The sequence below is a fragment of the Brachionichthys hirsutus genome, chromosome 1 (assembly GCF_040956055.1).
Source record: "Brachionichthys hirsutus isolate HB-005 chromosome 1, CSIRO-AGI_Bhir_v1, whole genome shotgun sequence".
NCBI classification, from domain to species: domain Eukaryota; kingdom Metazoa; phylum Chordata; class Actinopteri; order Lophiiformes; family Brachionichthyidae; genus Brachionichthys; species Brachionichthys hirsutus.
In genome coordinates, this window is record NC_090897.1 from 8,805,052 (window position 1) to 8,945,895 (window position 140,844).

General features: G+C 43.8%; 10 protein-coding genes across 11 annotated transcripts in view; 7 read left to right on the forward strand and 3 right to left on the reverse strand.

The window, feature by feature from the left end:
- Positions 1 to 7,323: 7,323 nt before the first annotated feature.
- On the forward strand, positions 7,324 to 11,936 carry onecut1 (one cut homeobox 1). The gene is made up of 2 exons (XM_068739973.1): positions 7,324 to 8,368; positions 11,647 to 11,936. Exons 1-2 carry the CDS (start codon positions 7,324 to 7,326, stop codon positions 11,934 to 11,936), a joined length of 1,335 nt encoding a protein of 444 aa, XP_068596074.1.
- An 18,928-nt stretch (positions 11,937 to 30,864) lies between these two features.
- Positions 30,865 to 39,601, forward strand: atosa (atos homolog A). The gene is made up of 11 exons (XM_068738383.1): positions 30,865 to 30,924; positions 31,690 to 31,886; positions 32,273 to 32,398; positions 32,607 to 34,443; positions 34,846 to 34,971; positions 35,550 to 35,638; positions 37,128 to 37,224; positions 37,520 to 37,678; positions 37,806 to 37,874; positions 38,105 to 38,298; positions 38,390 to 39,601. Exons 1-11 carry the CDS (start codon positions 30,880 to 30,882, stop codon positions 38,541 to 38,543), a joined length of 3,093 nt encoding a protein of 1,030 aa, XP_068594484.1. The 5' UTR covers positions 30,865 to 30,879; the 3' UTR covers positions 38,544 to 39,601.
- An 883-nt stretch (positions 39,602 to 40,484) lies between these two features.
- arpp19a (cAMP-regulated phosphoprotein 19a) lies at positions 40,485 to 43,394 on the forward strand. The gene is made up of 3 exons (XM_068753126.1): positions 40,485 to 40,665; positions 41,336 to 41,449; positions 41,567 to 43,394. Exons 1-3 carry the CDS (start codon positions 40,609 to 40,611, stop codon positions 41,735 to 41,737), a joined length of 342 nt encoding a protein of 113 aa, XP_068609227.1. The 5' UTR covers positions 40,485 to 40,608; the 3' UTR covers positions 41,738 to 43,394.
- Positions 43,395 to 44,067: 673 nt separating this feature from the next.
- Positions 44,068 to 77,045, forward strand: myo5aa (myosin VAa). Its single transcript, XM_068741897.1, has 42 exons — positions 44,068 to 44,094; positions 52,196 to 52,306; positions 53,549 to 53,720; positions 54,102 to 54,246; positions 54,734 to 54,890; positions 55,945 to 56,088; positions 57,434 to 57,515; positions 58,634 to 58,741; positions 58,904 to 59,010; positions 59,927 to 60,192; positions 60,362 to 60,443; positions 60,558 to 60,698; positions 61,037 to 61,162; positions 61,485 to 61,568; positions 63,553 to 63,708; positions 63,852 to 63,949; positions 64,101 to 64,187; positions 64,421 to 64,529; positions 64,632 to 64,843; positions 64,936 to 65,092; positions 65,291 to 65,530; positions 65,617 to 65,865; positions 66,544 to 66,637; positions 66,865 to 67,019; positions 67,113 to 67,217; positions 67,365 to 67,499; positions 67,875 to 67,931; positions 68,119 to 68,346; positions 68,789 to 68,797; positions 70,064 to 70,164; positions 70,323 to 70,379; positions 71,502 to 71,582; positions 72,674 to 72,872; positions 74,313 to 74,406; positions 74,500 to 74,649; positions 74,837 to 74,991; positions 75,103 to 75,192; positions 75,518 to 75,668; positions 75,757 to 76,039; positions 76,116 to 76,290; positions 76,401 to 76,481; positions 76,893 to 77,045. The coding sequence occupies exons 1-42, from the start codon at positions 44,068 to 44,070 to the stop codon at positions 77,043 to 77,045; spliced, it is 5,613 nt and encodes a 1,870-aa protein (XP_068597998.1).
- A 4,012-nt stretch (positions 77,046 to 81,057) lies between these two features.
- Positions 81,058 to 88,840, forward strand: gnb5b (guanine nucleotide binding protein (G protein), beta 5b). Its single transcript, XM_068741314.1, has 12 exons — positions 81,058 to 81,183; positions 81,657 to 81,768; positions 82,336 to 82,472; positions 82,736 to 82,777; positions 83,595 to 83,671; positions 84,131 to 84,263; positions 86,979 to 87,122; positions 87,301 to 87,392; positions 87,858 to 87,906; positions 88,276 to 88,372; positions 88,511 to 88,687; positions 88,767 to 88,840. The coding sequence occupies exons 1-12, from the start codon at positions 81,058 to 81,060 to the stop codon at positions 88,838 to 88,840; spliced, it is 1,260 nt and encodes a 419-aa protein (XP_068597415.1).
- Positions 88,841 to 90,673: 1,833 nt separating this feature from the next.
- Positions 90,674 to 94,070, forward strand: bcl2l10 (BCL2 like 10). The gene is made up of 3 exons (XM_068740040.1): positions 90,674 to 90,725; positions 91,774 to 92,232; positions 93,132 to 94,070. Exons 2-3 carry the CDS (start codon positions 91,777 to 91,779, stop codon positions 93,255 to 93,257), a joined length of 582 nt encoding a protein of 193 aa, XP_068596141.1. The 5' UTR covers positions 90,674 to 90,725; positions 91,774 to 91,776; the 3' UTR covers positions 93,258 to 94,070.
- A 220-nt stretch (positions 94,071 to 94,290) lies between these two features.
- trpm7 (transient receptor potential cation channel, subfamily M, member 7) lies at positions 94,291 to 116,497 on the reverse strand. Its single transcript, XM_068739444.1, has 40 exons — positions 116,447 to 116,497; positions 115,557 to 115,636; positions 114,639 to 114,677; positions 113,995 to 114,202; positions 113,595 to 113,808; positions 112,687 to 112,811; positions 112,393 to 112,564; positions 111,534 to 111,708; positions 111,158 to 111,281; positions 110,871 to 110,943; positions 109,906 to 110,006; positions 109,366 to 109,500; positions 109,224 to 109,277; positions 109,005 to 109,145; positions 108,639 to 108,773; positions 108,240 to 108,517; positions 107,910 to 108,138; positions 107,325 to 107,480; positions 106,825 to 106,968; positions 104,335 to 104,463; positions 103,912 to 104,163; positions 103,498 to 103,708; positions 102,838 to 102,970; positions 102,551 to 102,729; positions 102,305 to 102,437; positions 100,988 to 101,763; positions 100,119 to 100,213; positions 99,838 to 99,934; positions 99,160 to 99,236; positions 99,047 to 99,084; positions 98,926 to 98,954; positions 98,663 to 98,716; positions 98,139 to 98,183; positions 97,980 to 98,045; positions 96,542 to 96,825; positions 96,120 to 96,202; positions 95,765 to 95,970; positions 95,597 to 95,648; positions 95,295 to 95,401; positions 94,291 to 95,185 (listed from the first exon to the last, which is right to left on the reverse strand). The coding sequence occupies exons 1-40, from the start codon at positions 116,495 to 116,497 to the stop codon at positions 95,073 to 95,075; spliced, it is 5,793 nt and encodes a 1,930-aa protein (XP_068595545.1). The 3' UTR covers positions 94,291 to 95,072.
- Positions 116,498 to 122,656: 6,159 nt separating this feature from the next.
- Positions 122,657 to 132,024, reverse strand: zgc:123258 (uncharacterized protein LOC641502 homolog). 2 transcript variants are annotated; one of them, XM_068738329.1, is made up of 17 exons: positions 131,877 to 132,024; positions 130,996 to 131,106; positions 130,502 to 130,684; positions 130,266 to 130,355; positions 129,802 to 129,935; positions 129,498 to 129,652; positions 129,302 to 129,398; positions 128,988 to 129,089; positions 128,621 to 128,702; positions 128,298 to 128,372; positions 127,558 to 127,614; positions 127,180 to 127,233; positions 126,739 to 126,838; positions 126,365 to 126,445; positions 125,886 to 126,046; positions 124,441 to 124,474; positions 122,657 to 123,762 (listed from the first exon to the last, which is right to left on the reverse strand). In XM_068738329.1, exons 1-17 carry the CDS (start codon positions 131,928 to 131,930, stop codon positions 123,722 to 123,724), a joined length of 1,611 nt encoding a protein of 536 aa, XP_068594430.1. In that variant the 5' UTR covers positions 131,931 to 132,024; the 3' UTR covers positions 122,657 to 123,721. The 2 variants fall into 2 exon arrangements, with proteins under 2 accessions (XP_068594430.1, XP_068594438.1); XM_068738337.1 differs by lacking the exon at positions 124,441 to 124,474.
- Positions 132,025 to 137,304: 5,280 nt separating this feature from the next.
- On the forward strand, positions 137,305 to 140,038 carry LOC137895808 (putative gonadotropin-releasing hormone II receptor). Its single transcript, XM_068741326.1, has 3 exons — positions 137,305 to 137,838; positions 138,738 to 138,942; positions 139,587 to 140,038. Exons 1-3 carry the CDS (start codon positions 137,305 to 137,307, stop codon positions 140,036 to 140,038), a joined length of 1,191 nt encoding a protein of 396 aa, XP_068597427.1.
- A 95-nt stretch (positions 140,039 to 140,133) lies between these two features.
- The window catches only part of wdr93 (WD repeat domain 93), a 4,587-nt gene continuing 3,876 nt past the window's right edge, over positions 140,134 to 140,844 (reverse strand). Inside the window, exons 14-15 of the mRNA XM_068741338.1 lie at positions 140,661 to 140,844; positions 140,134 to 140,489 (exon numbers count right to left, since the gene is read on the reverse strand). The exon at positions 140,661 to 140,844 is cut by the window's right edge and continues 9 nt beyond it. Coding sequence (XP_068597439.1) covers positions 140,378 to 140,489; positions 140,661 to 140,844 — 296 coding nt within the window. The 3' untranslated portion in view covers positions 140,134 to 140,377. The remainder of the gene's footprint in view (positions 140,490 to 140,660) is intronic.

Sequence of the window (140,844 nt, forward strand, 5' to 3'; positions counted from 1 at the left end):
CAGACACCTATTGCACATTGTGCCAGTCACACATACACATGTAGACAAAAGAGGCGCCAGTCTCTTGTTGACATAAAATATATAATCCTTCCTCTTTCTGAGATATAGATTTTCAGGCACAAGTAAAGGACAGCGATTCTTGACCGAACTGCTGGAGCGCCTCGTTAAATCTTCACACGCTGAGTGTTGTGCACACATCGCTTAAACAGTTGGACTGTTATTAAATATGGCCCCTCCTATAGTGTAAGTGGCTGAGAGGATCTTAACTGATCAAGAGGGACCTTCCAGTTATTAAAGTTTAAATGGGGATATCCATCCATTCTGAGCATTTGTGTTTAAGGAGACTCTACCTGACTGCTGCACATGTGCAATCACAGGAACCTCATTGAATTCTCTTAGAACTGGCTTTCATAAAATGTTTCTCTTCTCATGCAGGCAGCTTAGCAACAATAGTAGATTCTGATTCTCTTAAGGTCATTTCCATGAAAAATAAACAACTGGAAATAAATGCAAAACACATTTTAAGGTCTTTTCTGCAAGTGTGACAACTAGAAATATAAAAAGCCAGGAGAGTATTGAACCTGGTGGACAAACAGAAAGAGGTTAGTGGTTATTATGTTTGTGAGTAATCTGTCATTGTAATCTTATGAGGAAAGCTCTTGGATGACAAGTGAAATGTCTCCTATTTCATATAAACCGGCCAATACATTTCTAATTTATTTTTTTAGGACTGTCTATTAGGTGATACAATACATAAAAAAGATGGTAAATTACATGTCAATTTGATACTGTATATTAATTAATATACTGTACATATTCATTGCAGCAGAAGTCCCTGAATTGCTCAATATTGGAATGTAATCAGAGTTACATAACAGGGCAAACTCCATCTTTAACAAGGTCATGTGTAATATGTTATCAAAATCATTGAACACGCTGAGTAATGCCCACAATTTGAAATCAAAAAGCATTTAAATCACGTATCAATAGGGCTAAAAACAGATTAATACTTTCACCCGTTTCAGCTAACTAACTAATTTTGCTGGAGGATTAAATCTTTGGCCAATCTGTGCACAAACAAAAAGCACCCTCCTCTTTTATTTACCTTATAATCCTGTCCCCAGTGTGTACCTGCCAGCGAACTGACCACGGAGCCCTCAAGCCGGCGGGGCGATGACCTTTCACCCCTGACCCCCTTCAGCTGGTCAAACTCTAACCTTGGAACAGATGGATAACGGACTCGATGCTTTATCTCCTGCTGACCACACTTTCCTTCTCCCTGCCCCTGTTCCAACCATCCCTTTCACCTCTCGTTGCCCTTGCTCTCATTTCCTTCATCTTTTCCATCGTCTTCTTGATTGCTTTAACGCTCAGAGTCATATACAGGGAGTCGCTCTATTTTTGGGGGGTGTTTATTGTGTTTGTGCTGCCACTCCTTTCCCTCCTGCTCTCCTCCCTCTGTTTTCTGCTCTTACATATGTCAACCCATTGCTTACGTGTATCCCTCCTCACCCAAACAGTTTTATTCTGCCTCATGTTTGTCAGGACTGCTGCACTCCTGCAGCATAGATTTTGTCCTTCAGGCTTATAAGAACATGACAGAACATACGCAGAATCCAACGTGAAACAGCCTAAATTATTGACTTGATTCAAATCATTTGACTCCCCCTTCATTAATTGTGACAATGTCACATAACTTAACATTTAATTTTATTAATTTACAAAATAAGACGAGAAGTGACATTGGAAAAACAGAATTTGTGTAGTGTTTTAATGTAAACAAAACATTATTCAGCCTTTTGTTACTAATTCTATAAGTTGCCTTATTGTAAAAGGTTTGACGCTCTTTGTTTTTTTATAGAGATGTATTTAAATCCTGAGTCTGAGTCACATCATTTAAACACGCACACAGAGACACACTCTACGTGTAGCACACAAACACAAATCCCAACAAAGGGCAAATGTTAATATATCCTGCTAAAGCATACTTTAGCTACAACTTCATAATAGCCGAGTATTTTCTCATCTGCTAATATATGCGATCATTACAAACATTTATGCAGCAAAGGAGCCTCTCGTGCCAAAGGGGCTGACGCTCAGGCGGATCGAACCTTTCGATTGATACTGAAACAATTTGCATACTGATTCCGTTCCAGCGCGCCAGGATTCATAACAACACCGGCCAGCTATTCAAATGCACCTGCATGGAGTTTAGCGCGGAGAGAAGCGACGCAGCGGAGCCGGGAAAGAGGTTTTAACGGATAGTTTGCGTTTGGGATCAAAGACGACGCGGCGGCCGCTGAGGACGTTGACTTCGGTCAGGATTTAGGAGTCTGGCAGCCCTGAACAAGAAGTCGAACAACGACGGTGGAGGGCGGGATGGAACGATCATGGAACGCGCATACGGAGAAGATCGTTTTCTTTTTTTATATGATGGCGTTAAAGAATTTACAAGAATGCGCATTTAGGATTTGTCTATGCGCGGTTGAACGGGAGTAAGCTGTTAGAGAGGCATTACTGGATACTGCGGTAAAGGGCGCGCGCTTGTGGGCGCGCTGTGTGCGTGTGTGTATGTGTGCGTGCGTGCGCGTGGTTGCGTGTGTGTGTTAGAGGGAGAGGAGTTTTGCTCCCTTGCACCCAGTTGATAGGAAATGTGCACGTTTGTGCGGTTCAAGCCTGGCGCACGTTTTACGCACAAACTTACTGCCTTACTTACAGACACATTTCAAGTTATAACATCTGCAGGATTGCTTCAGGTCACGCAGGTCTCAGTATGCAGGCTACACAATAACGACGGATTTATTCTCTGCTCTGTTTGTTAAGGCTTCGTTTGATTAAAGTTGCGTCCAAAATAAGAGATAAATATGAACATTAATTACTACTGAAAATAGATTATAAAGCAAGTATATGGATAACCCGCACACAAAGACAGAATCGGAATCAGCATTAATGTTCTTAAGAAACAAAAATAAATGGGCATGTATCTGAAACAGTTGTTGAGCATATGCTGAATCTAAAGGCTGAAGGCCAGAGAAGATGTCACGTATTTTATTAGAAAGAAGCCCCTTCCCCTTGTTTTTATCAGATGGAAGTATGTTAGTATGTTTTTGACACAATGAAAAAAATGTATAAATAAACAAATATAGAAACCTTTGATCGTCGATCCAAGTTTCATGAAAACAAAAAGTAAAAATACTGAGAGGTAGGTTTAACAATTTACACAGGCTTGTAGTAAAGTACAGGTAATATCTCAGAGGACAATCTGATTTGTGTCAGTTGATGCCTGTAAATGCCCAAAATATTCGTTATTTTTCATGGCAACAATTAGCAATTAATTTCTCTCAAGACGCTTGTATTTTTTTGTTTGTCAAATCGAGCCAACAAAATAGCACCAAACTTTATTTTTTTGTCGCGAAATTTGGAAGACGCTGTTTTTTTTTTCTGCTTGTTGATTATTAGTATTGGTTGCTAATGTTCACAAATCTAGTCAGACGTCATTTGGATGTGAAGAGCGTTCAGACCTGCGCTGGGGCTGGCTGAGCTATCGTTGACACCGTTTTGTTGTCCTAATTGGAGTCTTACCAAAGTTACAGGGCGTAATTGGGCGGCATATGGATATCTTAATGTAAAGTGATGTCTTATTAATTTCACATGAGCGCACGAATCAGAGCAAGTGACGCGGAAAAACACAAGGATGGAGGCAGTTGATGTACCGCTGAGCAAGGCAGCAGGTCCGGCATCTGCTGCTCGGGCATGATGGCATTTTTATTAATTAAAGAGAAAACTCGGTATATTCCATAATCGATTTTGAAATTCAAGTTTATTCTTTATTAAATTATAGATTTAACGTTTGTATGTTCCTATTAGGGTGTGTCGTTCAGATATTTTGATTTACAACATCGAGATTCGTCTCATTTGTTCTAATACGGGATTTAAAGCTTTTCAGCGAGATGATCTCTTTAGTTCTTAATGTATTCTTGGCTTGACGTCCGCTAAAGGCTCGTCAATTAGGTAGAAATGGTAATTATTTATTTATGTTTATTTTTAATTCTTGCTTATTTTTACAGCCTCGGAATGAAGAGCAAATTAAACCAACACCACTTGTACATCTTTAATAATTTGATTTATGTGTTTATAGGTTATTTATTCTCTATACATAAAGCTGTAACGGTCTTCAGAATTTAAATAATCGCCACATTTAAATAAAACTATACCTGATAGACAAGGTATTTATAATATTGACCGAAAATAGCGCAAATAATATTTAATAATGCTTTTTAAAGTTTGTTATTAAAACATATTAAAGGCCTTAGCCTGAGATCCTCCAGGAATTATAATTTTATTCAGTATTGATTGGCGTGGTGTGGCGTGTTTTCGGGGGTTTGTCTTCCAATATGCTTGTAAGACCTCAATCATTGCGAGTTATATATTTTTTGAAAAGTCACGGAAAAATTCAATTTCTTCTCAGATTCTTTATGATTCAAATATTTGGCCCAGTTTTCCACGAATATTCTTGCTTTTCGTAGAAGGGGAATAAATCGTAGAATATATTTCCAGAGCAGCCATATTCATGCGGCAACCTGAAAGTTTAATCAATAAATTAGATCATGGACTCAAGATGATAAAATGAGAGCGATGTGATTCATTTTCAAAAGGCGAATATATTTTCTGTATTCAAACGCCCTTTATATCTTACAGGATTCACTATCGGCTGTATGACGAGCTCAAGTCGCCTCGTTTATACGATTTGGAGCGAATCATTGTCATTCTGAAACTCCACTGCGGAGCTGCGAGATATTGACCCGCATGGTCATCCCTGCGTGGCGTGGATCTGCTTCTGCTGCACACGATCGATGCCGTTGATAAATAATCGTTGGTGAGCCTATATACGTGATTGACATTGGTTCCAGTAATTGTTTATTTTTGCTTTTACGCACCGTGGGGTTTTCTATTGTGGAAACAAAAGGAATATATTTGAATCCACGGGGCGCACGCAGGGTCCTGTGGAGTAGTAGGCCTCCATTTCGTTGTGTTTCTGCCTGTTTCCTTTTGTATCGATTTGATTGAGTCCCGCGTGAAATGCATCCTCTTTCAAAGGTGCTGAGAAAACCACGTCCCAAGCAAATCTCACCGGCTCTTGGGGGCCAAGGCCGAGATCTCGGTACAATGGCCGCACAGGGCCAACACACGCAAACGCAGAGCTCGGTGTGTTGAGACTATCGATCCGCAAGAGAATGTGTAGATGAGGTTCGCTGCCGTGTAAGGCCAAACCTTGTCCTTTCATAGTCGCCGGTCTTTCTGTATTATGTTTGTCTCAGAGTCCACTCGGGCGTGTAGCGACATGAAACAGAAATAATTGTACACTGTACTGTAGTAAAAGTTGGTTCGACATCGAATTTTATTTATTTTATTTTATTTTTATCTATACGATTTTGTTTGCAGTCCAAAATAGTATAATCAAGATTTAATTCCAGCAACATTAAATTGGCTATTTTAGGAGCATAATAAATGTGTGCGCATGTCCCGTGTTTGTTCCCCTGATGTCAGCCCCATTTGTCTGACTTTAAAGTCTCTTGCGTTCCACACGGTTGGACAGCCACACTTCAAGGAATTAGTGTCCCTTTGTCTCGACACACGTCACACACACGCCGTTGACATTGACTTCCCATTAGAGACAGTTTAACTTCTTCTCTTTTCTTCTTTTCTTTTGTTCAACTCGTTCAACCGAGCGCCGGGTCTATTGTGGGGACCCTGACAGATGCGGGGCCCCTAGCAGGTCCAGGACATGGAAAAGTCTGAAAGGTTAATCTGTCCCCCCGCAGATGTTGGCTTTGGGAGTCTTGAAGCGTCACCTTTGACATGTCCCTCATTCAGCAGGGGGTCCAGCAGGACACTGACCGCTGCAATCTGTCACCTCGGAGGACTGAGGACGCCCTGCTCTCCCGCGTAGGCCAAACGCCCCCTGACATATAAGCAGGGATCTGCATTTATCCGGCTGCAGGCTGGATGCGTTTAACACCAATGCGTCATTACGCACCACCACAACACAGAAAACCAATGTTGTTATGTATCAGCATGTAATTTCTTTCATTGTCTTGGATTTCTTTGAGAGTGCTTTGTTTGCGTTTGAGATGGTAGGCTTTTTATTATTTAGAAATATCTGCAGACTAAAATAAACATTCCATTATATTTAAAAAACAACAACACGTGGTGTTTTATTTTTAAATATTTAAGTGGCTCCACTTATTTTATCTTAATGGTAAGCCACCTTAGTGATTGAATGCGCATGTGTCCAGCTTCAAATAGAACAAAGTGTGTGTGTGCGCGCGCACACATGCACGCACTTAGTGCTGGGCTTGGTTCGTTAAGCCTAATGGTTGAACAAAAGACACATCTGCTCATCTTTCTCTATCGAAAGAGAAGTCTTTCCTGGTTTGGTTAAACCGCCGCGTCATGTGGGGGTCGTGCGCCTTTCCTGCGCTCTGCTGTCTTTACGCAGCAGCCTCTGATGTTCTGAATGCCAGAACTCCCGAGTTAAACATCAACTCCAAATGAACCCGGAAGTTTACTTAATTTGCGCTTAATAATTTAAGGAGGACTGAAGATGTAGACTCATTGTAGTCCTAATGAATTAGCATTGTCTAAGCAGATATAAACAAAACAACATTGGGAGCTGTTAGCCAGCACATTTGCATATATATACGTGATAATTTCACGAGAAATGCATTTTAAGAATTGCAATCAAAAGCTAAAGGCTGCTAAACCAGCGCATCGGGAAGACGAGCAGTAAGCAGGTGGTTTGATTCGTCTCGTCCTTAATAAGGTAGCTGACGTCAGAGAAAGGGGCGGGGCGTGTTCGGCTTGTGTTTTTGAGAAAGAGACCCAGGGAGAGAGAGAGGGAGAGTATTGGACGAGATGGGTACTCCCAGTGCGCATGCGTAGACCGGGGGTCTGTGCTGCGGTGGAAGAGGGGCTGGACACACACAGCGAGAGAGATGGCGCGGCACCCGACCGGAGCGCAAGGACAGCTGGCTGGCGGTGGGGGGGCTTGAATCATAAAGAGAAGAAGAAGAAAACATTTAAAATCGACATAAAAAACAATTCTGAAAACAAAGGACTCGAAAAAAGGACTTTCCATTCTGCAACGCGCCAGAGGGAGGAGGAGGAGAATATTAGAATATTAGGACCAGATAGGAGGAGAGAGCAGAGGAGGCTGCTGCAAGAGAGACGGCAACAAAAGAAAGCTGAACTTGAACCTGGACTTCATGGACCTGAACCCGCGTCGGTCGCTCAGATAGATGGTTCCGCAGCGCGGCCCGGATCATGAACGCGCTGTCGATGGAGAATATTGGCGACCTGCACGGAGTGAGCCACGAGTCCATGAGCGCGCACGGTGAGCTGCTGAGTGGCCACAGTCCACATTCCCGGCCGAACCCGCGGGGCCTGGGCCATCGGGCCATGGGCATGGCGACCCTGCTGGACAACGGAGACTACCATCCGGGACACCTGCATCCGGCCATCGGTATGTGTGAAGCCCCCCCCGGCATGAGCGCAAGCAGCACTTACACCACGCTGACCCCCCTGCAGCCCTTACCTCCCATCTCCACCGTGTCCGACAAGTTCCCCACGCATCATCATCATCATCACCACCACCATCATCCCCACCATCCTCATCCTCACCCTCATCCCCAAAGAATCCCCGGGAGCGTCAGCGGCAGCTTCACGTTAATGCGAGAGGACCGGAGTCTGGCGCCGATGAACAGTCTGTATCCGGCTTATCATCACAAGGACCCCTGCATGGGACAGAGCCTCTCCCCGCTGTCCGGGTCCGGTCTGGCCAGCATACACACAAGCCAAGCCGGGATCCCCCCGTACGCGCACCCCGGCGCTGCCATCCCCGGAGAGAAGATGCTCACCCCGAGCGGATTTGAGGCTCACCACCCGGCGATGCTCGGCAGACACGCGGAGCAGCACATGAGCTCCTCGGCCGGCATGGTGCAAATGAACGGCCTCCACCATCACCCGCACGCTCACCTGGGCGCGCAGGGGCACGGCCAGGGGCTGGGGAGCAGTCGGGATCAGACCTCCGGGCCCGGGCAGCAGGGGGGCGGCGTTTCTGGAGGCCAGATGGAGGAGGTGAACACCAAAGAGGTGGCGCAGAGGATCACCACGGAGTTGAAGCGCTACAGCATCCCTCAGGCCATCTTTGCCCAGCGGGTTCTCTGCAGGTCCCAGGGGACCCTTTCGGACCTGCTGAGGAACCCCAAACCCTGGTCCAAGCTGAAGTCGGGAAGAGAGACCTTCCGCCGAATGTGGAAGTGGCTGCAGGAGCCTGAGTTCCAACGCATGAGCGCGCTCAGGCTCGCAGGTGAGCGAAGCCTCGGTAAATCCCTTTTTCTTGTCTTCTAAATGTTTTGTTGTGGAAGAAAAAAAACAAATGCAGAATTATTAGCCCTGAATGATACCATATTTAACAATTTACTTCAAGTTTCAAGTAAAGCATTTAAAACAAATGTTCTTTCTAGAATGTTTGTTGTTGGTCAATATAAATGATGACACGTCATAAACAAAAGTGCTGATGAGCCTGTTTCCCTTTTTTTAACCTGATGCTTCTACTGTAATTGATAGATTTATGCTTGAATAGCAGCGGAGTTGTTAAATTCCTCGTTAATATGATGCGCGTGCGTTAAACGTGCACGTGGCCTCCTTCAAGATCCGAACACAGGTTTTAGGGTGAAACAAGTGCTCATGTTATTTCACCTCAAATTATCGACCCCTGAGCTGCGTAAGCTGATCCCTCGCCCAGAAATCGTTAAGGATGTGTTTCTGGTGTAGAAGCAGCCGATGAGGCTTTTTGGTCTTGTCTTTGTGTGCAGCGAGAGAAAAGCGTGCGTGCGAGCAGGTGTTCTGATGTCCTGCGCTTAAATGGCAAAAAGTAGAAGCCATGCATTATTTGTTTCTGTCTCTCTAGCAAATCTACAGCTAAACTATTCATTTGAGAAGAATAGAACAGAAGAGAGCTTGGGTGCGTGTTTTCACATATAACACTGGATCCACTAATTAACTGATAGACCTCTAATTAGTCCCTGAGGTGCGCAAGAGTCCATTATAGGGAGTCCAATGAGGCCTAAATCGCGCACACGCGTGGACTGTCGCCGAGTGGATTTGTAACGTTTTCTGAACTGATTTTGAGCATTTTGACTTTTTTAAAAAAAGAAGAAGCTGCTGCTTCCCTGAAGTGGAAAGTGCGTTTGGAGTGAATGTTTGCGACATGAGAGTCATCTTAAAATAGTTTTTTATTTTTTTATTTTCCCAGTTTTTCAAAGGCCTTTCTCACTTATGTTCAGTTTTTTTTTTTTTATCTTGACAAATTGCATGTTTAAGAAGCATAATTATTTTACAAGTAAAATAACTGAGTAGTTGTCTTTGTTTTGTTTTTTAACACAATTTGAAGCGAAAATCTTTACATTTTAAAGCTACATTATTTTGGTGCGATCACCCTCAAGGCGCTTTTATTGATTGACTCATTCCCAGCTGAAGGAGGCAGGCTACGTGATCGTGTCCTGTGGTAGATGTGATATTCTTATTGATTTTAGCCTTCTCAAATTAATATTTGGATTTGGGCTTTTCTCCTTTTCGCACGTAATCAATTACCCATCTAAATGTATGAATAGAATAGAATAGAATTTGATGGCGCAGAAATAACGAGTTAAGAATCTAAAGGCCGTTTTATCTGGAGACAACCTTAAATGTTGGTGTTTTTTCTGTGTCTACGCACGCTCACCTCCAACATACGCTACTCGGATCCACGCTGTCGGTCGTCAGTGGGTCGCGTTTTTCAGCGGAATATTTGCAGACTGTTAACACAGAGGTCTGTTTGTTGTCCTCCTGTTCTCTCTGTGAGATCATGAGACGCGGGACTCTCGTTCCACCGCGTCAGAGCCCACTGTGTGCAATCTGTTCGAGAGTGTGGAGTTATCTGCGTGTTTGTAATGATTAGCCGGGGGCAGCAGCGTGTGTGCTTGTGCGTGTGCGTGTGCGTGTGCGTGTGCGTGTGATAATGAGGCTGTTGTTACGTCGCCCTGGTCCTGGGAACGCTGCTCTTCGCCATGCCGGGGCCGGACCGCTGCGTGGCGGCTCCTGCTGTCTGCGTGGCCTTCACTTCTGCTGATTTATAGCAGCCTTTCCACGAGGAGCTCCGACTCTCTGTTAATATTTACCAGCCGCTGGAGACAGCGGGCTGCGGGCTGCGCTCATGCGCACAGGTCGCTGCTCACTCTGCCTGACGGGACTGGGCGGTGACAAAATGGGATTGACTCTTTTTGACATTTTGATTTGATACTTCTGTTTATTGAATCTTCACCCAATTAAACTTGTTTTTCTGCATTAAATATGGATCATAAGACACCAATTTGAAACCAATACCACATTGACGAGTATAAGCCCAATTAGCCACTTTGAAGACTGTTGATTAAACACAAATTGATTGTATTGGGTTTTTTCTAAAAAATGAATGATGATTTCTTTTGCCAATTTTCTCCACATTTTGTTGCATATTATGAATCTCTTTAGTTCACTTAATTTATATTCTTACATTACTGTGTTCTTAATCGTTTTATTCACTCAGTGCATTTTGCAAAATTCCTATTTAGGAATTGCTCTGTGGTTAGAAAACGCTGTCCGTTCATTTCCCCAGTGGCTCCGTGCTGGGGCTTTTCCCCTTTAGCCCACGCCTGCCCCCTCCTGGTCAGCGATTTTGATAGCAGCGTCAGAGTTTAGAAAAAATAAATGAAACAAATATCAATAAGATCACGTGAGGAGATGTTTCACATGTCGCCAAATGGATGTTGAAGTTCGTCTCTTCAATATGCGATGATTTGTAGTTGTTTTTCCAGGGTTGTATACGGCCTGCGTGGGGCGCTGTTTTCAGCACCACGGACAGCGCTCATTGTCCCCCCACTGATTGGTTTCCAGTCTGTCTGTTCAAAACCAGTCCGGATGCAGTCCCTGCTCTGGTCCGCGGACCAGCAGAGGAGAGCACAAGAGTTCAACTTTCAGCAATATTCCCAGTTAAATACTACTGCGACCTAGTTTGGTTATTTTGTAATCTATTTAAATATAATAAGACTTAAAACTGAGGGGAGTTGACCTGGGCTTCAGGGCAGTTCATTCAAATGTGGTCGGACTTATGGAATACATAACAATAGTTTTTTTTTTTAATTCACTAGTTACAAAACAAAATGACTACTAGAAAGTACCTGTGGTGGTATAAAACATCGCGTTTAGTGGTAATATTCCAGGCCCATATCGAAATTTAATTTGGTATTATATTGTTAGATAATAATTAAAAAGTGAATTATGTAATTATGTTTTACAGATGATATTGATACAATTGTCATATTTATAACATTAATCGAATTGTGGTGCTTTCAAAAGTAAAAACCATCAGCTATAAAGATTAATTTCAGAGACATTTCTTGTAAAAATGAAGCAAACCTCTGGATGTTAAACTGATCCATGATTTCTTTCTGTTAGACAGAAGATTCTAAAACTAGTTGCCTGCCATCATTTCTGTTTTTACCCATTGCATGCCTGCTTTCACAACAACACTCTTTTTTTTTTTTGTCTCTCCTGAACTCTCCACAGCATGTAAGCGTAAGGAACAAGACCATGGCCGAAGCGAGCGGGGAAACATGTCCAAGAAGCCCAGGCTGGTGTTCACAGATGTGCAGCGGCGGACGCTTCATGCCATTTTCAAGGAGAACAAACGTCCATCCAAAGAGCTGCAGGTCACCATCGCCCAGCAGCTGGGCCTCGAGCTGACCACTGTCAGCAACTTCTTTATGAACGCACGCCGCCGTAGCCTCGATAAGTGGGTGGACGACGGCTCCGGTCACTCAGTTCACTCTGGCCCCAGCGCCTGCACCAAAGCCTGAGGACAGACTGATAGGACCAACTCATGGACTGACTCAACCTCGGTGGAAAAGCTTTAAAACTTAAGAGAAACAAAGAGACACTTAAAAAGACCTTTAAGCAACATTTTGCCCTTAAACCTGTACTATATTGATATTTATAGTATCCAAAGATGAAAAAACAACCAAAGACTTCTTGTTTGACCTGCTTTGAAATGTTTGTTTCAGCAAAACATTTTTATGTGTAACATACTGCAAAAAGACGACAAGTTTTAACTCTGTCTCTCTTTCTCTCTCTCACTCTCTCTCTCTCTCTCTCTCACACATACACACACACACATACACACACACGCTTACTGTCCCTGGTTTATAGCTTTACTGCACCCCCCCCACACCTCCCTGCCCAGTCCAACATTCACCATCCGTATCCTTAATCTGATTGGTTGGTTTTAATGATGGATCCCTATTCCCTAAATGGAGGTTTAATCAGACTATTGGCAGTCTAATCTTCAAATGTCCACACCCTTAAAAACAGCCAGAATGTGGAGCTCCAGTGGGATGAGCCAATCAAATCCATAGAGAGAAAATCCTGCAGGAGTCAACTGGATTGCTGAGCGACCTTGTTTGGATCAGTGGCAGCAGACTGTCTGTCTCTCCAGCTGTCTGTCTTTCTATCAAACATTCCAGGCAGACAGAGAAAGGCCCAGAACTAAAATCCTGACTGCTAAACCAAACCACAAACCCAACCCACGTGATAGTGCTTTCTTCCAACATGCTGAAACATTGACTTATTGAAAATCCTAAAGCCGTCTACACCCTGAAGCCTCTCATTAAAAAAACATACCATTTAAAAGAAACTGCTTTGAAGTCTACCAAAGAATATATTTAGTATTTGATCATCTCAAGTCTGTTCTCACCTCATTTCCTTCGTTATTTCCTAAGACTGTGGGCTCGGATCCACAAAGAAGGGAATGTTGCTGCTTATGGCCCACACAGGGCATATATGACACAACCCTGACAATTACGTTTGCTATGTTGATGCCTTCTCGAATCAAACTCAATAGTTCAGCTACATGGCAACAAATGGTTTCTGTGAATATTCCTGTGATGGAACACAGGAATATCCGTTGCTGTATGCATGCTTTGATTGTGTGTTCAAATACCAGCACCTAGCTAACAGCTGTCAGAGATGCTCTGGTGCTCTGTGTGCTGTTGACATTGTGAGGGAGACGGCTTCTGGTGTTTTAGATTTCTGAGGACAAACTGTCACCCCTCTGATAATAACAATCCAATCCTCATCATTAGAGACGTTGGGTCGAGGGAACAATGTCAATGATTGAATCACTTTGAGGCACTTACATAGCAATGTCAGCTCATCACCTGAAATTCAAGAGCGCCCATCCTGCCTTTTGCCAATCCCTCCCTCCCATCCTCGTAAGCTTTGCATTTCAGCACAAGGAGGAAAGCACTGCACAGGATGGTGTAACATTTACTATACTGAGCTGGCTCCCGCCATCCACCTTCCTCGTGGTTAGGGTTAGCAGCTTTACGTTTAATAGAACAAGTGCTGAAGGACAAGCGATAAAGAGCTTCTTCTTCATCTAGGAAAGAAACAACCAAAAAAAAAAGACAACAAGAAACAAAAATGTGCGGCGTCCTGCTGATGTTTTATAGTGTGAACCAAAGATGCTACCTCACTCAAGTTCCATATGTGATTTCTATCACTTTGATGATACCAAAGATAACCAAAGATTTTTCTCATTGCACGGCCTCTCTGAGTGGAGTTGAAGGCTGTCGTTTGTGTCCCCTTTCCCATTCCCTCTCTCTCTCTCTGTGTTCCCTTCTACCACCTTCTCCCCCTTCACCTGCACTCAACCCACGCTCCCCTGCTATGCGTGCTCTTGCTTCATCTGTTCTCTGATTACAGCTCCATAGCTCGTCATGCTGATATAGCTATAGGCAGATATGCTGATCTCGCTATAGATACACACAAGTGGCCATGCAGGTGCCTGAGGGGTGCAGGAAACTGGCCAGCAACATGATATTTGTGCTTGTGAACAATGATAGAGGGGAAATTTCAACATATATTGGCAGAGAAGTCTGATAGCATAAAGCAAAATGTCACATTGCTACAAATGGGATATTTTTCTAATTCACCTCAATATAATTGATGTGATTTCTGAAGTACCCTCTCCCCTGCCTCCTTGTGTGTGTCTATAAATGACATAGATCCAACAGGGCCGACATCTTGACATGACATAGACAAGCTGACATAGCCATGGGCAGAAGTGTTGACTCAACTATAGGCAGACATGTTCCTGAAAGTAGCAGAAAAGCAGAAAACAGACATGTTGCAATCTTTCTAAAACACCCAGGACGAGTGCCTTGCTTGAACCAAAGTGTTAAACCGCTGTTGACCTCTCACCTTTGACTCTGTGAATACCTCAGCCTGTAGAAGGGCCACTACTGGAGAAAAAAGGAAAAGGTTTTTCTTATTAATCACACCGTGGTGCTTTCGCCGGCGCAACCATGCAATGAAAACATACCAAAGGAATTTGTGTTGTCCCGTTCTACAGATTAAGCCAAAGGTCTTTTTTTTCCCTCCCTTGCCCCCTTTTTACCCCTCCATTCTTCCTTTCCCCAACTTTCCTTGTCTCTCTGCTGCGTGTAGGAAGGTCCAGTACTATGGCCGTGCATGTCTTTACCAATGTCTCTGAATACCTCATAGTACTATTTCCTTTGAGTTCTGCATTGAGACGTCTATCTGTGAGTAAGGCAGAACTCCACTTGTGTGGTTACTGTTTTTGTTACTTCAAAAACAGCTGTATGATTTTCTGTTTCGGACTTGTTGGTTGTTTTTTGCTCTGTTTCAGTCATGGAAGACAAGTTTCAGGGTTGATGTATGAAACTTAGGGGATGGAGGGAGAAACTTATTTTTTATCAGATATTGGGTTATGCCAAGATCTTGATGGCAAACTATTGCTTTTACAGGGTAAAACCAACTGCTGTGATGTTGTGTTCCTATTTTCCATTTTCTCTACTTCTGTGTTGTGATCTTAATTTAATTGCATTTTTGTAATGGTTACCCACATCTTTAATTTATGCATTTGTAGAAACTCTAGATTTGTATATAGTAGCTTTTGAAGAAAAACACACAAAAAAAAAACTAAAGACAGTCTTATGTTACAGCCTTTTTTCCACGCTTAGATATAACAAAGGAGTAGTCTGTATTCTTCTTCAGCTAAATCCTTGCCGGCATTTCAGTGTGTGTTTTAAACACTGCCAGGAACCCAGACAGCTGATTTGCCAACGCAGACAAAGTCATACAGGAGCTACTTTGTTAAGCAGCTGGCAGAAGCAGTGTGTACATGTGAGTGTTTTTTTCTATTCGCTTTTTTTAAAAAAAACAGTTATTTTATGGGTATTACTGCACATCCAAAGATTTTTAAAACAAACCAAAAATGGGGGAAAAAAATATGTATAATGTTGAAAAGCACTGGCATTTGTGAGGTAGACCTGTTGAGTTTTGATTTGCCATTCGCACGGGTATAGAATGTAGAAGGCGTAGGGCTATGTAGACAAGCTTACTCTACCATGTTGGGAATCTCCTGTTCAATGTACAATCTGAAGCATTTGAATTGAGGGCTGCAAGTCCCGCTCACTTTGCTGTCTCATATACAGAGTGAGATGGAGTGTAGGCTGGGCAGCCGGTCTGCCAGGGGCTGTGCCGCGGAGCTGGGTCTGTTTTTATTGCCGTAGCACCGCCGCCTCGCTCCATCTAGTATCTGTTCTTTTGGTACGTACTCGTGTAATGACCATGAGCAAAGTCTAATAAAACTGCAAAGAACCTTACCAAAGAATCAGTGAGTGTCTGTGGGAGCAATCACCTGGACTGCTCCTTTCTTTTCCTGTGCATGAGAATGTACGTTCGTGTGTGTGTGTTACTTCATCTTTACTTCATTATTACTTACCTTTACTCGATTTTCCTGCTTTTTGGAGGCTCTGCAGTTAGTATTGATTCCTCTCTGTCATGCAGATAGCGCAGTGCCTCCAAGGACTGAAAGTCACCGCCAAATTGTCCACAACAGATCGCATCAGCACATTATGCAGTCAGAATGTCACAGAATGAAGAGATTTTTATCCCAGGCTATAAAGGCCAGATTTGAAGAATGGACAGATGACACACCGTCAGATTCATTTTCTTCACATTGCTATTTTGTCCCTAAGGAGTTCCCATATGAGGAGTAGCTTGGCTACAAGTCTCAACAATAAAGCAGCGCCAAAGACAATCATCTAGAAGAATCTAGATCTCTTACACTGGGGAACGATTTTCACGCTCACAGCTATTCATATACAAATATGATTGAAGGGTTTTCATAAACAAACATATTTGTTCTCACACATATAGATCACAGTTGTAGTTCATCCAGCACTTGTATTTCAAAAATCTAAATCTCTTTGCTTTGTCCGCCCTGGTGTGTGTGTGTGTGTGTGTTTGTGCGTGTGCCATGAGGTAATGCTGTTGCGTTTATGCTCAGAGGTCTTATGACTTGATTTGTCAATGATTTGTCCAAGGCTTTTGCTACTGCTTTCTCAGTGCCGTGCAATATCGTCTGTTGTCATTGCTAAGCAAATGAAAAAAAGAAGAAGAAAATTGAGAAGCAAGTGATGAGGTCATCCAGCTTTTTTTTCAGTGTTGAAATGTTTCAGCATTTTTCTGTAGTCACAAAAGTGGAAAATAAAAGGTTGGTATTTCCACCTTCTGAATCCAGATTCTTCTAATCATTTTATTTTTGGTGTTTGTGTTATGTATTTTTTGGTCTCAAATACGTGAGTTGAATCAATAACGTTGATTCAACTCACAGAGTTGGAGTTGGAGTTCCTTAAATTATTTAGCAGAATTTGAATCCAAAATGTAAATATGGCATATGAAATAACCTATAAATATATATCAGAATTGATATATTGATATGCATTACCCTCCTGTTGTCCTCAACACATTTTATCCCTGGGGTCAGTCTGACCTCAGGGGTATTTGACTCGAGAAAATGATTTACAGAGTTTTTGTGTCAGGCATTTTGTTTATTTGTTGAATACATAAATAACCCCTTCATAATGAAACAATGACTTGTCTTCTAGCTCCACCGTCAGGCCAAACTTTAGAATTGGTGAATTATTAAAATTAATTTACCTTGAAAAAAAAAAAAAAAAGCATTACGTATGTCTTGCTTCAAAAGGAAATCATTCATCGTTGTGACTCAAATTGGGCCTCAGGCCATTTGGGACAAATATTAGAAGCATGTCTAAAATTACTGCTTTACTAATACCAGAAGAACAATGTCAGTTACTTTAGTTAAACTATGTTCACATTCAGCTTATGCAGGCACAGCAACTGTCTTTCAGGTCTTCTGAAATATGTTGTTTCTTTAGAACAAGATTAATAAACAGATTTAAAATTTTATATTTTTCATTTCTATCACCCTGCCACCAGATGGAGGTATGATATCGATTCTCTTTCAAAAAGACACGCACACACACACACGCACACACACACACATTTAATCTAATCTATTTTAAGATAGACTACAATAAACAAATAGTTCCTTCGCATTGCTTTGTGCGTTATGAATAGTTCTACATTTACTCTGAGCATGGCACAACCTAAGATCCGATAGTCTTACTTGAAACCAAAGTTTGCATTGAATTGGGAAATCTCGCATTACCTTCAAGGAGCTCTATAACAGCATGCTGGGAGTGGGAACCCACTACAGGCTGGCATTGTGCGCCATGGATGGCTTCTTGGTGAGTAAATTAATTCAAGTTAGTCCCCAAATACTTTAGTTAGTCCCCGTCTTTACAGCATCGCCACTGCAGTCAGTGGGCAAAGTTGGTTAACATACAGCTTCAGATCTTTCTAACGGGCCCCTGATTGTCTCTGTGTCCAAAGAACGCATGTTAATGACCCCGTGCGTAAAGTGTGAAGTGTCCCAGCCAGGCCTGTTTATACCGGAGCGGACAGGCGGTGCCAGAATGTACATCTTCGCGCGTCTCCAACGCTTTCTGTGAAGTTTCTCTTTTTCCGGGCTGAGTCATCCTTTGTTTTAATTTTCTAATCGCGCAGACGGGGGAACCTCCGGGTTCATTTAAATATGATTTGCGTATTTAAATGAGGTCGTAGACAGGGCGGGGTTTATACTCCGACACGTGCGCTCAGTTCGGCGTTGATCGGGATGCACAAAGGAAATGTCCTCGGATCCATGCAGCTGGATTTGTTTCAGTTGGAAATCCACGGAAGTCTTCGTACATCATGAGTCCCCAGGTGCCCACGTGAGCTTGTGCCGAACCCGCTGGCCAATCAGCGCACGGAGAGCCCCCCCCCCCTTTTGTTGTTGCTTTTCTTTCCAAAGCTGCCTTTGACGCTCTCAAATGTCACCGACATTAAAGGACTGTACGAGAACAAGTTCAGGTGGAGCAAACGGGCTTCCATATTCATGCAAGTCTGGGAGAGAAGCGAGGGAAGTGACGACCGGGGGGGGGGGCTGTTGTTGGGACACGTGACTGGAGCTGCGCTGATCTGTTTTGACAAGCAGGGGGGGGGCGGCAGACTGTCAGCATCACGGCCGGAGCGCTGACTGGAGTGACTGCGCCTTTGAGCAAACCTTCCTCTGAATAACGTTCGCAGCGACCTGCTCTTGGGGTTTAGGAGCGGACTTTGCTGTCGGCGGTGGAGACGCCGCTGTTATCGGCGGTGGAGCAATTTGTGTTAAAAAAAAAAAAACTGACTAAAAAAAGTTTGGATGAAGCGCGTAAAGGAAGCCCGTGCAGGTGGCGTCGCTGGCTTTACGCAGTACCGAGTGGACGCGTAGGAACTGGACCGTGTCCGGAGAGTGATTGATAAATGGATCCACCGGAGATCGTTCCCGTAGCTGCGCGTTAGCTACCTGTGCTACCGGGGGGGGGGGGGGAGATAAAGTTTAGTTGGTTGCTACCGACCGAGCTAACGCTGCGGAGTTAGCAGCTCCCTTTCCGGCAGTGTCCTTGTGAGGAGCCGACGTTACAGGACAGGGAGGGGGGGCATCGAACAGAACAGAACAGAACCGAACCGAACCGGACCGGACCGGACCGGAATGCATCGCGACGTAACTATGGTCCAGGGAGCGGAACGTGAGACCGGCTGTGACGCCCCGCCAGCTTGCGAGATAAATTAATTCCACTGGTGATCAGCCTGGTTGCTAAGCTAGCTAGCTAGCTAGCAGAGTTAACGCTGTTTGTGGTGGAGCTCGAGCTATCAGCCCGTCTGTCAGTCAAGCTGCTCGTCGATGGGAGCGTACAGTAGCATGCTAACAAAGCAGCGCTTTGTTGTTGGGTAGGGGGGGTGCGGGGGGGGGGGGCAGCTGGCACCGACGGACGGGCTTCACCGGATAATATCACCGCTTAGCTTGACACACAGAAGGGTTCGCGCTGCGGACCACAGCAGGCGAACCCGATGACACTGGACGACATGAAGACCGAGCGAGGTACGTGCACAAACACGCGGAAAGAAGTTCAGTCCGTGGGCATAGCCGGGACGCGTTCTAGCGCTCTGCGTGGCCCATTCTGCTCGCGGAATTATGCAGCAGCTGGTCGCTGCGGGTCAACGGAGCCCGGGTCGGGTCACCGAGGACACGCGCTGTGCGCTTGTTTTGGGTTTGGGTCCCTCTGAAGGGACGTCTCGTGTCAGAGGCTGCTGCTTTTCACTGTCTCTTAGTGAAAACCATCCGTCCCTGTCGTAGAGGAAAGCCGGCTCCTGCCTTCATGCTGTGCGACCTGTTTACATGTCACATGCAGCTGCAGCAGGAGGTAAACCTGGGAGGGGGACCCCCTTGTTAGTTTCATTGTGATTATGATAATTGTATTTATGTGCAAGTGGTCTTGCATTACCTTAATCCCTGTCCTGGAAGCAATAATTTTAGGGGTTGTGTGGAACCCCATGATTGTTTAACACAAATAATCCACGTTGTCATCGATTGCTCGGTGGTTGTTTGCCATCCAGGGTAACTGGTGGCAACAGTTGGAAAGCAGTGAAGGAAGGACCAGTGTTCCCAGTCACGATGAGATTAGCTGGTCAATAGGTGATAGTCGGTGTGCTTGCATCGGTTCTACCAGGGGTCGGCAACCTTTACGACTCAAAGAGCCATTTGGACCCATTTTCCACAGAAAAGAAAACACTGAGAGCCACAAAATCCTTTTGACATTTAAAATGAAGACAACACTGCATCTGTTCATCATCGTTTTTTACCTTTATATATGTATAAACAAACTATAGTGTGTTGCATTTATGAATCAATGAACTGTTACAGAGAAGCCGAATTACATTTCTGCACGCAACAAAAACACTTTGAACTCCGAAAAAGACGTATATTTTTGAGCAAAGTCTGTGTGTTTATTCTGGAAATGTCTTGCGACATTTGACTTTTTGTTGTTTGCTAACTTCTCATTACATATTAAGCATACCGGTAAACCCGTCTCATCAGCAGTGAAGGCGAACGAGTCTGCCCACGTATCATTAAACGTTCTGTTTTCTTCAGACACTTTTCTTTTCTTAGATTTATCCACAGTTGTCCTACCTGGGGGTCGAAAAATTCAAAAAATCGCGCGCAGTTTTGCAGTTGTGACCGGATATACGTCGATGGTTGTGACGCGAGTTGCTGTATATAAGCTGCTTCTCTGCAGCGGTTCCCTGTTTGAGTGGCAGACATTGTTGTTTGGAACATACTGTACCTTTTTCTGGAGAAGATACTAGTTTGCTTGTAACACAGGTGCCTTCCTTCTTTTGTTTCTCCCCGTTCTCAGAAAAGCTATTTATTATCCTGGACCACAGAGAGGTTGAGATGAGGACAGCTGGCAGCGTTTTCTCTTGTGTACAAATGGAGGCTACTATGGAAAGCCCAGTTATATAAGTTCGAAGAGGTGAATGGAACAAGTCCGAACATGTACCTCTCAACCAATGCTAAAACTGTCAAGCTCACAGGTCGTGACCTCCTGATCGCATGGGTGTTACAAGTTGAATTAAGGCTTTTATGTGATTGATGGGCTGAAAAATAAAAATAAATCCTATCCTATATTTAGTATCCCACAACCCTGTAGATAATTGCAGCTCAGTTATAAGAAATGCTTTTAAGAGGGGGGGGGGGGGGGTGTCGCCTGCCCCCCTTGTTTTTCTGTGCTGAGCTGTGACTCAGGATGATGTATGTTCATGGGAGTATGCAGGTGTGTTATGAGAGAGCAAGCGTGGCGGAGGGTATGCAACGGATTCCTATTGGCCTCTGGCGAGCGCTGTGTTGAAGCATGTGGCTCAACTGACGGTTCCACAAAGAGCGTCTATGAAAACCACATGACCTGTTCACACCAGTTGGTGAAAACATAGCTGGTCGTATTAGGTTTCAAACCCTTTCAGCTGAAATTTGGATTTTTGTTTTTGTCTTTAAAGACACTATTTTGTTTTTACATATAGAAAGGAAACATTTGACTCTAAAATCACGTATAATTAGTTTTCCCTGAGTCATCCTCCAAGTGTTTTTGTTTCTTGGCACCATCTTTTTGGATTCATTGTTTCTTGATGAAGGATATAATAATATCCACTCACTGTTCCACCCCTCTCTGACACACATACACACAAAAGCCTGCCTTCTTGCTTGCGCTCAACCAGATTACAGCTGCCCTGAAAAGTCCGGCCTCATGCCAGAGGATCAGAGTTGACACTGTCAGACGTGAGCCCGGATAATGCAGAGCACCATGCAGTACGCTGTTGTCCTGTATGACACCTGTCCAGTCTTGTGTTGTCTTTGTCTCCTTTGATTTACCCCGTAGCAGAAGCCTGCCAGAACAGGTGCTCTTTCTGTTTTCCTCCTCTCTCACAATTAGACACCATCTGTACATGTTTTTTTTCCTCCGTGTCTTTATTGGCTCATATATTCCCTTCCTGTTTTTTATTTAGTTTAAACAATGCCAGTGCTGGTTGGTGACGCTGTCCTTGATTTCAAACCGTGTCTTGTCATTTGTCATCAGTTGTTACATTTGAGCACAAGAGAAGCCAAAAAAAACACAGCTTTTTAATTTGGTTACATTTATGTGAAAAAGTTTATTTTCCTGTTCACACAGAGACACAAGCTTACTCAATGCACCATTTCATCAAGTAGTGAAGGTCAACATAAGGCTTTCGCCTGACTACATTTTCAGAACGCCACTGTTGATTGTTGACTCGGCTGCACCAAACATGGGTATTGGATCCCTATTGTAGTCCAAGGTTTAGAGCTTGCCTTCGCAGTAGATACCAATAGCGCGCTGGCATTCAGCTGTGAGTTCCTGTCCTTGCTTCTGGAGTTATCAGGCGCAATCAAAGCTGTTGTGACAGGTTTGACTGTCAGTAGCATCGACTTGCATCGTCGCTGCATGGGATTTGGCACCCAGTCCTCCCAGTTATGCTCTTACATGATACTGAAATACTTAAATAAACCATTGCACTAAAACATGCTATGCATGCATTACATATACAAGCAGAGGATAGTACCAGTACTTAATCTATATACAGAGACATGAAAGCAGCTATAAGGCGTAGTACTGACACACAAATCTAGACACTCCTTACTTAGTGCTGGACTAGCTGAAGGTGAAAGTAGCAGCAGGGCTTATATCTCTGCTGCCAGGGTGCCACTGAGCAAGTGATGTCATTGGGTTGTGTGCTTGTCACAGCTTCCTATCCGTCGGTTCCTTATAGCCAACCAGCAGCCAGCTCGGCAGGAACAGGAAGAGCCAGCCATCTGGACCTGTTGGTTATCTCATGGTAGGGGTTTTGTCATGATAGGAATAATGTCGTCCTCCCTGTGCATTTCAGCTTTTGTGTATTTTTTTTTTCCTGAATGATGTTATCATTTGCAGTTTTTCACACCGTCACTATCACATTCTCCCGGCTTCAGGTAGAGTCAAGTGGCTTTTACAGTGGAAAAAATACTCTCAACGCTCGCCATTCAAAAAAACCAACTTTTTTTAATTACTAATACAGCACTTTATACGCTGAGCTCGAGCAACAAAGATCGTTCTTTGTGTAATTTCTAGAAGAAATTTCAGAGTTATGTGTGGAAATAACAATAGCAATAGCATCTGCTTACCTATTACAAGGTGGTTGATCTTGTATCCTGCAGAAGGGTAACTAACTCCTGAACCTTGGGCTGTCTTGCCTTGTCAGATATTTTCCGTTGCTGTCGATCTCGTATGTTATGCCTTTTAAATTTCACAGGTGTGGGTATATACAGCACGGAATCAAGACATCGCTTAACTGCTCCCCCCTCCCTCCCTTTTTTTAACAAGCATCCACTCTTTTTAAATGTATTGTCGGCTCAGAGATGGAGCAACAGCAGCCCCAGCATCAGTTTCCTTTGTATACCAGATTGAAAGGTGGAATCATTTGGGAAACAGTTTTACAATAAACAGACTGTATAGATGGGGCTACTATTTAACCAAGAACATTCAGCCAGTAAAAATACATGCATCTTTCATTTGTACCATGTCTTTAAATGAATGTAATCATGGTTACACGTACACAAAAGCACTCGCTCTGTTTCTATTAGCGGAGCACCCGAAGGACTCATTTTGAAGGCATTTAACATATTGTTCATTAAGACCAGCATGTGGTTAACTTCATTTGGGACTTATCACAACAACCCCGTTTCTTTGTCTCTGTTGTGTCATTTTATCACTTCACAAACCGGCAGTTCCCCTATTATCTCAGAGCTGCATCACTTAATCCTCACAACAAACCAGCTGCTAGTCAGCCTATCCTGTTTAACGGGGTTCAGTTGTTAACGGAGAGGTTTTGTTTGAGGTGCTATTAAGGAATGGTGTGGCCACATATCGGAGGCCTTGGAACTAATTCTGGGTTCCTGAATTCTTGACAAAGGAATGTGCTGAATGATAAATGCAGGAAGTACAGTGCAATAATGAATGGTGAGAGAAGGTGGACAAGAGCTGATTGTTTGCCTTTTTTGTACAGTTAAGAATAAGTATTACCTTCTTTGTCCTGACTGGTTAATTCCAGTCACCAACCGCCTCCAACTGCCTGTGCAACAACTGACATCCTTTGTATGGCCTTACACTGCTTAGGTTGCTCAATTTCGACCCCCCCCCCCGTTCTAAAAAATTGGCATCAGCAGCAGAAGAGAGGCCGAAGGTCAGTGGATTGAGTGATGCCGGACAGGTTGACTCGGGTTACTGAGACTCTGGTTTGACCTCCTGCCCCAGTGTCCTGTAATCACCAGCAGTCAGCTCACTGAAACCTAAGGGGCCTGCTACAGTCTATGCAAGGTTATAAAAGGCAGCACAGGGTTCACAACGAACCGTAGGTCAATGGTTCTGAGCATAATTCTTCTGGCATTTTAGGAGGGATGAGTGGGAGGTTGGAAGAGAGGTGATGACACGGTCTGCACTTCAGTCCTCTTTAGCTACAGCGATAGCTACGGTGTTCTGGTGCTTTTGAGCTATATGTAACAGTATGAGTCTCTTTCATGTTAGGACCACTTACAGCTAACAGTGTTCTTTCGTAGCTTCACGCTAGTCCTTTCACTTTAGATGCAGAACAGATCAACTGTATGATAAGGGACCTTACTCAAGGACTTCAGTTGCTACGGTTGTTGAAGGTGACGAGAGCATGTAGCTGGAACATCGTATGCAGGTTTAGCGCCTGCATGCATGGATGCATAGAACGAGAACGCTGGCACGTCCCACCGGGGTTTGGGGGTTTTCATCTGATTAAAAGATGGTATCGTCTGATTGGTTATTGTGAAATACTTTAGACCTTTTGATGCTCTGTCACCCAGGATTCGGATTCGGTTTAATGGTCATTCGAGGACGGTGGAAGTCAATAGATGCATGTGAATGGTTAAATAGAAAATCACATCTCGAAGTCTGGTTGCCGTGGGAGAAAGCTGTTTGGTCATCTTGTGGCCCTTGGAGGGAATAATGCTTTACTTTCTCCTTGACTGCAGGAGGGAAGGAATGAGAGGGATCGTCCATCATGCTGAGTCCTCTGAGGATGTGACATTAGTTGCAAGCGATCCTTTTCGGTGTCTTACCTCCGCTTCGTTTGTAGCTAGTTACCCAACGGTGATAAGCTACCATTTTCTAGACTTTGTGTTACACCTTCGGGACTTGGTACTGTAAAGAAGCTGATGAAGATGGGTATTATTTTTGTTTCCAATAGCCATGTATAAATGAATTTATTTCACAATTTTACCAACTATGAGTAAGAAAACGTAGAAGGGAACATGTCAGCAACCAAAGGAAAGAAGGATCAACTGGCAGACATTGCTGCTCTCTGATTCAGGCCCTTGGTCATAGATTTAAATGGATTTTTTCCACATGAGCTGAGTTTATTTTTGTCTGTTACTTGCTTAAACCTATTTTTTCCAGAGGCTCAGAACTAGTTTACCATGTAACTTCACTAGTACGTGAGTTGTGCAGCATCCAAACAATAGCTCTGCTTGTGGCTGAAAGTAATGGGTGTGAGAGAAGGCAAGGTGCTGTTTGGGGGGGGGGGGGGGCGGGTTGCATTCTGTTTGTTGCCAGTGGGAGAATAATAGCAGCTGAGTTCACCAAACTTCGGAAGGTTTCTCAGCTGGAACTATTCTGTTGCCTCTCCGCTAATCAGAACTTGTCTGCTGTGAATCTAGCCCTTTGTACTGCAGAGTGGAACACGCACACACACACACACACACGCACACACGCACACATTCAAGCCATAAATCCAAAGTCCATGGATTTATGGGCATACAAGTTTGGAGAAAGTTAGAATCTTGAACTAAACCAAACTACTGTAAAATCTGACTGTCAAAATGTTTTACAGTTTGCTGACAAACATGGTTCAAAGTTTGTTGAGATTTCCTGATAGCCGACAACACAGTCTGCTGCCAACTGAGTTTAATCCCACAACCTCAGAACCAATGCGGTCCGGCTCCTGACCATTCTTCACAGCCTCAGGCAAAAACATACTGGCTTCTTGGCAAACTTCGTCACTGCTTCCAGTGTTTGAAGCTCGAGCACAAGGCAGACAAAAACAGGAAAGGTGAGCTGGAAATGACCCGCGATTCATGTCATAAGAACACTCTGGAAACGCAGCTGACCCGATGTTATTATTGAACCTCGGTGGCAGTCCTCTTCTGCGTTCCCACAGAGTGGGAGACAAAAATATAAAACGCTCTCAGACACTTGGAATGACATAACCACCTACACACACAAAATGAGCACGATTGTTGTAGTGGCAGTGTGCGTTAAAGGGACACGGCATGCAATGAGCACGCTAAACAATCATGCGTTGTATGTACCTGCTTTACGTCACTGAGAACAGCAAGATCAGGAACGGAGTCCAAACCCTTTTCCTCGCCAAGCGCCCCGTCACATGCAAAGGAGAACATATTGGTGCAGCTCGTTTCTACACGGGCACTCTTCAATCACCGTGACGGGCATGTTTAGCACAAGGTCTCTGTTGCCTTGGTAACACTTGTCCTTTTATTCCCCTCGCTTTCTTTGCTGGGTAATGGCTGCGATCGTCTATCGCTGCACGGCGGTCGTCCTGGGTCAGTCGGGTCTTTGCTCGACGACGACACTTTAGTTTTGGGACTGAAAGGAGAACATTTATAATGATGTGCATCTGCTGCTCGGTTAAATGTTACTGAAGTCCTGTGGCAATCTTTGCTTTCATTGGATATTTAGAAATATTTAAGCACCTTAATAATCCCTTAGCTGTATTTTCTCGTTCGTGTATTGCGAAACATTTTATGTATGTTTATGTACTTATTTCTATTCCTTCTGACAATAACTCCGGTGCTGTGATCAGTTATGATGGTGACCTCATAAACTGCATCAGCTGTATATAATTAGCATTAATTCACTTATGCACATGATTTGCCTTGAAACTTGAGTGCACATATAATTGCATTATGGCAACACAGTTTCCTGCTGACTGCACAAACAGGCTTGTCCTAAATCTTTAGTATGCTTTTTTTTGTGTGTGTGTTTTTGGGTACTTCATGACATGAAGTACACAAAAGAACTGGGATTACACTTTTGATTCTGTGTTTTCATCCTCTGCTTGTTCACATGTCAGCAGATGTGACCCACTTGCCATTGGTTGTGCATCTTGGTCGAAACTGCAAATTCCTGCTAACGCTAATGCATAATACGTAAAATCCTTTCCATGGATTTAAGAATTTAGATTGCTGTTCTACCGTTATGTGGCACATTGGATGAATGTGGTATAGCCTTGGAAAGAACACAAGCTTTTGATGTAAGGCAGCGCTGCAAGATGAGACATTTCTCAGCATTTTCCCCACAGAGTTCCACAAAACGTTTGCAGAGGGATGGGACATGAGTCAAATTAAATCTATGTCCTCCACAGAATGCCATCTCAGCTGCAGCCAGCTATTGACACTAATCTACTTCCATTCACTTCCTGTCTCAACATCTTAACCGGTACAAGCTCAAATATTAGACTTCAATTAAATCTAAATAAAAATCTGTTCATTCATCCTTGTCATTCTGTCTCTATCGTCTCTTACCTGTCTTTAGTTTGAAGCTCTAGTTTGGTTTGGAGATCAAGGACCCCCCCCCCCCCCACACACACACACACACACACACAGAAAAGTCACAATCTCTTCAGTTTGTACAACAACAACAACATCATTGAGCTTCTAAGTGTGTGTTGGAACCTGAGGTGAAAAATGACGTTGGCATATTTGTCACTATTTGACACTGTTAGCTATCAAGCTAGCTAACAGTAACTATTTCCGTCACACATGACTTGATCCTGAACTGTTGCATCGAGGACACAGATCTGAGAGACGTGCGCCTCGTCAGATGATCTGTGGGTGGGGCTCCGGTCACAGGTCTAATAATAAGATGCCTGAATCTAAATCCGACCCGTTACATAATTCGCATCACACATGAGATGGAGGTGAGGTCACACGCCATGGAAAAAGAGACAGATCCGCTGTATTGTGTGCTGCGTGTTTGGGTTTGGGTTCACAAAGCCGCTTGGGCCGAAGCCTGATGAGGTTTTCCCCGATTGAATCGTTATCTGTTTGCAGTTCTCAAGCAGTTCGGACAGCATCTGTTGACTTCATTGACGGGATGCAAGGGGGACAGTGGGATTTACTCAAGGGTTTGAAGAGAGACCTACTCAAGACATGCACACACAGTTAAAAACAGTAACAAGATAAATACGTCGTACAAAAGGTGTAAGAGAGAAGCCGGTCTTTATATTTGGCTCACTGCTGGAGGCCTGCAGATCAACAGCGCTGGATTTACATGTTCCACACTGAGCAATGGCCATTGATGACTTTTCATCACAGCATTTCTGATTCGTAATCATAACTCGTTCGCAAAGGTGAAGCGCAGAATAGTCGCACACCGATATAAGAAGTATCTCCACCATGAAGACACTGCTGTCATCTAGACTATTTCACCTTTCCTCATCTGCAAAAGGTTTGCAATGCTTTCCCATAATGCACCACATTAGTATGCTGATTGTTGTGCCATGAATACCGGTGCGCATCAGTCATGCTGGGCTTTGAGCTGATAATTCTTTCTATATTCTTATCTCAGTCTTCAGCAGATAAGCTTCCTGCAGGTTTTCGTAATGCGGTTGAATATCTGAAAACCGCAAACAATTTCATGCAAATCAGGCAGACCGGCCACGTAGAGCTCGTTGCAGGAACAATGAACGCGTGTGTTTCTGCACGGATGCTTCAGAATATCTTTGTGCTCCGCGCCTGTTCTCCGCGTCTGTTTCTTGGTATGTTGAACACATGAAATGCATGTCTGATTGTTAGGACAAAAGGCTTTGCAGCCCAGATTTGGCACGGGGGCTGGTAATTGGTGACCCATGTCTTTGGTCAAATGAACCCCAGGGACTGCTTTTTTTAATTTTCCAGGGCATGTGCTGGAATATTTTTGTTGTGCCGCTTGCCTAATCCAATAAAACGTGACATTTTTTCACGGTTTCCTGCATCGTCCTGCAAGTTGATCAGGTTCCATTTAGGCTGCTTCTTTGTGCCTGTGTGTGTGTGTGAGTGAGCCTCATAGGAATGTTCTTGCTATTCAGGCAAGACGCCCTAAAGAATGACAAATCTCATCTGTGCGTACACATGCTGGGCCTCCATCACTCCTTTGTCTTGCCTCCGTGTGTGTCGCTGCACGTGTCTGTTATTATTGGATTCCTGTGTTTCATGACGGCTGCTTGTGTGTCGCCGTGTCTGTGTCCATCGGTTTCTGTGTTTGTGGGTTTGTCTTCCTTAGAAAGCGGCCGTCTGACAGCCACTCTGTGTGTGTTCTTGCTCAAGTGGGGGGGTTGACAAGCCCTGCGTACTATAGTCCTTTGTGGAGCTGTTTTCACTGCTTCATTAATCAGGCCTCCTTTCATCCATGCTTTATTTCTTTTACACTCCTCACCTCCCTCATGGAGTGTCACCTTTAGCTGACATCACCCTAACAGAATAGTGAACTGGAACATTCCCCAGTGTGTACTGTGCCAATAGTGGGCTATACACCTGAACCACAGCCCCCCTGCTGCACATCCCGTACCTTCAAGCGCGCCGTCATCATAAAGATGATGGCCGCTGCGGCCTTGAATCTTGGCTCTAGTCGCATCTTTCTCCCTCTGATCCGTCTCTTGATCCCTTTGTTCGAGCCTTTCCAAATGCAGCCTGTAAAGAATAGGAGATTGCCTCTGAATCTAGCCTCCCTCTCCCTCTCCATCTCCTTCAACCTGCGCTTATTCAGCCTACAGCTGGCTGGCAGACCCCCTCCTCCCTCCTCCCTCCTCATGTTTTGTGTTGGACTGCGCCTCTTTCCACGTGCAGCAGCAGCTTAAAGGCATGTAGGAGGAGTTCCCTGAATGTGTCTGACTGGTTGGCTGACTGCAATACGTGTACACATAATACACACACATAACACACACACACACACACACAGACGCACACATAAAGCTGCAGCTCATAGCTCACACTTCTGCAGAGCCAGCTGAGACTGGGACTCTGTTTTCACCAGCCACACTCTGGTGGGAGGAGGACAGACTTTCTGTTTGTGCTTGCTCCACAAGGGCCTTATGTCCTCAGAATGATTAAACATGCAAAAGAAAACCGCATCGACATGTGAAATAATGTTTGCTCTACTCTGTTTAATTAAAGGCAGGGGGAGGGTTGAAGCTGTACGGGTTTGTTTTTGACTGTTTGCTGTTTGGTTTTCACCCAAGCTGTTACAGGTCAGCTGACCTCCTTCGTCTGGGAGGCGATAGGGAGCCAGGAGGAGTTCAACCTCCTCCTTAGAGCACTCTGAACGTGACCTCCAGCTCGGTTTTACGCCACAGTCGTCGTTCTGTTTCTACAGAATAGTTAGTCTGGGTTTCATCAGAGGCAAAAACATTAGCATAACATTTTCAAATGCTCTGTCAATGAGCAAGAATCACGTCGTCATTGGTGTTTATGACTAAACGGTGTCTGGCTCCACCCCACAGCTCAACTCACATGGAGAACTAAAGCGAGTCCACGATTCCAAGCAGTCAAACTGGAAAAGTGGTCCTTCTGTGTGCCCCAGCCCTTCCATGAATCATCGGTTCCTGATTTAAATAACATTGCATGCTTTGATAGAAAATGCAAATAAATCCTTCTATTCATGCGCTGACAATTCAGGTTTCGTTCTGTCTATGATTGTCGATTGCCCCCGAGCAATGTCTGTCTCGGATAGGCAAACTGGTCATTTACCTGTTTCTAAATGAAACGCTCCCTCTCTGCCTCGTCTAGATGCCACAGAGGAGTTTTTCGAGTATGACGCGGAGGAATTCCTGGTGTTCTTGACCTTGCTGATTACGGAAGGTCGGACGCCAGAATATTCTGTGAAAGGCAGAACCGAAGGGCTGCACTGTCCGCCGGCCCAGTCGGCGATGCCACCTCTTCACAAGCACGAATGCAGCGACAAGCTTCCCCAGGTATAAAACACGCACACACACACACACACACCAATAGATGTGTGTAGCCTCTTATGTAAATCCCCGTATCCCCAGATTCCGGGAGGACACACAGTTGCACAGTAGGGCTGCATGATAAATCTGATTTCTAGTCTCAATTAAAGTATGCTGTATATTACTTCCTTCACATTCTGTGATTTTTAACCTTCGTAGAGGTAATGGATGTATTTTCCTTGAAGTACAAGCAATCTTGTCTCATTTTATGAGAAGCAGTTGTTGCCACCTCATTTACATAATGCACATCATGAGCACTAGAGTTCTACTTAAAGATTGACATAATGTTTAGTGCATGTAATAAAAGTCATAATTGTATATGTCCTATAATTATACCGACTGCGTTCTGGACCCTCAGCGCTTACTACAGCAGCTATTGAGAGTATTCTATACAGCTGGTGTCCACGTAACTACAGAGTTACGTTCCTTACAGTTTGACGGAGTCCGTCGCTAAACGTTTTCATCGTTAAATGAACCCCCCCCCCCCCCCCCCCCCCCCCGCTGACCGGCAACTTGCCTGGCATTTTGTGTGGTCAAATTGTTTTTATATTTGCATAAGAAAAGGCCATTTATACTGTACACTCGCTCACAACTCCGCAGCCATTGCATTCTACTCGCTAAACACGTACTTTTAAGTTCCAGAAAGCCCGCCGTAAGCGTTTAATCTATGTTTGAGGGTCCAAGTGTTGACATTCACTAATGAGCACTAACGCTCTACCTTCGTGTGTCCAGTGCCAGCAGGCGAGGCGAACCCGATCAGAGGTGATCCTGCTTTGGAAGAACAGCATTCCCATCATGATTGAGGTCATGCTTCTGCCAGACTGTTGCTATGGTGATGAGTGCCCCCCAAGCGACCCCGTCAGTGACCCAGTCATCAAACGGGACGCGCTGCTGCTGGAGAGATGGACCCTGCAGCCAGTTCCGAGGCAGTAAGACACAATTAAACATGGCTTGTGCTACAAAAGTGCGCGTCCCTTTCGGGAGGTGATTTTCAGCTATATTCACACAAACGTAACACTATTTTACCAGGAAGTATATGTGGTTTTCCTTGTCCATAATAGAGCTGCACGAATTCCTTTTTCCACTCCGTTCACAGATATAAAGAAGGCACAAGATTAAAAGCTTTTAAAATACAATATGGAATAGAGTACACATAAACCAGATAATGGCCTCTGTCTCAGAGGGTTAATTGGCCTGACATATCGTCCTACTTTGGAAGTCGCATGTGCAGTAATGTTGAATACACACCCGAAATGCTCTCTCATTAACCTGACTCGCTGGCACGGTTCTACCCGTTTGTCTCTTTTTTTAATAGAGGTGGAGATCGCTTCATTGAGGAGAAGACTCTCCTGTTGGCCGTTCGTTCCTATGTCTTCTTCTCCCAGCTCAGCGCCTGGCTCAGTGCCTCTCACGGCATCGTCCCCAGAAACATCCTGTACAGGTACGACAAAACACACACACATAAAGCCGTGCTGCTAAATATATACATACAGTATATCGGTTCAGATCTTGTTTCCTGTGCTGTTTTGAACTTTGAATTAGAGGAAGTAAAACTGAAACTGAGTATACTCTTGACAATTCCTGGACATTGAATGGAAGATGGAAGCGTTAACAATGGCGTGCTCATGGAATGTTTCCCCGTCGAACAGGATCAGTGCTGCCGATGAGGAGCTGGTGTGGCAGTTTTCTCAACCGCCATCAGAGCACGTTTTCCCCATCCCTAATGTGTCCCAGAGTGACGCACTGCAGGTTCGTGTCCAGTCTCTCCCCCGCCAGCCCACCTATCCCACCCTAGCCTGCAGCATCCACACCGGCCTGCCTCCACTGTACAGCAAGACCCCGAGCTTCCACCCAAATCTCAACAGCCATGGCGGCTTGCCCACGCTGAAAAAGAGCCGGGACCCCAACAACCTCCTTCAAAGCTCCAGCATGTACGGCAAGAGCTCCAATTCCATGTCTGGGCTGATGCTCAACGGATTGCCCATTCCTAATCTCCCCATCAACAACATCCCCATCAATAGCTTTCCACACTCTGCTGTGCCGCCTCCCTATAGCAGGAAGAGCCGGGACCCCGGGGAAGACCATTCATATCAGAATGGAGAGCTTCCACGCGTCGGCATCCCCACGCATCAGGGCTCTCCACTGTTCCACAGGTCTTCTCACTCCCCCACACCCTCCTGCTCCAACTCCCCCTCCCCACTTCCCACAAGTAAAGCAGGAAAGTGGCTGTACTCGTCTCTCAATGGTTCGCCTGACCCCTCACAAGTGGAGGACTACAGTTCTGGCACCAAAAGGAGTGAGAAGTCAAAGGTGACCGTCCCTGAGCCACTGAGAGCTTTTAAGAATTTCTCTCTCTCAGAGCCGCCACGCTGTCCCTCCCCAAGACCTTCTGCCTCCGAAACGAACCCCCTGATTGGCTCCCTGCTGCAGGAAAGACAAGAAGTCATCGCGCGCATCGCACAGAGGCTCAACTTCTGTGACCCCACAGCGCCGCCGCTCCCTCCCGGACTGTTTGCTTCTGATAACCTTCCTAAAGCCGTGTGGGGTAGTAACCATGAAGACATAACTGCCAGTAAGACCAAAGAGCCCGAGGTTCCACCTTACGAGTCTGCGGGACGCGTGTGGCCCAGTCCCTTCAACACGCCTGTGACTGAAGCTTCTTTCAGCAGATGGGAGAGCTCCTCACCTAAACCCACGGCTTGCAGGAAGTTAAAACTGACTGAGACGAGAGACGGAGAGGAGGCGCGGAATAGAGAGGGGCAGAAAGAAAAAGAGGAGACAGATCAGGAGCGGTGCAGAGACGGCTCCCTGATCGCCCAGGCAGTACAGGACATTACTCGACTCATCCAGGAGAGATTGTCTGTCCCCTCTCTCTCCCCCAGGCAAAGCCGGAGCGGCAGCCCCCTGCGCCGCACACACTCAACCACCGTCACGCACACAGTCCGCACGTACTCTCACGCCTCGCACATCACGCAAGCTTCCTCACACACCGCCGCTAATGGCTACGCACACGGCCACGAGCCTCGCAGAGGCGGCGCACACACTGCCACCACGCATGCACCCATTTGCACAGACCAGGCCCACATGGATCCGGGGACCGAATGCCATTCTCCCCCGGCACAAAATGGTGCTCACCTTACACTTGAAGAAGAACCACTGTCCAAAGACCAGTTCCACACCCAGACTGGCCACTGTTTACGAAGTCCCCCAGGAGGACCGGTCCGAGTGAGGACAGCCAGCAGTCGTGGAGCCCCCTCCCCCTCCCCCGTCCAAGAGAACAGCCCACGCAATGCCCACATCTTTAATTGTTCTTGCAATGATGCCAGCCCAGCCATGAACTGTAACAGAAGCCACGGCCACAGCAAGCCTCAGCCTCGACACCAGTTCCAGATGGAGACCTGTGCATCCCAGCAGGACGAGAACCAGGCACCCTCAGAGTCTGGAGGCTCCAGCAGTGCAGACATGTCCCCTCCTGCTGCTGTCCTGGTAAGTCAGGGGGGGAGTCAGAATTACAAGTTGCATTGTAAAGGTGCATGTGGCTTCAAATATTATAAGTTCTTCAGGGATATTGGGAGTTCTGAGTAACAGTCAGTCATCCCACATTTTGCCCAGAAGTCCAAATTTTCTATTAAGATACTGATATTTAATTTCAAAAAAGGTCAATAAATAACAATTGGACGATTGAGATCCTTTTTTAAAACACAACAGCTCAGATGGGTAGGAATCCCCCCCCCCCCCCCTTTTGCAATGCCTGCTTAGTTTCAGTTCATGTTTGGATGATGGTGGTAACTGAGATGACAGTTATGGAAATTCAGATGATCTCACTTCAGGCCGCCGCTCTCTCTCTCTCTCTCTCTCTCCCTCCCTCCCTCCATCTCTGTGTTCCAGCGAGCACATAGCCCCCTCCCTCTGCGGCCCAGCAACAGCTGGAAGAAACAGAATCGTCACTCCTTAGACGCCACGGCGACTAAGGCCTTTCATCCCCGCACCGGCCTGCCTCTACTGTCGAGCCCTGTAAGAAACACACGCTTACGAACACGGTGAAAAATCCGTGTCCACTCATCTGTCAGTACTTGCTCACGCTGCCTCACAGTCGCTCCCAAACGCTCACCGACGCGTCAACGTTTGTGACTGTACAGTTTTCCATAACAACACACTCCATGCTGTGTGTTTCAAGTCATCCGCGGCGGTTCTCCCACCGTTCGTGTTTGCCAAACAAAGACTGAAATACCTGACAGATGCTTTTAATTATTGCTGGGCTACTTGGCGTTTATTTTATTGAATGTACAGCGCACACTAACACACACAGTATGTGGTAAGGCATGTGACTCACCAGCTGCAGTCAAGTGTTGTAAGGTTGCCGGGTTACCACACTGTTTGGTCATCGGCGCGAACGATCTTACTCATACACACTAACGAGTCACAGTTTCAAGCAGGATGTAAAAATGCTTGAATCTTTCACGCACCTTTGGTTTTTTTAAACAGATGAAATAAAAATACTCTTCTGTTAAATCTTTATGATTTTCCAAAAGTAAGCGCATATCTGAGCACAAACCAAAGACAGCAGTCATGTCTTATTTTGTCTGTCGCAGGTTCCTCAGAGGAAAAGTCACTCGGGCTACTTCGACCTGGACGCCTCCCTGGTGGACTGTAGAGGCTTGCCCTGGGCCAATGGGAAGAGGTACGCATTTTCTCACCTGGGATCTTTGTTATTACAGATAGCAGACTGCAACTCGGTTTGTCCACACAGTTTAAATGATCGTTTAAGCCCCAAGAATATTTTGTTCTGCAGTTGCCTCCCACATCAATGCCTTATTATAGTTCCACGTGGGTCAGGTTACTCGTCGGAGGACTTGGTTGCTTTTCTCACTTTCTTGACACATTTCAGCTGCTACGGCGTGTGACTGCCAGCAAAGCAAGTTTTCTTTTTGGTATCCTTTAAAGTTGTTCATTATATGTGTTTTTGCTTCAGCTTTCATATTTAGACCCTCACAAACTGATATTTCCTAGGCTCTGGAATGTTTTTCAGAAGTATTGTCTGTGTGTTTGTGTTGGGGTTTGTGAGATCCGACAATAAGGCGCTTGATTTCCTCTGTGAGCTCATGCCAACCCCGTTTTGCTGACTGTTCCTCTCACGCTGCCACCTGCTGAAGCTCTGCTGTACTGTCTCAAAACATTCTGCTCAAAATGACGGACGGGACAAGTTGACTTCAGTGATTCCCACAGTTTGACGGTGCAGTTTGTGGTAGAGAAGTTGGAATTTGGAACATATTATAATTTATTTAAAATGTTTGAAAGAAAGCTTTCATTTCACAAACAGCGCAATTTCTCATTAAGCCCCACCCTACATCACTGTTTCTCTCTGCCAGGCAACAACGACAACTTGTTTTGAGGTTTGTTTTCATCTGCAATTTACATGACAGCAAGAAGGCAGCGTGCGGAGGCAACTTATTGTTATTGGCGTTGCCTGTTGGGGATAAACGTAACCAAGGGGGTCCTGAGTGATTACAATTACAAGTTTATAATGAAGAAACAAGCAGGCAGCAATTAACGAGACGCGTCACCTTTTACACACGCACACGCGCGCGCGCGCACACACACACACACACACACACACAGTGCATTTACTGGACTAATGTGTTTCTTTACAGAACATGCATTATTGTCACTAGATGGATGGGGTAGTGGGAAGGGAACTTCTCCAGGTATTGATTGATGATGGATAGTCATGCTCTCTCAGACTGTTAAGATGAACAGATATAAAAATAATTAATGCTAAAATACATTTTGGCAGCCATTCCTATAATGTCCCCCCTGGGAAAAGCATGATATTTTTAAGTGAAAGAATGAGAGCGAGAAAATGGGCTACATGGTTCCAAAAATAGAGAATCAGTATGTGGCGTGTACTGTTGATTTATTTGCACTTTGCCACAAACAGGAGAATGCATGAGAAAGCTTGCACGGGGCTTTGTGTTCCTGTCTGCACCTCAGAATCAGATCCAGTGTTTCTTTTATCTCACCCTGCCATGTCTTGTTACAAATCAGAAATGCATGTCAAAATGCTCTTCCAGAACCCAATCATTGAAAACAAGTTGCTCGTGTGTGTGTGTGTGTGTGTGTGTGTGTGTGTGTGTGTGTGTGTGTGTGTGTGTTTTTTTTTTATTCTTCAGGGCGTGTCCAAAAGGAGAGGGGTACTCGGATGAGTCACAGCAGCTGTTCAGTGCCAGTGCTCCGCTAGCCAGTCTCAGTCTGCTAGGAAACTTTGAGGTACGACACACCGACACTCTGTCATTTTAGTGTACAATCAGTCCTGAAGCAATTCAGATGGAACGGAATGCCCACAAAGGGAATTGATTTGGCTTTCAGGCTCTAGAGCAAAAGCCGGATGATGAGCTTGTACTTTTTGATGCCTAACTTTTGTTTTTTTCCCCATAAGAGTGCTCACTGAATGAAAAATGTCATTTCTGTCCTGGATAGAAAAAGTTAAAGGTTAATGCCGAAACTGATCATGTCTTGTGTATGAGAAAAATAATGGAAAATCACTTGACTTGTGTTTCCCTAGGAGTGTGTGCTGAACTACCGTTTAGAGCCATCAGGGTCTGTGGAGGGTTTCACAGCAGAGGTCGGGGCTAGTGGCTCCTTCTGCCCCAGTCACCTGACCTTACCAGTGGATGTGTCATTCTACAGCGTCTCCGATGACAACGCTCCATCCCCATATATGGTGAGGTTACTTTTATCCGGAGTTGGCCAATTAATAATTTAGTTTTCTAGCCTGAATGACTGAGCCTTGAACCTAGACCCTTCTGTGTGGAGGCGCCTGTGTGAATCATCTCCTCTTGTTGTCACAGGGTGTGATAAACCTGGAGTCCCTGGGGAAAAGGGGCTACCGTGTACCCCCATCAGGAACCATTCAAGTGGTGAGGAAGGCGTTCCCTTTTTTCACAAAGTAGTGGAAAGGTTGCAAACTGTTTTCAGTTCTTTAACTGAGAACAAATTTAGGGAAGAGGTGCCTTCTAGTGGTCACAGAGCAAAAATAAAATCATGTTACATATTCAATGTATTTTTATTTGACTGGCATTTTCCTCTTTAGTCCGAGACCGACTGTGTGGTGTTCATTTTATGAGTCATGCATTGTTGTACCTCTCAGACCTTATTCAACCCCAACAAGACGGTGGTGAAGATGTTTGTTGTGATGTATGACCTACAAGCCATGCCAGCTGGACACCAGACCTTCCTACGCCAGAGGACCTTCTCCGTCCCCGTCCGCCGAGACACACACAGTCAAAACAGCAGGAAGGCCCTGAGCCATGGACGCACTTTGCGCTACCTCATTCACCTGAGGTATGCTGACATTGTTGTTTCTAGAGCAGGCTGAATGTGACATTTATCCTTCTCCCATATCCCATCTCTCTCTCTCCAAACCCTCAACCAGGTTCCAGAGTTCTAAGTCTGGGAAGATCTACCTCCATAGAGACATCCGTCTGCTGTTTTCCAGGAAGTCCATGGAGGTCGACAGCGGCGCTGCCTACGAGCTCCAGTCCTTCACAGAGTCCCCCATTGACCCGCCGTTCTCTACTCGCTGTTGAGTCTCTCCCACCTCCAATATGGAAGCTAAAGTCACACCTTGAAGCCAATTATAAAATCTAACTCGGCCCATAGCTTGTTCAGAAGGCTCCAGAAGAGAAGAGATTTAAAAATGACGATTAATAGCACTCATTGGATTAGTGCCCGAAATCTTGTGTTTCTTCCAGTGTGTAGTCAGAACAGACAAAGGGGGGGGGGGAAGCCCAGAACCTCAACATGAAACTTTGTTCTTTGTCAAGAACACAGCGTTTGATCATAGAAGTTGGGTCAAAGGCTACAGGTAAATGTTCCTAATGTTTCAGATCCCATTCTCCTAGTTGAGGAGGCCTTATCGGATATAGGTGATTCGTTTCCTGTCTGTGGTGCATATTCCCTGCAACAACTGGCAGGAAAGAAGAGACCAGCAGTTCTCTAAGACGTTAGACAGGTCGATTGTTTTAGCAGAAGTTAGGCTATATTTCTTTGTTCAAATCAAAATGTTAATTGGACTTCTTGACACAACGGTCTGTGCAATTCTGATTACATTTATTTTAAAGGCCTCTTAATGATTGATGATAACTAAAAAAAAAAACAAATCCGCTTTTAGACCCAGTGATTCCTGACTTCAGGGTGGAGGGAATACATATGGAGGAAGGAACAGAGCAATGCCAGCCCCTCCCATAAAGAGGAAAGAAAATCCTCTTTCCATGGTCCAGTATAAAAGTCAAGCAAGCGACATCCAACTGAAAGCACCGCAGCGGAACATCAGAAGTGCACTGTGGATTCGTCTTCTCAAAACTGGAACGAGACAGAAAATAGTAATATTCTAATATTTTTTGTACTGTTACAAGACCACTTTATTTGAAGTGTTGCAATAGGAGGTGTAACCTTAGTTTAGTGTTTACACATTCACTTTCAGTTTACTTAACCATCAGTTTATTTAATATTTAAATTAATATTTCAGTTACTACTTGTGATGTCAGTCATGCTAAGACTATGTAGTGCAAGCTGTCTATCATAGTATGTATTTTTGACATAAATATTCAGATCTGAAAAAATATATCTATATATCTTCTAAAGCAATCTCGAAAGGTGTTTTGTCTCTTTGTGTTGTTTTACCCATGTTTCTTGTTCTTTCACGTATTCAGCCAGTGACACCCGGAGGGAGGTACAAAAGATATTACAAAGTATCTGAGATAATACATCATACCAGTGATAAAAACGTACACATAAAAGAAAGCTCATTGACATTAGCTCATCATAATGCTTGTTTCATATTAAGCATCTTCTTCATATGGTTAACATGAAATGATCAAAGGTTCCAACATTATTGATCGGTTTTAAGTAATGAGGCGTTGAAATTCATGAACTACACAAAAACAATCGTGGTAAAGCTGTAGGTTTTTGGTGTATAGATATAAATATAGGGTACATGTAATGCCTGATAAATTATATTTCAGTTCAGACATTTGCTGCAGAATAAGATGGCATCATTGTGAACAGCAGGTAATTCTGTATGTCCTGTCAACTAGTGAGCAAAAATATATTGTAAAAGAAATCTGAAAATATTTGAAATGAGAAATTGGAGTTCCAGTAACACGTTTGCGTGTTAAACTATTTGAATGATGACAGATGCTGACGGCAGCTATTGATCCTTAACGTGCCAGTCTTTTTCTTGCTGTGTTTGTAATTCACATGTATTTGGTCTCAGTCAGACTGCACTGCGCACTGAAGGTAATGTAGTTTAACAAGAAGAGCAACTGCCGTAAAACATTAGGAAGTATTGGCGCGGCTGCAGAGACGTAACCGGATTTAATCCGTGCAGCCAAACCCGAGGCTTGTTTTACTCCGGTCTGGATCTGCGTCACGGCGCGGAGGACCAACATCTGATCGTGTTACGCGCAGGAAATCCGATCCGAGCCCTGCAGCCGTGCGCGCGCACGGTGTCCTGCATGTGACGTAGAACTTGTGAGGGGTTTTGCGGGCTCGGCGGGATTCGTGTGGATCCGGAAAAGCCAGAATAAACAGGGGATCTGCGATCATTGTCAAAGTATCTGGCAATTCCGTGTGTGACGTCACGATAGTGTAATGTCGCTGGACAACGAGGAGACGCAGACAGCCGAGGAGCCGTCAGTGGACGAGAAGGTACCCGCATGCTAATGTTTAGCTAATGCTACGTGTTATAGCCTAGCGTGGGAGCCCCCGCGCTGCCTGTCAACAAAAGGCAAAGCGTCTTATAAAGAGAATATTTAATATTCAAGCCCAGCAGTAAGAGCTCTGTTAACACTGATGTTGTGTAATACTTTGTTAAATAAAGCGATTGTTTGGGGTGAATGTCAGCGGCGCTGCTGCTAGCATTAGCCGCTTGTCATTTGTCAAGCTAGCTGTCGTGCTGCTCGAAGCTGTAACAAAGTGTTAGCAGTTAGCGACAAATTGTTTGAAGCACAATTCGATGTTGTATTATGCTAACTAATCCTAACCTCAACCTGTGGTGCGTGGAGGTTTGGGTTAGCTCCAACCGAGTTAAACCAGCTCAATTATGCAGAAGCTGAGGTTTTATTTTGTATCTGGTGTAATTTATTTTTATTTTATTATTTTGCATCAATGAGTAATTTAATATTAGTTTTACTGGTATTAAATGTCGATGATTTATGTACTAAGGACTTTCAACGGAAACAAGACCGCAAGGGCTTTTTTGAAATGCTTCTCTTAGACAGGATGTTTCACTGTACTTGTACTGTAATACATGCTACTGTTTGACTGTACTTGTACTCTAACATTGTATCTAATATATATATTCATCATCATCATCCAGGACAATGTGATCAGTCCTGAGAAGGCAGAGGAGGCCAAGCTGAAGGCCAAGTACCCCAAATTAGGAAACAAGCCCGGGGGCTCAGATCTGCTTCGCAAGAGGCTCCAGAAGGGAGTGAGTTACCTTCTGTGTGCCAAGCATTCAGGATTATGAATGCCTGCAAAATATGTGCATCTTTCATTGTAAATCTATATGGATCGTACATAAATTAGAATTTCGTGTTCTCCACAGCAAAAGTATTTTGACTCTGGCGACTACAACATGGCTAAAGCAAAGATCAAGAACAAGCAGTTGCCCACAGCTGCACCAGAGAAGACTGAGATCACAGGGGATCACATTCCCACCCCTCAGGACCTGCCCCAGAGGAAACCGTCGCTGGTAGCCAGTAAACTAGCAGGCTGACGGCCATGACAACCCCTGAAGCACCTCCCGGCCCCCCCCCCCCATTTGGAACCTAAACCCAACACCTGGCTAGCTGGTAGCTGCATATCCTTGTTCTTGTTCCTCTCCACCGGGCCCTGTCTCAACTACCTCCTCTCCTAATTGTGTCCCTCATTACTCCCCTAAATGTCTTTCATTGGCCTTGTGTATGTCTTTGTTCCTTTTTATTTTCTCTTTATACATACATATATGTATATGTAACGTACATTGAAAGGCGCGACATGCCGAGGTGAGCGAGCTGAGTCGATTGTGACACCTCTGCCTCACGAGCCGATCGATTACTGATGCCAACAAGTTTACAGCCTGTAAACGGGCGAGCAGCAGAGGCTGTGTTGTATGGCTGGATAGCCTTTATGTGGTCATCACACACCCGCAGATTGGAAGTGTGTGTGTGTGTGTATATATATATATATATATATATATAGTATATATACACACACACACTACTCATAAAAAGTTGAGGAAATCTGGCTTTCGGGTGAAATTAATAGAAAGCATAAAAGGTTCGCACTACAGTTTAGCATGCAGGCGCACAAAGGCAGGATTAATTACGTTATTCAGGTGGTAGGTTCTTGTCACTACCATTCACAAAGTGTAGGGCGGTGCTGTGTTGACTATCTACACCTGCCCACACTGTAACCACCACCACTACCAAAGGCTCATATCTGGTGACGACGGCGGCTGATGCACAGCGCTCTCCGTGACGACTCCAGCATCGTTGGCTGCCGTCATTCTGGTCCCTCGTCCAACGTAGATGCTCTCTGACCGAGCCAAGGCGAGGGGTGCCGGTGGCCCGGTGGTGCGTTCAGGTGCCCTCGCAGGTCATCTAGCGGGTGTAAATGGTGCTCGAACATTGAACAGTAGGAGATGTGCATTGAAAAGTTTAAAGACGATCACACTCAGTTCACCTGTGAAGGTTAGAGTGCATCTCATCTTCATCCTGAAATTTCACCCGAAAGCTGAATATCCCGGGTTTTTTTGTGAACGCTGTACACAGTATAGTTCTTTATGGCACTGGGGCGGACACCAGCCTTTCTCTTTATCGTATTTGTATCAGTCTTTGTTCAGAGTTATGCTGTAAATATGCTCTAATTGAATCAACAATTTGCTGATGAACCTTGAATGTCATCCCAAAGGCAGACTTCACCGAGCTGTGTTTCATCGATTTATCCACCATTGTCAGTGAAAGGATTCAAAACGAGGAATTATTCTGGGTGAAGCACGAAACATAAAATAACGACAGAATTGAGAATGTTCAAGAACTGAAATAAAGGGTTCAAAATTGAATGATGCACAATCCGAGCCATGCATTTTAGTCACCCTCCTCAGGCCAAAGCTTGTTTAAAGATCGTGTTACTTAATCATCATTGCTCAAAGGGAGTTACAGCGGTATATGAACCCTGACCTGTCAGTAGGGATTGCTCTCTGTGTTCTATGTGCTACATGAGAAGGTTTAAAAATAATACTGGGATCAAATAATGCTATGAATTATGTTCAGAGTTGAAAGGGGAGAATCAAGGCGACGGCTAAGTTCGCCTTTTATCTGTCTGAGCTGTGCATGTTTATGTGTGCCCTGCTGTCACTTGGTGCCATGTTGTTTTGTAAATAAAATAGTTTTGCACAAATGTTTAATTGTGGTTATGTGGCTATCAAGGAAATGTATATCTCAATACAATATGGGGCCATGTAAGCGATACACACTATACTTTACAATTTGTATTGTGTGATTCATGTTTAAGGCATGTCACTAAACTTTAGGTTTTTACGTTCTGTGGGCTGGGCCGGCTTCTTCTGACAGAAAAACAACACGTATGATTTAAGTGGCATTTAACGTTAGCTCTGTTCAACACTAATCATGATCAATAATATATGTTACCCTCCTGACGAGTAAAGGGTTTTAGAAAAAACAAAAACAAGTTTTAGCAATCCTCTGAGCTGGATTAGTTTCACTCTTCGCCACTGGAGGGCGCCTTTCCCCCCCACGAGGTGTTGCAGCTTCCTCCGTTCGGTTCGGTTCGTTCCATCCATCCTTCCCAGAATGCAAAGTGAGACGCCTAAACCAAACCTCAGCTGCAGCCCTTCAGCGTTTCAGCTCATCATGGCGACGCGGGGCGCATCTTTCCTCTGAGTGGCCGCAGAGTCGATGATTCCACCCTCCACGCAGCGACTCCTGATTCCACCCTCCACGCAGCGACTCCTGATTCCACCCTCCACGCAGCGACTCTCATGCCGCTAGCGAGCAGGACCTGCCGGAGCTTTTAACCGGAGCGCGGACGGAGCGAGCGGCGGGCATGGCAGCGTCGGAGCTGTACACAAAGGTAGAACAGCTGTGTGTGCATGTGTGTGTGTGTGTGTGTGTGTGCGCGTGCGTGCGTGTGCGCGTGTAGCGGAGAGGCTAAACATGTTGGCACGGGAACGAGCTGCGTTTAAAAATGAAATAAAATATAAAAGGGTCTAAATAATGCTGACGTTTGGTTTTGCGCCGCGGGACTTGTTTTGATGTCGAATGGATGAAAACGGTTGTAAAACAACCCGAAACGAGCTTCGAGCTGTCTGATGACGGATCGCGTTGTTGTTGTTGTTGTTGTTGTTGTTGTTATTATTATATTCTTTATATTATTATTATTCTGCCATCTGTCTCCTATTCCGGGATCTCCTCTCGTCTTCGCCACCTTGACGCTGAATGATGCAGAGGCGGTGCCAGCCATCATGGAGGCTTCTGGTTTCCACGTTTTAACATAGTTCATGTTGAGTCGAGCAGTTTGATCGAAATGACTCCATTTAAGTGATTTATGTTGACGTCGGCGTCCGGCTCAGGCTTTATACCCGCGGCTCCGTGGGATGCGAGCCGGATCCCGCAGGCTTGGGGATGCTGCAGCATCCTTTAGCAACCTTTAGCATCCTTTAGCATCCTTTAGCATCCAGGATGCTGCAGCATCCTTTAGCATCCTTTAGCATCCAGGATGCTGCAGCATCCTTTAGCATCCTTTAGCTTCCTTTAGCGTCGTTGCCAGCAGGAGGCCCTGCAGCATCAATCCGGCTCTCATCTCCCAAATGGGAATCTCGGAACGCTGACTGCAGCTGGGAGACGCAAAGCTCACAAGGTTGAAGCGATGCTGCATTTCTATTATTGCAAATCAGGAGTGGCTTGTGTGTTGTGAATATGTGTGAGGGAGGGAGGGAGAGAGATGAGTCACCCCCCCCCCCCCCCCCACTTTGAAAGCTGTGTTCATCCTGAACAAGGTTGTGGCGCAGGAGAAACATGGCAGTGATGATGATGAAGATTACTGGAGTTTGTGTTTGTTTATAGCCCCAATAGTTGTCAGCAGATTTATTTCTATTTAAAATTGTTCGTATCTCTTTGACTTAGGATGAGTTGATTGATTGATTTTTAAACTTTGAGGCGTATCCCTGCACTGATTCGAGTTCTGGATCAGTTTTTGCATCATTATCATGAGCAAGTCGTGATTCTGCAGCGCAACCACGCAAACGGACTTCATGAGAAGGATGACATTATGTTTCACTGAATTATAGATCAGCGTCTGCCAGCGTGAAAGAGACTTTTTTTTTTTTGCCTAAACCTCTGATGCTAACACGTGATTCCAAAGGCTGGGAGTCGGTTTCCTGAGTCAGGCGTTATTACTTCATTTGTCATGAGGCTGGTCCGAGTAAAGCAACATCGCCGTAGCTTCGGTTTATTTTTAGGTGCAGTCACACAATTGAGGATACGAAATATGCTCATGTGAGGATTGTTCCAGAACGTTAGTTTTTCTAGATAGTCTGGAAACGGATTTGCAGGTGTTGGCGTTTTAGTGACCGTGGTGGTGATCGTGTGTGTGTGTGTGTGTGTGCGTGTTTGTTTCAAAGCTGTGAATAAGTTAGGGAAACAGAACCGCGTTTGATGATTGATATTAAACAGCAACAGTGTAGTATGTTTATAAGTTAGCTCACTCCCGCTTTCATTTGCATCATTTTTTTTTTGTTTTAGTCAAAGACGGTCTTTAATCCAAGACAACACATCAATCCAATGCAGACGAGATTCCAGCCGCTGTTCTCTTAGAAGGAATCTGGTTTTTGTTAACGTGTTATAAAACCAAACAGTCAATAATAAAAGTTTACCCATAGATTGAATGAAGACGCTATTTATGGTTGTAGTTTTTTTCTTGCTAGCATTTCAGCTGCGTTATCCTTTAGTCACATTATTAACGTCCCGAAGAATGAATTTGCATTTTCCTAACATTCTCCCAATAAATATTTTTGCTGCAGCACAGCTATATCTTAATTGATTGTTTTAATTGCTTTGAAGCCTTGTAAAACACGCTTCTATGTTGATCTATAATGAAAACAGACAATTGGTTGCATAAAAAAATGAGAGCTTTTACCTCCTTTTGCTTTTTCAAAAAATGTGAATTATCTATTTTGCTTAAGAGAACCAGGCTGTGAAAAAAAAAAACGACCAGCCACCAAACAGAAGTCGCTTCAGGCTGAAGCTCCTGAATCTGTTCCCTCTGCCAGCAGGATCTGGCTCGTCGCGATCAATCAGTCTGATCTGAGTAGGTTGTAAAATCACTCCGCATGTGTGTGTCACAGCGGCAGGAATCACAAAGTTTAGTTTCCAGTTTGAATGATGGCCTGTTTTAAACGCCAACCTCTGATAGCAGATCCCTCCCTGTGATTTGCTTTTCCTGCGCATGGTTTGAAAACACTTTGCCCTTTGTGCATATACGAGTCACCCACATAGACGCGTATTGAGTGGGTCTGGGCTGCTTGGGAACATGCACACACACACACACACACAAACACACACACGGCAGGAGAATCTGCTGTGACCGCCAACCCTGAGAGAGGTGAGTCAATCCTGAAGGCAGGCTGTATCAGTCGTAGAAGAAGAAGAAGAAGAAGAAGAAGAAGGGCTTCATCCTCTCGTTCACCAAGTCAATCAAAGCAGGAGTGAAATGACCAGAATAGGGTGGGAGTGGATGAAATGGCAAAGGCTCAATAAGATGACTCCGAGGTGAAGAAGGTAGGATGAGGGAGTCGTTTCAGAGAGAACTAGAAAAGCACTCTGAGAGCGCAGACCTCCGCCGAGCAGCTCGTTCCCCTCCTACTTGGATTTACGCCGTCCACACGGTGATCTGGATCATCACCAAAAGGTTCTACATTGTTCTTGGTGTCTTTACTCGCCAACCATGAAAAGTAAAAGTGAATCAGAGTTGATTTTTGTAACAGAACTTTGAATCCATAAATGGAGTTTTCAAAGTTATAATATAATACTGTTTCATGACGTCATTCTGGATCCGATTTGAAAGTCGGTGGCGAGTTAGACGTCTCTCCTACACGACTGCGTCGACTTCCATGAGCATCGCTCAATAATCAGGAACAACATTTTGACGCTCCATTGACTGCAACGTTACCGACAATTTCAAAGTGATCCAGAATCTCTTCATCTCTGCTGCGGACTTCATTGTGAACCAAAACGTGAGTCTCGCTGGTCGGATGGCAGCGGTGCGGTCGGATGGTTTGCCCGTATGGCTGCTCAGCCCTCGGTGATGTGAGAGGAGCAGCTGGTGGTGACGACGCTCGACGGGAATACTTCAACATCTGTTATGTGTTGCACTGAAAGCTCCTTTGGATATTCATCGTTCCCCAGAGGATGATTACCTCTGCTTGTGGTGACCCCCTCCATGAAAGAGTCCCCCCCCCCCCCCCCCCCAATAACCTTCCCTTTTCAGCCACCATCAGCTTCAGCGTTGTGTTTTTTAGTGATGCAGCATCTCTTTACATGGAAGTCGGATGAAATGCAGTCAAGATATTCATCTTTCCCTTTGGATGAATCGTTATAAATTCGATTATTCTTTAGCACCATGATGGGATAATGAAATCAATCCCGATGCGATTCCCGTGAGCCTCAGTTGCAGTTTGTCCAGTGAACTGGTAGCTTTCAGCAGCCTATCATGCTAAACATTGTGAGTGCTAGTTTACAGCGATGTGCTGCGTGACATAGCGGCGATGCTTTACGTGCTTGTTTTCTCTCCAGCTGTGATTCCGAGCATGTGCATTAGATTACTGAGATAACCTACTTAAAGTAATTGCGCAGCCATGTTGCGTATGCTTCCGTCATCCTGTCATATAGAAGCAAACGCAGCGAGGGTGAATGTGCAACGGCCGCCCTGCGTCTGTGGATCGAGTCGAGAGTCGGACTGTTTCTGTTGTGAAACCTTTGAAATTTGTCCTTTTCACAATGCAGATACATTTAGAATCTGAAATTTGCTATTATCGTTGGGATGTCGTTGGACGTTTGCTTCTCCAAGGAGGGAAAGGATGATTTCCTTCCCTCCTCGCTCCTGTCAGAAAGCTGTTCTCGGGACCATTTCAGCGGTTTGTGGGAAAGTCATGTTTTCCTGATCTGAGCGACTCTCTGCCTCAAAACTCACGTGATTTAAGGAAGGAAGCCCGGATGCTTGACAGACAACAGCAGCGGCCAGTCATCAGTCACAGGGCACGGAGCCTTGGGAATTGTAGGTTAGCGCTGCTTCTGTCTGCGGGCACAATGGGAAGGGTTCATTCACCAGCCTCTTCTGGAGCTCGGAGCTCGGTCAGCGTCTGCTCTAGAGCTGCATCCAGGAAACCGTGAGCTGCATGGCTCGATAAAGAGACGAGATGAACCAGGAGTTTATCCAAGTAAGTTGTTGTTGTTGTTTTCTGCTGAATCCAGCCTGCCCCTCCCTCCATTCATTGATCAGGAGGACGAGCAGCCTGAGAAAAGTCTTGGTTGTTGTATTGATGGCGTTGCGTCACCGATGCCGATGCGTTCTCGGTCCCGGCACGCCCTGCCTCTGTAGCTGTGTGACCCAAATCAGCAAGTCAGAGATGGGTCTCTGTTGCTGTTGTTGTTTAATTAAAGGAAACACCTTGTTTCAGAAATCTCTCTGAATCACTTTGTCCCAGGCTATGTATAAGACACATATACGTCGATGTCACCGCATTGTTGGAAAGATGGATCCATGCTAGCATCCATGGCTTAACGGTTAGCTTTAGCAGGTTGTACCGTATGGAGCAGAAAGGGGAAGAGAATGTTTCTGTTATCTTGTTTTCCTTTAGTTTTGTTGCTAACGTATGCTTGTCTTGATTTGTAAATGTTCTCTGGCCCGTTGCGAGTCTTATCCTGACATAATGAAGAGACGTGAACTCCTCTACTCCGATCCGCTGAGGAGATCAGGCTCAGGCCGCCGGAGGAAACGACTCTGATCTGTAATTGATCAGCGGGCATCGGTTCTCTGGCTGTGGCAGCGTTTCTGTCGATGCCTCGGCGTCACGCTGAGCAGAAAAACAGCCCATTCTCATGTGATGTCATGTGATGAGGCCTCCTCAGCCTGGGACTCCAATGACGGCTGTGCTGGGAATAAGAAAGCCAAACCGTTTCTGCGCACCACTGCAGCCGTCTTGTTCTTTCCTTCTGCTGGATTGTGATGCAAAATGTTTTTCCATTTTTTTTAAGTTTTCATCTGCTGCGTTTCACTTTACTGCCCCCTTCTTGATTTTAATTCCTCCAAAAAAGTTGAAAGACTATGATAATAAGTTTGACCTCATTTTAGTTTCTTTCTTTTTTTTTACCTCTGCCCGGGAGGTTTTCGTCGGATGGTGGGTTTATCGACAGAATTATCGACAGAAAAACTACAAACGGGCTCTCCATGAAACGAGGATCTCCTAGTTTGTGCCTTTTGATGTGGATCCAAATAAAGTTGAGGATGCATCAGGCGTTTTTGGAGAGGGTATTGTCCTTCAGCGCTGTCAGTTCGATTCTGGATAAGACCTGACTGAATTAAAGGGGATTTGTTGGGCCTAAATCCGTCTGCAGTCAAGAGTCAGAATCCTGATCCCTTTTGGCCCATTGTCCAACAGGTTATACTGTGTGATATATTCTATTTTGTAGATTTTAAATCGGTGGATGGAAATTAGAACAAAGTTCTCTGATAAACTTTGAGTTAAATGTCGGCATTTAACTCAAAGGCGGAAACACTGGAGGAAACGGCGTCTCCAGCGAGAGCTCAGGGTGGAGTCTCTCTAATCTGTTGTTGGCTTGCATATTTGTAAACACGTTTAAAAGGATGCTCCGCCCCCACACCCCCAGCACACCTTTAGACAATACAGACACCTTCCCAGTGTCCTGATCTCCCCAGACTCCAAAGCTCAGTCTTCCTCTCATGTTGCGGCGGCATTGCATTTGGATCAGGACCTAATGGTTGGCCACAGCAGCTACACTGGACAGCTTTAAAGTTGTAGCTCCCTGTTTAAAGGTATGCAGAATGAACTTGCTATCAGTGGGAAACCTGATGCATGTAGCTGCTATATTTTTTTGGCGATGGATGAGTGGCAGAGCTGTAGCTCATCCACAGCGCTCGGCCTTCTCCCTGTGTTGTTGATGTAGAGTAGTGTGAAGAAGAATTGGACCCGTTCCTGAGTTCTTTAGTTTTTGGTGTATCTCACAAAACTTAACGTACTTTTAAGGGAACTTGAGTGAAAACAAATTATAGAGGATTATGTCCTTTAAACTCAAATGTGTGTGTGTTTGAATCCTCCTTCATCGCTCTCCTGTTTTCTGAACCCAGGGGAATTTGCTGGTCTATAAATATCAGCTTCTGCAGCAGTGATTTTTTGCAGTCTGTCATTTTTCCAGCGCTCAAATAAACACACACCTCTGTGAGGTAAAAGAAAGCATTACATCAGTCACATCATGTTAGACACACGCACTGATTTGTAATGTGAGAAACAGGTGTGTGTGTCTGTGTGTGTAGGTGTGTGTTTTTATAATGAGAATCAGGATGTGTGCCAAGTAGTGCAGCAAATTCTCTGAGGTGTGATGCTGCTCAAAACTTGATGTTGCTATTTTAATCCCCTGTACCCCCCCCCCCCCCCCCCCTCTCTCTCTCTCTCTCAAACGACAAGCAAAATGGTGGGTTGAATGGGATGAGCCATGAAGACAGGCAGGCAAAGCAGCCATGTCTGCGTAAAGTTATAAAACGACCCCCCCCCCCCCCCCCACACACACACACACACACACATTTAAACCTTTAAAACTACTTGTTCCATCAGGAACAGGCAGAATTCATTCTTGACATTCGTCAGCTAAATTTTAAGCTGACATTTTCATAGATTGAAACTCCTATAAACTAATTATTGAGTCTTTAGTTGAATGGCATGTACTTCAAACAGCTCGCTCGAAATGAATGGATTAGTAAACGTTGGTGCGCGTGCCTTTTCCTCTGAAGCTGTTTATACCACAGGAAAATATTGAATGCGATGGAAGCTGCAAACAGTTGCAGGCCACAAAGCCTAAAATGTGTTTCTTGACTTGAAAGCAATGAGCATTGTTCATTTATACCTTTAAATAATATTTCTTTAATTCAGTTTCCAGACATCAGAAACCGGCGTCTCTCCCACTGAGCCCTTATCCACTGGCCTCTTTTACTCTGGCAGGAGAAGTCATCCCCAACAGAAGCCATGAAATCATTGTCAGAGGGATTATCAGTGCGATGCGCTTCACCCGCCTGCGTCTTCATCAAGAACTCGTCTTTCAGACGCTGCATTAATGGCCGAGTATTTGCTTATATGCTTGAACGAGATCACGTAGAAATGAAAATCCTGATTTGTATCGGAATAAGTGCACGTGTGTTTCTGAAGCCTTGAAAAAAGCTTTCAGAAAAAAAAAGAAGAGTATTACGTCCAATCTTCTCATTTTCAAAGTAAAAATGTCCAAACTTTTTTTTACTGCAAAAACAAGCACTCATAAAATAAATATTAACTCATCTCAACTATGGCAACACGATCACGCTGCAAGCCCCGTCCGTCCTTCTAGAGTGACTGCCTGCCAGTGTTCACCACCGTTTTCACCACATGTTGGTGATCAGCCGATCGCTTCTGGTCACAAGTCTGTAACAGATCTATAGTGAAGGAGCTTTGGTTCATATGTGTGTGAATTTGCAGTTATGGCCACAGCTGCATTCCCCAGTCATCAGCCACAGTTCCTTTTTCAGCAGTTGGGTCGCACAACTTCGGCTGGCCATCATAAACCATGTGCTCATGAGTGTGGAAGAGAAAACACAAGAGCCCAGTGTTTGCTGAGGTCCCAAACGACAAGCAGAATTAGTAGAATTAGCGATTAGTAGAGATTCCTGAAACTTGTCTATTTCAGGTTTAAGACATTTGGTTAATCTTTTGTGGACATGAAATTTCAGAATTATAAAAGTCACAATATATAATTTTATAGTTATCCTAACAGTCGGTATATATACTGAGCCCAGGTTTAAGCATCATTTGAATCTTAAGTATGATGTTTTGACTGCTGATGTAAAATGTGTCCAACTCCTCGTTAGTCTGAATCCATACTTGTATTTTCCCACCCGTCCCTTTGTCCCTCAGTGTGCACGGGTGTGGATCCCTGATGCAGAGGATGTATGGAGGTCTGCTGAGCTGACCAAGGACTACAAAAATGGCGACTCCTCTTTGCAGCTCATGTTGGAGGATGGAAAGGTGAGAACAAAAAGGCGGTGATGTGGGAAGGAAGTAGTCACAGTTTGTCTCCCCTCGGCTGTTTTTATTGCCTGCACTCTTTCTCGATGACTCAGAGTCTTCAACGATCTGGGCCTGGTTCATCGCTATTGGTTGAGATGCATGGCAGTAACGTCTTAGAATGCAAACAGCCAGCAGCTCCTTGCAATCACTATTCCTTTAAATGAATGCATGCATCTGGCCAATCGTTTGCCATATTGCCTTGGGTGATTTCCTCTTTATGTGATCCTGTGTTAATGTAACCAGCATAATCATGCTAGTTCTTCTGATGTGTTTGGTTGACCACGAGCCGAGCAAACTGGCAGTCCAGGCTTGATGAAGATCAGTGACTTTTGATTACAGTATTTTTATTTGGTGATGAAGGATATTTTTGAACCTTCATGTGCTTTACAGGCCATTATTTTCAACATAATTCAAGCCCTGAAATAGAACAGGAAGAAATGATACCAAAGTAACAAGTGCATGCTGCCTGAAAATGAAATGTTATTATTATTATTATGCAGTCATGTTAAAATTAATTTTACATAAATCTAATAATAAGTAATAAAATCTAATAATGTCCTTCAGACTTGTTTACTCAAGGACTTCCTGTATCACAGTCACCGAGGAAACCTTGGCTGAGGCCTTAACTTTTGGAACGGTTTGTGGAGGAGGCTTATCTTTGATTACTGATGGATGTGTTTCGCATAGTTCTTAAATTCTGAGCCAAAATGATGAAAGCTGCCCTATTTCATATCGAAGAGTCTTTAAAACATTTCCAGATCCTGATCTGGATCATCGCCAAAATCATCACCCTTAGGATGAGAATGTCGTGAAATTCAAGTTATTGCACAATCCTGCTAACAAAACAGACCATTGTGAACCAATCACATGACTTGCTTGATGAAGTCGCAAAGAGAAGAGAGAGACATTTTATTTTTAAGGGTGTAAGAAATGACATGTAATAATGAAAGCTCAAAGACTTAAAACCATAAATACGTAGTTTTGCTCCAGAGCCAATGAAAATAGTATTTTGCCATGCTAAATTCATTTCCTGTCTCATGATGTTTCTGAGAAAACATTAAAAATCATTTTGTATTGTATTGTATCATTTTGTACAGAAGTTTACTGGCATTCTTAATAAAACCTACGAAGCCGCTGATCAAAACAAACAAACAAACATTGTGCCATTTCTCTGCTGCACCTCTCCTGCTTCATCTCCAGAGCATCCAGCACACACTGGACTCCGCCACGAATGACCTGCCTTACCTGCGAAACCCTGACATCCTGGTGGGTGAGAATGATCTCACAGCTCTCAGCTACCTCCACGAGCCGGCCGTGCTGCACAACCTCAAAGTCCGCTTTGCCGATTCCAAGCTCATCTACACTTACTGCGGTAGGTGGCGCTGTAACGACCCGACTGCGTGTTATCAGTGATTTAGTGTAGAATCCTCCGAACTGAGGATGAATGGTTCATGAAAAGAAGAAACTAGTGATGGAGCATCACTGGAAGAGATTTAGTAACATTCCTTTTCACCAAGAGAATATTTGATCTGTAAAATCTCTTAAATGAGCTGCTTCAGTTCAACGTATGACTTATTTGTATATATTTTGTTATTGTAAATGGTTCTGTTATATTCATGTTGACTTGCACGTCATTGTTATGCACCGGAATAACACTATATTCCTTGTAAGTGTAATATTTCTGCTGGTTCTCAGATGTTTAACACGGAACGTGAAACATCTGTGTTTTACCTGCTTCACCTCTGTGTCACAGGAATCGTCCTGGTGGCCATCAACCCGTATGAGACGCTGCCCATCTATGGCGCAGACATCATCAATGCCTACAGCGGCCAGAACATGGGAGATATGGACCCCCATATCTTCGCCGTGGCGGAGGAGGCTTACAAACAGATGGCCAGGTTTGTGTGGCTGTGTTACCTGAGTAGCCGTGGGTCCAGTCTCCGTGCCGCTCCGCCCGCCTCCTTCAGGGTTTGTAGGTCAAAGCTCAGCCAGAAATAGGCTCATGGTGGTCTCACTGTCACTCTCCTGCGTGCCTTTTTAATCACACACACACACACACACACACGCAAACCAATAGATGTCTGTAGCCTCTTCTGGAACATGTAACGTGTTTGTAAATCCGCAAACAGCTCAACAGGTTTTTGTTAAAACTCCGTTGTAGAGATAACAAAGCGGACGGCTAACAGGAATGGTGAGACATTTGAATTTACACTTTAAAGGCGTGTTCTCTTCCTGAATGTGTGATGAAAGCATCATATTCAACCTTCACCAGTCGCATCTTTATCACCATTGAGTGAAAACACTCTACTAGGAGAACAGATGCTTCTCCATCATGGTTCTGTTATCTGAATGAAATATTTTTCTGTTTGTTTTGGACCTGCTAAGGGATGAGAGAAACCAGTCCATCATTGTGAGCGGGGAGTCCGGCGCAGGAAAGACGGTGTCAGCCAAATACGCCATGCGATTCTTTGCTACAGTCAGCGGCACTGCCAGCGAGGCCAACATAGAGGAGAAAGTCTTGGCTTCTAACCCCATCATGGAGGTGAGGACTAAAGTCTTTGTTCTAATTAGCAGTTTCCTTCAGCGTTTGCCTTGTCAGAGTTACAAAGAACACTTCTTCAAAATATTCACTGGTAAATGTACTTGCGTGCTCATAAATTAGTAGACGTGCATTCTCATTCATTCATTCATGCCCTGATGCAACAGGTCGACAAGCGGTGTATTTGAAAGGTTGTGGGTATAAATGGAAAGGCTCTGTTCCAGAGTCCGGCCCAGTAAATCTACGGTATGTTTATTTGGGGTTTGGCTGAATTTCAGGCTTCACTCTCGCTTCACCGGTGAGTTTTGATTTTGCCCCGCCCTTCAGTTTCTCCACGTGGTCTTTCTGTTCTGAATCTGATCTCTGCTGCGATGACGCGGGCTTTATCGCTAAATCTGTGTGCATTCTGCATTACTTCCTTCACAGTCGCATGCACAGGGGGAGTTGGAGGACTCTCCTACGCCCATATGCCACCGCTTCCTCCCCTCCTCCACCTTCTTCCACTCTTGCCCTCCCAACCGCTGTTTTTACCTCAAGCCAATCCCAGAAGAGCTTGCAGAATGAATGGAAACCTTTCTTTCCTTTCAGTGGTGTCATTTCAGCCTGGATACAGAGTTGCATCAGCCTTTTCCGTATTACCAAACTAGTGTGTGAGAGAGTGATGCAGGCAGAGACTGGACTACCTGCTCTGCTGAACGCCTCCTTGTCTCCTTGCAATGAACAAACTGTGTGTTTGGTCTCGACTCACCGAGGACTCTGGCCGCCTGCACATGATTTAACTCTGTTCATGCCAGCTCGCGGTCTATCTGGGCTTGTGTGTGTTTGCTTGCAGCCACACACCCACCTGTAGGCAGTTCTTCAGGGTCATTGATCAGTTATGTGTGTTGAACTAAGGCTAAAGCTATTGGCCAATGAACGGTAGCTCATTGGCCAAATCTGAGTCGTGTCCGTGGAGCAGAACAGAGTACAGATAAGCGACAACAGCTTTGCTCCGTTTGGTCAAAGACCTTCATCTCCGTGTGTTGCTGCCTTTTCTTTTTCATCTCCCGTCTCCCAGGCCATTGGAAACGCGAAGACCACTCGTAATGACAATAGCAGCCGCTTTGGGAAATACATTGAGATCGGCTTCAACAACCGCTACCATATCATCGGTGCCAACATGAGAACATATCTGCTGGAGAAATCACGAGTGGTGTTTCAGGTGAAGGCACAAAATCACTTTCGTTTCATATGAACACACGCACACACAAGGTCTTGTAGTTATTTAATGTCCCTGATCATGGAGATGCTTTTCTCCATTCTTTGGCATCGCTAACATACGTTTTTATAATACCGGCTGTTTATTGGCAGCTTTCTATTATTAATATGATCTATTTTGAAGGGAAAACTACTCGTTATTTTTGAAAAGAGGACTATCTTTAGTGTTTTTTAAGACGTGACTCTTGTTATCACCATCAGTAGCTGATACAGGTAAGAAGAGTCGGCCACACAAGCACACTCTGTTCAGTAGGAGTCATAAAATACACCACCAGTACCAACGGTCTGTCCGGCCCTGGTGTCCGTTTGAGCAGAAGAAGAATGCAGCAGTAATTTCCTTGTGTGCAAAGACAAGGAAGAGGAAACAAAGACCCCTTACCCACAATCCATCTGTCACGCTGGCTTACACCAGGGCATTCCTTTCCTCCTCTCTTTCTCTCAGGCATCAAAGACATTCCTCCCTAAACAATCATCTTTTCTTTATCTTCCTTATCCGATTCCTTTCTCTTCACACCGACACCAAGTCTCAGAGAAGCCAAATCGGTGCACATTTCAGAACAGAAACTTGAACTTATTTTTGGAATAATAATATAAATCCATGTTTGCACACTCTGTTTAGGTGACATTTGCCTGCTTTTCTCTTGTATAACTGTATTGTATATCTAGCGGGTGTATTTGTTCACTGGTGGAACCAGTAGGGCAGTGTCTCGATAAAGAGAGGAATGTTTTACACAAGCGTGCACACACACACACACTCTGCAGTCACAGACAGAGCTGTAGAGGAATGAGGATATTTGTGTAGAAACGTGATCACTTCCCTGCTTGGCTCTAGCGCCACCTACTTATAAGCAGAAGTTTTGTTAAAATCCATCTTCAGGTGCAGGATCACAAATGTAGGACGTGGGTAAGAGTTTTGTTCCCAGCTTTGAGCCACATCTTTTTGGAATTTGAGTTCTTTGTTTTCACCAGATATTGATCAGTAACTCCAGATGTTTCTCAGTGCACGGACACCAATGTCTGGATGCAGTAAATGGACATTGTGCCAGTAAAAAAAAGCACGACTGCCTCAAAGATATCTGTTGACATGACTTTGAGAAAGGATTAAATGCCGTGCCAGTGGTGCTTCAAAGTGAGCTGCTGAACTGTATAAATACACAGCATTGGTGAGTCTTGTGACCTGACAAAAGGGGGCATTACAGGGTGAGGCTGGTCTGCACGTGCTCAGTTAGGTCAGCTGAGCGTGCCTCGGGTGAAAGTTTGCACAATATCATTTTTATGCTTTCTTCCAGGCTGATGATGAGAGGAATTATCATATCTTCTATCAGCTCTGTGCTTCATCCCATCTGCCTGAGTTCAAGAATCTGAAGCTGAGTAAGTGTTATCATGCGTGCGCACTCATAGTTTAAACCAGTTGACTGCCAATTTTAATGTCGTACGAATATAGACTTTGCGAATAATTCATGTGTAACAAATCAGCAGTGACCAGAGATTAGATTGCTCTGATAGATTAGATTAGATTAAGAACTGTCCTAACTATAACTGCTCCTCATCTGAGCCCACAAATAAATTCATATATTATGAATATTTCTCTCCTCCATATCTCAGATGGTTCCTAAAGAGCGCTGCCAGATATCAGATTAGATATGCTAAAATCATTGACTGTGGCTGAACAGGCTCTCATACAGAGCACTCCCACTGTGGAGCTGCACCTGCTCATCCTAGTCATCACGCACACACACACACACACACACTGCTGACACTGTCAGGCACTCAATTGGCTTCCAAACACACACGCTCAGCTGCTCTTTTCCTCTCATGCAGGCTTCCTGCCTCAGTAAATGGTGCGGTTGTCGCATCATCTCAGAGCCTTAAAACGGTTAAGACACTGATTCTGGGACGGTTGAGCATTATTCTTATCCAACAAACCTGAGCCACACGCAAAATAAAGAGATGGTATCTGTGTGTCGGTAGATCGGAGAGTTTAAGTAGGCTGTTGTGGAATTCCTATCATTCGAGTGGGTCAGGTTTTGTTAAAGATATCCACCCTCACTTATGTAATAAACAATTAATTAACTCAATGTGGGAAAATCGCTCTGCTGTTCTCTGGCCTTTATTCTCTTTATTACAACCACCCTAACCTCAACCACTGACATCTGCCTCTGACTGACAACCACCGTGGTGCACATGGGCTTTACTTGCTAGGTCAGCTTTATCATCACATACTGGCATTGTTGCTATGGTTACTCACAAGATTACCAGACTGCAGCTGTGTCTGTGATTTTTTTTTCAGTTCCTTTTGGTCAATCTGAATAAAGTTTTTTTCCTTTTGGCCCAACTAAATGTGAAGTAATGTTTTTTGTTGGGGGGCATCAGAAGCATGTTCTTCCACTGCGGCTCTGCAGATAGAAGACGTGACAGCAGCTGTACCCAAGTGACACAATTTAAAATGATCATTACGGTATTTAAAGTGTCTTTGTTTCTCCACTCAGGCAACGCGAACAACTTCCTGTACACTATGCAGGGCAGCAGCCCCGTTATTGATGGTATCGACGACAGCAAGGAGCTTTCCAACACCCGCAGTGCCTTCACACTGCTCGGTAACATGCACATCTTCACCTTTAAGTAAACGCACGTTTACTCATATTGTGGCTGGAAGAATATTATCATTATTTACGGGTACAACTAAATATTAATGATGCTGCTACGCTGGTAGTCACAACTTACCAATAAGTAGATTGTCTGTGTTTTCCCCTTGCCAGGTATTAATGAGTCCTATCAGATGGGGTTGTTCCGGGTTTTGGCTGCTATTCTTCATTTGGGAAATGTGGAGATAAAGGACAGAGATGCAGACAGCAGCGTCATTCCCGTAAGGAGAATATTTGTTCTGTAGGAGATAATATTCACAACGTTATATCTTTACAATTCCACTTTTTTCACCCAGTTGCGTTTTGGTTTGTGTGTGTACTCCTGGATGTAATTCCTCATCTTTTTTTCTTTTACTCTGTGCTGTTCTCTTGGGGGGAAATGGCTTAAACTGCTTTAACTACTGTGCTAATGCCTCTTCAATGTACAGTTTGAATAACAATTCAAAACTGAGCAGTTTAAATCTTTATATGGTCAAAAGTAATTGAGCTAAGCCCTTGGGCATGGGAAGCATTGGAGATGTGAACAGGACACGCTACCAGGATTCTGAGTGGACCAATATTTTTTCACCATATTTCAGATTTTTTTTTTTATTTGTTTATAATTTATAGTAGGGTGTAGAGACTAGGGGAAAGCATGCAGCAAGTGGGTACAGGTGAGAATCTACCTGCTGCCATAGGACTGCGTCCTCGATTTGTGGGCCGCAGGCTCAACCAGCCCAGCCAAACTTCAATGCATAGATATCATTTTATTTGTGCTATATATAAGCTGGTTCATGCTCCATCTGTCTATAACAGTACAAGAAGAAAGAATGGGGTATTTTAAGACCCTGCCAAAGGTTACCCCCTGTATGTCCATATGGGGAACCGTCTACCCACGTCTCCTCAAAAGTCACTGGACAGCATTCAATGACATTTCACACATGACATTATTTTTTCTAGCATCGGGGGCATCTGTAATTTGTAATGAAATCCTGATTGACTTGAGGATCTCTCTCTATTGATTCATTATGCAATTGCAGTTTCAGATAACAGAAGCCTTTTTAGTGTTGTGATTGATTAGCAATGCTGGAATCCATGTTTACTCAGCCGACACCTTGTTGGGTGACTTCAGGTCATGATCGAAATCTCTTTCTGCAGCCCAACAATCACCACCTGGCGGCATTCTGCGAGTTGGTAGGCGTGACCTACCAGGACATGAGACAGTGGCTGTGCCACAGGAAGCTGAAGACGGCTACAGAGACGTACATCAAGACCCTCCCCCGCCTGCAGGCCACCAACGCCCGTGACGCCCTGTCCAAACATATCTACGCCAAGCTCTTCAACTGGATTGTGGCGCATGTGAACAAAGCCTTGATCACAAATATAAAACAGCATTCCTTCATTGGGGTCCTTGATATCTACGGGTATGTCTGTGCAGTCGCCGGATTTATTGCTATACCATTATGAAATGCAGCGGTGATGTTGCATCTCACCAATATCCTGTCTCGCACACAGGTCCGTGTTGATCGAACTGAGCGTGCTAGCCTTGTCGTCCGTGTCATCCAGCTGTTCTCTTCTGTTCTTTCTCCCCAGGTTTGAGACATTTGACACCAACAGCTTCGAGCAGTTCTGCATCAACTATGCTAATGAGAAACTCCAGCAGCAGTTCAACATGGTGAGCAGCATGCGCGTTATCTAATGGAATGCCACACCGGTTACAGATGTGACTGACTGTATACAACTTAACACCCCCCCACCTGTGTGTCTTTGTGTGTGTGTGTGTGTGCAGCATGTATTCAAGCTGGAACAAGAGGAGTACATGAAGGAGCAGATCCCCTGGACTCTGATCGACTTCTATGACAATCAGCCCTGCATCAACCTCATAGAGGCGAAGATGGGAGTCCTGGACCTGTTGGACGAGGAGTGCAGGGTACCTTTTTTCTGCATCATTGAATACTTTGAAAATATTTTTTATAATCTATATTACCCATACCTGTGTTGTGTTGTAGTAAATTACTTGATGTAAGTCACTTCAGATGTAGTGAGCATTGTTTCCAACTTGTAAAAAAAAAAGGGGAGACTGAATGCGGAATGCTTTTGGCCTATTTGTCGAAGAGATGTTTGCAAACAGGTCTCCTCATATGCTGATCGGTGATGGGAATCAGTGCAACACAATAACGTAGTAATATCGTGAGAGAACTTTAGGTTTTGTTGCTTTTACAAGCAGATGGATACACGCGTGTCTCTATTCGTCTATTCCTCCACCAGATGCCAAAAGGCTCGGATGATTCGTGGGCTCAGAAACTCTACAACACTCACCTGAAGACCTGCTCTCTCTTTGAGAAGCCACGCATGTCCAACCGCGCCTTCATCATCCAGCATTTTGCTGACAAGGTGGGTATGGGCGACTTCATGTCTAATAATTTCTTTTTTTGTTATTGTACTTGGGTTTTTAAATAATATGTTAAAGGAAAAAAATGTATTCAATAGAAAACATTACCGGTATTTGGGATAGATTGGATTCTGTGGGAAATATGATTTTTTTTTTATTATCGCTGCCATGTGTTTGTGCATTTGCCCTTGTTGTTGACATTATCTTCATGCAAAAAAATAATAAAAGGACCAAAATAAGAAGTCTGACTCAAAGTGAAAATAAAAGAACTGGAAAATCAGAGTACCGGTATTATTTTGTGACACTGCTTTGCATTTATGGCAGGTGGAATATCGGTGTGAAGGTTTCCTGGAGAAGAACAAGGACACGGTGAATGAAGAGCAGATCAATGTGATGAAGGCCAGCAAGGTGAGGAATGCCAGAATGCAGTCAGTCAAAAGTGGAATTTAATTCATATGCAGCCCAAAAGACTTGAGCTATGCACCGGCCCATACATCTGTTATTCCATTTAAATGTACTGTTTGCTTACGGTACATGTTTTAATATAGATCATTAACTTAATATTGGAACCTCCTACTCTCACACACACTAATAAGCCTACATTAGTCAGTTTAGGGCAAATTAACATCACATAAGTGTGTTTGCTTGTGCAAACGTGTGTGTTCATTGTATTACTTAATGCTCTTTTGACAAACACAATACACCATAGGTGTTGATTGAAGATAAAGGATTGTCAAGAAGTCTTGGCACGCTATCAGCACCACCATATCCTAACATCTTGACAAATTCCCATCGTCATATTTCATGTCCAAGGCACGAATCAAAAACTCTATTTTTTCATCAAGTGGGCCATTTTCTGTTTAGGAACATTTATATATTTTAATTTCCATGGCTATAAGTTGAATTTAGGCCATTCATATACATTTCTTCTTCTGGGGATTGTCAGCAGACCAAAAACTATAAAACATAGTTTACACAGCAACCTTTTCCTTTAAGAGTATCGTGTTAAATATTCCAGCATTATGATGCACCTCCGTTCCTGCACTGGGACCTGCAGGAGACACTGAGGACTCTCACTTTCTTGCTGATCTGCTTGCAAATCAAATCAATATGGTGCACTCGAGAAACGGCTCATGTGGAAATTACCCATATTGCAACCTGGGATGTCATAAAATACAACGTACAAACACAAATGTCCTTTATACTTCATGCAGGCTTGGAACTCAGTGGAAATGCATCTCAAAGTGTTCAGAGAAAGACAAATCATCCCATTCTTTCCATGCTTTCAGCGTCGGCGTCTGCCTTTATTTTCTCCTTGTTTTGAATTGCAGATTGCAGTGTTTGATGTGGGTAAGAGGGATTCTGAACTGGATCAGAACCTGAACTGTCGGCCTTTCCTTTAAACTTTTCACGTCATTTTGTCTTGTTTTTGTCATGTTGTCTCCACATGTTGTCCATGTATGTTTGGTTTTGTCCTCATCATGACAACCCTTCGCTGCCAGCAGAAGGTAAACAGAGGCGTTCTTCCAACGCTGGTCTGCCTGTAGCTCTTTCTGTCCTTCCCTTTCTGTTTATTTTCTGTTACTGACTTCTTCTCACTCTAACAGCACTGCAGACACTGAAGATTCCTGTTTGTTTGCTGCATGCGAAGCACTAAATGCACTGTGGCAGATGAAAGTGGAGGGTTCACATGAATAGGGACAAAGAAAGGATGGTGATGCTGAGAGCAGCCAGTGAAGCCTTTGTGACGGTGGCTGTCCTGCATAATGCTGCTGCGAACAGGACCTGGAGCTGCACTCCTGCTTCCTCATATAACCTCTGTGTTATGTAGAACATGTGTTTTACTAAAGGCTATGCTTGTTCATGTTTATGCCATAACACTACAGCAAAACAGATCATATGCGACCTCTGTATATTGTTTTATATGAAAGAAACAAACCTTTTCTCAATTTTTACTCTGTTTTTTTTATGATGCTGCAACAGATCTAATCAACACTAATCAGTCCATTGATACTCGCTCATCTAACATGAAAATATTAGATTTTCAGCTGTCTTGTGTTTCTTAATTGCCGCTCTTGTAGCTACAATTTACTGATAAACGTGTGTTAACTTTAATGTGAGTGTAAAAAGGATGTAATCAAAATTTTAGGTTTTGTGGAAAGCATTTGAATGCAAGCTGTTCTCGTGTCTCCACTGAGGCAGTCGGCATGAGAGAAGTCCATATGGACGCCATGTATAGTAACGAGATCATTAGATCATTAGAGCATGTAACTGATAGATGTGCTCGGTGGTGTTTGATGTATTTCTCAGTACATCAGCACTGCCTGCTTTGTGTAATGCTGCCATCAGCTGTTCTGTTTCGTGACTGCTGTTTGTGGGCTGCTATTCCCAGTTTGCCCTGCTGGTGGAGCTGTTCCGAGATGAGCAGAAAGCCATCAGCCCTACGGGTCAGGTTCCCGGCACCGGGGGCCGAACCCGGCTCGGCATCAAACCTGAGAAGAGCCGAGAGAAGACCAGCAAGGAGCACAAGAAGACCGTCGGCTGCCAGGTTGATACGTTTCTCTGTTGTGTTTTCTCATGTGGTCAGAAGCCAATATTGATTCAATATTGGCCAAATAAGTGCATTCATTAATTCAGAAAGAAACGATGAAGATGAAGATTGTGAAAATAATGAAAGGTCCTCTCTCATAGTTTCGTAACTCTCTACAAATGCTGATGGAGACTTTGAATGCGACCACTCCGCACTACGTACGCTGCATCAAGCCTAACGACTTCAAGATGGCCTTCACGTGAGTCTCCTCTGTTTAAAACGGCCTCAGTTGTGTTTATGAGTGAATTCTCATTGCATAATTAATGCTTTATGGGTTCTGGAGGTATTAACTTCCTCTAACCGGCTATTTGCTCAACTCTAATTCGCAGTGACCATTTGTTTTTTGGCAGGTTTGATCCCAAGCGTGCGGTGCAGCAGCTCAGAGCCTGTGGCGTCCTGGAAACGATCCGGATCTCTGCTGCAGGTTTCCCATCCAGGTACTGATGCATACCTGATTCCCATGGTCTCTTTTGTGATTGATAACTTTTTGCACTGTGAATTTTAAACGTTGCTTAGCTGAGGGCAAACGCAAATTCAACACAATTAACTCTACATTTTTTTTTTACGTACAGTAAACTGTTGTTTGTTGTTTTATTTTATAATCACTAGGGAAATAGATAAATGTTTAGATCCTGGCCTTCTTCTGATGGTTTTCGTGTGTGTGGGTCAGATGGACGTACCAGGAGTTCTTCAGCCGCTACAGAGTGCTGATGAAGCAGAAAGATGTGCTACCCGACAAGAAGTTAACCTGCAAGAACGTTCTAGAGAAGCTAGTTGAGGTCAGTCATGATGTCCGTGTTTAACGCTGTCTTTATTTTACTTTTTTCCCTCCCACCTAAACGTTGTTCGTATCCCTGATCTTTGCTCCTTTCCATCTTCAGGACCAGGATAAATATCAATTTGGTAAGACCAAGATCTTCTTCAGGGCTGGCCAGGTCGCCTACCTGGAGAAGCTGAGGGCAGATAAGTTGCGCGCTGCCTGCATTCGCATCCAGAAAACTATCCGCTGCTGGCTGGCCCGCAAGAAGTATCTGCGTATGCGCAGCGCTGCTATCACCATCCAGAGGTTCATCCGAGGGTACCAGGCTCGCTGGTGAGTTGACTGGTTTAAGCATGTTTCATAATTGTCATCAAATAAATCAAAGGTCTTGAGTGTTTTGAAATGTGCATATTTCTTATCATCAGTCTCGCCAAGTTCCTGCGTCGCACTCGGGCAGCCACCGTCATCCAGAAGCACCAGAGGATGTATGTGGAGAGGAAACGCTACAGACAGAAGCAGGCAGCCGCCCTGGCCATGCAGACAATCCTCAGAGCTTACATGGCCCGGCAGAAGTACCAGGCGGTACGACACGCATCACAACACACCGCAAAATATTCTGTCCTTGTAGCCGTCTTCTTCAACACAAGACTTCGGGGGGGGCATTTACTGCCTTTTCCTCTCTGCTTGAGAAATCTTTCCTTGGGGGGGAAGTCCATCGGTCCCGACATGTGCTCTTACTTCCCGTTGTTTCTGCTTTTCTGTTTCGGTGTCCGTCTGCAGCTGCTACGGGAGCACAAGGTGGTGATCATTCAGAAGCGTGTCCGTGGATGGTTGGCCCGTTGCTGGTACAAGCGCTGCCTCGTCTCCATCGTCTACCTGCAGTGCTGCATCCGCAGGATGAGGGCCAGGCGTGAGCTGAAGAAGCTGAAGATCGAGGCTCGCTCAGTGGAGCACTTCAAGAAGCTCAACAAAGGCATGGAGAACAAGATCATGCAGCTCCAGAGGAGGATTGATGAGCAGGTTAACTACCCCTTTCCCACTGTTTGTTTTTACCTACTCATGCATATATTAGTTTATGACGTTCTCTGTTATCTTTTTCCCTTCAGAGCAAGGACAACCGGGCGGTTAACGAGAGGCTTATCAGTCTGGAGAATTCCTATACGACAGAAAGTGAGCGGATGCGCACTGAGCTTGGCCGGCTGCACGGGGTGGAGGAGGAGGCCAAGATCAAATCCAACCAGGTGTCCACGCTGCTGGAGGAGCTTGAGCGGCTGAAGAAGCAACTGAAAACCACACAGCAGGAGAAGAAGACCATTGAAGACTGGGCGCAATCCTACCAGACTGAAATGGAGAAGGTAAGTCGTGACCTGGACACCTGATCCTTTGCCTGCGGTTGTCCTGGTCCTCCCTTTGCTTGTGCACAGTGAAAATGCACCGTGCCGTTTCCTGTACTACAGACGCCGACGTCTTTGCCTCTCCTTCAGGACACTTGATTTAAGTTCCTGCAACATTTCCACACATGATGGTTGCACATTTGAACCTTTGTTTTGGACATTAACTTGGGGGTTTTGGTGGAGTGCAGTGATTTTGTACTTTTCACTGTGGTGTGATTTATTTCTTTATTTTTGAATAAGTGGCTTATCTAGTTAATTTAAAACCTCATCTGTCTTATCTACTATTTGTTTGTGTCACCATCAGAAGTTACTTTGATAGAAAACGACCCCCCTGAGTAGTCCCCTTTAGTTTTCTAGAACTATACATCATGAATGACCTTTTTCACCGTAACTATGCACATTGGCATCAGAGGAAAACAGTTTTGCCCTGATTTAGGAGACACAGAGAACCAATGGGAAGTGGGCACATGGTGGGCTCAGAGGGCAACGTTGCCCTGAGGCAGGTGAGCGCGGCAGCTACAGCAGTGTTTTAGAAAGGTAGCCACTTAGCTGTGTTTTTCTTTTTTTAGTTTTGTCTTTGAACTTACAGCATTTCATTTGAAGGCATGTGGGCTAAATAAATGGATTGTGTGCGTTTAGATGGTCTCGGACCTGAAGGATCAGAACGGCTCGCTGAAGAAAGAGAAGGACGACTTGAACAGGTTGATTCAGGAACAGAGTCAGCAGATGACAGGTATGCAAAATCACCATATTATTTATACTGATCCGTGATAACACGGATCAGTATAAATGGTAGAATTTTCTTTTTTACGCCAAAGTTGGGCATACAGCTTTACTCTGTGTCCAATCATGTCAGCTTGCGCACACATTCAGATATGTTAACATATGGTCCATCCACTCAGCCTTTTGGGGGATTGGTAACATCTCTAATTGCGTCCTCTGTGTTTTTTGTCCCGTCAGAGAAAATGGTCCGCGCGATCGCTCAGGAAACCCAGCAGCTGGAGACGGATCTGAACGAGGAACGATCCCGCTATCAAAATCTCCTGACGGAACACCTCCGCCTGGAGGAGAAGTACGACGACCTGAAGGAAGTGATGTCGTCTTTGGTGAGCGACGCAACAAACACTTACAGTGATGTTGAAAGAGTTTGGAAAGTGTAAAGGTGCAACTATGACATTGGAAATGTTTATTTTCTTTCTCCTCTGCAGAAGCCTGGCCACAGGAGAAGAGATTCCACCCACAGCAGCAACGAATCAGAGTACACCTACAACTCAGAGTACGCCGAATTGGAAGAAGGTTCCCGGGCCTCCGAAGTAAGAATGAGGACCGGGAGTGAATTTATATTCTTCGGTTTTATCAATATCAATTGTGTCTTTGATAGGCAATCAGGACTTTGCAGCCTTCATAAACAGTTTTCATGAAGCTTATGCTCCTTCCCAACGTGTCTTCCTGTCCTGCAGGATGTGACACGAGGAATAGACACAACACTGACCCTCAAGCAGCAGAAACGCATCACCCAGCTGGAGCAGGAAAATCAGTCGCTGCACAACGAGCTGGAAAACAAAGATGAGCAGTTACAGCGGGCGAGCGCGAGCGTAAGTCTAACACCCACTCAAGTATGAAACGGCGAACGCTACGGGGCTTCCTCTCGTGTGTTAAAGGTACATGATTGTAAAAGTACAAGCAGAATAGATAATGATGTAAGTACCGGTAGTTGTTTTTATTTTAACGGCGTATTTGATGCCTTTTTAACAATGTGCTGATGGCTTAACTAGTAAATTATTCAATATGTCATGATTGATTAGCGGAAAGCATGTATAATTATATCGATTGTAGATTAATTCATTCATTAGTGAAGGTTTCACAGATTCGATCAGGTGTTCCATTCCTTTGTCAGACCGCGCTGTGTTGCCTGCAGTTTTCTTCGTCCCAAGCTCCTTTTCATCTCCTCTTTTCACTCCTTTTTTCAGCGCGAAGCAGAGCTTCAAAAGGCCCGCGGTGCAGAGCTGGAGTACGAGTCCCTGAAGGTGAGCAGTCGGGGAAGAAGAGGTCAAAACGACTCGAGTATATTTTCTTTCACTGTTTCCAGAGAGTGACTTGATCCAAAGTCAGACAGTTATTCTGTATAGTAATTCGTGCCCCAGCTTCAGGAAGACCATCCCACTTGTTGTTTATTACCAGGATGCCTTAACAACGAACTCTTCTGCTTCCCAGCGTCAGGAGCTGGAGTCTGAGAACAAGAAGCTGAAACACGACCTGGCAGAGATGAGGCAGAGCCTGCTGAGAAACGCCGCTGCAAACGCCGGGGCACCGGGCTCTCCAGCTTACAAGGTTCTCCTGGAGCAGCTCGATGCCTCCTCTGAGGAGCTGGAGGTTCGGAAGGAGGAGGTGCTGATCCTGCGCTCCCAGCTTGTCAGCCAGAAGGAGGCCATGCACCACAGGGTAGAGGAGGACTTTATTTCCTGGTTGTGCATCATCATTCACTTACAGTTAAACAACGGTGATCTCACGGTGCCGCTGAATCACAATATATGGAGATGACATGCTTGTTCACGTCCGGCATCTTCCATTTGTGTCTGTTTCACTGTTTGTTTGTTCAATCCCACAAGTAAAGCAGGACAAAGACCAAAAGCTCTGTTAGCTAAAGGCCACTTTGGATTCATACATCCAACTTCATTTGTTTTTATACAAATAACTAATTAAACATTATTTTTAGTTTTCAAACAAAGCTGAAGCAGATCAATGAGTCAAACGCTAAAAGATGTGTCGATTATAGATTGGAGGTCAGAATCACTCTTTGTATGGAGTCAGCGTTTTCACTGTGCCCTCGTGTGTCTAACTCTTCTGTCTTCACCTTCTCTCCTCGATCCATGCTTCTCCACAGGAAGAGAAGGTATAGTTTGATAAATTCATCATGCATCAGTACTGAATCAACTTCTCCATGGTGTGTCTTGCATGTAAAGCTTGAAAGGAAGGAATTGGGTTTAATGTTGAGCATCACTCAGATGACAATTACAACACATTTGGTGGGGGGGGCTTTTAGCAGTGGAAGTTATTGGTGGCTACGTACTTGTACTTATAATGTATTAAATTACATGTACTCATGTATTTTTTAAGTATGAGGTCTTACTCTTACTTTCTCTACTAGCTTGCTTCCGTCTGCCAGCACCAACATTCTGGTTTTAGTCTCCAGATCCTGAATGATCAGGTTTATGTGGGGCTTTAATGCACTTAAAAGACTGATGTAGTAAAAGGGGAATATGAAATGTAAAGTTGAGAGCAGCAAATGTCAGAACAAACAGTGCAGTGGAAATCGCTATTAAGGACACGTAAAATAAACACGCACACAAAAGAAAAGTCAGCAGCATAAAAACAACAGCATTTGTCCATTAAGAGGCTTTACATCAAGACACTGTCCTCTCCAGCTGTAATCTGATTGTCCTATCTTTGTCTCTGTCTTGTCCTTTGTCTGAATTCATGCATTTGGAAACTATTTGTGTCACTACTACGGATTAATGGTGTCATTTTGAATCTGTCCAAGTGAACACTGTCTGGATTTCATTCACCTCGAAGCACAGATGTTGACAAAAGCTAAAAACTCTCTCTAGGTTCAAAATGAAATTGCTCAGATTTTTAACTTTCATTTATTCATCTTCTTGAAGACGATCATAAAACAAAAAAATACATTTGAACATAAAAACATAAAAACATAAAACTGGAACACAACACATCAGGGTATTTGATTCTAACTCCGTTGAGGCGGAGTTCTCACTGCTAAATGAATGAATAATCCATCATATTGCAGCTCCAGATATCCCTGTATACATGAAATTGTCACACACTGGGGCATATGAACCCTCCTCTCACACATGATCACAGCCAACCTCGCATCTTTAAGCGGCCGACCCTGCCGAGACGTCGCTTGATGGCTTGTCACCGTTTGTCCCTGAGGTTTTATCTGGCTGATGATCGTCAGAGTCGAATGGCAGCTGCAGCCAGCGGCTACAATGCTAATAGCAGGGAATCGGCAGGAGACGCTGACTGCCCCCCAGCAGGGCATCAAAACTGTGGAGATATGCACCTCCTTGAGCAGCTGCTCACACTTTGAATTGGGGTGTTACTCTTTCTCATCTGTCTCTCTCTCTCTGTCTTTTTCCAGGAGACCATGACCGAGCCTTCCATCTATGCTGCGGATGTGTCCAAGCTGAAGGATGCTGATGAACTCAAACAGGCTTGCATTTGCCTCAAAGACACCAACAGGTACTTTGTTACATCCGGTACTCGCCCCAGTCCTATGGGCTTCACGTTTGTCACAGCTAAAAGTCACTCCAGCTTTTGTTCTTTTTTTTTTATTTTTATGTTATCGTGATGTATTTGCACGAAATAAGTGTTTGTGAACACCGTCTTATCCTGTGCAGATCGCCTAGGTTCATGCATAAGCCGCTGGAAGTCAGTGATCTCCTGAGTAGGCTGAGGTAACCGATCTGGCGTGGCCTCATGCACCATGGACAGGACCATGCATGGCCATGCTGCCAACAAACACTGTTGGAAAAACGTCTACTTCCCTGATGGGACTGAAATCGAGGCAGATGATAGTTTAGTGCTGATGAAAGCTTGGGCGGCTGTGCCTTCTCTGACCTAACAGCATGCAGAATGACGTAGCAGCTCTTCAGCACCAGTGCAGGTCTTCATTACGCTCTAACAGACTACTGGTGTTTGGAATAAGGAATGTGTTCGGCTTTGGAGTCGACGTGAAGGACTTGTAGGTTTGCATGGGTGTTAATAGTTCAGCATGAACCAGAGCAGTGTTTAAAAATGTTTCTGGTTTCCCTTAAAATAAGATCCGGGGATGTTTTCTGTAACATCAACAGCCCCGCTCTGTTTTTGGAGATACTGCAAAACTCAGTGTATTAAAAATAAATAAATATGTACAGCATGAAAGCATGAGCTAAAGTGTAAATGTAAACGGGTGTTTTCAAACTTTGACACGGTCTGCTCGGCAGTGAGGTGTGTTGCTGCGACAGGAAGCCTCTGTTCTCAGTTTTGCATGAAAGTCCAGATGCATCCATCCAGAGATGCATTGAACACACATTTATTTATTAGTTTGTTTGTATATTTGTCAAGTTCAACGTTTCAGCTCATTAACTTTATTTATTTCCTTGCATGGACGGATTTTCTCATGTCGTTGACCTCAGAATGTTGCACACATATATTCACTACGATGGTAGAGAGCACACACATAATATACAGGACATCAGTTAACTTCCTGCAACAAGATCCTTATTGGTAAAGGAAGAGTTGCTTTGTTCACCAAAAAGTCAAACCTTTATCCTCGTTTCTCCCACGTTGCTTGTGACTCGCATTCATACAAGTGGACAGCAGAAAATATTTAATACACAAAACGCAGACTCCACCAGTGTTTTCAGCAGCGCTGCATTATGGAGAAAACAAAGTTTACTTATTGACCTCTGAAGTGTTTGGGTGAAGCTCAGGGTTTTAACATGCACATAAAGACAACTTTCCCCACACCCAGCCATCCTGCATTTCTTTTTTCCCTTTGTGTTGTTCATGTCCCTTTTGTGTTGTGTGTCGGTCAGATCTGCCGCTCCAGATTTCCATAAGCTGAATGAAGATGGAGAGCTGTGGCTGGTTAATCAGGGCTTAAAGGAAACCACCAGGTGGAACTGAAGTGTGAATTTTGAGCATGATGGATTGGCTTTTTTTTTGCAGGAAGGTTCGAGTGCTGCTCTCACCTTCTCTCGCACGCATTTTCTCTCACAACTGTACCTTTGGTTTTTGATTCAACTCTGGATAGTTTTATTCTTATCCAGAGAAGATCTGGCAAACTATACATTCTAGCGATGCTTTTCAATACATCTTGAGTTTTCTTTGGATCTTACATTTTTAGGTGACTGAAGGGCGGCCATCTTCTCCATATCATATAATAATAATGCATTGGTTTTATATATTGCCTTTCTTTATATATATATATATATGCTTGTATATATATATATATATATACACACACAAACACAATATACATATCTCAGCGACTGGAGCGATTTTGGGTGAAATGTCCTCTGGCCTCTGTTTGATTTTCCCGTTTTATTGCCATCATTGTGCGGCGGAATCTGTCTGAATCCTGTTACTAACAGTTCCTCTGCCTGATAAAAGTTAGACCTTAATTTAACTCAATTTTCTCTTCTTGCTTCAGAATTGGCAAAACCCAGTGAGATATAATACAACTAGGCATTATTCACAAACACCGTGCGACTTCCATCTTGTGGTCGAGACCTCCAAAGATAAAATGTTTAACATTTCGCCTTCGTTTCCATTCGGCCTCGTATCATCACTCATGCAGAGTCAAACCTGACATGCTTTCAGCGAACTGAAAGAACCGTTTAGTTTTCCTGCTGTAGTCTTGACAGGCGGGAGCTCCTCTGGATGTCGGTAAGGTAATTGCCTTATGAAAATGTTAGCCGGCCAACTGGTGTGAGCGTATTAGCTCTGTTTTGGAAACATCTCTGAAGCAAGAAACTGAAATCCAGCTGGCTGTACGGCTCTGATGTTGAGCCTCGTCTTTGTTCGACTCTTCCGGCAGTGAAGGTGTTCAGAGAGCCCGGGCTCTGGGCTGCTCAGCATGCTGCTGTCCTGCCATTAAAAACCTTCCGTCTCACTGTCGTTTCCTCACGTCTCTTCATCTCCCTTTCTATATTTCGTGTTTTGCGTGGCCCTCCTTTCTTTGTCTCATCTCTCTGCCCCTCCCCAGGTTACTGGAACACCAGCTGCAGACCCAGCGGAGGTCTTATGACAGCGAGGCGGAGGTGCTGCGCAGCGAGCTGCAGAACCTGAAGGAGGAAAACAACCGTCAGCAGCAGCTCCTGGCCCAAAATCTGCAGCTGCCTCCAGAGGCCCGGATCGAAGCCAGTCTGCAGCACGAGATCACCCGACTCACCAACGAGAACCTGGTACGCTGGAACACACAGATACTTAGATACCTCACAGAATCCCATTCACACAAGGAAGAAATGTAATGTTACGTCTAGATTGGGGTTAAGGAATGACGCTGTTCATTCAGTATAACTGTATTCAAGTAGGAATCAGTTGATTGTTAACACCCCAAATGAAACCAGGGGGCCTTATTTCTAAAACTGAGATATACATGTATATGTAGTTATTCATTAAATGTTATTTGAACATGGAAATGATTGTATCTCTAAGTTAAGTCTGTACTCAGTTTAAAAGGAAAGGACTCGTCACAGAGGTTGTCTGCATTTAATCATCCGCTATTGATCCCCTTAAAAGTCTGATTTTATCTTATTGTTCCAGAATGGGCCCTCGTCTGCACTGACATTATATTACTTAAAGCAAAGTTTTCAGAATGGAGTTTTACATTTTAAGATTTACAAGAAGATGGATGGATGGATCTTCACTACCATCCGATTGTTCTGTAGTTTGTGGTTTAGAGGAAAAGAATGGGGGGAAATCCCTTTTATTTGTGTTCTGGTGTAGATTTCAGTCAGCAAACGGCTCCCACCTTAGCTTAGACAACGTTGAGTCAAAATATCCTCAGATTCCACAAGAAACATGCCGCATTTGTGATAGAATAGAGAATCATGTTAGGCTTTAAACTACTATCAGATTCTGCTATGCAGCATTATTGCATATTTAGGTGCTTTTTAGCTGATTAAGACCAGTGAAAGCTTATTGTTTTTCACTATAACACCCAAATATTTATTGTGTTGAAAAAGACATTCTGTCATTCTGATCCTGAGATACAGAATAGACTATTTTTCCCACGCTTACGTGTTAGTGATGTGTCTCTGAAGCGTTTTGGGATGAAACGGCCGCTGCAGTGCACACACACACACACACACACACACACTCATTGGTGTGGATGGTGTCACCTGACAGGTACCTGATGACCCCACAGCATCCCGAGAGGCTCGAGTCATCATTTTACGACGGATGGTTGTATGTAGATACGGCGTGTGCGTGTGTGTGTGTGTGTGTGTGTCTGCACGTTCATCTGCATGTGTTGGAACTAACTGAGTTTGTTGGTTTGGATGGAATGTGCGTCGCTCTAATCCAGAGCAGCGTCCTATAACAAAGCAGCGCGGCATCCTCTTCTCTTTGTCTAAATGTTAGGACGCCCTGTGTCTTCTCTTCCCTTGACACAAATGAGGAGAGCAGCTTTTACAGTGATTTGAAACCTACTCCTCCGCTTTGTCCCCCAGACTCACATTTTCTGAGACAACGCTGAGCGATATTCACAAAAGTGTCTCTTTCTATGATTGGCGGGTGATTGTGCAAAGCAAAATAGTCTTTAAGAAGTCCTCACTGTTCTCTCTCTCTTTGTCTTTTTTCCTGTCTCTTGACGCGTCCCTCCAATGTTTGGCCTTTGTAAGGATCTAATGGAACAACTGGAGAAACAAGACCGAACCATTCGGAAACTGAAGAAGCAGCTGAAGGTTTACTCCAAGCGGATTGGAGAGCTGGGAGGTAAATGAGAAACCGTCAACAAGAGGCTTGAGAGTCCGTGTGTGTGTTCCGGTGCTACATTTAGATGTAATGCCATCATGTCCCTTCTCCCAGCCGGTCAAACTGAAGGCCAGACGTCTCCAGGACAGATGGTGGACGAGCCGATCCACCCCGTCAATATTCCACGCCGGGAGAAAGACTTCCAAGGGATGCTGGAGTACAAGAAGGAGGATGAGCTCAAACTGGTCAAGAACCTTATCCTGGGTAAGAAATGATTATGAAAAAATGTGAAATAAGAGGCAAAATATCCATAAAGAAGTTCCTGAAGGACTTTTTTTTGGTCCCTGTATGGTAGCGGTTTGAGGACAGACAGGCGGTCTTGGCGCAAGAGTTTTGTAAGACTTTAACTTTCGGCTCAGCGCATCGCTGAACAAGCTTCGTGTCTCTCCAGAGCTGAAGCCCCGTGGCGTAGCCGTCAACCTGATCCCGGGTCTGCCATCCTACATCCTGTTCATGTGTTTGAGACACGCAGACTATCTCAAAGATGACCAGAAGGTCCGCACTCTGCTGACGTCAACCATCAACAGTATTAAGAAGATCCTGAAGGTATGTGCACTGTGTGTGTTTCTGGACAACCTTTGGATGTTATTCATTCATTATATCTGAGGATCACTAACTGCTGCGCTGATCCCGGTTTGCTCTTTCTCTGTCCGTCAGAAACGAGGAGACGACTTTGAGACGGTCTCCTTCTGGCTTGCGAACACTTGCCGCTTTTTACACTGTCTCAAACAATACAGCGGAGACGAGGTGAGACACGGATATTCATGAAGAGGATCATCACTGTGTCTAACGATCAGTTGTTTCGGTTTTCCTAAAAGGAATCCTTTCCCTGTGAAGCAATGGAGGGAAATAAAACTGAAAAATAAAAATACGTATTTATTTAACGAGATGATTATGCTGTTTGTGAAATCGGTATGCTTTCTTTGATTGGCTATTTTGTTGGAAGAAGAAACTAGAAGATGAAAAGTTGGAATTGGATCGCATTTTAATCTAACCTTGTGGGACAAAATACTACCACAAAATACTATACCTGTCCTTTTGTGTATTTTGACCTGTATGTTGTGTATCACAGGCCTTCATGAAGCACAACACAGCCAGGCAGAACGATCACTGCCTGTCCAACTTCGACCTGGCCGAGTACAGGCAGGTGATCAGTGACCTGGCCATCCAGATCTATCAGCAACTAATCAAATGCATGGAGAACATCCTCCAGCCCATGATAGGTTTGAGCACGTATTTTATTAGTGGATTTGTGTTCGCTCGTGGCCGTGATACAAACGAGTACCAAGCGTGCATTCGTCTTCTTCACAGTTTCTGGAATGCTGGAACACGAGACCATCCAGGGCGTGTCTGGGGTGAAGCCCACGGGTCTCCGCAAGCGTACGTCTAGCATCGCAGACGAGGGCACCTACACCCTGGACTCCATCCTGCGGCAGCTCAACGCCTTCCATTCCACCATGTGCCAGCACGGCACCGACCCCGAGCTCATCAAGCAAGTGGTGAAGCAGCAGTTCTACATCATCGGCGCCGTCACCCTCAACAACCTGCTGCTGCGCAAGGACATGTGCTCCTGGAGCAAAGGCATGCAGATCAGGTGGGAGGCGTCACTGCTCAAGGATAGGCGCCATAATGGCGTGCTTTTCTGTATCAACGTATGCTTGTTTGTTCAGGTACAATGTGAGCCAACTGGAGGAGTGGCTCAGAGACAAAGGGCTTATGACATGCGGCGCCAAGGAGACCCTGGAGCCTCTGATCCAGGCTGCTCAGCTACTGCAGGTGAAGAAAAAGACGGATGAGGACGCTGAGGCCATCTGCTCCATGTGTCTGGCCCTCACCACCGCTCAGGTAGCGCGTCACTTTAGCACCGCACTCACCGGAACGACAGCAAACCTCAGTCTGATGTGAAGCCGGTGTCGGTGCAGTGCAGAGTAACGGGTTGCCATGTTGTGTCTCAGATTGTGAAGGTCCTGAACCTCTACACTCCAGTCAACGAGTTCGAGGAAAGAGTGTCGGCCACATTCATGCGAACTATACAGGTAATTTATTACTATTAACCGGTAATTAATAGTTCACGGTGTTCTTTACGGTTAATTGCACTTCTAAAAACTAAAGACATGAAGACTTCTGGAAAGCACAAACAGAAAAAGTTACAGCCTATAAATTATTGCGCTGATTGAATGTGCTTATTTTCATTTTCATTTGCTAATAACTCCAGCACTCAGTTTTATTTTTTTATATTTTGAGTCACTTGCTCAAAAATGTTTAAACGTTCAACCAGCATGTCCCTAAATTAAGAGCAGTTTCCTGTTTTTTCCTGTCTCTTGTACCGTCCAGATGGTTTCCATATATTTTTACGTGTATTAGTCATGAGAGTGCCCATTTATGATGAAGGAAAGATGTCGTCTTTAAAATGTTAAACCATTTGTTCTCTTCTTTCTCCCCCTCAGACTCGTTTGCGAGACCGCTGTGACAGTATCCAGTTATTGATGGATACAAAGATGATTTATCCGGTCACTTTCCCTTTCAACCCTTCCTCCCTCGCCCTGGAGACCATCCAGATCCCCAGCTCTCTCAACCTGGGGTTCCTCACCCGCGTTTAAACGATTAAGCGCTTATAAATGTCATGATAAGTCTTAAAGAGCCGCTGATTGGAAACGTGGCATTCAGCTCATTATCCTTGGCCTGAAAAATTACAAACCCCAAACACATGCTGAACTGTCGACATGCATCTGTATGATAGTCCTATGCTCTGAGCATTCTCGTGCACGGCTACACACGCACCTTCTCTCTGACAAAATACACCCACAGACATCCGTGGATTTCAGTCTGGCTGCAGGGCCGCCGCTTGAATGAGCCGCTGCCTCTGAGAGATGCCACAGGATCTCCGCTGACAGCTGGGGCTGTCCCAGTGGTGCCCCCCACCCCCACCCCACCCCCCGTCACCCCCTCCCCCTCCGCTGTGTTTAAACTCGTCATTAAGGTAGCGCCTCATTGTCTCTTTCTCTGGTGAGGATATATTTACTGGCATACAGAGGCATCGTAGAAAGAATGCGCTGACACTACACAAAGAGGAGTAGCTTGACGACCTCTGGTCTTGCTTGATGTTTTGGGTTCCTGTTTGATAGTCAAAGTGAATTCTTAGCCCTCGGTGTGAGGCCCGATGTGTGATGAGATTAGCTCTCTCCGCCCACTTTGAGATGACCTGGACCAGGCTTCATTCTGTATGCTGTCGTTTCACCCTGAACACGATCTTATTGTCTCTCTGTACTATATTATTTATACATATATAAATAAATATAAATATTCCGAATATATATATCATGTATTTTATTTATTGCGTTCGCTCCCGAGCCCAGGTCTCTGTTAGGATCAGCCTTCTCTTTGCAGAGCACATGTTCCATAACTCCGTTGTGACGGCTTTTAGTTGAGCTCCATTGAATGCTGTTTATGTCAACATCAGGCAAACGATGTAGAATTAGAATAGTCTAAAGATGATTTGTTGGCTAAAGTCTTAACAAGGAGATTTCAGTTTGTCATGTGGGGCATCGGCTTTCAGGAGGAGGGAGAGAGATTCAAACTTCACTACACTCCCCACACTAAACACTGCTTATCACCAGGATCTCTAGCTGTCCTCTCTGGTCACTTTGTAAATCTTTTACTGTCATGAGTGTGGTATTATTTATTTCAATGGGAATTTTGTCAAGCCATGTGTCACTGATATTGTGATATTTATTTTGTCCTTTTGGTTTTGGTTCAGATCCTGGGTGTCGAGATTCATTGAGTGAGTTTCAGGTCATTTGTCACCAAACTTTCTTCCCGGCCTGCATTCACATTGCAGCCACTGCCTCGTGTTGAGCACCTTTTCCTGTTTACCTCCTGTGCCATCAACCAAATTTGCCTCTTACCCTCACGTCAACCTCATTTATTTGCCTCATGACCTTACCCTGTCCAAAAAAAAAGGTATTTCACTTTGAGAGAATATTTTGTCCCGTGTACGATTTTGGCTGGTCACCAAAGCTTTTTGACTCGATGTTTTATTAGATTGGAAGATAATTCTTAGGAGACAAGTACAGTAGCATAGAAAGTAGACGCATGAAGTATCGCATTAAATGCCACAGTTAGCAGCCTGCTTTCACGCTTACAGGAATTAGACTAGGTGGACGAAAGACAAGTTGGTATGTGAAGTTTTATTTTGCACTTGTACAGGAACTTGAATTCCAGAAGATCGGGGGGGGGGGGGGCACATGTTTTCAATCTGCCTTTTGTGTTATATTGTATGTTGATTGATGAGGTACCATGGTTTGTGTAAAGAGAACACACACATAGTTTGTGGCAGGAAAGTGAAGGTATAAAGTAAAATATGAATGTTTAAAATGTTGGTGTATGAAGGTTTTTAGCTTCTTATTGTGGACAAAGCCTTACCTGGATTATTTGCTTTCTGAAGGACTTAAACACAGGATCAATATTGTGGAATTGTTTTGTTCTGTCAGTGTTTTCCCTCATTGTAAAGTGAATCTAAATGATTTGACCTGCAGTTGGCACCACAGATGGGTTACACTGGTTAGACATCAGTCAAACGGCACCTCTTAGACACGTAAGAAGCTACGGAGTCAGACAAGTGAGAGGAAAGATGGAGCACCTTTTTACAGAACTGTGATCCATTAAGTGTCATCCTCACACCTGATCCGTTCAGAGTGCAGAGCAGGAAGAACCCCTTCATTCATTGGTGCAGAGTGTTGGGCAGAGCAGCGGCGTCTTGCGCCCCTGGAATTCTCTTAAGCTCCCCGGTCAGGAGAAAATGTTATTCCTTTACTCTGCATCCAGGAGAGAGCTGGCTGTATCACGTGGCATAGAAATGATAAATGATCATTGTTCTTAGCATTAGTGTTGATTGTGCCATTTTAAGAATTTTAAACAACTTAAAAGATATTTCTTCACCCCAGCTGTTTGTGTTTCGCCCTGAAGGCGGTACCAGACGTCTCTTCTCTGACCGCTGTACACGTTGGATGAACCGGACTGTTTCTGGTAGCTGTGCTTAGTGAATGTGATCACTGTTAAGAAACTAACACACTTGAAATAAATTGTCACATCTGTAAAAGTAAAATAAAAGAATTCAGCATTCTGGTTTTCTGTGGGATATGTTTTTTGTATTTCTTTTTTTATCCAGACAATTGAGAGTAATTTTAGTCATGTATTGTAAATAAAAGTAATAAACACCATATGTCTGACCATCAATGATCTTTTTACCTTTATTTTTCCAGGTTAAATGTTTGACAGCCGGTTCTCACTTGCTGGCATGACGTGACCAAATGTGTACAAAAGCACTTATTAACATACAAACCTACTGTTCCTGCTTCCCGGATCACGTTTATTTATAAAGTTCATAGCTCCACCCCTTGACCCTAGTGACGTCACGATACCTTCACAGTGCGCAACATTGCTGCCCACCAGATGGGGCTGTTCTTTTCCATAAGTTACATTAAACAAATGGAAATATGCAAATAACCCTATCACCTACCATGCAAAGGGACAAGTAAAACACACAGGTCAACACGGAGCAAACATGAAAGCAGAATAACCAGCAGTAGCAGGGTAGGTCCGCTATCATTGACAGCAGAGGATCAGATGTGTTTACTGCTGTTTCACTGTGGATCTCACACTCACTATATTAAAAAGAGTAATGATCTACAGTAACATCGACAGGTAATCCTTGGGATCTCTTACTATTAAATCAACCCTGCATTTATTATTATTATTATTATATTATTATTAATATTAACGTATTAATGTGACTTTCCTGTAGGTCCTGCAGCTAAAGCCACACGGATGCATGAAGCGTGGAGGTAAAAGCAGAGCTTAAACACTAAGAAGCTTAGTGCTCCCTCTCCTCAATCCTCCTCACTGGGAAAACACAACGGAGTATCCAAGGACTAATACCTGAGAGGGAAATACTTTCTCCAGAGGTAGGATTTAATTATTTATATGGCTGCTAATGTGGATGTTGTTGTGTTTCATATTAAATTGTAAATTGAAGTTAGGGAACCTTTGAAAACATTACATTGGCGCAAATTGTATGTAATAAAGGATATGTGTTTATCCAGTTTCCAGTAATATGATTGTACAATATTACATTACATTATTGATCATTTTCAAACAGAGTATAGTTTTCTAATTTCTAACATGTTTACGACATGAACCACATGAAAAGGCAATACACTTGACAGATTAAGGTGTTCTTATGGGGAAAATCACTTTTACAAAACAAGATGGCAGTTCCAATTGTGTGACACGTGCACAGTAAAATGCACAGTATTGATCAAATATTTATTTTTTGCCATGAAAAGTTCATAATGAGTGTTTATAACACAATTCTGGATGTGTAGAGTTCTCAGAATAGCTTCTCTGTTCTTTCTACTGGAGGTCAGTGAATGGATCAGTCGAGATTACAACTGCTTATCTGCTGGCGCACACACAAACATGCACGCACGCGCACACACACACACACACCAGGAGGTCGCAACTGATCACAAACACCATGCAATGAGCTGACTGAAAGAATGAATCTTCATGCTTGTGCTTTCCACAGTGCGTGTGTTGTGCTCCTCTGCAGCCATGTGTGACCAGACATTTGTGGCCGCGACCTTTGGCCCCTGTGAGAGTTGTGGGAATGCCAGTCCTCTCATGAACATCTACATTAAGACGGAGCCCATCAACTACTGTTCCTTCTGCGTGGAAGTGGTATGTGATGCTTTCCTTTTGGTTCTGTTGACTGTAAGAGCAACGCTATTTCGTTACAAACTGAGAACACAACACTTAACAGCGCATGTTGACATGCAAACAATAGACTCTATCTTTAACTCTCTCTCACAGGAAGTTGTCAGGAGCAATAGAGCCCCTCATCTGGGGCTTTTTGTCATCAACTCACATGACACAAGTATACCTCATCCTAAAAACTAATGTTCCTGGACAGGTGCGCCTGTCTGTGCTGGATAAAGGAGGGAGGATGGAGGAGGGATGGGTGAGGATGGAGGGAGGAGGGAGGAGGGAGGAGGGAGCGTCACGGTCGCGCTCGAGGATTGTTATTTCAAACAGCGAGCCGCGGATGAACTGAGCGTCCCGTTCCTCCATCCTGCCCGTTTCTCTCTCCCACCTTCCTTCATTATTTTCTGTGTTGTCTCGTGTGTGTGTGTTTTTCTTTTAACCCATCAAAGATGGCTTGTCAGGGGCTCCAGAGAGGGGAAACTCTGGCCGCTCTGAAGCAGGAGAGCGAGACGCTGAAGAAGAAGCTGGACGTGGAGCGGAGCAAGTTGATCGACGTGGAGCGTGAGTGTCCGCAGCTGGTGCACTTTATAGTGGACTTAAAAAGGCGTGTGGCAGAAACGTTAACACGTAATATTCAGCATGTAATATTAGTTTAACTGTTTGTATTGCTGCTCATTATACAATAAGGCACTACAGTATTAGTACCTCAGACTAGTACTGCCTCCATCTACTCCTATTGATGCTTTCCCTCACTGAATGTTGGGCTTTCTGATCATTTGTACATCTTTGTGCAAACTGCATTTACTAATAGACCAACCATTAAAAGAAAACAAAGTGTATGCAAAAACTCTTAAAACGTCTTTAAAATGTGCAGCCCGCCCAGTTATGATGTGACATTTAAAAATTAGCCAAGATTCGGATCAGCAATGAAATAAACACAAACAATGAAATAAACACATAAGCAATGAAATAAACACAAACAATGAAATAAACACAGACAATCACAATTCTGTTGATTCTAAGAATTTATTATTTTCTTGCGTTTGATGATTTTTGCTGTACTGTGTTAACTTTTTGGAGCTTTTCTGTGTGGCGTTACGTGTGTGTGTGTGTGTGTGTGTACATCAGTGCACCAGGTGGCTGAGAAGATTGATCTGTTGGGGTCCCTGTCTATAAAGACCAAGCGTGTGCTGAAGGGTCATGGGAACAAGGTGCTGTGTATGGACTGGTGTAAAGACAAGCGTCGTCTGGTCAGCTCCTCACAGGTATCCAGCGGCCACAGGGTATTACATTCTAAATATAATCATGGGTTGCTAAATTATAAAAGGAATTTTACGACATTATACAGCAGATCTGGACCGTCGTCTTTCATTTTTCTTATTGCCTTAGTTGCATTTAGATGCTTTTTAAATAGAGCATATTTATGATTAGAGAACGTATTCAGAAACATTTATCTATACTTTATGACCCCAAATGTTTCTATCATGTAACCCGACTGTAACGAAGTTCTTTTTTTGTTTTTATCTAGGATGGACACGTGATTGTGTGGGATGCATTCACGCTTAACAAGGTGAGTAGGAGAGCTTTTGTACATGTGGAAGAGACATTGTGTATTTGTTTTATATATTATTTATTATAAATCAAGGAGTGGACGACCCAAAGGTTTAACTTCTTAGGATAAGAAGCAACTTCAAGGACAATTTTTGGTGCCGAAGGCTGAGAAACATTTGACTATTGATGATATTCCTTTTTGAATTCCATTTTAACAACAGAAAACACATTTTGAGTATCTGCTTAGTATCGTTACCGCTGTAAACCTGTACTTACAGATGTTTGCTGTATCCTCCACACTCCATTCATAAACATAATGAATCATATTGTTATATAATGAGACGTGAGTGTTCGGACAGTAAATCAACAGTTTCATGTTCTAAAAACAGAAAACAAAAAACTAGGGGATTAAAAACAAAAAAACGTATGATCAGCTTTTATCTACGTAATGCTCTGCTTTGTCCTGTAGAGCTAATTTCTTACTGTTCTCTTCACCATATGTACTATGTAGAGCGGGCGGGTCGTCCTCTACGGCCAGGCTGCTCTGAGAGATGCAACACTTTCATATAGATATGGGTTTAAAGATAATCTACCCATCTGCCTCTTGTAATGACTCTGAGTGAGTGCACTTAAATGTCAGCCTGTTTGAACCCTCATGTCTGTTAATGGAGCCGACATAATCCCTATTCCGGTTCATCCAGGTTTGCAACAGCTGTGTGTTTCTATGTACGCGTCAGAATGAAGTTGCTTTAGGGTTAGGGTATATGCATATTTTCCTACCACTCAGACATTTCCTGCGTTGTTGACGTGTGTGTATGTCTGTGTGCACGTCGCAGGAACATGGCGTGGCCCTGCCGTGCACGTGGGTCATGGCGTGTGCTTATGCTCCCTCGGGCTGTGCTGTCGCATGTGGGTGAGTAAAAGCATTTAAAGCACTGCCTCACTTTCATAGAAATCCACAATTAACAGCTTCTGTTCTGTCATATATTCTTCTGTTTCATTGTTACCGTCCGTGTGTGAATGACAGATTGGTTATTTTTCTCTATTACTATTAGTAGACTCATTTAGAATATTATGGCTGCTTTGATTTCCTGTAAATGTGTGTGTTTGCTTAAAGCTACTGCTCACTGGCACTAAATGAAATCGTCTTAGGAATCCTTTTCTTTTGATAAATTAGTCTGACACATAATTGGAAAGGAGGGAGTTCTATTTATTCCGTTATTTCTGTATCAGTCTGTCAGGCTAAACCCACACCACAAGCCCTGTATAATAATTGTATGGCGTTTGATCTTAAATAGTGATGCATAATCAATAGGTTCTTCCACTAGTATCCCCCCCATTTAACTGCAGATACTCGTTTCTCCTTCCAAAGGGGATTGGATAACAAGTGTTCAGTCTTCCCACTTTCACTGGACAAAAGTGAGAACTTGGCTGCAAAGAAGAAGTCTGTGGCGGTGCACACCAACTATGTATCAGGATGCACCTTCATCAACTCTGACATGCAGGTGAGCTCCCGTAAGGGTTTACAGAAACAGAAGCACGGATTGACATTATACACGCCACAGACGGGATTCGCTGAAGTTTAAGGGAAAGTCTCTTTTTAAAAGTTTGTGACAAAGCTGATGCTAAAAGGTGGTTAGTCGGTCATAAAGCTTACTACCATACAGAGCTTTACCTTTACCTGCTGCGTGGGAATGCAGTGGCACCATGCCGCGTGAGGTCATGTTTTCACAACAGCCATTTGAATTACATTTTATAAAGTAGTAAAAAAAAAAAGGGAATCAATCTCCTGGTGCAATTTAATAAAAGATGGCATCTACCTTTCCGGTGCTTGAACCCTGGGAGGTCGATTGGTTTCATGCAAGATGTTTGCCGTTTTTCACAATAAAAGCCACATTAAATAAGTAAGGGGTTCTGTACACTGAGACACTGGGAGATTTTTATTTGGAAAAATATACAGCCAATGATGAGTTTTCAGCTCTGGATGGTGAGATGATGTTGAGTTTGGGCGTTTTTCTCAGTGAAATTGACAATTAATGATGACCAAAATTAGCTCATTCCCTTGAGGTTGTGCATTGGCGTCCTCTGTCCACTGGGGGCGCTGTGTCGCTTCAGCTGTAACTTCATTCATTCATTCATCTTCTTGAAGACGAGATGACCGAAATCATCTTGCCTTCAGCCGCTTTTCCGAGATACAGGCCGCAGGTCCTGCGGGAGGAGATCTCAGCTGGCTGCAAGACACGGGGAGAACAGAAAACAGGAAACCTCTGCTCAGAAGGGACTCAAACTCAGAACCTCTGCTCAGAAGGGGCTCAAACGCAGAACCTCTGCTCAGAAGGGACTCAAACGCAGAACCTCTGCTCAGAAGGGACTCAAACGCAGAACCTCTGCTCAGAAGGGACTCAAACTCAGAACTTCTGCTCAGAAGGGACTCAAACTCAGAACGTCTGCTCAAAAGGGACTCAAACTCAGAACCTCTGCTCAAAAGGGACTCAAACTCAGAACGTCTGCTCAGAAGGGACTCAAACGCAGAACTTCTGCTCAGAAGGGACTCAAACTCAGAACTTCTGCTCAGAAGGGACTCAAACTCAGAACGTCTGCTCAGAAGGGACTCAAACTCAGAACCTCTGCTCAGAAGGGACTCAAACGCAGAACCTCTGCTCAGAAGGGACTCAAACTCAGAACCTCTGCTCAGAAGGGACTCAATCTCAGAACCTTCTTGCTGTAAGACGACAGTGCTAACCACTGTTAACAGGAATAGACAGACAATGTCTTGATCCTCCATCCCTTGCACTGAAATGCTAGGGCTGTGTTATATTATATATACTATATTAACACAGATAATATAATCAGCATCTCTTTATTAACATTAATTACATCATCATCATCATCAATATAATCTCACTATACTGTATTTTGTATATTTACTTGCTACGACATGGACTGAGAAAGACCCCAACGAATGTTCAGAGTAAAATGCCGGCTTTGGTGCACGAGGTGGTAAACGTTCAGCAGAGAGCCATTCTATTCATAGTATTCACATGTGATTGTCATTGCGTCACCGTTACAGACACGCCTTTCGGGCGTGCTTGGGACTCTCCCACCAGATAGATGGAAGTTTGGGGACTACCGGTACCTGAACCGCTTGAGATCGAGTCCTGACATATTCAGCGTTTGACTCTCTGCTTTGGTCCTCCGGAAAGCAGAAAAGCACAAAAACAGGAGATGGTGGCGCCGAGAAGAGGGACGAAAGAGACAAGGGGGGGGTTGATGGTCCTCTCTCCTTGGTGTATTTATAGACACCCAGTGGCTTTTATCTGGAGAAGAGTGGAGCACACTGACCTGAGGGGAGAACATTTAACACGTAAACACGCTCATGCACGGCTTCTTTCTTTCTCTGTGACGCATGTCTTCTCTTACATGGCATTCATAAAGGACATTAAAAACACTCATAGCCTCTAAACCAATGACGTTTTAAAGCCTTGGATGACATGTAGTCGTGTGCTTTATCTCTTTCCATTCGTGTACATGTGGGATCAGCAGGTAATTTATCCCTGTCGTCATTTAACATAAGACAACCAGGTGTTGGTGAGCTAAACCGGGGATGCGCAGGCTCTCTGTAAGATCGGTGAGGTTGCTGTCTGTATCAGTAATTGTGGCTTTCTGATAATTGCATTCGTGTTGGGACTGGAGCTCGCGTACAGCGCGGGCAGGATGCCTGAGGTCATCCAGCAGGAGCTCTCTAATCCAGCAGCGAGCAGGGATCTCTGATGTCTGCATGCGTCTCTAAATTCCCATCATCTCTGTTGACATTATAAAATTGTGTGTGTGTGTGTTTTTACACAGTTGATGTAAAAACACACACATACAATTCGCGAGAATTGTTCGTTGTCCCTCAGCCACACTGCTCGATTTAAAGTCTGACCCTGATATTTAATTTCATTAAACTTATTCAATTCCCTTGTCATAGTATTTGAATAAAGTCAGTTATTTCCTGTCTATTTTTAGCATTCGATTTTTCATTGTTGAGTGTTGAAATTAAGAAATGAAAGCAAAGCCCCTCAAGCATTTCAAACAGTAAGGAACAAACAACAACAACAAGTCGTTAAAATGCGCTTTCAGTATTTATTTGCACCGTTCCTGATAAGATGATGTTGACCTCATTTGGGCTACAGAAGCGCTGATAACAAACAGTGGCTGTATTCGTTTGCATACGTCAGCTGCTGACCTCCAGCGGTGACGGCACGTGTGCTTTATGGGACGTGGAGAGTGGACAGCTGCTGCAGAGCTTCCATGGACACACGGCCGATGTCTTGTCCCTGGACCTCGCCCCATCCGAGACCGGAAACACGTTTGTCTCTGGGGTGAGAGAGAGAGACATAACATCTCTGTGTTTGTTATCGGTTTGATCCTCTTTATCACATTTTTACAGGACACCAAAACACTATTTTCTTTCTTCAACTTGTGAATGCCTCTGTGTGTGTGTGTGTGTGTGTGTGTGTGTGTGCGTGCGTGCCTGTGTGTGTGCGTGTGCTTTATCAGGGCTGTGATATGAAAGCCAACGTGTGGGACATGCGCTCCGGACAGAACATTCAGTCTTTTGAAAGACACGAGTCGGACATCAACTGTGTAAAGTAAGTAAGTCAGTGGCATCTACTCATCTTACAAATGGAGGCTTCCTTTATTTAATTACACCCTAAACATGAATTAAAACCTCACGGTCATTCATGTCTACACGTGCAACATCATCTGAGGCATGTTCCCCCCCTTTTGCCTTTAATGAATGGGGCCGAGCAAATGAGTGACTTTTGTACTCTTATTATAGATCAGAGTTCTTCTGTAACTAAAGAGCGACGTTTGATGTTTTGACAAATTGATCACTAGCCTATGTGCTCTGCCTCTGCTCAGTGAAATGCTTGAGCATGCTGCTGGGGAAAAATAAATAAAATCCATTTAGTGTTGTTGTTTACATGGTGGCACAATACCAAAGTCTTAAGCCATGAACCGAGGCAAAGTTTCAACCTTGTGATTTACTAATCCCCTTCTCCAAAGTAGAAATCTGCCTGGTACAACAATATATTTGATTCTGTGGTGTTCAGGTACCACCCCAGTGGAGACGCGTTTGCTTCCGCTTCGGATGATGCCACAGTGAGTTTCATCACATGAGCAGCGTTTCTATTTTCTGTGACGTATCTGCTGTCTTCTGTGTATTTTTAGTTTTTTATTCCTCTTGGAATGGAAATATGGAAATAAATGTGATTTATTGGTCTTACTATTGATGATAATAGTGATCTATACATATATACTGCTGGACTAACTGACAGAATCACACCTGTCAAACACATGTGGATATTCTTACCCACGTCTTGGTGCTGTTGCTTCCATCGGCCGTGCGTTCTAACAAGCTAAGCCTGATCCTATGGCAGATGCATTGTTGTGGCGCTGACTGTAGTCCTCTTACTTTTGTCCAATCAGCACATTTCTAGTTCGTGTTTTTGGTTTCTTGTTGTTTGTCAGTGCCGTTTCTATGACCTGCGAGCGGACCGTGAGGTCGCCGTCTACCAGAAGGACAGCATCATATTTGGCGCTTCCTCTGTGGACTTTTCTATGAGCGGTGAGGAGTTGAATCGCTTTCATTATTTGAAAGGCGTAAAAATATCTCAATTCCAGCCAGTTCTTTATTTGACTCTACTTCATGTGATTCTAAATTTCACACTTCCTGTTCGTGTGACTCACTTCCTCCCATCCCCAGGCCGCCTGCTTTTCGCTGGCTATAATGACTACACCATCAATGTGTGGGATGTGCTGAAGGGAACTCGTACCTCCATCCTGTTCGGTCATGAGAACCGCATCAGCAGAGTCAGAGTGTCACCTGACGGCACAGCGCTTTGCTCCGCCTCCTGGGACAACACCTTGCGGGTGAGCAGGGGTTTCTTAGAATTCATGAATCTGTGACTGAAACTGTTTATGTTTGAAAACTAATGATTCTTCGCTCTCTTCTCGTGCAGATATGGGCCTAGCGTTTGTGATCCAAGCTACTCCGCACCAGTATCATGTGACTGAAATCAATACTGCTATTTGACTGTTCATACAAAGCTTCAGTCTGATACGCAGGCACCAAAGCGCTTTCCTCTGTAACGTCATACTTATAACAACGCATCATAACTTTAGGGTATTCACGTTTTGATTCCTAATATTTATCTTCAGCTCGACGATTGATTGTTGTGTAGTTATTAAGCTTTTGTTATTGCTCATATAGCCTGACCTGATTGACTTTCAACAGCCAAAGTGAATAGAAGACGTCAGCAGCATGTGACAACACAGATGCGTTGGCCAACAGACACGGACAGTAACTTCAGTTGGGTGGCAGCTGTCCTGTGTGAATCACACATGCCCAGAATCCTTCTGTAGAAGTACACAAACGTGTTGTTACTGATGACTATAGATATCACAAATGTTTCCTGTTTCAGTGTTCATTAACTTCAAAAGCTTAAGTATATTTCTAGTGAGGAAATAAAGTATGTTTTTGTTTTTGATGACTGCATAAATAATATGTTAGGAGTTTTGTGTGTGTGTGCGTGCACGTGTGTGTGCGTGTGTGTGTTAATTACCCGATTTTCAGCACTGGCAGATGTATTCCAAATGTGTGCATCTGTCTTAATAATGTTTTTTTTTTTTTTTTCCCCCTTCATATTATTCAATCACCCGTTCTCAACAGTAAGAGCAGCCTGGGTTCAAGTACCCACAGTCCCATCAATAGCGCTATAATTAGCACCAACAGGGGGCGCTGTAAAGCCTTAAAAACAGGAACTTCTGTACTGTCCAAAACTTTAAGAGTTTATTTCAGTTCAATTTTTTAAGATTAGATTACCGGTATTTCATTTAAAATTCCTCCTATGTATTAGATACATTCGATTGCGGTACCTTAATCTTAAGGTAACATGCCAGTGATTATTCAGTTCAACGCTATTTATTGTAAATTATATGGATATTAAATAATGACAGCAAATGTGTTCTAGATATTTGTGTTATCCAAAGGTTTCACTTCGTTTCTTCATCATACAGAAATCCATTACTTGAGTCATGAATCATAATTGAGTTATAATAATTGTGTGAACAGTTTATTTTGAAATATTATGTTCATGTCCCAAACTCATTTGACTGTCACATCACATGGAAATCTGTTGTTGCTTACAGTAATGAGTTGTATGTATTTCCATCTCAAGTTAGACCTTCAGTTACCCCAGTTGAACAACAATCGAGATAATATTCCCTATCTCTGTTCTCGTGACTTTCTTCCAGCTTTTTGTGTGTTTTCCCGGAGCATTATTGATCAAAATGTTACAAATCTCACCTTTCTTTTTTTATCGCTGGCCAAAGATCAGAAATCCTTATCAAGGTCATCAACTTACAGGTTACACAACGCGCCTGAACTGCTTACGATGCTAAACCGAGGTGAAAGGCACCAGAGCTGCAAATAGAAGCTTTAGGTCTCTAACTGTAACTTTCCATTAGAAAACGTTTCAACATGTAAGGCATAGTCATTTCTTAACAGGCGAAGTGAAAGGACATTAAAAGTGGAAAGCACCTGGGAGAAATGTCAAGATAAAGAGAGGATGTCTAAAGGTGTGTGCAGAATGTACCTAAAATACCCCCCACACACACACACATTGTGTAATACATGTAATATGTAATAATATATGTATACTTGTATGTATACGAGTCAAACTTTAGTTTTAGTAATACAGTCGTATCATTATTTCCACTGAACTAGGACGGGGGGGGTTGCGGGTTTTTTTGGGGAAGCACATCAAACGGACACGGGCGAGGGGGGGGGCGGGGGGCGGGGGCGGAGCCTGCCGATAAAAGACGCGCGTGCCGAGGGGGAAGCGGTGACGTCACTGACGTGCTGAGGCTCTCCTTCCGCTGCCCGTCCGCACAGAGCGCTGTCTGATATCGCTGGGAGGGTGAGCGCTTCTTTCATACGTATTTACGTTTATTCTAACGTTTGTTTTTGCTTCTTCGTGAATTATGAGACGCTCTGCGGATAAACGCGTTTATCTGACGCGTCGAGGCGGGTTCAAACGCGGCGGCGAGTCCCCGCGGGTCGAGCTAGCTCCCCCCCGCAGAACGCGGTCCTTTGTGTCCTCCATTGCTCCGGTGACAGGTCGACTCGTTAGCGGAAGACGCCGAGCCGACCGAAAGTTCACCGGGTAAACCGATTTACGGGCGTTTGATCAACGCGGTTTAACGAACTGCTCCGGATTAAGAGCTGGTGATGATCGGGCATCGGCCGGTTCAGCGTTAGCGCAGCTGTCTTCATTTAAAGCTAGCTGTCGTAGCGCTAGCTTCGCCGTTCGCCCTTCTACACTTGGCGATTGATTGATAAATTAGTGACACTCAATTATTATAAATAAAGACGGATATGTGTCTGTTTGTTCTTGTTATTTGGAAAAAGATCGAATGGAAATCGCGTATTTGAAGGATCGGGTGTTTTTAACTGTGACGTGCTGGTTTGGTTTTAAGGTGATTCTGTGTTGAACTGGAAACAGTCTGATTGTTTTCAGGGGAATTTCGTTTCCTGTAATTTGAATATAAATATATTTGAGGTTCGAACTATTTGGATGATGTTTAAAATGCGATCGCGTCATCGCGAGTATTTTTCTGCTCATAGACGCGCCGCCGTGTTTGGTTTGTGAGTCACTGGTAGTTTGTGTAATTGTGCTCTTTATCAACAAACACGACCCCGTTTAAATGTTGCATCGACCCCCCCGACAGCCCCCAGACGTCCTGCTGAAGGCTGACATTTAACAAAGGAGCGCTCGAATGGGATTATTCAGACAAAGGCATCAAGGTCGCTTCTTTAAAGACAGCCTTTGATCCGAGCTAAAAAAATGTTTTTAATTCCCCTGAATTTATTGAGTCATTGGTTTATAAAAACGCTAAACATGCGGTAGCGAGTTGCTGCTCCTTATTCTGTGTAGGTTGGGTTTCATGTCTTTTTTCTCCTTGTAGAAAATGTCGTGTGGGCTGTGGAAAGAGACCCTGGCCCTGGCAGAGGACTACCTGTCCCTGTGCTGTGCGAGCCCACGGCCGGCCCCCCCACCTCCCAGCGAGCCGGCCGCCGCCATGCGGCGCCTGGCCCGAGACGTGGAGACGCAGCACCAGGCCCGCTTTCACTCCCTGGTTCAGACCTTCCTGAGCCAGTGCGGGCCGGACCCCTGCTCCAGCCTCAGGAAGGTGATGGAGGAGCTGGTGGGAGACGGACACTTGAATTGGGGGAGAGTCGTTTCCCTCTTTACCTTTACCGGGGTGCTGGCCAGGCAGCTGCAGGAGCAGAAGGACAAAAAACCAGGGCTGGACCCGGGACAGGAGCTGGAACAGGAGCCTGAGAACTGCAGGGGGCTGGCAGAGACCATAGCGGATTACCTGGGGGAGGAGAAGAAGGACTGGCTGCTGCAGAACGATGGCTGGGTGAGATGAGATGTGTGTTTGTTGTGTAGCCTCTTCGCTGTGAATGTTTGCAGATGCTCTGACTTCTCGTCGTGGCTCCTCTGATGATGTGAATTGTAGAGAATTGTAACAAGACGAACCCCAGCCGTGTGAATACTGAGCCACGACGGAGCTTCTCTCACCGTCGGACCCGTTTTTAAGGGGCAGGAAAAGTCGTCTCGTCAGGTTTGGGCTTCAGTAAGTCAGGAAGACGAGGGAACGTTTAAACTGCTGTTTGACCGGAGACGCATGTAAAGGCTCATCTGTGAGTGGAAGGTTCCAGAAGCCTCGGGGGACGGAGAACGGCTCTGTTGAATATCTGCTGTTGTGCACTAACCCCCCCCCCATACACACACACACACACACACACACACACAAAGACTCACTTAAAAACACGCGTTTGCCCCTCCTTTCAACAGACCTGGGACCTGCTCATCCAGATGGACTTAAAAGTAACAGTTGAGGACAGTTGAGTTTGCATGATTAGAAAACAAGCAGCTGTAAAGTAACAGAACACCTGGTGCTGGGGGGGGGGGGCAGGTGCACCCGTTTTACTGCCGTCTGGCTTTAGCCGGAGAACATGAAGGGTTAATGCAGCCGCTGGAGGGCTGAACGGCATCCGCCCCTCCATTGTTCTGCTGTTAACGGAGCACAAGCTGCCGGTAACTTCTGTTCTCTCTCTAGACGAACTCGGACTCTATTTTAACGTCCTGGAGGTTCCCCGGGCCTTCAGTGGCCGTGGCGTATTAATTAGTAATTCATTCCCACCAGCAGTCGGCTCAAAGTGACTTTTGAGAGCTTTAATATCGAAGGAAGCGATAGTGATAGAAACGTAATTATATTCTGTTGCTGGTAAATCGAATGTTCTTCTTTCCTCGCAGGAGGGCTTCTGTAAATTCTCCTGCAGCACCAGAGGGGATAATCAGGACTCGTCCATAAAGACGGCGCTGTTTGCTGCTGCTGCTGGCGTGGGCCTCGCCGGACTCACCCTCCTCCTGGTGCGCTAGCTGGCCTTCATCATCAACACATCATCGTCCATCTTCGCCTTTCATTTCACGTAATCAAGTAGACATTAAAATTCTAACGAATGCTGCGAAAACGAGCATAATCTGTAGTGAATTCAGGGTTTTAGTCTCAAATCGATTGAATGTTTGCACATGCGCCAACCCCACACACACACACACACACACACACACACACACACACTAATACTGACATTCTGTCACTTGCTCCTTAAGATTGTAAACACGACTTCAATGCCTTCATATATTTTGGAGTAGGTGGCATCAGTGTGCATATCTTATATCTTAGACAAGAATTACTAAAGCACAGGTTCCTGCACAGAATGCTTTTAATTTTTACCTTTGTAATTTCAGGCGTGCAGCTAAAAGACTTGATTTCAATTTTTCCACAGCTTCTGATTGAGTTTAAAATTGCCAGCTGCCTCTATTCATGCGTTTACCTGAGTTGTGTCTGAGTCATTTCTAGTGTACAATGTATAAATTAATATATTATATTTATATGAAATGAGACTGTAAGCAGTGGCCCCTTTTCTAACTCGCCCACAGCTAGTTCAGTTACGTAATTGTTATGTAGTCTGTGATTCTGACGGGTCCGTGGAGCTCGGACGGGCCTGGTGACCTCGCGATGGTGCTAAATGTTGTGAAATGTTACGAAACCGGGGACCAATCTGACTTCAAACATGTTGCTATTAGCAGAAACCATTGATGGCAATTCGCCCCACAGATCGTCAAAACATATTTTTGCATTTTTTTCTATTTATTTGTCACTTTTTCTTTGTATTAAATAAAATAATCATTTGAGTTTGAGTCGTGATTGAGTGAACTGAAGTCTTGTTTTGCTTTCAGCATGAATTATTTTAAATTTATTTACATAGTCAGTCTATTTCCATTTGTGTTCTATATACCAGGACAGTCCGAATAAGGAAGTCTTTGCAGGACTGGCTTTCTTCTTTGATGAATATCTGCCGGATCTCAGTCGCTCTTCAAAAGCGAGAAGATTTGCTAAAGCCTTCAACATTTTATTTGTTTAAAATGATATCCAGTACAAAATGTATGTAGTAATATCTTTAATGTTTGACAGTTCCCCTGAATAAAATAGTTCGCTTCTGTTCTTGTCATGCCAGATAACAGTATCTATAAGATACACAAGACTGTAATTTGCTCATACAACAGTTGGTATAGCAATAGTACCTTCGTAATGATAAGAACTATCAGCAATATTTCGGTGGACACACTGTAGAACAAAAATCACGTACTTCATTCTTTGAAAGTTGCATTGCAATCTGCCCATAGTTTACACAATTTAGAAGTCTGTGTTTTCATTAGCTGCGGGACAAAAGGTTGTGATGCGAGTCTTCATACGGCATTTATAAAAACGCTCTGGCGGCGAGCTGCAGCGTTCGAGCGGCTGAATCTCAGCTGGCGGTTTCTGAAGCTGCTGTAACAGATTACAATGCACTTCGGATTGTTCTTCTAAAAACCAAGGCACCCCCCCCCCCTTCCACCCCAAGTTAATAATAAATAAACCCTCTGCAATGATAACGTACCTGTCAATAATATCCAGTTCATATACAGACATATATATATATTCAAAAACCTTTACAAAATATTAAAATATTCCTCATTTAGGAAATAAACAGAAACTATTGAATTGTATTTGACAGCATCAAGGTGGACAAACTTAACAGTGCATGCACTGCCTTCCGTTCAAACACAGCTGTGCTGCTTCCAGTTTGTTGGGCCGCCTCTCTGCTCCTTGGCTTTGGCTGAATTATCGCCTCCTGATCATTTAGCCTTGCATCACAGCATCAGCCTCATTGATTGGCGGGACTCTTTAACTCCGCCCCCTGGGTTGGAAGGGTCTTCTTGAGGGAAGGTCACCTTATCTGGTGTGTAGTCATTCCTCTTTAGATCTGAAGAGCGAGACGCACGTCAAGCGCCAAGATTTCTTTTTTTTTTTGCAAGCTTCAAGATATTTGACAGAACAAAATATCGGAAGCGATGCCGTCAAATATCACTTACCAGGAAGCTTGAGTTTCCGACAGCAGGAGTTGCAGTGGTGTTTTGCACAGAAGTTCCTGAAGGCGTCATCCCCCAGGTTGGCAGGACCAAATATCATATCGTAGGATCTGCGAGAGCAAACATCGAGTATTTAGAGGGACAATCGTGGAGAAAGCAGCCGTTCTCCTTCAGGCCATTACTGAGAGCAAATACTGCTTAAATAAGAGACGAGAGAAAGTGGCATGGAAAAAGTGATCGTGTGAGGGTTTTATGACCTTCAGATAAGATGGCTAAAATAATTATTGTACAGGTGAAGGACTTACCCCTTCTCACCGCTGTTAATAACTGATGGATCTGTGAGAATCTCTCCAACACCTACAGAAGTTAAGTTAGTCATCAAACAGTCTTTGTGCAGCACCCCCACAGAGACACTTAAAACAAACAAGCTTCGGAACATGAACTCGACAGAAGCGTCCGGTAATTCTTTTAACCTTGCAGGTCGAGAACCAGCAGCTCTCCCCGCGTGTACTCGTAGGTCCAGTGGCTGAAGGCCAGCATGGTTTCCTCCAGGAGGTTGGTGGGGACGATCTCATCGCCGTTGTTGTTGTTGAATTTCCTGAACTCCCCGGTGATGCACTCTTCTATGGCAAACCACTGTCCAGCAGAGTGACAGTAGAGCAGAAACACCTCCAGGAACCTGATCCGGCAGAAGAACAAAGCACACTGCAGAGAACAGGAGCCCTCCGAAATGTTTTCCGGATTCCTCGACTCTATTCAGAAACATCTGGAACGTTGGGTCTCTCCATCGGGCTCGCTTGTTCTCTTCCGCCCTGCATCCACGCTTACCTCGGTGAATAAGGAATAGTCTTGGGCCTGATTTGATTGAAGGCAAATGTCAGTTTCTGAGCAGCTCGTTGTTGCTGGATTTCCTGGTGAAGACACAGGAGACGCCACGTTTAATAGACGGTAAATGTCTGAAGCAAAAGACACACACTAGTGTAGGTGCGAGGGTTACTTGGAGACTTTTATGCCCAGACTTTAGGGTTACGTTTTATGAACATTACTGCTGCCGGTTTGCAGCAGAGAAGCGGTTTTATTTTAGCACCTCTGACAGATGGAACATTCAAAACGCTGAGGAGGAATATAGTTTGAATCACAGTAGCATGTCCTTCATACAAGTATATATATAATTATGTCCAACTCCGACAGAATCTTTTTGGACAGGTTCTGCCTGACCCAAATGTAGTGAGTGTATCAGAGCGTCCTACCCTGAGACAAAGGTGCAGCACAGTGTCCTCCTTGTAGATGCTCTGCCAGGTTTGGACGACCTCAGGTAGGAAGGATTTGACAATATACAGATGTCCCGGTTTCAGGATGTCATATTCTGCCCAAGTGCAGAGCACCTTGAGGGCCCGCCGGAGTCCCCCGCCCATCTCCTCCTTGCTGAGAAACTCGATTTTGGCACAGAGGCCTCGCTGGGCCCAGGAAGACATGCTGTTGTTGATGGTGTTGGGGGAGCTCTCCTCCAGCCGGTACACGGTAACCGGCTCTCCTGAAGGAACAGGTAAATTTAGATTAGAGCTCGTCCACCGGGACAGAAAGACTCCAAAACAAACAGCAGCAGATCAGATACCACCTTACAAATATTCATCTGGTAGAAGTCGTACAAACATCACGACTAAGGACATAAAATATACAGTAGCTTTACTAAGCTGATAGTTTTTGGTATTCTAGTGTTGATTTGATCAAGGACGTTTCTTTATACACAAAAACAAGCAGGATCTTTTAGTTTTCATAAAACAGCAGTGATCAAGTTTATTAATCAGGCTCAAAATAAAGATTTCTAATTCTACATTTGGTAATCACACATAAAACATTTATTCTTTGTTCTCTTCCTTGGTAAAACTGAACAGTTTTAAATGTGTTCAATAAAGCAAAGCAATGAGCAGAAATCCTATTTTTTTAAAAACAAGTTGTGGTAGTGTGGCGATATTCACCTCACGTTGCTGAAGTATTTAGATAAATACTGCTTTACGTCATTGTGCGCTGATGACTGGTGCTGCACTGCTACCCGCTCCTGATGCACTGGCTGCGAGTATACCGCAACAAAACTAGGCACTAAGTATTATTTTGCTAGGTGGTCACGGTGAAGATATTCCTTCTTTTGCAAGTATACAGTAAAATCACCTCCTCCCACCGTGACGTCATGCCGAGAACCCGGCTGTCTCGCATGGCTACACATCCACAGTAAGACCGACAACAAACAACCCGACTTTAAACATTAGCGTCATTAAAGATGACGCCAAAGGATGAAAAACTCAGGATCCACCCTGCCAGTTAGAGACGCTGACGGTTTTTGACCCGGATAATTCTACCTTGCTAATTGTGTGTGTGTATATATATATATGACTTCAGACCTCTGTGAGCAGAAGGTTACTTGATTAAACTAAAAACCAGTTATAGTCCTAGTCCTTTTAAATTCATTCATGGTAAGGGATAATCACTAGACACACACACACGCACAAACACACCCACACACGCACACACACACGCACACAGCTCATCAGTGGTTTGGGTGAGACTAAAGTAAACAGCTGCAGGCGTTGTTATGTGCCGCTCTACTTCCTCATTGTCAAACTGGCTGCTGCGTTGATCACAAGCATCTTCGTTTTCACCTCAGAGGACTCGTCTGGGATCCGGACTTACCTCTGGGGGGCACGGGGGTGAACGGGATGCTCTGGGACAGCCTCATCAAGTTGTTACGCTCCACAGCTACAAGGAGAAAAGAGCAAGCGCAAACATAAACAGGTTAACGCAACAGCAGAACGAGGGCGGACAGACGGCCCTCGCATTAAAACGTCTCACCTGAGTACTGGTAGCTTTCCATGGGTTTGAAAGGGGAACCAATAGCTAGACGGAGAAGAAGACACCCGTCACTGCACGAACATGCCAGCGGTAGCAATGAGGCATTAGGGCAACACAATCCTCAAAGGGAAAGACGGAATGTTAGACATTTCTGCATGAAAGTTAAAAAGAGATATTGGCCAATTGATTTTCTATTGATAATCTGTTAGCCCAACCAGTGGGGTTAGCGTAGGAGACAGCCGAGTCATGCGATGACCCATGATGCCAAAAGTTGAACATAGGAATTGGATTAAACGTTGTCGTTCCAGGGAATATTTGAATTTTTAATGTGTGCATATTCAGAACTTAAATTTAAGGGTTTCTCTTTGAAAAGACCTTCTTTTCTTTGTGGCTATTTTGATATGAGACAGCACTAGTTATTTCAAATGTAATTCAGTCTTCAGACAGCGATCGCATGATAAAACCCTCGTCCATGCCCACGAGTCAGTTTGTTGTTGTTTGCTCAGTCAGTGTGCGTTACTCACAGTCCTTCCTGGCTCCCAGCTGGGTGTGTCTTGGCATGTAGAGGGAAACAGTAGCTGAAACCACAGAGGAAGAAAGGCAGAAAAATGTAAACACACCAAGAATAACAACTACCGCACAGAGTTCACACTCCGGATATAAAATTAAAACCCAGTACTGGACCTTTCCAGAAGCAAAATAAGCGATTTAGAAGGAGGTCCCTTAAATAACAAACTCGCCATTCAGATGAATATACAGTAAAAAAAAAATAAAAAGAATATCTTACCATTTAGTGTATCCTCTCCTGGGGCTCGACTGATAGAGAGACCAGACACATTAGTTTAACAAAGCAGTAGTAGAATACGCGCGTGTGTGTGTGTGTGTGTCTCCAGTCAGAGGACACTTACAGGCTGCTGGCTTGAGCTGATTTGACCTGAACTCTTTCCTGGTGCAGAAATGAGAAGCACAGATTTTATTTATGTTATGCATTTAAAAACACGCACGGAGGCAGACGTCCTACCAGTACTGCGGTCCTGGGGTCTTCACGGACCAGGATGTCTTCAGCCGACACTCTGCTCCTGTCCTTCTTTGTCAGAGCTACGTAAAAACAAAGATCAACAATCATCCATGATGACAAACAGCGCTACAGACTTGTGAACACAAAGAAGAAAAAACATTGTGCCAATATTCATGTTCTTGTTTTGAGAGAGAGCAAGAGAAGGAATGAAATGGGGCCGATTCACCACAGGCCATGTATCCGGTCTTTAGCATTCAGTGACAAAAGAGTCGACGGTAAAATCACCTCCTCCCACCGTGACGTCATGCCTAGAACCCGACCGTCTCGCATGGCTACACATCCACAGTAAGACCGACAACAAACAACCCGACTTTAAACATTCGTGTCATTAAAGCACGTTGTGTCTGAAAAATGACGCCAAATGATGAAAAACTCAGGATCCACCCTGCCAGTTAGAGACGCTGACGGTTTTTGACACGGATAATGCCGTATATTCCTCACGTCCAATCTTTTTGAGTTACGTTATAGAAACTAAATGAATGATTTTTTTTTAACTTAATGATTTATTCTGTGTTAGCATTAATTCACTTTGAGCCTTTTTCCTTTAAAATGAATCACCAAACTGCTACTTGTGTAACGTTTTAAGTCATCACCAACACATCCTCATCTTGGTGGGCTTACTGGAGTCAGGGTGGAGAAAAGCTGGCTTCCGGTCGAACTCTGTGAAGCCAGCGTACGAGCTGACAGCCCTGATGTGCCCACGACTTTCAGGCTGAACCTTCGACCATGAAAAACAGACAAAACCTTTTTTTATGTCTGTGGGAGAAGTTAAATGTTATTCTGAAAAACTAAAGCTTCATCTTATTAGAATGATTCATGAAGTATAACTAACAGTTGGGATTTTACAGGTAACATTCGGACTGTAACTATATGATGGTGAACACACACACACACACACACACCTGTGAGCTGGCCTCTGCGGCAGGACTTTGCTGCCTGCTGGAGGTGAAGGCTTCCTTCGGTGTGGAATGCTGGATCTCCAGACTCGCTTCATGTCCTGAAATAAAGAAACATTTTATTTCCTTTGCTCCTAGAAATTCATGTCTCCGCCCCCTCCCCCAAGATCCAACCAAAAACAATTAAAGAATTGGTTTAACAAGGAATTGTTAAGATTTTCACAGCAAAATGCCTCCCTTCTCCTCCACCTTCCAAGCAAATACTAAATCAATCCCAGTTAGCGCTGAAACCCACCATAGATGCTCGAGTCGAAACACACACACAACCGTAAAAGCACCCAGGAACAGAGTAAACACGGCAGACCAGAGGTCCAGACGCAGCAGAGAAAGGAAAGGGCAGCAGAAAAAGGTCTTTAGGATTGTGATCTGGAGATAAAGGTCCCAAGCACCAGGCAGGCGCAGCCCCCAGCCGAAGCTCAAACCTCTCTCAGGCGGTTCCGATTCGGCCCATTCCCTGCTCCTTCGTCTGAACGGTTTCCTGGATGCTACAGCAGGGGCACGACTACCAGCGGCTCGCTCAGCGTTTCCGTAGGCGCCACCCGATGATTCTGGTGCCAGCACGACTTCAGGGTCAGCGCCCCGTTTCCTCCGTGAGCCTAATCTGACTTCATCGTCACAGAATGCCTCGTTCACATACCCCCTCCCTGACCCTTCCGCCTTCTCAGGCTTCTCAATGCAAGCAGGCAAGCAGGCAGGCCGAGCGGAGCCCGAAGTCTTAGAGACGACGACGACCGTAGGATACACACACACACAGTCTCCCCCCTCCTCGTTTGTCTCCTCATCAACACCAGTCTCAGTCTCAGTCTCATACTTACCAACAAATGCCCCAAACTCTACAGCGGTGCTGTCTGGATGCAGGGGCTGCTGGTTAAGACCAGTTAGAGTGAGTTCTGGATGGCTGGAGACACTGGGCTGGGAAGGGGTGCTGATGTGGAACTGAGCCCCAGGGGAGGGCACGTTGGGAAGGCTGGATGGGGAGTCGGAAAGACCCGGCTCTTGGGGACGTTTACCCTGGATGAGAGAGTTGCCCCGGAGACGCAGCTCCGGAGGGGAAATAGCCACAGCACTTTGGACAAAGGCACTGCCTGAGGAGCCAGCCTCTGCTGCATGAGGCCCCAGCCCAAACACAGCCCCCCTCTCTGGGCTCAGACTGGGGTCCAGCCCCAGCCCCAGCCCCAGTCCAGGGCCGGGCCAGACTCTCTGGCCACTTTCCGTTCCAGCCCATCCCCTTGCACCAACACCAAAAAGAGAATCTGCGATGTTGGCTCCTGCCTGTGGAAAAGAGGAACCGAAGTAGGCCCCTACGCTGCGTTTGGCTATCACGGATGACTTGGAGTGGGGGCCAGTGTCTGTTCCCACTGGGGCAATGCTGGGCGCCACATTCTTAGACAGGCTTAGCTCCCGGGTGATCTGATTGTGGACTTTGCTGGCCTCAGAAGCCCTCTGGGCAGTAAGGGTCTTCAGAGTGTCCACCGTCAAAGCCGAAAGGTCCTGCAGGTGGCCGATCTGAGAGTCCAGCGTGTGCAAAGAGCGTTTTATAAAGTTCACCTTGTTCCCAACCTCCTTCAGCTGCATACACATGGTCTCCACCCTGAAAGAAGGACCGGTAGCTTCAGTTAGTCCACGTGTTACCGAGCAATAAGAAATGGGAACTTTTAAAATGTCGTTAAATATAAGCAGCCATTTGTTTTTCATTTATTGACCTATTTTTGTAATTAATTTCTTGTATTTTAACCAACAACTAACTTCATGATTATGCAAGTTCTGTAATTAATCCCACTCCTGTGGCTTTCTCTCCTCCATCAGTGCTACTGATCACCGTTTAGAGAGGGTTCTGGGTTTAGTCGTCTATCGGACAAGAACACTTGTGCACTGGCAGATGACGTCAGACACGGCCGAGCCAAAAGGGTCACACTATTCCCAGTATGCTCAACAGGTGGCAGCAAAGTACCATGACATACAGCAATGTGCCACAAAAGTAGGGAAGAAGGGGGCAGCTCGTTCACAAACATGAATATAAAACCGGTAGAAGTAGAAGCAAGAATGTTCCACATGTTACACTTCGAGGGTTCAAACTGACAACGCGACATTTCTTCCTTCACAAGAGAACGGCCGGTGTTTAACAGTCCCACCTTTCTGAGGTAAGACGAATGCGCTCCTCACTTCCTGAGTGAAACTGATCGTCCTTTTCATGAAAGTAAGTCTCCACACACTGCTCCTCGAAATCATGAAGCTTCTTTTGGTCTTCCTCCGTGAGAAACAGCTCTAAGACAAAGAGAGACTTGTTACTGTTGGAGATTCCACTTTTTAATAATGTACAGCTGTGAGACACGATATTTGCGCCTGCAGCCTGACAATGGACAGCAGCGTGGTCGTACTTGGTCCGTACGTGTTCTCCTTCTTCCTCTTCCTGCACATGCAGAAGAGGGAGTAGATATGGCAGAGAAGGATGAAGGGCGGTGGGAGGACAGGCTTCTCGTGGTAGGCCATAATGAAGTGGTAGCGCTGGTACTTCCACACCAGATTAGAAATGGACTTCACTTGCAGATACACGTTGCTGGGTAACAGAAAGGACATTGATGACAACACTGCAGAGAGCGTGGCCGTTGAGCGCCGGCATTATCCTGAAAACAAATGGATTTCTAGATTTTGGCTGTGGGCTTACTTGAAGAAGGCGATGAGGAGGTTGACCATCAGGATATACTGTACAAAGAGGTAGACTGCCTGTAGGAGGGGAGTCAGCCACACTCCGGCTGCACACAGAGACTTCACTGATTCCTCGCTGTTGTTGGCACACACTGTGATGAGGAGGAGCTTCTCAATTAAAAAATGCTCAGACATACACCCCCCCCCCCCCAAAACACCAAAGATTTGCTTACTCTATCGCTAGCCAGCTTTCTTACCCGTGCAGGTCCAAATCTGACCAAGCTGATAGCAGGGCGCCCCGCCTTTGTGGCGCGTTGATATAGTTTTAATGTAAACTCCCCTCTAGATTTTTATTTTATGCATTCATGATGATGCTCGACTAAACAAATGGCTGCCGTATTTCCTATAAATTTATTACAAAAAGGGTCACATTGGTGTCGTGTCGGTGGGGACGACAAAATGCAAATGCTTGTTCAGAGGAGGAGTTGCGCAAAAATTTGTTTTGAACATAACAGTGATTGAACCGTGATCAATTTCAATGGCGAGTGAAATATTGGATCGCCAACTCTATTCACAGGCAGGCAGAGCAATGATTCGACTGTTTGATTTCCGGTGCGCATCTCGAGGGACAATCAGCCATCAGGTCGTGGTGAGAAGCTTTTAATAACACTGCTCTTACCCTCATGATGTCCCCTACCGTCCTCATCGTCCTTACCGTCGATTTCATAGGCGTACACTTCCCCGTACATCATCCAGTACGGCTGGAACACTACGTCTTTGGCCAGTGTCCAGCTGGGCTCCTCTTCTGGATACAGAATGGCTTTCCTGGGAACGCCATAGCTCAGCAGGACTATAGCCATTATCACCACAATATAAAACATGTTGGCCACCTGAAAGAGATCCAGAGCGAATGAAACACGCAGCTGCTGGCTTTACCATTACTATCAATTATAGTTGACTCGAACTGCACATAATTTATTTAGCGTAAAACAGTCTACTCTGGAGACATCAGCATTATCTGACTCATTTTTTGCAGAGAAAAATAAAATAGTCTTCGATGCCTCAGTGGTGCCCGACTTCTACAACAACTCACCATTTTAGCGATCATCATGACGTAAGGCCCAGCTTGCTGATTGACAGCCAGGATATCCATGAGGCGCACGTACCAGAATATGATATTAAGACAATACACTGTCCTCCCAGGGACGAAGGCCTCTCCGCCACCTAACCTCAGGCCAAAGCCGATAAAGAAAGTCACGATGGCCAGAAAATCGGACACATTGAAATAGTCACTGAACCACACCTTTATCTTCTGGCTTATTTTGCCTGCTTCATACATGAACATCTGGAAAAGAGGAAATAGGGGTGAGAGGAGAGGAAAAAATATGAGACCAAAAGTAGTTTTGGGGGAAAGTTAGGACCACAAAGAGCAAATCAAAAGCTAGTTGAGGTATAAACACACACATTACCCAGAATACTTTTATGTGCTCGAGGCTGATAACACCATCCTGCTCACCTCTCGAATTTTCTCAATGGCTGAGGTGAATATGTAGAGGATGACCACCCACTCTTGAGGGGAAGGCCACTCGGGCATCCTCACCAGGACAACATATGAGTAGAACATCAAGAAGCCCAGATAGAAGAGCTGAAGGAGTGAGACATGCAGACGACTCAGCAACTTCAAACGCATTCTGTGTAACACGGCGGTAAATAATGCGTTTATTTAGTACCCGTGTCACAATTATGCTCCGCGCCGGTGATAGCGGGTCATTTCTGACACATCCCTCATGTTCTTAGATATCAACCCTTAGCCCCCGCCGTCGCCCTTTAGGAGCACATCGCATCGAGTGTCTATTTGACTGAGGCCTCGGGGCTTGACTGGCGATTAGCTGTGTAAATAAGGGCTGTGTGTGAGAGAGAAACATCATTCTCAAGTGTAATTCACATTTCATGACAGTCTGCTGGAAAAGGGAGGCCTGATGGCCATTACAGGGCCATTTCTTTCCCCAACGCGGCAATAATTAGTATTTTCATGCCGACAGCCCAAAAAACAAAAAGCTACCGCGTGTAATTAGACCGTTCATCGCTCTCATCAACAACTGTGTTTTTTTACATCCATCCATTCGTTAATTAGACTGTTGATTGCTTCGAGCGTGAGAGACGAACTTCAGTCGTATGTGAAATTCACCGTTCATGACAATCCGCTCTCAGATGGGAGGGATTAGGGGGATTATGTGGGAATATTTTTACCAACTCACCAATTAAAGCTGCAATAATCAGTATTTTCAGGCTAGCAACTAAAAAATAAAAAATCTACTGTTTGTAATTAGATTGTTCAGCAGTCTCATCAACAACTGTGTTGTTATGTACCGAGTTGTAAGAGTCACTGGGCCTGAGTAGAGCCTTTCAACCATCTCTTTCTAATTACTACGTGGGCAAATCAACAAGAGTAAACGTTTGTTGCTTGCGCCGAGAGCTCACGATCAAAGCAAGGCGACAAAATGAAGTGTGATGTTTATTGCCTATTTATCAAAAGAACATACTATGAATACATTTCAGTGGTCCACACTTTAAAATCAGATGATGCCAAATCAAGCCTCGCACCATTTCATTGGTCTGGTATGGCTCAATGCATTCAGCCTGTATTAAGTTTACTGGTTTGGAGTTGAAGGGAATATCACACCCAACTTTCTCAGATCATGTACCGGTAAGCAACAATTTTAAAAGTGATTTTTTTTTTTTAAGGTTTTGTATAAAAGTTCTCTTTTGAGTATAAGTAACTACTCTCCAGACTGTGAGATGAAAGTCCAACAAGCAGATAACACACACACACACACACACACACACACATACACACACTTGATGGTTTCAGAAACTGCTGAACCTCGAAACACAAGATTTGAACTCGTAGAAAGTCAGTCATTAATGTCCCCATCTGATGGCCCCGTCATCTTTGTGCTGCAGTTGTGTGTTACATTTGAAATGGAAGCAGGTACAGCAGATGTAGATATGCTTGGGCACAGACTACACAACATGATCTAGCAGTTATAGTGATGCTATCAGCTCCTCTCAGCCTTGACCAGCCCCGTCTCAGCAAATAAAACCCTCTGTGACAACTCCAAATCTCCTGAGAACCAGCCTCAGGCTTGTGGGTATAAATAAACAAGTGAGAAAATGTGAGCGATAACCCAGTGCATGGGTGCGAATCTGACCGAGCTCCTTAAATTAGCACAAAGGTTGACTTATTCAAAGGCTACGTGCGAAGGAAAAGCACATGCAGAAATTCACTAGCTATTGATCTCAGAGTCCAGCCAAAGCAGTGGAAAGGAAATCATTGGTCAGATTTAGTCCAACTTGTAAATGTTTGAATGGGGCATGGACAAAGTAGCAGCTTTAATTTAGTAAAGATTTAAAGGTATTTAAATGAGCCAACAATAACACGCGCAAGGAAGGTTTATGCTGAAAAAATATACTTCACAAATAACGGCAAAGTCTCGACGAGACGTTTGCTGTGGTTCGGGACATGTTGTGAGACCGTGCTCCCTTGTGCCCACTTTCCAGACGGCCATGCTGTGGGAATCTCTCTGGACTATTTCTACCCATATAGAGTAAAAGTCACTACTTCCCGTTTGGGCGTGTCATGAGATGCGTTTGCACCTTGTAAAGGTAAACTGGTTGAACACTGCACGCTCATCTCTATTGACTATTGCTACACAAACGAATCTCATGGGATTAAATGTGGTCCTTCAGAAGGTTCTCCACCCTCTGACAAAGTTCCTCTTCCCTATAACCTCAAGTAACAAATAAAACACAGCTACATCTTTATAGAGGAGTTTGCATAACTCTTCTTTTCAGAGGAAAATAAATATATAAACGATGCGAGTTGTAAACAACCAACCCCGTTTAGAATCACACTCCTGCTCCCCACAGCCCTACCCAGGTCAACCACCAGATAATAGATGGTTATATGTGACTGTGCGTGACTCCTATTTTGTAATCTCCATACCGTGTTAGACCAAAACTTCACAATGGGAGCATGGTAGAAGGCGTATATTTTCCTGGTTAAGGGCAGCTTCCTGGGGCGAATGAGCGTCTCCATGTCGTCCTTTGCCTCCATGTGGTCGTGGGATCTGGCCTCCTTGAACACATCCTGCAGCGAGATTAAAAAGGCCAAAATTAGACTACAGGCTTGCCACAGTATGGAGGGAATAGGAGAGAGAGAGTGAGCACAGCACACGGCAAGAGGGAAAGGGAGGTCGGCAAACGTGAGCGAGTAAAAAAAAAAACACTTGAAATGTTTATCAAGACATTTCTTTGTGAATGTTTGTCTCAAACAGGGATGTAGATTCAGCGCGTGTTAACCCTTTAATGTCACCCAACCTGTGGATTATGTTTGACCTTTAGAACTCTTGTAATAAATTTAGTCCTTTTCAATTATCCGTTTCATTGTGGGACAGCCAAGCTGGTGAAAATGACTCAAACACAGAAGCAGTGAATAACTGTAACCATTGGGATGTCTTCAGTCGTATTCTGCAGGTTGTGTTCGCTGTCCTCCATGGTCATCTGGTGGTCGTCCTGACTCTGAGGGACGTGAGCCATCTCTGCCTTGGATTTGTACTCCAGCAGTAAGATGGCAGGCGGCACCAACATACTCAGGATCACCTAGAGACAAACACACACACACCCATGTGAGTGAATGTTGCTGTGTTTGTTATGAAAGTAGTTTGTATCACACACACACACACACACACACACACATTGCACCTTACACACTGCCCCATATTTGTGGGGTTTTTCCCTGATTCAAATATTTCAGTCGCAGGTTAGACCCCCCCCCCCCCCCCCCCACCACCACCATTATAAAATGTTCCCATTCCAAAGCAAATACTATTGTTAACAGCATGCGAGCACCTGCTACAAATATTTCTGGAATACATTCACAAGCAAAATTACTATTTGTTGAAGTTAAAGTTAGTATCTGGGCAGTACGGTGGAACAGTGGGTGGAACTAAGACTGGATTAGAAATACTGACTCCAGCACTTACACGCCTTCTCGCGTTACCAATAATAAAGTGTGAATGGAACATGAACCTTGTACCAGGAGTTCTTGCGCATGTTCAGCCGTCCCATCCACATGTCTGACAGCAACAACTGTGTGCAGGTGTGAGCCACAAAGGGCCGTAGATGGGAGGATACAGCCAACTTTAAACAGGTGGAGTTGCTCCAGTTCTTCAGCTCATAGGTCAGCAGCTTCATGGCCATGGTCTCATCCTGCCTGAACGACTCCTCCAACAAGTCGACTGCCAAAGTACCAAACTCACTGCAACAAGTCAGCACAGCTCATTTAGTTCACGTTTAGTTTTAGTGAGACATCTGAGACACACGGCAACCGTTTAACTTCAAGCCACATAAAAAGCTTACTTTGAGTATTCCTTGAGCTCCTCCGAGGTGTCGTCCACCAAGTCGCTTTTCTTGGCCTCGTAGCCCATAGATCGGCATAGCTTACAGGCCACCAGCGCCTTTGCCATGTTCTCCTCGCCATGCTGCCAGAAGAAGAGTGCCATTTTCTGCCTCTTCATCAGCACAGCCCACACCAGCAGCTCATTGAATGGGTAGGGAAACCGCCGTGTCTCCGGGTCATCTATGTCCACAATCTCTTCTTTGCTTCTCTTTTTATTCTGCTCGACTGTGGATTCCAGCTAGGAGGAGCGGGAAGGTGCAGACTTACTTTTAATGCATCCTGCAGTACCCCCTTAAATGCAGAGGCAGATTTCTGCCTCTGGAGGCTTTTGCCTCTCCGGTTAAGTTGCAGGACTTTACCTTAGGCTTGTACGGCTGTGCAGTTTTGATGAAGTGGTTGTGCCTCGTTTTCTCCTTCTTATCCGCCTGCATGCTAAAAGACTCGTGGCTTTTCCTCAGATGAGAACCAGGACCTGCTGTGTGGCGCCCAGACCTCTGTGCAGCCCACAAAAACATGATTAGAGCTGCTTTCCTTTCCTCCACTGCATTTCTATTACAGTAGACACTATAGTCACAACTGAAATTTCAATTATGCACAAATTATGACTTAAGCCATTTACTTTTTATAAAGATTTTACTCCAGTGCATAACACTACTTAAAAATGACATATTGGGACATTTTGGACATTTCATCTAAAATAATTTAAGAACCGAGTTCACACTCACCCTACTGCTGCCATGTAGATTGTTGTAAATGATTCGGAACCGCTTCCTGGTGTAGTTGCACCTGTAGGTCCCACCCATCAAGTACTCAATAACAAGGCCTATATCAATCAATGTGATCTTATAGTTTGGAGGCAGATGACTCTGCAGAAAGGCACAGACAAATTAAGATTAAATAAAGATGGATTAACATCAATGATTTTATAAAGACGACTACACTACCTGTTTAACATCTCTGACCAGGTGTAGGAGAGTTGGATTGCTGCTTGGTTGTTTCTAAAACAACACATTTAAAAAAAGATTTATTAAAAGAACAATAACACGCAGATTGCAGTCTGTGGCTTTGCAGGGTTTTTAACATTACCGTGTTGTAGAGCTCCTCCAGTCGACTGATTGTTAGGAAACGGTGCATGCTCACACCGTTCTCTATGAGCAACTTGACAAACTCCACCCTGTCCATCACAAGTGCTTCCAGCATCGCTTGTTCTAGAGAGCTCACCTACCACAATGAAGAAAAGAAGACAGAATTTGAACAATAATTTTATAGCAGCATTACCTATAAAACAACCCAATGAAGCGAAAGACCAAATATATGACAGCAAATACAGGAAACATGGATAAATATTACTCATCTTCACTTATGCAAAAAGCCAGGATTCCCCCAGTTTAGAATAAAAATGATCTTATCAAGACAACAGTAAACGGGTTCATGGTACAGTCACAACAAGCCGTTCGTGGCAGCCTGCCTGAGCCCCGTCCCCTGACTCCCCGACTGCACATTGTGGTGGGATTCTGGGGACATTTGGGGACAGTCCAAATGTTCTGAGCCAATTCGAAGCTAAGAAAACATCCCTAAAAATGCTTTCTCCGTCTCTCACACACACAAACAAACAGGCAGACGTACCAGAAGCTGCTGTCCATACACAAACACGTGATTCTTGGCAATGTCCACGCGGTCCCACGCCAGAGTCAGGACCAGCTGATCAAAGGCAGACATGTTTGTTCCTGAAAAACACAGGTACAGTTTTAAACACACACATTCCTGTAATGCTTATTAACTGTGTATTAACAGCTAGCCAGCTAGCTGGATTAGCAGGGATTAGTAGAGCAGAGCCAAAGGAGTAATACAGTTAATTACACACTAATACAGCAACACAACAGATTAGGCCAGAGTAAATCCCTCTTCCGTTTATGGCTCCCTTCCACAGCAATCTGCCTTGCTGTCCTAGAGGAGCCGTCAGATTCAAACCATCATAATCACTGCGCCGGGAACGGATTTTACCGCCCTAAAAGGAAAATCACTAAATTAATTTAAAAGTCCAAATGAGAATAAGAGAAATGTAATATAATATATACAATATTTCAAATTGAGGAAAAAGCAGGACCCAACGGGGTTGGAGCTTTGCAACCCAGGGTCCTTTTGATGTGTTTGATGACTGCACCTCAGGCTGGCCAGTGTTTGCTTGGGTGGACATTCTCAATCACAGCCTGTTTGTCTTTTGAGCATCGAATCCTGTTTCTCCAGATAATCAATCAGCTGCAGTCAACTCACAAATTCCTTGCTTACGTTATCCAACTTCTTCTGTTTCTCTAACAATGTGAGGATGACGAGGAATAAGTTGAAGCTCGACTGTGTTGGTAAAAGAAGGCCCTGTGAATGTGAGGAACGCGGTCTGATGGGGAACACTAAGAGAAGGCTTCACAGGGGGAACTGTTCTCAAAGCATATCTATTTCAGAATGAAAACATTACAAAGTCTCGGGATCAGACTCTCCCAATTCCAACAACCTCAGCTCATGAATAGAGTGGGGCTTTCTTTCTATTAAAGCAGGAGAAGGAACCCAGATTCAGAGAGAGGTCATGTACTAACCCTGGAGTAAAGCTCTCAGAATGGCTACGTCGATGTCCTGATGCTCCTCAGAGCTGATGTGAAACACAGTGATCTGTTCCCAGGAAACAAAATAACACTTGTTAATAAGCTAGATGAAAAAGGCACTAAACAAACCTAAGAAGGGGCCCCTACAAAGTAAGCATAACAATTCTGTTAAAAAGGACAGACCATTGCTCCATTAATAACAGACGGACAATTATTATTTAAATCAAAACATGAATAATAAGTTGTGTTGGGAAAAGAATAAAAAATGTTCATGAATGTACCAATTCTTTGCTTTTCATGCACTCCATGAGAGTCTGAAAGAGATGGATGGCATCGCTCTGGCTGAAGTTGAAGGTTTTCTTGATGGTTGCAACAATATCAGTTTCCACTCCATCGGGAAGGCGGCTGTGTGAGAATTGCATGAAAACAGATCTCAGGTCAGTGTTTTTACTCACTGAAAATACAGGTTGCATTCAGCAGAGGCCGTCTCGATAATTCTTCAAATGCACAGTGAACACGCGGCCAATTAGGACAGACTTCAGTTCAACATTTAATATCCGTTTGTAAAACCCGGTAAATGGATCAGCTTTTGTTGTTTATTGGTACGACAGCAGCCATTTTCTTCCGTGTGTGTGTGTGTGTGTGTGTGTGTCGTACCCTCCCTCCTCCGTTTGCTTATGGACGTAGGCCAGTACGTCAGCAGCACGACCAGTTCCCTCACACACCACCACGGGGACTGGGGGGCTCTCCTGAAGGTACTCGAGCACAGTCAAGATTACGTTGGGACCCCCCTCAAAGATCAGGGCCACGACAGGAACGCCCTGACCGATTCCTACGAGAAAGACGAGTGTTTTTAAAGTTTGGTTTCTTTCTACTCGGGTGTCAGTCACATTCAGCTGCTCCAACCCAACTGACAGTTTATGAGCGGCCGAGGCGATAATGGCCGGATCGCCGTTGTCACCTTTTTTCCATCATGCAATGACAAAACTGGAAAATAAAATGACTGCAGCTTTGAGTCTAGTGCAGTTTGAATTATGTATCATGATAATGTAGTTAAACATAATAGTTAATTCAAGAATGAATGAAATAGCTTACCAAACGTATCCCACCACTGCTTATTGGACTGGCTGAATGTACTTAGACTGATTATTTGAAGTAAATGGGAATATTCAGGGAAGGATTTTACCACAAAATACAGAATACGCTGCATGACATTTTAAGCAATGAGATCTTATAGCCCTATTATTCAGATGTGTGTAACTGAACTTGTGGTATTCTTCTGGCAACTGCAGAGGCATGGTAAACATTACATGCATATTATTAATTATGCATGAATTATTGAAAAATAATATTTAATTGTTCATCTGCTTTCAGCAAAGGCGCAAACGTATGTTTAATGAGCATCCCTGAATAAAGCAATACCAAAAGCACGGCATCACCAAAGTCACTTTCACAAATTGTAAGTGAATCCTCTGGTTTCTTGAGGAACTCGATTCAAGTTTTGGGTTTTACTCACGTGCGTGTATTCTTTGGAGATTGATGTGCTTCTCCAACTCCCGCCGCAAGTTGACCTCAGCGCCGTACTTGCCCACCGTTCCGTCGTCCACCAGCAGGAAATGGGAATGAAGGCTGTTGAGAACATTTAGTTTGCTGAGAGGATTCAGCAGCGTCTGATATGGAGCAATAATCTGCAGTGTGGACATGAGAAGGCAGAGAAAGAGGAGATGAGAAGGGGAAGGTGAAGGGGAAATTACTAGTGGACCTTCACAAACAATCTTTGCAGTAATTACAAGTAAGAGGTGTAGCTCACGTCTCTGCCGATGAGATCGTTCCTGTTTTCAATGACTCCCCAGGGTGCGATCCCGATAGTGCAAATTTTCTTTGATGACCTCGAGCTGTGCTCTTTGAGAGCATCTCCCACATGCTTCCCCACTCCTTGAGGACAGGTACATAAAACAATGAATCATCATCATTATTTATTGGACAGCGGAGTAAAGTTCTCATTGCGGCGTAATTGTTACCAACTTCTGACTGGCTAGTAGTTAAAACTCACCTTTTACTTGAATATTTATGTACAAATTGGAACAGTAAAAGTGTTCTTGATATTGCAGACCCATGAAAGTGTATGTGAAAAGACATGGCTGAGACACCAGAAGCCTCCGTGACCAAAATGTCGCGTATGGGAAAAGCGCACATCCAAGTACTCAAGCCTGGGGTTGTCTGCGAGCCACAATCCTCGGCTAAAGGAGTCCTTCCCAAATGATCAGGGTGCCAGAGAGGCATTAAAACGAATCACTGGTCTGAGTAATTGACCCTGTGAGCAATGATTTAAACACTATGATCAGACCACCCCATGTCAACGCACACTGTGGCTGCAGACAGAGGCCAGTATTACAGGTTTCGCTAGATCAGCATGTAGCACTGATGGAAGCCGTGTGTTTGTTTCTTAAGGTAAGTTCAATAACAATATTAGCGATTCATCGCTCCACTTACAATACGGTTTACAGCTGGATGACAGCAGTTTCCATATCACCATTATTCCTTTCCCTGTTTATTTTTGGCTCAAACGAAACATTTAGTACAAGCTAGTTTTTAGCGTGCGGAGGAAACGCAGCCACCGCTGAGGTAGCTACTAATGCTAACGGACACAGGCCAGGTTAACAGCCTGAAGGACGTCGTTACAAATGCAAAGGTTGACTAAATTGGCATTTGTCTGACCTGTGTTGACTCCCCCAGTGAGGATCCAGGCCCCCGTGGTGACTGCAGCGTTGATGAGGCCCTTGCCCACCACCTGCTTGATGCGTGGGTGCAGCTCAAAGTTCTGAACTCCTCCATGGACAGAGATGAGGATCTTTGGAAGCTCCATATGCCACTCCTTCAGCATCAGCCGCAGGATGCTCTCTGGCCGGGAGTCGTAGGACAAACGTAGATACTGCCGCGTTCACGCCGACGAGAAAAGCGTAACGGAATGAACAGAAAGCAGGGAACATGTCAGGGGAAGAGAAGAAGAACCCTTCATCTAGCCTCAAATGGAGAAATTATTTTTACGTGCAACATTTTTTTCCATGCACACATAGGCGAGCACTGGCCATCCAGCAGAGGAGAATGTTCCTCTTACCTTGGCTCTGTATGAGTGAGACCCTCCCTGGAAGTTGATAATGCCGTAAGCGTCACTGGGGCTTGTCTCTGTGTGCCTTTCCACCGTCCACTCCTCCGCTGCAGGAATGGACAGGTTGGGGTTCTCGCCCAGCTTCACATCCGAGTACTTCGAGGCCAGGCTGGCGGTGAAGCCGACATGTTGCCGGACCAGCCGTCCACAGCAGCACCTTCACGGAGAGCAGAATCCATTCATTCATATACATATTCATTCAAGAATTATAAAGCTAGTCCGATGGCTATTCTTTCATTCTTTCAAGTATCTCATACTATGATATCAGCAATATAATAATCATTATATTATTGAGTCCAATAATGTGAGTTTGACCACCTTTCAAGGATTACCTTTACTTTTAATGTATTTTTAATACAATTAATGACCAACATAAGCTTTCCTGCTCTTCAACTTTTTTCATTACCTTTCAGTGAGAGAGCCTATCCTGACACACAAAGCCTGGAAGTTAATAGTTTCCTGTGGAGGGTTGCTGTTCAGTGGAATAATAAGCCTTCTCTGGTGTGAAGTAACCAGCCAACATTGATTCACTCAGGCTATAATCCCATCAGGTAACAAAGAGAGAGCGAAACAGAGACTGAAAAAACACTTACCGGACAAGCTGTTGGCAAATTTGGCATCCTGGAAGGCATCTGAAAGGAATTTCACAGTAAATTAATTAACATCTGATTTAAGTTTAAGTGACCATCAAAATAAACAGATAGAACTTCATTAATCCCAACTTGCTACAAAAATGCTACGATCTCTCCTGGTGAGAGGGAAGACATTTAGGAATGTAATCTGAAAGCTGGGCAGGCCACCCGTTTACACCGGCTTTTAACCACGAGGTTACTATGAAACGGGAATCAGCTTTCATCACAGTCACATGCAGGCCTTTGGGCCCGTGTCGCTAACACTTCTGACCCATATTCGAGCTGCAGCACATACTTTTACAGTTACTTATAGTTAGCGGAGAAGATCGGTGGGAAATGATTGATGTAAAAGAAAATAAGAAAATAACCTCGTCTGAGTTGACAAAAGGATAGGCCGTAAGAATTAGAATATTGCTTACATATGGGAATCCATTCAATATTAAATAATTGGACAATTTCTTTTTTATCCGTTCCAGCCATCTAGCGCCAGCGTCTGGAAGCGTGCTGGTATCTCAAATTGATACCGTACTCGCATCTCAAAGCAAAATATTGCTTGCAGGCTTGCTCGTATCTCGGAACACTCGCATGGTATTACTGTATATAATTTTTTCCCCCCTAATATTGATAAGAAATCAATTAGGAATCCCATCCCTACGTTTGGAAAAACCCATGATAAGCAGGTTCATCACCGGTCTTCCCTCTCACTCACCACTGTCATTATGGTGACAGACATAAACATTAAAATGATGTAGAAACAGACCCATTTACTTTTTGGAGAGTAGTGATTAGGACTTGGGCCTACTTTAAAACACACCATGCAATTACACCGTTTCCATGGTTATCACCACAAAGGACACTGGGGTATGTCTAAGCACATACCTGTGGGGGTCCTTCGACACTGGAAGTATGTACACACATTCCCTCTTGTTGAAAGTGCTTTCTATCCAGGGTTTCTGGGACTGTGAACAAAAAAGCAAACAAACAGTTAAATATTGTAAAAAGAGGCCAGTGATTTATCATTTTATTATTTCTATTCATTTCAAGCAAGACGTTAAAAAATCACATGCTCATAAGCGCTGACATTACAGCCACTGTAGTTTCACAAAGTGGAGACAGACGAGTGAAAAGGACACGGAGACAAAAACCTGAGTAACCTCTCTGTCCTCCTTCGGTGAAAACAGATTCTCTTGTTATGGACCCCAACAACCAACGAAGCTTTGAACCCCCGAATCCAGAACGTAGTCAATGAAAATCAAATGCAACATTTGGTTTAATTAATACAAAATTAAACCATAGACATAAAATGTGGAACAATGAATGAATAATATTTAAAATAAAAAAGGCACACCTACGGTTTGGCACGGTTAGAAACTGTGATAAAACGGTTTCATAGTGTATCCTTTTAAAAAGGATTTGTCAGAGGAATTTTCAATTAAGGCCTTACACCTTATTGCTTCTCTGCCGCAGCTCAGAGGGATTATAACATCATTAATCCCTGGAAGCTGGTAACACACTCGCCTGCACGAAACCAACGCATTTGCTAACAGATTCATCAGTCATTTTGTTATGGATCTTAAGAAGTCACTATTTCAAAGTAGAAACAGAAGCGAGTTAGCATCAAAGATTATTACCAAAAATGTTATCGATCATTTAAGCACGCCTAACACTACCCATCTCTGGTACCAATCGCGTCGACAGCGCAAATGGTTCTCAGCTAACAAAGGAAAGTTTTACAGAAGCATCCACAGCACGTCACACCGAATGTGTACCTGGATGTTCTCCTCTTCATCTCTGTGTTTAAGGGCTTTGTACAGGAACATGCCAAGGCTCCTTCATGCATCTCCGGGACAAACCACAACCGCCAGGGTTTTCCCCGAGTGCTGGATCATCAGCAGCGGGTCGCAATGCTTCTCGTCAGCTCTGTCTCTCAGTTGACCCGAAAGCGATTTCCATACAGGTTTCAAAGTCTACAGTGATGCCGTTATCGTTCAGATCCGGTCCAAGTTAAAAGCTCGAGCGATCAGTAAGAGAGTGCAGTCTCCACACCTCCATCCACTGTTAATCTGTAAGAAGCCACGAATGTGTCTGAGACCAACTAGATATTATACTTATTATACTGGGGAGAAAGAGACGAGGGAGGCGGAGGTGTGGGAGCGGATTAGTGGATGGGCGGACGACTCGGTGACGTATACCCGCTTGTCTACTGAAATACATCACCGACTGTGATTCGTGCAGTCCACACAAAACCTCTCGCACTCCCACTTTATAAGTCCTCCATTTCACGCCGATTCACGCTTTAACCCATGGAAGTACCATTTAGAAACGGGTGCAGCCATCTTGGCGTGGTGCCCTTGTCAACGATGTGACTGTTGGCCTATGCACTTTAAATGTATTACTATTTTGTGTGTTGCAAATCGAAATAGCACCAAATCCAAATGACAGAAGCGTAACAGTAAATGTGAGCTGAGTGGTGGAAGGTTAGCAGCAAAAGGACCATATGGCTGTCAAGTAGTAAAAAGGTTATCCCTGAATTCTAACGGACTTTTGCCCCGAACAAAAACAAACATTCCATCTGTGCTTCCCGACTGGAGTCTGTGAAGCAAACAGGACAAGTTATGCCAGTCAGACAACATTAAAAATGAAGACCGTTCACTTCATTTTTCAGAAAAAAAGCCATGGATTTGTCAACACGTTCCTCTCACTCCCATGTCGTGTGTACGATTACGATTCCTCAAAAGCATAACTCGACTCAACTTTATTTATAAAGCACTTTAAAACAACCATAGCTGACAAAGTGCTGTTAAAGTGTAGATTAAAGCATAAATAAGTGGAACATAAAAATAAGTAACAAAAAGAGGAAACAAATATAGAATAAAGAAAGAAAGCGCCGAAGGCCACAGTCTCATGCCGTCTCGAACGCCAATGAATACAAGTGGGTTTTAAGTCTTTTTTTTTTTAAGAAGGGGATTGCCTGCTCCATAATGTTGGTGCAGCAACAGAGAAGGCTCTGTCTGTCAGCAACTGGTCCGCCGACCTGAGAGCCCGAGTGGGGCCTGCGGGAACCACTAGGACCCAATACCATAACCTCCGTTTTGTCTTTGTTGAGGCTCAGGAAATGAAGGGCCAACCAGGCTTTGACATCCTTAAAGCACGCCAGCAGCTGCTTGATTGACGTAGTATCCCCTCACCTAAGGTGCACGTTGCATCAAATCAGAATGTATTCTATTAATCTATTAATTCTAGCCTAACCTTTAGCCCAGGTTTGATTCTATTGAGTGCTGATAGCAATGCTAAACTATCCATCCAGCATGTGCTTATGCAAGGTCGCTCTCCTGCCTACTTAACGGTCTTGTTATTAATGAGCAGCCTTGCGATTCAAAATAGGTCACTGACTTCATTGAATTGGTGATCTAAGATCATCAGCATCTGAAAAGTAATTCACTGTGAAGTGATGTTCTACCTGCTGTTCTCGTGTCAGAAGCAAGGCACGCCCTGGTCTTAAGGGAGGTGTCAGCGCTGACTGTGGAAGAATGTCTTCCAGAAAAACACCGGTGTTGTCTCTAAGTGATAATGAAGCAGATAAAGCCTGGCTGTGCCCCACTAACCTGTAACCATGGCACCTGAAAATGTCAGGCAACAAAAGACTCGAGTACTTTAGAGCTCCTGCCAAAACCACACACTCGCACACACTTTCCCACTCCTTTCCTCTTCCGCTTTGTTTCTATGAGTTTTACGATTCTTTCCTACCGGAAACATAACTCCACATACTTCCATCTGCCTGCATCCCACTTCGAAAAACACTACTGGCCGTTTGATCATTTTCATTGTCGTTCTGCACCAACACATTTGTGATAATTCAGCGTGTTTGTATGGATGGTGGCAAATTAGCTGAACTACTGTTACTTAATCTTTCTTTAATTCAGAAACACTTCTAATCAACCTCCTCCTTTTCCCTCAACAATGTAAAAAGGCTGGCTGGTCAACCCATCATTCGTCTCTAGCCCAGCCTGACATAACACAAGGAGAGATAAGACCTGGCTTTGTAAGAGCTATTACCCGATGTGTGCAGTCAAAGATGAGACAACTAACAGATCGAACCAAATTAACACACCAATTTACTTGTGTTTTTACGAGTGTACTGGTTGCTATGTGACACAAATGTTCCTCTTTTTGCAACAGAAACTGAAAATATAGCTTCAGATTAACCAGGAGAAAAATACAGGTGTCCAGGTGTCTTACACGTTTAATATGAACTATCTGAATACAGATATTTTCTCTTACAATAACAGCAGCACAACTATATAGCTAAATATGTGTCCCTCTTAGAGTCAAACACAATCAATGCTCACTTTATTAAGAAATTACAGACAATTTACAACCCTTTCCACATTTAAGTATTACTCAGAGATGTAGGTCTATCGAGAAATGTTCAATGGGCTAAACGAGTTTGTTGTGAACTTCATATTATTTTCCTAGTCAGCTTTACCCAATGAGTAAAGTCGTTTGAGTCACGAGACCAAAGTGTGACACTCTCCAGTTCTCACCATGAACCTCTAGGTCAAAGCTCCAAAATGCTTTCTGAACAGCATGCTACCGTACCGCTGCAAGTCTTACCTCCAAGCTGCTGTATAACCCATTAAAGTAAAGCATGCGATGGCTGTTCCTCGTAATATCTAATGTTAATGTGTTTGAGCAAACAATCCCACTGGTCAAACCAGTCGAAAGGAAGGAGATCCCAGCACAGGGACAGTGTTGAGCTGCTCCTATTGAACTGCAACGCTTAATAAGAAAGCGGGACTACCCTCTAATAAACATTCGTATCTTACCTTGCACATATTATTTACTAGAATACGTAAGAAGCATGTGCAAGATGCACGACAGTTGCATGCTCCACCAGCAGCAGCTCTGAAAAGAGAAGGAAGTGCTCTATCCAAGAAGAGAACAAACTGAGACTGTGACCAATTTCTTGAAAGCAGTCCAGGGACAATGGAAAAACTTTAGCAGTCATTTTTAAGCACGCTCGTGCGCATGGTGTAAATGATTAGAGCACAAGATAACAGTGCCCAGAGAGACACACACGCAGTCTCTGCACAAACACACACACACGCACACACTTGTAGTGCTGGAGGTCAAAAAAGTAATGAAATTAAGGGAACGTTCCAACACCTCCCAGAGGGCTAAAGTTCCACTTAATATCCATTCCTACTGTCCGCTGTGACAGACAATAATGCTCTATAAAAGGTTGGTACCGGTAATATGAATTCCATCACGAGGACAAGCCCATATGAACCAGCATCGGTTTATCAGAGTGTTATCAGAGTGCAGCAGCACAGGAGCATGCCTGATCCCGGGGTAAGCCGGGGCATGTGACCAGCTCAAGGCAGCACTTTAACAGCAAAAAGGAGAATTACAGCGTCTGATCCTGGAGCAGATTTACCTTTCCAGTTGTGAGTTAGAAATACAGTTATTCTTGAATGATCAATCTAAAAAACACAGCAATGCAATGCAAAACTTTGGGGCAGGTTTTCATAACCATGGAGCCTTATCATGATCAAACTACCATGGGGCAATTATTCTGAGATGAAGTGACATAAGGGGGCAACTAAGCAGCCCCGTCAGAGTTTGCAGTGCCGTTTTATTTCGCTTATTACTTTTAATGCTCTATGTTTATATTTCTTCGGCAGTAGGCGGCCACTTTAAGAATTAAGAAGTACCGACTGATGACAGTTACGGGTCGTCCAGTGATCAGTACATCAGCGGTTCGAATCCCAGCTCTGACTGTCGGCGTGTCCTTGGGCAAGACACTGAACCCCAAATTGCCACTGGAGTGTGAATGTACGTGTGAATGGGTGAATGTGAATGGGTGAATGCGAGGCCTCATGTGAAGCGCTTTGAGCACAGCAAAGGTGGAAAAAGAGCTTTTTCAATGCAGTCCATTTAAATATTTATATTTTTACATTGCCATGCATTCATTTGAACTTCCTAAAGCCAGACCCCCCCCCCCCCCCCCCCCCCCCCACCTTGTCTGATATCCTATATACAAAAACACGACATAAAACTACATCTATCGTGATAGTCGCTTTATCCCTGTGGCTCATCTACATCGGAGTAGTAACTGCGTTATTACGTGCAGTTACCCAACAAGACAAGCGTGGTGGGACCCGACTAACAGCTGGAGCCGCCAGCCACCGGCCCTTCTCTACCTGAGCTCATCCGTCTGCAAGACCCGAGAACGAGACGAGGACCTCGGTGCTCCTCGCGATAGAGGAGAATTACCGGTAACACCCTGGAGTCGGAGGCAGCTCTCAGTCTGCCACGAGTGGACGTGGAAAAGGCAAGGTCTGAGATAATGAATGCTCTATTCCAACAGCGGCTTAGTTAAAACGCACTTGGCAGCCATTCGGGGTGGCATTGACTTGTTACCGGTGGTGACCGTGCGCCTTGCCCGACATCTGAGACAGCACGGCAGGAACGCGTCTTAAACAAGTCCCCGCTGCTGTTTAATCACCGGGGGCGGATGGCGTGTCCGTGTCCGTGTCCGTGTCGTCTCATGTCAGGGAACGCTGCTCACATCAGCTAGTTAGCTTAGCCTCAGGCAGAGTATCTCTAGCCTTAGAGCTAGCTAGCTAATGCTACGCCCGTGTTTCACTTCTTCCTCGCAGAGAGAGAGCGGCCGGTGTAAACAAGTCGACGTTATAACCGGGTCACGACCGCTCTCAGAGAACAGAGAAGAACGCTCCCGGGATCTCGACAGGGTGTTTGACAGAAGCATGGATGGCTGCGGGGGGGTGGTGGGGGGGCGACCTGCCACTCAGCCCCCTGATCACTCACGACGAACCTCAAAGAAGACTCCAAAACAAACGGGGAACCGGCGAGCAGCCCCCGTTACCGGGCACGTACCATCCTCTTCACCGTTGAGACTCAGGAAGAGACGCGTCGTGGCTCTTATCCATCGACCGGCGGCGCTCTCGTTTCGCCTGGGAGGGAAAGCCCGGTCGCCGCTGGAGAGATCCGCTTGGGCTGCAGCTCCAGCGGAAGGTTGCGTTTTCATAATTGTGCGACTCCAGACTGACGCTGCGTGACGAGCCGGCTGAGTCAGCCCGGCAGCCGGCCACGTGACCCCGGGGCGGGGCCAGCCTCCGCACGAGCGCGTTAATCACCTCCGAATAAACACAAATAAATAAATACTGCGGGGGTCGTAGAGGGATGCGTAATTATCATGTTATGACCAATGATGACTCGGTTTAAAAAAAGAAAACTCGTTTACAGAACACAATGAAATCAAGCAGAGGCATAACTATGGTGACAAATGTTTATCCCAGTTGTAGTTTGAAAAAAGTAATCTAGTCCAACTACACAATAAAGCTGTGTACAAAAACGCGATTTTCCTGTCTACTAACAGTTGCTGAGAAAAACAAGTTCAGTTCAATGCAGCAAGTAAAAATGTTTAAATTACGGGCCTTATACCGGCTGTTTCATAAAATCTATTGAAGTATAATTTGGGGATTAAAAAAATTAATTATGCCTGTCTGTCATGTTTTTTATGAGCAATCTCGTTCAGTTTGAAATGTAAGAACACAATTTCCAATTATCCAGGTCTATGTTAGTGAAACATCTTACCGTATATCAACTAGCAGTTCAGTCGCTTTCAACAAATAATAGAAAATTGCCGCAGCATCTCTCAAAATGTCAGAGCATCTCATTGAGATACGGAGGCTTTAAAGGGGCAACAGCTAAAAGAAAAACGACAAATCAAAAATATAAAGATCATAATTCTGGTGTTTGAGTTTTACATTGGATTGAGGTGATATTGGCCTGCTCCTCTTCAAACTGGCAACAGTTTCATCAAAACATTCAACAGAAATCTTGCTTCTGAGCCTATAAAGGACAAAGTCAATACCAAGACAATATTTCTAATTTTACGGATGTCTTCAGGCGATCTTGATATCCGTTTCAGGCCAACAACATCGCTCATTGAAAACCATGTGTCAAATGACTTTATTCTCTTGGCTTATATACATAAAGTCTCCATATAAATTTATCAACCATATGAATCATCTACAAGAAGATCGTGTTCATTGAATAATCCCTGTGGAAGTTTCAACGAGAACATTAAATAAAAATGTATATATGTAAGGCAATGAAAGAAACCACAGCACACAGATTACACACAAAACCAAAAGTTATCAAAAATGTATCCATCTTGTGGCTGCCAGTAACTAAAAGCTATTCTCTACCCCAACCCTCATCAAAGAGCCATTGATCATATTTTAAAGTGCACAAATTCTTTTCTTTGTATACAATTAGCAAAAAAGGCAAACAATGCTACAGGTTTCTTCGCACAAACGTAATTCTTTCAGGCACTAAATAAGCCTTCAAATCACTTAAAACCTCTTTGTTCCACCAACACGACCTTCTCAGTTTTATAATAGAACCCAACTACAACTTCTTGAACTCAAGATTGGCAGACCCATTACATAGGTTCATTTTCTTTGAAATTAATATTAAAATATAAACTAGAAGCTTCCAAGGGAATAGTTAATGCATGCCCGATGCTTGGAGCGTATCTCAGTACTAATATTACCAGTACTAAGAAAGTATTTGCAGTATGACAGCTGTAGAAGCACTAATAGTAGACAGGCAATAAAGAAGAGAGAAATCAAAGGTGGAGTGAAATAATGAAAATGAAAAATAGATGGCATTGAAAATGGCTCAACTAAACAGACATTAAAAAAAAATGTGGAGCAAGAAACAGATTTTTGTATCAAGTAGAATGGGGAAAATTAGCACAATAAGGGGAATATTTTGAAAAGTATAAAAAGGTAGAAACTTTACGACACTACGCATGGAGGAGTAAAAAAGGCCCCAAAAAATCGCAAGGAAGACAAAGAAAAATGCAGAACAGAATATTAGTGTGGATACCACAGCAATCACACTAACAAGATACATAATGGCAGATAAACTGTTTGATCATGTGCATGGAACATCAGGCACACATTAAAAAAAACAAGCATCCAGCAGATGGGTTCTCTCTCAACACTGAGTCAGCATTTGGCCCCTTCTATGGAGTAGTCAATTCTTCCCTCTAAAAGAAAAAGAAGAAAAAGCATGTTCACAATTGTAATTTGTGTGTTTTGGTTGAACAAATACTAATGGTGGGCAAAGAGAGCCTTGCTATGTCTACTGCATATACAACTGCAAACAAGAGGCATTTTCCACATACATAAAAAACAACAACACAGATAAAATCCTTTCATGCCACACCTTTCACACGAACACTCCAAGCAACAACAGGCAACGTGATAACACAAACATGTTGGTGCGGCATAAAGGATGGAATGACTCGACTTGCCCCTACTGGATGGAAAAGGTGGAATGGAGAATGGCAAAATACTGCAGTAAATAAAAGGGATGAAATCAATGCCATTCCAGGGCCATGGCTTAACACAAGTGCACGCTGAAAAGTTTTTCTTGACACTCAAAAGGTTTTTTCCCTCAATTAACTAGAGACACCTAGTGGTGACTTAATGTAAAACACGCTAAAGCCAAAACAGTCCCCCAAGATTTTTGTATTTTAAAACTTACACCTGGTGTGTCCTTGAATATCACATTGACCCTGGAAATCAGGGGTTAAAATGTCAAAAGGAGGAAAGCGGGGAGGGGGGGGGGGTGATGCTAGGTTAGGGCACTGCAGTAAGCAACAATGGAAAATGTGGCAAGAGAGACGATGCATGGGGAGGGTCTAGGTTGGGAGGAAGCACACCTGTCAGCAAAGGTTCCCTGGACGAGTCCAAAACCTGGTGAAGATGAAGCTACGTCAGAATTACATTTCTTCCCTTCTTTTTCATCTCTAACTTTCACACAAGCATGTTTACAGATCAAGCAACGTAGAACCTGGCTGAGACAACCTACGGATGAAATTTGCTTTTGATTTCATCGAAAAACTGTCCACCTCAAGATTACTGCAGATCATTTTCTAGGTGATACTACAGAGATGAGACAATGTCATAAGTTACAGGTTGTCTTTCATTAAGCTATGCCAGTTAGCAATGCAAATGTAAAAAATTATTTTAAAAAAATGCCAGCATCCAGTACAATGTGTTCAAAATGTGAAATTGCACGACATGCAGCTCTAATTAAGTGAATTTCACAGGTTTAACGCGAGTGGATATCTGTGTTGGAGGAAATTCAGCCAGGGATTGGCTGGAAAAAAAGGAAGCTCTTAAAGAGCGGGTCTGAAAACGGACAAAGGTAGTATGCTTCTGTAGCAAACCGCTCCTCATAAAAACCCATGAGGATGGTTGCCTGACCGAAGAAGTTCTTCTGCAATCTTTAGTTCATGGCTGCAGAGTCATATAATGTGACTGCTTTTAAATTCCATTTATGTTTAAGTGAAATGCAAGTGTACTAATACTATAATGTTTTTCTTTGAAGTGATGTTAGGCTTGAAACACTACTTATTATCTCTAAAATTATGATTGGAGATTTTATTTCACACTGCTAAGGACCAAGCGGTAATGCAGTAAAAGATAGTAGGACCTACAAATTATGGGTTTAAACAGTCACAACCGAGTTCAAATCCTTTCCCCAGTCAGCTGAAGGAACAGGGAAAGATGTCTGGAACAGGCGTGTTTAGCAGGAGAGTGCATATCCCACACATCACGGCTACAGTCCTCTGGGAATCAGTGCTGGTACAACTCTAGATGTAGCTCTGAGCTCCCTCACTCTCTCTCGCAGTTCCTGGCAGTTCTTTCGACTAAAAACGGCAGAAAACATAATGCGTGGACTAGCAAAAAATTACAGTAAATGTTTTTACTATTCTGCAGACAAATTAAAATGTGCAAGGACAAGCCAAAGTAACAGCAGGGATTCCGCGGAGACAAATAAAGCAGAAAATCCTTGGGGATGACTAGAAAACGGATATTTGCTGAAGAGGTAAGCGGCATTTTTATTATGTTAAACACAGGCAGCTCAGCACTAAAGCACAGAAGCCTTATTGTTAGTAAATACTCAGAAATATCCTCATAGTGACTCGGCAAAATCTCAACTTGTGCACGACGCTTTACTAGTGCTGTGTTGACTCTGGTTTGGGAATTAATGATAAACACAAACATGTAACTGCAGTTGTTACAGAGATATACCGCATCCTGTTTGGCAGCTTTGAGGAGGTCCGCCGGATACTGCCATTTTTCCATCTGGTCCTCTCACCTCGTACGTGGTTCCTGCCCAGAACTGCCGTAATTCTCCTCTACACTTGGCCAACACAGCAGAGGTTATGAGGGTGAAGGGCACAAGGTAGAGAAGGGCAGGCTGGCCCAGCCCAGACAGCAGCATCACAGCAAACGTGACCATCAGTCCCAGGAAGTAAGCTACAAGCAATGCACAGAGAGAAATGGTGATTTTTGAAGAGCCATTTGTGGAAGTTTTAAAAATATTAAAGATTAATAAAAAACAATATTCTCATGACCCACAAATAATACCAAATGTTTCTGCATTAATGGCCAATGAAAAATTATGAAAAATAGTCTATACAAAATGGAAGCTCAGCCTGACAGGTGTGCAGCAAGAAGCACCAGAGCTTTATGGAAACAGGACATTTATGAAAGAAAAGTTATAAAAATCTGATGTTCCTGTTATGAAGTGATTCTAGACAAGATATCAAGTCTACAAGTTTAGCTGAGAGGTACCTATGCAACAGCTGACAAAGTAGATCTTCTTGCTGCTATTGATCCAAACATCAAACCTGCTGCAGTAAGCCACCAGGAGACCTGATGCAAAGAAGACGCAGGAGGAAAAGTGATTTACTACACTGCAAACGCTTTTCATGATGCATTCTTGTTCCGGTTCTCTTTATTTGGTTAATGAGTGACTCAAGCAAAAAGGAAAGCAGCACAATTTTAAAGGACATAGTGACAAGTAGATATTATTCCTTTTACAATTCCAGAATTATATAAATCTTTATCCATTTGAACATTTTTAAATTGATCAGGGATCAATTTAGCTAAACCACCACTGGTATATTTACCAGTGGTGGTTTAGCTAAACAGTGACTCAACCTCACCTGGAACAATGATGTCTCCGTAACCTAGGATGGAGAACTGCATCCCACACAGGTTCTGCGCTAAAGCCGAAAACCGTGGCACACGCATCACCACTGGCAGCTGAGGGAATACACAGCAGTCTTTCAAGAACTTGAGCACAGAGATTTGCTGAATACACGAGTGTCTGCTTGGTGCCATTTTCAATAAAAAAAACTAAACATCCAAACAGATCCGCTCTGCTACAGGAGGACTTCAGAGAGCAACAGCTTAACATGCCTAACTGAATTCTCTGGGAAACACTAGCTGCAGAGCAAAGAAGCATTATAATCGTGACAAATGTTTACCTATCATCTACACAGGTGGAATTCTGCTCAAGAAACTGCATCGGGCCCCCAACCCTTGCCTCGTATCAAGATGTAGTGTTAAGAGAAGGAGTGAATGGGCAACAAGTCAAGGCTTACTTTTTCAGAGGGAGCCTGGGGTTCGGCAGGTATGACCACCAAATTACCTTGAGTCTACGACAGAGCCCACAAACCCCAGCACACAGTTAGTCTGTTGTTTGTTTAGTCACAGAACATTGTTTCAGTCTTTTATGTCTTGACAAAGACAACACATGAAATTCAACAATAATGTAAAATGTCCGAGTAGATTTAAAGAAATATTCTAAATAGTTGTGTTTCTCAAATATAAAAGCACGAAAACTTTCTATCATATTTTTAGCAAGTATAAGAAAGAAACTCCCTAGAAAGGTATTTTTCCAGGCATCCAAAATCTTAAACTTAACAGAGATGATTGGGTGGACTTCCCATCAAGGCAGGAAGCAATCCAAGTGCACCTACCTGCTCTGTAGACGCATCTGGGCCAAGGGCAACCTGTACCATAATGCTAACGCCGTTCTGTTGATAAGAGATGAGATCTTTGTTTCAAAAGCAGCTTAATGGCAGTCATGATCCACGGTCTAAATTGTGATTGTTTTATCAGATTGGAAAAAGCCAAACTTGGTAAAAAGCCATTGGCAAAATGCTGCATTCCTTTTTTTGTACGAATGTTTTGTTAGCCACGTTGCTAGATATGGCTAACAGCTGTTTGTATACAACACGAAATACCAGGAAGAGCAATGTGAATTGTGTGTAGAGCGAGTGTTGAAGTGATAATGGGGCTGCGTCACCCGACTGGTTTATCCACATAGTCTGGCTGTACAAGTAATTCCTTCTTTTTTTGCCTTTGATATTGCCTTTGATATTGATGACAATAAAAAAATGGCCAGATTACCCACCCTTAATGTTCATCAATATTATGTTACTCTTCGGATTGGAAATCCACTACAATATCAGAGGTGAAAAAAAAGGTCCCTTGTTCTTTATTCAGCGTCTGTGTGCGACCACATATGGTCTACAAATCAATCACAAATTCTGAAATGTATTACATGGTTCTAAAAACGACAGCATTCCAGTGAAGTTTCTTGAAACTCTGGTGCAACAAATGGTTCAACATAAAAGCAGGAAATATTAAATTCAAAAGCAAGTAAGTATGCAGCCCCCCCCCCAGGAGTAAATAATCCTAATAAATATTCTCCTACTTTTGTGAAGAAAGGAGTGATGAAAACAAAGAAGACGTCATACACAAGCAGGAGGCTCAGCAGAATCACGCAAATCTGTAAAATAAAGGGGAAAAAACCAGAACTGACACATCAAAAAATAAAATATACATTTTAATATTGTTGAATCAGAACTAGAGTAATTGCCAATAACAAATGTGCAGAAGTCTTGATTCAAAAACGAGAGTTTCAACACACATTTAAATTAATATGACGAATTATATTCTACCTGGTGGTATAGCGGATAAGCCACAGATTAAGCAAAAACAGAATGATGAGACGAGACAGGGTCTGTTCAGAGGTACCTTGAAGTTGGACAGTGAAATCGTCTTCATGAAGTTGAGGCAGAAAGCAAAGCCAAGAATGTCCTGCAAGATCCAGATCCATCTGCAAGTGTACAAGGAGATCTCTCATTTATTTTATGTTTAAAATTAACTTAGGATAATACAGTGACAGCAAGAAAAGTCGTACAATCATATTTCTTCACAAGTTACATCAGGAAGCTGCGATGCTGAATTTAACTTTGCAATGTCTAAGCCACAGCTGCAGATATGTGTTTAATAAGCTCTTAATTTAATGAGCAAGCACTTCCCTCTGTGGCAGCCAAGACACTAAGTGTGAGAGTAAAAACAAAAACAAAAAGTCTGATGTGCCGGAGCGATCTCACAGTACCGGTCTTCATTCCTGTAGACTCCCCACACCGCAGCAATGCTAACGCACACAGCCGCCAGTATGAGCGACCTCACGGAGAAGGTCCAATTTCGGATGGAGAAGCTGAATGTAGGCAAAGACAACGATGACAACTTATTCATATATAACTTATGAGTAGCATTCATATACAGTATATATAGTATGTGAAACCAAGAGGAGTAAAACATTCATGCAGTAAGATGTTGATCTCGCAGCTGGCTTGAACCCGCTCTATTGGTATGTACTGGAATGCTAACGTTATGCTTGTGTCATTGATGAATGAATGACGCTCATACCTCAAAGTGCCACAACCAATTTTGTCCATGACTGCATCGGCGCAGTTGTACAACGCAGAAGCAGAAGCCAGGCAGAATATAACAATAATGATGTAAACTGGGAGGGAAGAAAAAGGCACATTTTCAACAAAACATAGGTCTACTTAGTGCTTCAGAGTAAAAATATGAACTTTTTTGAGTCCCCCCCCCCCCCTACCAAGGATGTTGTAGAAAAAGTACATGAGGACGAGCATGCCACACATCAGTCCAACAAAGAAAACCACTTTCATAGGGGAGTACAGGAACAGCTCTCCACTGTCAGGCTTGTTCTCTCCCAGTCCTCCACTTTCTGCAGCACTCATCAACCTGTCTCTGCAACAATAAAACAGAAAAGACAACAATAGATTCACTTCGTTTGGGCAACAATTGGCACTGGCACTCGATACAATACGTTCCTGTAATATCTGTCTTAGTTTGACTTTAAAATGTTCTAATAAGCTTGGACAGGTGCAAAATCTCACCTCTCACATGCCCCACTCCAGAGGCCGCCTAAGACAACCGTGACGATGGCTATCATTAGCATCACTGCAATACTCGGATCAATCCTTGAATAAGGTGGAGCATAAAGTTGGACCTGCATATCTTCGGCAAACAACTGGGAACACAAAGATTCACATTTATTAAGAAAACGTCCATTCTGATTGACCTTCTTTTGTCAAATCGACCTTCTCGAATAGGACGGCTGAACAGAAACAGAAACGGCATCGTTAGAACTCGTGAAGAGAAAACCCTGACAGTGATCAAAAACACCTAAAAATGTAAACAAAAGGAAATTGAAGGGAACAACTATAAAAGCATGTACAAAATTCCACGTCCCGCAGCTTTTGAGGGGATGTGGATTTAACCATTCCCTGTTCAGTACGGACGGGCATTGGTAACTCCATCGTCCCCTTCGGCATGGACATAGAAATAAAGGCCGTCTTACCTGCTGCGCACCCAGGAGGTCCCTGTACCTCATTAGAGCCAGAGGAATCGTTACCTTTGCATAATCTGACTCATTGGCTGATGGAGTGATCTGAAGAGCCAAGCAAACAACATTTCTGTTCGTATAAATGAAACTCAACTGGAGCAGCCTCTCTCTGGTGGGGCTCATTATGCACAGCGTGCTGTCAGAAGAGACACAGTGCTTCACAATAGTACAGATTGTTGGGGATGTCCTACCAATGTTTCGTTGTTGGCAATGAGCAATGTTGTAGCACCAAGGCCCTGTGCAACAAGAGCTTTCTGGCTGGAATTACATTCCCCACTCAGAACTACCACGGCTTTGCCCTCGACTACATCTGGGCTGACCCCCGAGCTGTTGCACAACGTAGTGGAGGTCAGATTCACCAATGGATATTGCAACTGTAAAAGTAAAGACAATGGCAAATAGCACATGATTTCCCACAATGATGGGTGCTACAATAAACGCATCCAAGTTTATTACTCCTTACTGTAAACACTTCCTGTTACTGCAGTGATCTGAGCGGTAACCCAGGTCAGGACAATCAGGTTGTAAATAGTCAGACTTTGACAGGTAATGTAATCATGGACTATTTCTACAAAAATATAAATCCAGACACACAACAGACTTGAGTTTTAAGAATTATTTTCCTGTCCTGCTGCAAATATGATGTTACAATGGAGGAGCAGCTACAAGGATTTAGAAAACTTACAGCAGCATCAAGCGTTTCTGACAGTGGGGTCCAAGACTGATTGTAGACGATACAGTAGTCTTTATTTCTAGCTCCACTGGAAATGTGCAAGATCGCCTCTTGGCAGTTTATCTGTTGGGAAAGAACAGATAAAAGTTCTTAATTCTTAAAAGTTCTCCAAAATCTTACGAAACAAACCCACATCTATCATACTGTGAATTTAAATCACACACAGAAAGGTGTTGTACTTCTCACAGTTCAACGCCACACACATTTTGAATGATCAAACGAAAGCTGCAAACCACTGATATTGAAACTGAATATATATATTATTGGTTTTTGAGACTTCATATTATTATTATTATCATTATCTACTGTTTGGACTCATGTGAAACTATAAATTGTATTCGACCAGCATTTAGGGTACATTGTTTGATATAAATGCTTTAACTTCATTTTCAAATCCACGCTTAAACACTGTCAAAAAATAAAAACAAAAGTGAAATCCACACTGAGACCTGAGTAAAAAGCCACCTCGCTGTTAACGCTAGCAGCGTTTACTTCCTTGTTCGTGACGTTTAGATGACTAATCAATCAAACTCGCGTTTCTGCATAAGGTAGATATATTAGATTTAGGGGTCCGATGCGTTACAGTGTTTGGTAATTGTCATCGACATTACCGGTAATTTCGAACATATTTTAGGACAAAATAAGTTTACTAGCTTCTACCTCACTAGCTGAACGTAGCATAACAAAGGGCGGCTACCAGCATTCTTAATGCTGCTCGTTGTCGGCCCTTGTTTCGCTGTGCATTTGTTTACGCGTGTTTTCTACGTATAATGCCAGCGTGAAGAATAGCAAGCTTCCGCTATCAGGCCTGCTAAAGCCCCTTTTCGACTTACCTGCGACACCAGGAAAACGAGCGACAGAGTGACGATCCTAACAGCCTTCCCCATTCTGATAACATAAGCTTTTTCGCAGAGTCCGCTGACATCAACATGAATTGACTTCTATACGGCGGAGACTCGACGTTTTCCGAATGTGTCCCGTCCTCTTTGCTTCGATTAGCTGGTCAGTGGTTGGCTCGTTACTTCCTGTATTGGCTCGTGACGCGCCACGCGGAACGCTGACGTAATGGTTTTTGTTTCCGCTCTCACCAACTCACTGAACTGGTCATTAATGCATTATAATAAATCATAAATAAATAATAATAATAATAATAATAAATCATATCACTGGGTGGAAATGAGAAATTACAAACCACACAGGAAAATTATGATGATGTTTTCTGGGTTTTCAACAGTAGCTTTTTTTTTTAAGTGTGACGTCAGCATTTTCTCTATTCTCTTATTTTACTCTACTTGAATTCCACATAATCGACATTCATGCTGAATTAATTTTATGTCTCGGAAGTGTGAAAGGCAGCCAATTGAAAACACGCAAACAATTGAAAAAGAAAAAATAAAGCAAACATGATTTACCTTTTTTTCATAGAATTACTCTTTTTATATATACTATACAGGTATAAACAATAAGTAGGCAGCAATGGAACACAATACTGCATCTGTTGTCTGCTTACAGTATGGGATAATTTTCCCTTATTTTTCCCCTGAAAACACAACCTGTGTTAAAGTTCTTCCGATTATTTCTGAATTATTCCCAAAACTTTGTCAGTGAAGCATATATATATATATATATATATATATATACTGTATATACATATTCGGTCTGGGACAAGATCTGGCCAGAACAAAACTTCACTGACAGAAATTTCTGTTCAAACCTTGACTTCTGTGTTCTTGTTCTGTGTGCTGGTACATTATTTTGTTGAAAAATGGCCTTGTATGTTTTATTTCTACTAGATATCTTGTTAGGTCTAGAATGCACTCTTTAGTCACAATGTGGCCACACACAGAGATGAAAGATAAGCCTAATGTTTTGTCACCATAGGTCACACTCTGGGACTGCAATGCTAAATAGCGGTTTAAACCTAAACACAGATTATGATCTCATCAATTCCCTCACTTCTGACCCTTTGTCCTTTTAGCTGTGCTTGAGTTTTATGTATGAGGCACCTCATTCATGTAGTAATGTATACCCAAAGGTAAGGATGCATTCTTCTTGTTAATAGTGATCTACTTTTGTTATCAGATCCTGATTTTTTTTTTTGTTTTTTTAATTAATCAGTTTTAAATAGCAACCTTTTTCACAGACAAGTTAAAAAAACAAACATTTTATTTCTCAACGATAGATGGATGATTTGCACAAGTGTAGATCATTTTATTTATTACTGGTGGAACTGTAGGGTTTTCTCAGGAGACATTGTTTGGCTCAGAGTTTTTATATGTTTGTGATGTGCTGGGCTAAATGTAGCGCATTATCTACTAAAGTAACCTCACTGACAAGAATCTATGTTGATATCTGTCCAATATTAAGCAGCAGTAATTTATGTCTGCACGCAGCTTGATTTGAATATTACCAATGTACATTTTATGGCAACACTGTGTAATGACAACATATCTTCTTTACTGGCAGAGAAAGCATGAAAAGCTCAAACTAACCATATGCCATTGGATTTTCAAGCGTACAGAGACTCTTTCTGGCTCGACCCTGCAGCGCCAGCAGCCTGAAAACATGAGATACACACGCCAGCTGCTGCCTCATGCAACCCTGGCCTGAGTATTCAACTGATGCTTTAAATGTGACACTTTCAAATCTGCTGTTTCATTCAATCTAATCAAATCACTCTACATGGCCCCTGTAAATTTAAAGTGAACAATATTTCAACTTTAAAGTAGTCAGAGCAGTAATATTTATCAATCTACGCAGATAATAATAATAATAATGCGTTGGTTTTATACAACACTCAAAGACGCTTTGCATTGTGCTTTATTCATTCACTCCATACTTGTAGCCACAGCTTGTGTCATCGGCCCTCCTGACCACCAAAGACATTCACTCGCTCACTACATTCACACAGGCAATGTGGGTGAAGTGTCTTGCCCAAGGACACAACGACAGTGAACACATGTGTCGGAGCCGGGAACCGAATCATAGGGAATAGATAGCCATGAATGGTTCAAAGGAAAAGATTGCCTGAATCACAACTTGTAAACGCTCTAATTATTAAAATATCCTGTTCAAGCGTCAGAGCTGATGGTTCAATGCAACCAAAACAAAAGACATGGTAATTGACTTTTGAAGGAATAACAGGTCTGCTGGAGAGACACATATTAAAGGTCAGAAGGTTGAGCTGGTTAAAAAATAGAAATATTTGGGGACCATTATAGACAGCTCCCCTTTTAAAGATAAAAACAGATCGAGTCCGATTATTAGATGGTCCAGCAGACTGATTGGGAATCCACAGATGAGCATTGACTCTCTGTATAACAGACAGCTGCTGTGCACATTTCTCAGAACATTTTAAGAGGAGAATCTCATCCTCTTTCGGATGAGTTCCAGCTTCCGCCTTCAGGCCGAAGGCTTCAAGCACCGAGCTGTAGGACAAATTGCTTCTGGAGTAGATTTGTCCCCCTCTTCCATCTGGCTCTTCATAAACTGCAGCTTTGGGGTTAGTTGATCGTTTACAGTTTGTAAAAAAGGACTGGATTTCTGTTGTAGAATAATGTTGTAGAAAATGTACATTTTGCTGTTGTCAAGCAAAATGAACATTTGCTTGAATCTGAATTCAGAGAAATCCTTCTCTGCTGTTCACTTTCTGCATGATGAAAGAGGAAAGGCATTTCAACCGGAGAGGACCGTGTTGAAAGCTTGAGCTCCTGCTCCACAGATGATCAAATGTCAGTTTGACCTCACTGCATGCAGCGGAGACTCGCGCACTGCAACATCATCCATGTTTGTCTACTAAAGTGAACTTAGTGTAATCAAGCTGCTTACATGGAACATTGAAGCCTTTTATTTTTCTGGGGCAGTGATTTAATTTATGATCCACTGCACTGAGATTTACTTTAGTTTCACATTTAATTGGCTGTTGTGGGGTAAATTAATTGGAAGATAAATGTGGCAAACAATGTGTGAAACTTCAGCGCAGGCAACAGCTAAATGGTTTAACTAAGACACGTATTTTATTAAATATAGGAAAATTATCTTTAAAGTCAAAGATAAGAAAGAAAGTACAAAATATTGAAATATATAAAGGTACAATGGATGATTTTAGATTTGAAGTTTTGAGTGAGTTGACTCCGGAGTGTGACAACATATTAATTAAACTCCTGTTTACTTCTTTTATATTCAAATTCTACCAAACACATTTAAACGTTTACATTTATATACACATATACAATTTAAATATTGTGTGTTTTATTTAATTTTAAGTTGCGGCTGGCAGGCAGAAGTCTGGAAATACAGTTGCACGCTATTGTAAATATCTTTCTTTTACCTTTTTTTGAATGTCCATTGAACATATTTGAAATTTAAAAGGACATCTTAGTGTGGTCTGTTTGTGTTGTGAGTGTGACCCAAAGCTGTGATAAAAGACTGGGGTTATAAAGAACTTGTTTTGGGTCAGCATGTTCTCTTCCTTCCTGTTTCTTTCCTCACTTTACTATCTAAATTGAAAGCAGGGAAATAAATTAATCTCAATAAATCAAAACAGATCCAGCAACTTGCATCCAAGGACAACAGAGGAAGTCCCCCTTCATGCTTATGTCTGCTCTGCTAGTCTATTGTCAGTAGAATATAACCCTGGAAATAACACTTTGTAATGCTCAAAATGTTTTATATATATATATATATATATATATATACGGTACTAGCAAAGCACTCGGAGAGGGGAAACCTCCGCCAAGCAGCTCATTCCCCTTGTATTTGGATTTACACCAACAATGATAGTCTTGTTTTTATTTTATTTACATTTTTAGATTCAATGACCATAAAACATACCTTTAGGATTTAATTATTCATAACCTCCTTGGCGGTCAAATGTGTGTATTATTAAACATTCCTGGATCCACATGGTGATCTGGATCATCACTAAAAGGCTCTAAATTGTTCTTGGTATCTTTGTACACCAAGCATGAAAAGTAAAAGTGAATCAGAATTGATGATTTTAACTGATTTTTGAATCCGTAAATTGAGTTTTCAGTGTTAGAATTTTATATTTTTTCCTGACCTGATTCTGGATCAGATCCAGAAGACATTTTGCATGATAGTGCAGACGTGGTTTTATATATTTATATTTATAGATCTTTTTTTCAGTCTTTCATTCCTGGATATTTAACATTGTTAAAGGTCAGACCACGCCCAGTGGTAGGGATGGCGAGTGGAAAAGCGTGGACCCTTTGGAAGCGCGCAGGACGCGCTGCGTCGCAGAGGAGCTGGACCGGACCGGCGGAAGCTGAAACCGGACACGAAGCATCCATCCCGAGGTGAATTATCACAAGTATCCGACTCAAAGCTAAAAACAACATCACTTTCTAAAACGTAAGTTCTCCTGCTTTACGAAATGAAAACGCAAATCTTTTACCGGATCAATAGACTGATGTTTGACGTTCGAGCCGCATCGTCTGTGAAGGAGACTCCAGTTGCAGAACTCCTGCGTTTAATAATACGACAAGCAGCTATCAGCGTGGTTATATCTTACAGACAAATCAAATTATCTAGATTTTAATTATAGAATAAAATCGAAAAAAATAAGAGTGAATGGGAGAGAGAGAGAAAGATGAGTAATGCGTGTTCTTGCCTGAAATAAATATTTATATTTATAATTACGCTGTGTATTATTTTAACTGCAGAACACGTTTACATTCCTGATATTGGTCAGCCACTTAAACTGATTGTTGTTTTTTCTGTTGGAATTTCTTGATGTTCTTGATGTTGTTTATCTTGCAGTGAATGCAGAGCTGTGTGTGTGTACTCACATGTGTGCGTACTCACATGTGTGCGTGTACTCTGAGCTCAGTGCTTCAGCGTGATGGCATTTATATTTATTCTATGATAAACTCACCTTTCCTGTATATTGTTCCAGTTATATTTTAGCTCCATTACAGTCCATGCCTTCTAAGACATGCTTGAGCTTGTGCCTGTAATTCCCATCTACCTCTTTCTCTCTCGTGCTTAGCTTCCCACGGCTGCATGACTGGGTTCCATACATGCACATTACTTCTAGATAAAGCACCTGCATCATTCACTGTCTGGATATCAGCTCTTCTCATGAGACAAATATCCATGGATGATCTGTTGGCCCTTCCTGGCCCGTGACTCACGCGGCGTGTCTCGCATTAATTCCCTCTTTCTGCTTCACTCTTGTCAACCAGCAGTGATCTATGCGGCGAATGAAAAGAGCATTCATTCTGCTGGGAGCATCGGGAAATGTGCGACTCTGCAGCGACCATGTATCGCCTGACCGCAGACTGCAGACTGAACTTCAGCTGTAACGGCTCATCCCTCTCCGACTGGACGGCATCAGGCGGCGCCCTGCAGCTGCCCACATTCACCACCGCAGCCAAAGTCAGAGTGGCCATCACCTGCATGCTCTGCGGGATATCCGCCCTTTGCAACCTGGCTGTTCTGTGGGCAGCTCACGCCGACGGGAAGCGTAAATCCCACGTCAGGGTGCTCATGATCAACCTGACGGTGGCGGATCTGCTGGTGACCTTTATCGTGATGCCCGTGGATGCCGTGTGGAACGTCACGCTACAGTGGCTCGCCGGAGACTTTGCCTGCAGGGCGCTGATGTTTCTTAAGTTGCAGGCGATGTACTCCTGCGCCTTCATCACTGTGGTGATCAGTCTGGATAGGCAGTCAGCCATACTCAACCCTCTGGCAATCAGCAATGCCAGGAAGAGAAACCGAGTCATGCTGACTGTGGCGTGGGGCATGAGCGTCCTGCTTTCAGTTCCTCAGGTAAGTTTACCGCGTGATGAATAGAGCCAGAGGTTAGGGTTGGTTTGTTGTTGCAGTAGTCCTGAATAGCTGGGAAATGAGTCCAAGGAGCACATCGTGACTTCCTCTAGGCTGGTATAAGTCACAGTCAAACTCATCATGTTGGTAAACATTCGTCCTCAGTCCCTGCTGATAATAAGTCACGGAATGTGTGTGTGTGTCGGCCAGCGGATCAGACAAAGTTAGTGTGGAATAAGTGTTGAACCCAGCAGCAAAGGAGAGATTCTTGTCAGGTAATGGCCAATGAAAATGAAGGGGGTGAGGGTCATTTCCTTCATCTAAATCACAGACGGCATAACATGTAACTCGTTTGTAGCGGCATCCAGCCACGAAAGATCATCTTTAACTATACTAATTAATCACAAAATACATTTACTTTATTTCCACCAAATAGATTGTTTTTGTGTTAGCAGGATAAAAAAAACTAAAAAGAAGAAGCCATTAAATTATATTTTCTAATTTTCTGTAATACCATTAAAACATTACAGGTAGCCATTTCTTGTTGGAATTTGGATTAGGGTTTTGTTACCTCCGCTGAGGAGGTTATGTCTCGTCTGTCTGACTGTTAGCAACATGACTCAAAAGGTCTTGATGAAATTTTCAGGAAAATGATTACATTTTGGAAATGATCCAGAAGAGATCCTGCATTCTGGATCACTTTGAAATTTTTGGTAACATTGCAGTCAATGGAGCTTCAGAATTTGTTCCTCAATATCTTGATTGATTATTGACCAATGTTTATGGAATTTGACACAGTCATGTAGGGTGGGGGGGCTCTATCTTATTTATTAAAACAAAGGCTTTCTATTATGCTGTCTCCATAGCTAGACACTTATTATTATTGATTATTCCCTCTTCAGATGTTTCTTTTTCAGAGTGTGACCATCAGCTCTCCCGAGGACTTCACTCAGTGTACCACCCGTGGAAGTTTCTCCGCTCACTGGCATGAAACGGCCTACAATATGTTCACTTTCTGCTGTCTGTTCCTGCTGCCGCTGGTCATCATGATCACCTGCTACACCAGGATCTTCTGTGAGATCTCCAAACGACTGAGAAACCACAACTGTGAGTTCAGATGTGATCATTTGTGGATGTGAATGGGATTTATGTGCGTAGTGCGACCCCTTTATCACCACACACATTGTTACACATTTAGTTCACCTACATTATGTGATGAATGAGACTATTTCCATCCAAATAATTGATCTGAACAGCACCGAAAACCTGGTTTGTCTGTTAATCGCAACAAATCTCTGATAGATTATCGCCACAGAAGGAATCCTACTGATCACAGTGATCCCCTGACCATCTCAAGAATGAATCAATTGTCTTTAAATCTGGTAAAGATACACAAGTGTTTTAAATGTATGAATGAAAATGGTAACAATAATGCACAATACATAATATATTTACCTCAGTTATCACAAATATAGTATTGCACAAATACTACTCAACACATTTTCGTGAAACTTGGCAGAGAGGCTGCAAATGAAGCCCGGAAGAATATTTAACATTTGAATAGAATCCAATAAGAGGATCCAGGATTCAGGAAGATCTTTTCTCTTTTTCTAACATTGGTAGGATAGGATGTTTTTGACTGTTCTGTTTAAATGATGGTGAGGTGAATGCATGATGGAGTTCCCGTCTTGTGTTTGTTCATTTACATTCAAGTCATTCATAACGCGTCGGCACTATGTTTTGTCTCCTAGCGCCCTCCAATGAAATGAATTTGCGCTGTTCGAAGGACAACATCCCTAGAGCCCGGATAAGAACTCTAAAAATGAGTATAGTGATTGTCTTATCCTTCATCATCTGCTGGACGCCATACTACTTGTTGGGCCTGTGGTACTGGTTCTTCCCCGAAGACCTGGAGGGAAAGGTCTCCCAGGCTCTGACCCACATTCTTTTCATATTTGGACTTGTAAATGCCTGCCTGGATCCTATCATCTATGGCCTGTTCACCATTCACTTTCGAAAAGGGCTTCGAAGGTATTATTGCAAATCGGCCACAGCGTCCAAACTGGATAATAACACGGTTATAACTGGATCTTTCGCCTGTGCTGTCAACTCCTTGTCAAGGAAAAGAGAGGCGAGCCCTGCCAGCCGCATAAGATTCAAGATGGGCAGCGACATCACTGAGAAGCAGCGTTTTAACCGATAATGATGCAGAGGGAGACCAGAGGATGAGGAGACTGCAAACTGTTTTATTTATTCAGCATCAAGCTGTCCAATGTGTTATTAGACTGAAAAGTAGAAGCTGCATAAACGATATACATGCATATACAAGCTCCTGGGATAAAGGAATATTTCATGCTTTGTAAATTTTAACTTTGTATAACTGTTATTCAGCGTGTCCATTAGAAATGTGGACATGTTGCATTTTAAGAAGCAATATCCAACAAACCATGGAAAGGAAATAAATGTGCACATTTAAATGACATTGCAAGCGTTTTCTGTGCAGACCGACGGATGGCCAGCTCCAGTTGCTGCCCATCAGTCTTCATTTTTTTATGTGAGCCTGAGAGGATTTCATTTGTAACGTCACTGCAGTCTCCTCCAGCTGATTCCAGGTCTGTTTTAGAGCTTTGTTCCTTTCATCAAAAGACAGCGCCCTTCACATGAACACACACAAGCAGACATTTCAGCATCCAAACATGAATCATCAATTGAGTTTTGTACTTTTGGACATCATATCATGTGACTTATCTCGGGAGCACATTTTCAAAAATAATTGGAAACCATAATATTCACATTAAGCTGATTTTAAGACACAAGAAAACAACCTTTGTTGAAGGTAGAGGTCACAGGTTTCTTCTAGACTGGAGGGACATCGTTCAGTGTTTGCTGCTGTGGAGATGATATACTGCCTGATGACATCAGACTCTCCAAAACGAAAGACGAGAAGTTGACTCGGGCTTTCTCCAAGCAGGGAAGGCACACTGCAGCTGGGGTTCAGGTCATGTGCTG

What these genes read in the sequence shown, in the direction of transcription:
- onecut1 (XM_068739973.1), top strand. Translation starts at nt 7,324, where the DNA reads ATGAACGCGCTGTCGATGGAGAATATTGGCGACCTGCACGGAGTGAGC. An exon ending in GAGCGCGCTCAGGCTCGCAG is followed by an intron (nt 8,369 to 11,646) that starts GTGAGCGAAGCC and finishes AACTCTCCACAG; the next exon opens with CATGTAAGCGTAAGGAACAA.
- atosa (XM_068738383.1), top strand. Translation starts at nt 30,880, where the DNA reads ATGCCACCTCTTCACAAGCACGAATGCAGCGACAAGCTTCCCCAG. An exon ending in GCAGCGACAAGCTTCCCCAG is followed by an intron (nt 30,925 to 31,689) that starts GTATAAAACACG and finishes TCGTGTGTCCAG; the next exon opens with TGCCAGCAGGCGAGGCGAAC. An exon ending in CTGCAGCCAGTTCCGAGGCA is followed by an intron (nt 31,887 to 32,272) that starts GTAAGACACAAT and finishes TTTTTTTAATAG; the next exon opens with AGGTGGAGATCGCTTCATTG.
- arpp19a (XM_068753126.1), top strand. Translation starts at nt 40,609, where the DNA reads ATGTCGCTGGACAACGAGGAGACGCAGACAGCCGAGGAGCCGTCAGTG. An exon ending in AGCCGTCAGTGGACGAGAAG is followed by an intron (nt 40,666 to 41,335) that starts GTACCCGCATGC and finishes ATCATCATCCAG; the next exon opens with GACAATGTGATCAGTCCTGA. An exon ending in GCAAGAGGCTCCAGAAGGGA is followed by an intron (nt 41,450 to 41,566) that starts GTGAGTTACCTT and finishes TGTTCTCCACAG; the next exon opens with CAAAAGTATTTTGACTCTGG.
- myo5aa (XM_068741897.1), top strand. Translation starts at nt 44,068, where the DNA reads ATGGCAGCGTCGGAGCTGTACACAAAG. An exon ending in GACTTCAAGATGGCCTTCAC is followed by an intron (nt 63,950 to 64,100) that starts GTGAGTCTCCTC and finishes GTTTTTTGGCAG; the next exon opens with GTTTGATCCCAAGCGTGCGG. An exon ending in GCGGATTGGAGAGCTGGGAG is followed by an intron (nt 74,407 to 74,499) that starts GTAAATGAGAAA and finishes CCCTTCTCCCAG; the next exon opens with CCGGTCAAACTGAAGGCCAG.
- gnb5b (XM_068741314.1), top strand. Translation starts at nt 81,058, where the DNA reads ATGTGTGACCAGACATTTGTGGCCGCGACCTTTGGCCCCTGTGAGAGT. An exon ending in GTTCCTTCTGCGTGGAAGTG is followed by an intron (nt 81,184 to 81,656) that starts GTATGTGATGCT and finishes AACCCATCAAAG; the next exon opens with ATGGCTTGTCAGGGGCTCCA. An exon ending in CACCTTGCGGGTGAGCAGGG is followed by an intron (nt 88,688 to 88,766) that starts GTTTCTTAGAAT and finishes CTTCTCGTGCAG; the next exon opens with ATATGGGCCTAGCGTTTGTG.
- bcl2l10 (XM_068740040.1), top strand. Translation starts at nt 91,777, where the DNA reads ATGTCGTGTGGGCTGTGGAAAGAGACCCTGGCCCTGGCAGAGGACTAC. An exon ending in TGCTGCAGAACGATGGCTGG is followed by an intron (nt 92,233 to 93,131) that starts GTGAGATGAGAT and finishes CTTTCCTCGCAG; the next exon opens with GAGGGCTTCTGTAAATTCTC.
- trpm7 (XM_068739444.1), bottom strand. Translation starts at nt 116,497, where the DNA reads ATGTTCCTGTACAAAGCCCTTAAACACAGAGATGAAGAGGAGAACATC. An exon ending in GAGCTCAAGGAATACTCAAA is followed by an intron (nt 108,139 to 108,239) that starts GTAAGCTTTTTA and finishes GACTTGTTGCAG; the next exon opens with TGAGTTTGGTACTTTGGCAG. An exon ending in TGAAGTTTTGGTCTAACACG is followed by an intron (nt 104,464 to 106,824) that starts GTATGGAGATTA and finishes TCACTCCTTCAG; the next exon opens with CTCTTCTATCTGGGCTTCTT.
- zgc:123258 (XM_068738329.1), bottom strand. Translation starts at nt 131,930, where the DNA reads ATGGGGAAGGCTGTTAGGATCGTCACTCTGTCGCTCGTTTTCCTGGTG. An exon ending in TTGCCAACAACGAAACATTG is followed by an intron (nt 130,356 to 130,501) that starts GTAGGACATCCC and finishes TTGGCTCTTCAG; the next exon opens with ATCACTCCATCAGCCAATGA. An exon ending in CGGAGACATCATTGTTCCAG is followed by an intron (nt 126,446 to 126,738) that starts GTGAGGTTGAGT and finishes TCTTTGCATCAG; the next exon opens with GTCTCCTGGTGGCTTACTGC.
- LOC137895808 (XM_068741326.1), top strand. Translation starts at nt 137,305, where the DNA reads ATGTGCGACTCTGCAGCGACCATGTATCGCCTGACCGCAGACTGCAGA. An exon ending in TCCTGCTTTCAGTTCCTCAG is followed by an intron (nt 137,839 to 138,737) that starts GTAAGTTTACCG and finishes TTCCCTCTTCAG; the next exon opens with ATGTTTCTTTTTCAGAGTGT. An exon ending in ACGACTGAGAAACCACAACT is followed by an intron (nt 138,943 to 139,586) that starts GTGAGTTCAGAT and finishes TTTGTCTCCTAG; the next exon opens with CGCCCTCCAATGAAATGAAT.